Source organism: Aulonocara stuartgranti (assembly GCF_965226115.1).
Source record: "Aulonocara stuartgranti genome assembly, chromosome: 1".
Lineage (NCBI taxonomy): Eukaryota > Metazoa > Chordata > Actinopteri > Cichliformes > Cichlidae > Aulonocara > Aulonocara stuartgranti.
The window spans coordinates 41,596,049-41,740,227 of NC_138939.1; the positions used below are offsets into that span (position 1 = coordinate 41,596,049).

At 41.2% G+C, this 144,179-nt stretch overlaps 5 protein-coding genes and 1 long non-coding RNA gene across 10 annotated transcripts; 2 read left to right on the forward strand and 4 right to left on the reverse strand.

Annotated features, from left to right (window-relative positions):
* Positions 1 to 11,480: 11,480 nt before the first annotated feature.
* On the forward strand, positions 11,481 to 18,676 carry LOC309718437 (hatching enzyme 1.2-like; the record flags this gene model as incomplete). Its single annotated transcript, XM_082553665.1, has 9 exons — positions 11,481 to 11,571; positions 11,857 to 11,865; positions 12,082 to 12,159; positions 12,981 to 13,136; positions 14,618 to 14,738; positions 15,525 to 15,703; positions 16,617 to 16,698; positions 17,005 to 17,129; positions 18,517 to 18,676. Coding segments are annotated over 9 exons (843 nt in total). The 3' UTR covers positions 18,519 to 18,676.
* A 146-nt stretch (positions 18,677 to 18,822) lies between these two features.
* fadd (Fas (tnfrsf6)-associated via death domain) lies at positions 18,823 to 21,683 on the reverse strand. The gene is made up of 2 exons (XM_082531386.1): positions 21,331 to 21,683; positions 18,823 to 19,326 (listed from the first exon to the last, which is right to left on the reverse strand). The coding sequence occupies exons 1-2, from the start codon at positions 21,626 to 21,628 to the stop codon at positions 19,064 to 19,066; spliced, it is 561 nt and encodes a 186-aa protein (XP_082387512.1). The 5' UTR covers positions 21,629 to 21,683; the 3' UTR covers positions 18,823 to 19,063.
* A 579-nt stretch (positions 21,684 to 22,262) lies between these two features.
* Positions 22,263 to 76,780, reverse strand: ano1a (anoctamin 1, calcium activated chloride channel a). 5 transcript variants are annotated; one of them, XM_082530725.1, is made up of 26 exons: positions 76,672 to 76,780; positions 71,161 to 71,309; positions 62,648 to 62,977; positions 53,783 to 53,881; positions 53,085 to 53,236; positions 45,566 to 45,620; positions 45,254 to 45,305; positions 44,473 to 44,528; positions 43,833 to 43,874; positions 41,613 to 41,677; positions 41,234 to 41,368; positions 40,481 to 40,641; positions 39,774 to 39,859; positions 39,135 to 39,146; positions 36,261 to 36,332; positions 35,389 to 35,463; positions 32,136 to 32,337; positions 30,776 to 30,887; positions 30,494 to 30,551; positions 30,122 to 30,222; positions 29,300 to 29,442; positions 28,716 to 28,868; positions 27,686 to 27,738; positions 26,045 to 26,229; positions 25,759 to 25,864; positions 22,263 to 24,333 (listed from the first exon to the last, which is right to left on the reverse strand). In XM_082530725.1, the coding sequence occupies exons 2-26, from the start codon at positions 71,245 to 71,247 to the stop codon at positions 24,097 to 24,099; spliced, it is 2,829 nt and encodes a 942-aa protein (XP_082386851.1). In that variant the 5' UTR covers positions 71,248 to 71,309; positions 76,672 to 76,780; the 3' UTR covers positions 22,263 to 24,096. The 5 variants fall into 5 exon arrangements, with proteins under 5 accessions (XP_082386851.1, XP_082386852.1, XP_082386849.1 ...); XM_082530726.1 differs by lacking the exon at positions 76,672 to 76,780 and adding an exon at positions 76,628 to 76,649; XM_082530723.1 differs by lacking the exon at positions 76,672 to 76,780 and adding an exon at positions 74,821 to 75,493.
* An 8,325-nt stretch (positions 76,781 to 85,105) lies between these two features.
* Positions 85,106 to 85,414, reverse strand: LOC309712464. Its single transcript, XR_014278300.1, has 2 exons — positions 85,316 to 85,414; positions 85,106 to 85,225 (listed from the first exon to the last, which is right to left on the reverse strand). It is a non-coding gene; the product is annotated as an uncharacterized lncRNA (long non-coding RNA).
* Positions 85,415 to 101,261: 15,847 nt separating this feature from the next.
* Positions 101,262 to 112,565, forward strand: LOC309705397 (apoptosis regulator BAX). Its single transcript, XM_082531202.1, has 7 exons — positions 101,262 to 101,662; positions 101,752 to 101,825; positions 102,620 to 102,668; positions 109,713 to 109,874; positions 110,981 to 111,113; positions 111,543 to 111,647; positions 111,744 to 112,565. Exons 1-7 carry the CDS (start codon positions 101,367 to 101,369, stop codon positions 111,840 to 111,842), a joined length of 918 nt encoding a protein of 305 aa, XP_082387328.1. The 5' UTR covers positions 101,262 to 101,366; the 3' UTR covers positions 111,843 to 112,565.
* Positions 112,566 to 116,512: 3,947 nt separating this feature from the next.
* On the reverse strand, positions 116,513 to 119,485 carry fgf19 (fibroblast growth factor 19; the record flags this gene model as incomplete). The annotated part of the gene is made up of 3 exons (XM_082540023.1): positions 116,513 to 116,827; positions 119,074 to 119,177; positions 119,278 to 119,485. 3 exons carry the CDS (start codon positions 119,483 to 119,485, stop codon positions 116,513 to 116,515), a joined length of 627 nt encoding a protein of 208 aa, XP_082396149.1.
* Between the last annotated feature and the right edge of the window lie 24,694 nt (positions 119,486 to 144,179).

The window sequence follows — 144,179 nt, forward strand, 5'->3', positions numbered from 1 at the left end:
ACAGGAAATACTTTGTATCAATAGGTAACTTCACATCTGAGCAGACAAGTATCACATGTGGAGTTCCCCAAGGTTCCATCTTGGGACCCCTTCTGTTTAACATTTACATGCTCCCACTGGCACAGATTATAAACAACAACAAAATAAACTATCACAGCTATGCAGATGACACACAAATATATATCACAATGTCACCAGGAGACCGAGGCCCTGTACAGGCTCTTGGGAAATGCATTGAGGAAATCAATGACTGGTTGTGCCACAATTTTCTCCAACTAAACAAAAACAAAACTGAGGTAATAGTCTTTGGCGCCAAAGAAAAACGATTACAGGTCACCAGAGAACTTCAATCTATACATCTAAAAACCACAAACCAGGCGAGAAATTTGGGTGTAGTGATGGATGCAGACCTAAACTTAGAAAAACACATTAAGACAATAACAAAGTCAGCTTACTATCACCTCAAGAATATATCAAGGATAAAAGATCTGATGTCTCAACAGGACCTGGAAAAACTAGTCCATGCATTCATCTTTAGTAGGCTTGATTACTGTAACAGCATCTTTACAGGTCTACCTAAAAAATCAGTCAGACATCTACAGCTCATTCAGAACTCTGCTGCTCGAGTCCTCACTAAGACCAAAAAAGTGGACCCCATCAGTCCAGCTCTGAGGTCTTTACACTGGCTGCCTGTCCGTCAGAGGATAGACTTTAAAGTTCTGATGCTGGCCTATAAAGCTCTGAATGGTTTAGGACCAAAATACATCAGTGACCTCCTGACCCAGTATGAACCTTCCAGGTCCCTCAGGTCATCTGGATCCGGTCTTTTATCAGTTCCCAGAGTCAGAACCAGACACGGAGAAGCTGCATTCAGCTTTTATGCTCCTTATATCTGGAACAAACTCCCAGAAAGCCTCAGATCAGCTGAAACACTCAGTTTATTTAAATCCAGGTTGAAGACTCACCTGTTCTCAGCTGCATTTGAATAAAGCACCAAATCCACACTTTTAAGCTTAAATTTCAAAACTTACATTTAACTACTGATTTTATCTACTGTTTTTTTTTTAATCTATTTTAAATCATGCTTTTTATTGCTTTTGTTTTTTAATGTCTCTGTAAAGCACTTTGAATCACCTTGTTGTTGAATTGTGCTACACAAATAAACTTGCCTTGCCTTACTCTTCATTTTATCAGAAACAGTTATCACAGCTCGTAAATTGAATTTTTACACATATATGTATGGATTGACATGTCAACATATTAAAAGAACAATATTTGTCTCTTATATATAACACACCTATATATACACTGTAACAGATACTTGTCTTTGAGTGAAGATTTAAGGTGATAGGAAATATAAATAACTGAAACTTGAATCTTTACTGAAGCTCAGTAGCTGACACAGAGTTCAGGTTCACTGCTGTAATAACTAATAATGATTAATATATGGTATATAATATATAAGTGGTAAATGGACGGGTTCTTTTATAGCGGTTTTCTACTTTGTCTGAGCACTCAAAGCACTTTACTCGCTGCAACAGCATTTTGCAGATGTGTTCTCCCTGCTGCCCGGCTGTGCAAATGGAGCACCATTTTAAAACACAGCCTGGCATGACAATGTGTTTACGGCCCTACAGGGTACCTGAGCATAAGAGACAAATTGTTCAGATTGAATTGGCCAAAATGCTAAAAGTGGGAAAAATAGAAAAGTCACACAGCACTTGGTGTAGCCCCACGGCTCCTGTGGTGAAGAAAGATGGTTGTATACGGTTCTGTGTTGATTATCGCAAGGTGAATGAAGTGTCACAGTTTGATGCTTATCCCATGCCCCAGGTCAACGAGCTCCTGGACCAGTTATGCACTGCTCGCTTTTTCATGGTTCTCGATTTAACCAAGGGCTACTGGCAGATTCCCTTGTCTGGGTGCGGAGTCCAAGGAAAAGATGGCCTTTTCCAGTACATACAGTTTGTACCAATTTGTCACACTTCCGTTCGACTTGTTCAGAGCCCCTGTCACATTCCAGCGCCTGATGGACCGGGTGCTGCAGTTGCATGCTGCATATGCTACTGCCTTTTTGGATGACATCATCACAAGCCTATGAAATACTGGGAACATATAGTCTGGTCAGATAAGACCAAAATTGAACTCTCTGGATGCCATAATACACGCCATATTTAGAGGTCAAAAGACATATCACCTCAAAAATACCATACCAACAGTGAAGTTTGGAGGAAAGGACAGAGATATTCTTCATAAAGATCTGCTGCCATCTACTGGGACGATGAAGATGAGATGAGGATCAATGTTTGAGCAAGACAGTGATACCAAACAAAGCCAAGAACAACCTCAATTAGTTTCAGAGGAAGAAATAAAGCTGCTAGAATGGCCAAGCCAACCACCTGACCTGCATCTAATTAAAAGTCTATGGAAAAAACGTAAGAGCCCATGAAACCTTCAGGATTTGAAGACTGTGTGGAAGAATGAACCAAAATCACACCTGAGAAATGCATGCAACTAGTTTCTCCATACAACAGGTGTCTTGAAGCTGTCATCACCAACACAGGCTTTTGTAGGAAGTATTAAATACATTTGAGTAAGCATGTTAAGTACTTTTTCCCTGTGTCATTATTACAGATAACGTAATTTATCCATCGTCTTTGTTGTGTGACACTTTGGTAATGAGACGCCTTTTCATAGGCCATTTTCTCGTATTATTAATGTAATTTATGGATATCTATGGTATGATTTCTTTGCATGTGTGAATTGGATGGGTTGCTAGTAGGGCTGGACTGGAATAAAAGAATCCTCCCTGACATTTTTGGTCCAGGCGGTCCATCCCTCAAAAAAAAAAAAAGAAAAAAAGAAGCATCCATATATTATGTACACATTTCATATTGTTTCATTATTGATATTGAAAGATTTTCTTGTTAATCAGGTTTGAATAGTTGTTATTGGGTTAGTTATTAGTTGCACTGCTAATAGCTAAAGCTACACTTTAGCTATTAGCAGTGCCTCGTGGTCAAAGCGGCCATTCCTTTTACCATCTCCACGGGACAAGACTCATCTGTCCATCCGCATCATCCGCAGATGCCAATGTTCACATTTTGGACAGAGAGGACAGATGGTTTGAAAGAGGAGTGAAAGAAGCATCTATGTCCACTGTGAGCGACCATCTTTGAACAGAGGCGGGGTTTACGACACCAACTCTCTGCCATCTATAATCCAGTTTTGAGATCCTTCCCAGACGCCTTAACGCCCACTCACATCCTAGACCATTTGACGTCAGGAAATCACATGACAGGGTGGGGCCAGGTTTCACAATCAGCTCACCCGAAACCTTGGCTGATTGTGACACACACCCGTTTTCACACCTTGGCTTGTGTGATTAAGTAGAGGATCATTAGGGGGTCCATTGTCCCTCTCGGGGGGATACTCCACAGGGCTTAAATCTGGGACCCTCCACCATTTGACCCTAGAACTGAAAAAACTGTTCGGATGAGAAGTGAAAGGTCTTCAAGCAACTTAAAGAAGTCCAGACGCTTTTCTTTCCAAGCCCCTTAGAATATTCATTTTACCCGAATCCATGAATCTAAGTATGTCTGTTCATCTATTTTCTCACCACCTTAATTTCACCTCTTCCTCACTCTGTTGTTATGACTGCGGTCTCGCCTCCTGTAGTTCTCCTGTGACTATGTGACCTGGTTACTGGTTCTTTCTGGTACAGCAGCAGGGCCTCCCACAGCTAAAGTGGTTAATTTGACACATTTTTCTGCATTTATTTTTAGTTGATTTGCCATGTGTAAGTGATACATGCAGGTTTTAGAATGTGAAACAAAACATAGCAACAAACTGATTTTCTATTACTTTGAAACATTTCTAAATGATCAAGGTGTACTTTCTTGGTATCTATCATACAGCACATGGTATGTCTGGTGTTAAATACATATAAATATATATGGTATTATTAATACTGTATGCTGTTCATTAACATTAATTATTAACTGATATTTATGCAAATGCTGGTTGTTGCTGTGGTTTCTCTGCTGTATCATTTCTTTTTTTTCAGCAGGTGTTGAAGCAGATTCTCACTGTTTCTTTTCTCTCTTCCTCTCCTTTTGTTAAATTCAGCTGTTAAAGTAAGACCGGCATATTTTTACATCAGGGGACGAGCGAAATACTCAGTTCTCCTCCGCCATTGCTGCGTTTGAGTTTTGGACGAAGTGCATTCTGGGATACGTATGGAGAGACATTTGGCCATATTTGTGTACTTGCGTTCTCATGAGATTCTGATACCCAAAGTAAAGCATGCATCATGTCAAGTACGCTCAAAATGCGTCCTCGATAGAACCAGAGGATGCCACGGACTTGGTGCAGCCAATATCCCAAAATGCATTTCGTCCATAACTCAAACGCAGCAATGGCGGAAGACAGCGGGTAAAACTACAAGTAAAGTTTGAGGGGGTGTCCAAATTCATGGGCTGCATCCTCCTGAGGCCGCATTTGTAAACCGATTGCGTCACAGCGACGCGCCGAAGGCTGTCCAAATTCGTAGACTCCTCCGAATGCAGCCGACAAATGCGTCCTCCTTTTCCCCGAATTTGAAGGATGGGTCGGGTGTGTCCTTCGTGGCCCACCATATCCCAGAATTCATAGCGTGGCCCAGCCAAACTCCAGTTTCCGGCAATGGCGGCCGCTACTAAGTTTTAAAATTACTCTTATTAATCTTCCTGGGTCGATAGCTAGCCGGGAGCTCGAGGGTCATTAGAGCCGCAGAGAACGGCAAACTCCCGGCACATCATGTTCAGATCACCGCGGACTTTTGCTACTTGGGTTAAAAGTACTATATAAGTCACTTAGACAACCTAAAAATGTTATTGTTGGGCTTTTTTCAGTGTTTTATTTGTTCATGAGGCTGAGATTAAAGTTATTAGATTAGATAAAATAAAAGATAATTGATAATAGATAAAATAAAACTTTATTAATCCCCCGGGTGGGTTCCTCCTTGGTTTTCACACAGCTGACTAAACGTCAGACAGAAAACTGATTAAACAGACGTGTGAGATGGTGGAGAGTTTACTCCAGTGTCCTGTTATATTTTAGATAGCAGGGAGCAGACGGCTGAGTTTATTAAACTCCACCGAGACAGCGGTGACGCTAATCTGAAGGCTGGACCGTCCAATTTCACAGCCGCTTACTTCCAGCCTACCCGACCTTCTGAGGACCCGGCCCACGTAGACCGCAAAGGCCGGGTCCTCAGGAGGATGCAGCCCATGAATTTGGAGACATTACTTTGTCTGTGACACAAAAAAAACTTTTAAGATATTTTCTTAAGAATGTAGATGTGTAAACTTCAGATGTCTGCTAGCTTTACCAATACATCACATATTTGCAAAAGTGCTCCAACGTTTTGGCAGATGTCTGTTACCCCACCAGCTCGGTAGTTGACCGCGAGATGAAGAGAGCCGGTGAGGACGACTTGACTCCCGGCACATTCTTTCTAGCTAAATAAAGCCTTAAATCTAAAGCTTTACTTTAAAATTAAATAAATATTCAGCTCAAAATATACTGACAGCTGTCATTATATTTTGAGCTGAACCTGATGTAAAATGTTCTGTTCTTACTTTAACAGATGACTCTGAATAAAATCTAACATATTTTAATCCAGGAGGAAACATTTTCACCAGCATGTTGATACATGGCGATCCTGAAGACTGTTCCATTGATGATGAAATTATGTTTTTAGTATTTTTTCAATTCTCTTCCAAACAGCAGCTGTCTAGTGTAAGTTCTGAGTGTTTAATAAAATAAAAATAAAAGCATTCTATTATCCAATTTGTTTTTATTCAATAAGCAACTCACTTTGACTTTTGACAGTTTGGAGGCGGAGTCTAAAGGAGACCAGCGTCCTAATGTGATTGGTCACTTTTTTTGGACACTTCAGGTTACCTCGTTAAACTGAGTTACACTGAGGCAGCGACAGAAATGCTTTTTTAAACTGTATTTGTTTACAATTTGAGAAATAAAGTTTGCTGAATTAATTATCAACCGTTGATATTTGCTGTGCAGCAGTGGAAATGCAGACAGCTGTCACTGGATTACGTCAATGTTTTGGAAATATTTAAATCAGAGGATTCTGAGGCACATTCTGAAATACTGCCGTCTCATTAATCTTTTGTACAGTATTACATTGCTTCTATGATTTAAAAACTAAAAAAAGAAACATCCCCAAAATCTCTTAACGGGAATCAGGAATGGAAGTATTTATCAGAATCTGGCCAAAATACTGCCAAAGTTGCTCAATCTGCAGCAAACACATGTAACTGCACATACATGACTGGACGCCAAACGTTTTTTAAGAAGTTTTTCAGTATTAAAGTGACGCTTAGTGATAAATCAATACATCCACTGCAGCACATTAGAAATAACAGCTGTAGTTACACCAGCAAACTTTTCAAAAAGTCAAAACCTCAAGACTGATGTGTAGCACCGATTAATGCTTACATTAGAGATGTGCAAAGCAGCCGGCATTTGTATCGCTAATTGTATTTGTTGGGGGGCGGGTTCACTGAAAAGAAAATAACATAACAGCCAGTACCTCATCCGCATTTAATCTGAGCTTTTGTTCACTGTTCATTAAGACATTGAACAATAACCTTACTAATAACCACAGATCTAAGTAAGAGCAGAAACAGCTCTTTACTATTGTTCTTGCTAGTCTCTTCATGAACTCAATTAAGATTTTTAATAAACAAATATTAAACTTATCAAACAAAGATGAAAAGAACTTGAAAAGAAATTGATCATTGACAACAGGCGGCAGATAGATGTGTGGTGTACCCTGTGGTCTTCAAGTCCAGGACCGGAGTGACAGGCGGCCAGTGAGTGAGGATAAAGTGGGAGTAATATGCTCCCTTCTCCTTGTAGCAGTTTAAAGCCGTGTGGCAGCCACGAGCTGAAGATGTGACAATGATACCAAGGTACAATGAGTTATAGAAATCCAGCCGAGTTGTCTGGAACCAGCAGCTGAGCGCCTCTGAGGCAGAGTTTATCTAAGTCTGATGTAAGAGAACTGAAAACTGCGCTGCAGTGGCTGTGACAATGCCATGCAGGAGCGTGGTTCTTAATGCACCTCATGGACAATACAATGTCAAAGAACACAGGCTTATGATCTGTAGACATTGCATCTAAAATCATCAAGTTGTCAAGTTAGAAAGGGGCAGGCCATAGGCTGAAACAAGGTCCAATGTATGTCCACGTACTTGTGTAGGTCCGTCCAGCCACCCACTGTGTAAGATTAAAAGAATCTCTTTGTTTATCAGGACAACACACATGGATCTCCAACAATAAAGACGTGACCATATTTAGGCATGACTTCAGCTAAGAAATCAGAAAGTCACAATCACCACAAAGCATGAAGCACATATAGCACGCAGCAGCTATGGTGCGTAATACAGTTATTTACACAGCATAATGATGCGTGCTTCTTAGTATGATGACTTGTTTAAATCATAGAAGCTATGTGATACTGTGCACAGATTATTGGGATAACAATACTTCAGAACCTGCCAAAGAATCCTCTGATTTAAATATTTCTTCAACATTAAGGTAACGCGTGTGGCTGCTGAGTTCTGCGTGTGGGCGTTGTTGATTTTATGCACAAGTAAATTTAAATGCACTGAAATGATTTGCTGGAATTATGTTTTTTCTTGCCCTGGACTTATAATATTATCCATACAGTTCCTAAAGAGTCAATGTAATACAGTTAATACTGGAGGAAATTGCAAAACTGACATTGTCCACATACTTAGCTAGCTGTGTCACCATGTGGACAGCTGGCTGGTAAAAGCAAGATGAACTTGGATTTCAAGCAAAGTGAACTTTCTTTCTTTTTCTTTTTCTATTCTGTCCTGTCTTGCAGTAGCTCTCACTTGGAGAGCTCTCAGTATATTTGAAAATGAATCTTTTGCTCGTTTTTCAGTTTGAGTTTCAGTCGTGTAGTAACTGTTGGTGCTTGTGTTCTTATTAGGCACGATGAAACACATCATATGAAAAAAAGCGCTTAAAATACTTAAAATTCTATTTTTTGTTACTTCAAAATGTGTAATATGTGTAATTTCCATTGCAAATAACAATCATATTTAAATTGGGAGGATGCCACTAAAAAACTGGGCTGAGCTGAACTGTGATGTTCCCCAGGTAGACTGAAACTATGTGCCTTCTTCTTGTGTCGTCTCACTCATCTCTAGCCCTGTCAGTACTCTTGCTGCAGCTTTTGAATTACAGTAGTCGAGCCTGGAACTAATAAATGCAGCTTGATGATTTGTTTTATGTCTTAACAAATTACACAGTGTGAGTAAAGATTTTCAACCTGAACATTTCTCAGGTACAGTGAGGACAGGCTTTCTTTGTGCTAATTAATTTGTTGAAAAATTGGATGGAACTGGCCTTTCCCACTATAGAATCTGCTGAGTTAACATACTGCTGTCAATATGATGCCTGGCCTTGTTCACTGTGACAAGGTCAGGCTGTATTGACAGCAATATGTTGAATATCTCACGCTGATAAGAACAGCGGATGTTTTTTTTCTCAGACAGACTAACAGATGATCAAACTCCAGCGACGTCTCAACACATTTATATGCAGGGTGATTCTTACTTTTGCTTTTTAGAAATGTCAGTGAATTATCTGCCTGTATTACTTTAGGTCTAACCATGCTGTAGAAGAATAGTCAAAAATATCCCATCACTTACAAAAACACCTAAATACATGTGCTTGACAATAATAATAGATGGAAATGGATTTATACTATAGGCAACATTTTACCCTATGAGTACTCTATCTCCTCGCATCCGCAGACAAATTAGAATCATCAGTTAACCTAAAGAGCACATCTTTTGAGGAAGGTCAAGGACCTGCACAGGTATGTTGAAAACATGCAAACTCCACACGTAAACCCTAGCCTACTGGGAGAGATCAATCCAGAACATTCTTCCTGTGCAGTGACACCACTATGATAGCATCTGTCATAGGATGGAGAAGAGGTGGAGTGGACAGGCCATCACATTAACAACACAGAGAATGAAGCAAAAACACTCATTAATACCAGCAAAGAATTTAGAGTCATCACTAAATTGTGCTACCTGTCTAATGCAGTTGGGTACCATGCTGCGTCAAGCTATAAAGTACTGTTTACTAAAAGTGGTCCAAACATTTACAAACCAATTAAATTCAATTTTATAAATGTTTTAATGTAACAACAGTTGCCTGAAGGAGCTTTATATTGTAACAGTAAAGATCCTATAATAATACAGAGAAACCCCAACAGTCAGACGACCCCCTGTTAGCAGGCACTTGGGTGACAGTGGAAAGAAAAAACTCCAGTTAAATAGGAAGAAACCTTCAGCACAATCAGGCTTAGGGAGGACAGGCCATCTGCGGATGGTTGGGGATGAGGGGAAGAAAACAGGACAAAAGAGAAACTGTGGATAATTAATGTGGATGATTAATAACAACTAATAATTAAATACAGAGAGGTATATTAACACATAGTGAGTGAGAAAGGTGTGAGAGAAGAAAAACCACTCAATGCATCACGGGAATCCCTCATCAGTCTAGACCAGGGGTGCCCAATCCCAGTCCTCGAGAGCTACCGTCCTGCAGCTTTTAGATGCATCCCTACTCCAACACAGCTGAATCAAATGAATGGCTTGTTATCAGGCCTTTGCCAAACACGATGGCATGCTGAAGAGGTAATCAAACCATTTGATTCAGCTGTGTTGGAGTAGGGATGCATCTAAAAGCTGCAGGACGGTAGCTCTCGAGGACCGGGATTGGGCACCCCTGGTCTAGACCTATTGCAGCATAACTAAGGGAAGATTCAGGGTCACCTGATCCAGCCCTGACTACATGCTTTAGCAAAAAGGAAAGATTTAAGATTAATGTTGAAAAAGAAGAGAGGCTATTCTGTCCCCTGAATCCAACCTGGAAGCTGCTTCCACAGAAGAGGGGCCTGAATGATGAAGGCTCTGCCTCCCATTCTACTTTTAAATAGTCCAGGAACCGCAAGTAAGATAAGATTTGGTCTGATTATTCAAAAAACTTGTAAGTAGTGAGAAACATTTTAAATTCAAATCTGTATTTAACAGGAAGCCGATGAAGAGAAGCTAATATGGGAGAAATCTGCTCTCTGTACCACAAAAAGATAAATAAATACAAAGTTGAATTATGAGTGATTTCTATGTGGAAATACTTGTGTCTGCAGTACCTTCAACGGTATTACATGCATGTAAGCTGAGAAAATAGTATTTCTTTGCAGCATTTTTGTCATACACACTGGAAGTATTTTGTGCAGGTTTGTAGGGGTGGTGATGGCATCCTTGGTAAACCATGTTTTTCACCTGTAAGTTCAACCTTCCAACTACCAGTTAAGCCTCTCATGGTGTCCACTTTTCTGCTTGTTTTTTAAATTTATTTTCCTGAATTGACTCACATTCAGCCGTTTTATACAAACAGTCACAGCACAGAATACAAACTGAGCTGACAGCTTTTGGCACGAGGAATGGGCTAGAATTAAAAAAATTCTGCAGACATCAGAAGTTGAGAAAATGCTATAAGGATTTATTAAAGCTTGTCAGGTTCAATGAATATTGTTAATTGAGGTCCTTAATATTAACATTAATAAATGGCCTGCATTTGTATAGTGCTTTGCTAGTCCCTAAGGACCCCAAAGCACTACACTACATTCAGTCATTCACACATTCACACACTGGTGATGGCAGCTACATTGTAGCCACAGCTGCCCTGGGGCGCACTGACAGAGCCGAGGCTGCTGGACACTGGCGCCACCGGGCCCTCTGACCACCACCAGTAGGCAAACACGGGGTTAGTATCTTGCCCAAGGACGGAACCAGCGACCTTCTGATTAGTGGCTGACCTGCTCTGCCACCTGAGCTACAGCACCCCTGTAAATACAGACTGTGGGTTATTAGACTTTTGAAGAAAATGTATCTTTAGGAATATTAGCATGCTCCACAACGTTTTCTCAAATGTTCTTTTTTTCTAGTTAGTACAGTAACTTACATTATGACATAAAATGAAAAACACTACATACATATGTGTGTGTGTGTATGATGTATATATATGTATCTGAATACTTCATGCTCTTATGACACGCGTGTACACTAAACCTGTGACAGATGCAAAGTTTCACACCAGTTGCAATGACTCACAGTTTTCCATCTGCAGTGATAACACTTTCTCTTGTGTTTGCACCTTTCGACACATCCTGTTATCTTTGGCGAGCCAGGGAACAGTATAAAACTTGACAGAAAGACGCTCACTCATCAGCGTTTCAGGTAAGACAGGTCTTCTGTCATCACCGCAAACTCCATCGTTCACATGCAAATTTTCTGATTTCCTTGAAATTTTGCATTTTACGTACTTTAATGTGCATGAGCTATGCTGCTTGATAACATACAATAATGTGGTCTATATCACAAATCTTTTGCAGCCATGTTGGTTTTCTGTTGGTATCCTGTCACTCTGCTGCTGCTATCCTCTTCCTGGGCTCAGGTAGAAACTTCCAGAGACAACCATGCGTGTTAAATTAAATTGTGTGTAGGCCAAATTCCCCCTGATGCAAAAAAGTATTACATTTGAAATAAAAAATGCTATTAAAGAAACAATTGGTACAAAGAGTTGTATCAGTTTTATAATGAGAGTTTTGTTAGTCGTGTTTATTTCATTATGAAATGCATATTTCAGTTGTTTTAATTTTCCGTTGTCCCTTTGCTTTTCAGTTACAGTTACAAACTAATGTCTCTTTTGTCTGTTCTTTGTAATGTTGCTGTGGCTGAGTACAGGAAGGTAAGAAACAAATAATTGCTTTTTATGATATAATTCAAAAGTCACCAGTAAGGGAAGATTTATTACAGGTTTTAAAATTCTACTTTTTGTGCTATTGGATATCAATTAAAAGAAAGTTAAGCAACAGTCAGTCCATTTGAAGTAAAAGCTATCCAGCTGTAACTGAGCTGGCGTTCAAAATGATCATGTCTACTGTGAATATATTATCTTATGCAGAGATTCCTAGCACTGACGAGGACATACCCAGAGAGCTCTCTGTAGGTCAGCTGCTGGAGAGAGCCAATAGAAACTACAGTAAGTTGGTTACCTGTTTTAGAACTTACTTGCACATATTTGTTGCAGCAGCATTGGTGGTACAGAAGTGGGGATGTTAGCAACGTGGATTTAACGTAGTTTGATAGTCTTTTCCTGTTTAACTGGTAATTCACTCCACACTGAATTATCGGTCAAGCAAATATTAAACTGTGTACTATATATAGCTATAACTTATGTTGTCATCACAATAGGCACAGGAAGACATACTCCTGAACAAGAAATTTAAGGCGCATCCAGCTACAGCTCATTTTCATACAAACAAAAACTGAACCAATAATAACGGAGAACTAGATCCAAATCTAACTCAGCTATGCCACCGAGTGCATAATCTTTCCTCATACAAAGCAAATTACAGCCACTAAACTTTCCATGCAAAATGTGTAGCTATTCTGGGAAACAACACTGACCAAAATTTGTACTTTTTATGTTACATGACTTTTAAAGGAAAAAGCTTTTTTTAGCAGCTTCAGGTCTACACATGATCCAGATCACAAGTGCTAATAATAGACAAGCAAAATGGCTCTGGACTGGCTATTTTAATTACACCCTAGACTGGGGCCACGTACAATGTTGTGATTTTTCCAGTAAAAATGCATTTTATCGGTTTTTCTAAACATTTGCATTTGAATCTGGTCTTTGTCATTTGTCATGAGAGGTGGCCTAGTTCTGCTAATATGAACTTTCATCAGTTGTTATGACTGATGTATGAATTGCATGACTGATGACGGCAGTGCCACCTATAATAAACCACTGCTATTCTGCATGTTGAAGACAAGGAGCTGACTCTGTTTTTCTTACAGCACCTGACATTGATGAGCCGACATTAATCGGAGGTGACGTTGCTATCAAGTCTGAAGCTGACAGAAATGCTGACCCCTGCACCTCCAGAGGCTGTATGTGGGGAAAGTGGACTGATGGGAAAGTCTATGTCCCATACTACATTGCCAATCACTACTGTAAGTATTGTTTTCTTAATCATGGAACAGGCCAATGCCAAGTTATGTACAGTGTTTATGCCTGGTGGACAACAATTCATCTTTACACTGACTTGTTATTATAACATCTCTATTTGTATTAAATCTAATGACTTTCATACTCTGCCCTTTGATACCAACTAATCTTCATTTTAAGAATTAATACATGAATATACCACAAGCACTTTCCTGAATCAATAACCTGACATATGCACCAGTTAAAAGGTTGGACACACCTTCTCATTTAACGTTTTTTCTTCATTTTTACTACATTCTACATTGTACATACATACTGAAGACATCAAATATATGAAGCAAGACATACGAAATTATGTAGCAAAGAAAAAGTTGATAAATAACTAAATATTTATTATATCTTAGATTGCTGAAAGTAGCCACCCTTTGCTTTGTTGACAGCGCTGCAAACCCTTGGCCATATCTCGATGAGCTTTATGATGTAGTCACCTGAAACGGTTTTCCCTTCACAGGTGAGCCTGTCAGGGTTCATTTGTGGAATTTCTTGCCTTCTTAATGGGGTTGGGACCATCAGATGTGTTGTGCTAAACTGCTAGAATTCATATTATGGTAAGAACCAATCAGCTAAGGAAAGAGAAACCACAGTCCATCATTACTTTAAGAACTAAGGTCAGTCAGTCTGGAAAATTGCTAAAAGATTGAATGTGTCCCCAAGTGCAGTAGCAAAAACCATCAAATGGTACGATGAAACTGGCTCACACGAGGACCACCCCAGGAAAGGAAGACCAAGAGTCATCAGCCTCAGAAATCACAAGTTAACAGCACCTCTAGTTAGAGTTAATCAGCTGTTCAAAGGAGACTGCACGAATCAGGCCATTATGGTCAAATAGCTGCTAAGAAAGCACGACTAAGGAAAAGCAACAAGCAGAAGAGATTTGTTTGGGTCAACAGATGGTCTCTACATGCACGGTTCCCACCGTGAAGCATGGATGAGGTGGTGTGATGGTGTGGGGGTACTTTGCTGGTGACACTGTTGGGAACCAGCATGGCTACCACAGCACCCTGCAGCAACATGCCATCCCATCTGGTTTTGCATTTAGTTAGACCATCATTTATTTTTCAACAGGACAATGACCCCAAACACACTTCCAGGCTGTGTGAGGGCTATTTGACCAAGAAGGAGAGTGATGGAGTGCTGCGTCAGATGGCCGGGCTTCCACAGTCACCTGAGCTAAACCCAATGGAGATGTTTGGGGATGAGGACCACAAAGTGAAGGCAAAAGGGTCAACAAGTGCTCAGCATCTCTGGGAACTCTTTCAAGACTGTTGGAAAATCATTTTATGTGACTACCTCTCTCATCGAGAGAATGCCAAGAGTGTGCAAAGCAGTAATCAAAACAAAGGGTGGCTATTTCTTCAAAACAGCCACCCTTTGTTTTTAGTTATTTCACATTTTTTGTTTACTACATAATTCCATGTTTTACCAGCTTCCCGTGAGATTGCCATCATCACTCGTGGACTAGAGTCCTTCTCTTCAGTTTCCTGCATTCGTTTCAGACCCTACCAGGATGGCGATCATGAGTGGCTGAGCATCGAGTCCAGAAATGGGTAAAGCTCCGAGTCTGACCATTTTTTTTATTCTTACCACCTTCGGTGAGCCACATGCAGTTAGTAGGATTAAAAATTTACCTGGAGATTGTAAGTTTTCTGTTTTAATTTAAAAGTATCACAACTCCTCCTTTCATTAGTTTATAATGAAAGAAAACCCACTCTTTAATCACTGTATTACAAAGGAAGTGATTACAAATGGGGCAGCACGGTGGCACGGTGGTTAGCACTGTTGCCGCACAGCAAGAAGGTCCTGAGTTCAATTCCACCATCAGGCCGGGGTCTTTCTGTGTGGGGTTTGCATGTTCTCCCCGTGTTTGCGTGGGTTCTCTCCGGGTACTCCGGCTTCCTCCCACCGTCCAAAGACATGCAGCTTGTGGGGATAGGTTAATTGGATAATCCAAATTGCCACTATGTGTGAATGTGAGTGTGAATGGTTGTCTGTCCCTGTGTGTTGGCCCTGTGACAGACTGGCGACCTGTCCAGGGTGTACCCCACCTCTCGCCCTATGACAGCTGGGATAGGCTCCAGCGCCCCCCGCAGCCCTGAAAAGGATACGAGGAAGTGAATGGATGGATGATTACAAATGTTTTAGGGACCACTAATATTTTAAGTAGCCAATGAGTGACTACTGGCCAGTTTAAACAATAAGGATTCAACATAATTCATCATATGTTCAAATACATTATTGTTGTCCTATGAGGTGTGTAAAGCAGCACTTGCCTTACAGATATACAAAAGGCTTTTGTGATTTCTAAATATTGCTGGACTTTTCTGTTTTAACAGCTGCTACTCCTATGTGGGTCGCCAGGGCGGTGGTCAAACTGTGTCTCTAAGCCGTCAGGGCTGTCTTTACCACAGCACTGTCCAGCATGAATTACTCCATGCCCTAGGCTTCAATCACGAACAGACCCGCTCTGACAGGGACAACTACATCAGGGTGTACTGGGAAAACATCCTCGATGGTCAGTCACCATTTTCTGTGCTAATTTGGATTTTGTGTTAAAGTAGTTCAAAGCACAAAGCAGTTCTAGAGAAAGAAATAGTCTAATTAAGGTTGAGATTAAGGTTTTATTGCACTGAGCTAAAGTTCAGTAAATAAAATTAAAAAAAAACTAAAGATGACAGCATAATCTGTCAACAAAGATGAATACAACTTTAGAATAAAGCTGTTTATGAATGTGTGTGTAAATGGCCTGCATTTATATAGCGCTTTTCTAGTCCCTAAGGACCCCAAAGCGCTTTACATATCCAGTCACCCACCCATCCACACACACATTCACACACTGGTGATGGCAGCTACAATGTAGCCACAGCCACCCTGGGGCGCACTGACAGAGGCGAGGCTGCCGGACACTGACGCCACCGGGCCCTCTGACCACCACCAGTAGGCAAACACGGGGTTAGTATCTTGCCCAAGGACGGAACCAGCGACCTTCTGATTAGTGGCTGACCTGCTCTGCCACCTGAGCTACAGCCACCCCACCGTGGCTGTAGCCCACCGTAAATGGGCTAATGAGGCTCATAGTAAAAGGCACTTTGAGCATTTAATTAAATCAGACAAGTGCTATATAGTTACTGATCAATTTACCGCTTAGAGCCTCTTAGTTATCTCCAGAGTGGGTGCAGCCCTTTCAACCATGTTTTTATTACTTTAAATCTTTAGTTATTTTTTATTGTTAGTGGAGTTCATTTTTTATTGATTTGATTTACTTTTTAAGACATAATTTTAGTTTTTAGCTTAAAATTAGTTCATGACAACAACCCTAAATGGGATGAGGTTCAACGGCTGCTTTATTAGAATGATAATATAAAAATGTGCATTTGTTAGATATTTGAGTTCCCACACATCATGAACATATCTCCTTATTCTCACAGACATGGTGTACAATTTCTATAAGATTGATACTCTAAACCAGGGAACTCCTTATGACTACAACTCTGTCATGCAATATGAGAGGTAAGAATAAATTCATACTTTTATTTACATATGTTACTTTTATACTTTTTTTACACATAAGTCCAAGTAAACTATGTATCAAGTTAGGAATTTGGGTGTTCCTATTATTTTCACATGAAGAAACCATCAACTGTCCCTGCAGCATACTGCTAGCAGAGCAGAGCCTGTGCACAATCATAACTTGTCTGTGCATACCGTCCTATACAAGTGTGTTGAGTAAAACCAGTGCAAATATGCTGTCAAAGATTAGAACATGATGCACTGAGGAGCTAAATCACCAGAAAAATGAACTTAACTTGTTTTCAGGTACGCCTTCTCCAAGAACAACCAACCCACTATGGTGCCCATTCCTAATAGCAATGTAATGTTGGGCGGGGCCACTCAGATGAGCAAAAATGATATCGATAGGTTGAACAGACTCTACCAGTGCTGTAAGTATACTGCAACAACAAACACACAAAGTGATACTGTACTGCAAAGTCAGCTAACTTTAAAATGAGAAACTGTGTCTGAAAAGACAAAGTCTGGAGGTCTTTAAAGCTCCTTTCTTGCATGGAAATCCCTTCCTCTTACACTTTCAGCTCTAGTTTTTGGGGGTGAACCTGGGTCTTCATTCTGTGTAAGAAATATATCCCAACATTAAAGTGAAATTAAAAAAAGCTTTAGCAGACCAAGTCAAGTAGATATCATGTAAAATGAAAATAAGTCTCATGCATGGATTTTTTGAACTGCCCTGCAGCAGGTTTGCCCCGAATTTCCTCAAAAGAGGAAAATGCAGATTTCTGCAAGTGACCCAAACTAGCATCAGTTCATGTTCATATGCTAGCACCATCTGTAGCTACACAGAGAGCCACACAGAAAGGAGATCAGGGTGAACCATCCAATCAAAGGTTCGTTGTTTTTAAGCATGAAATTGTTTCTATCCCACACAATATGAGACACCATTTAGTTATTATTATTAATTATCCTGGCATTGTTAAACTGCAGTCACAAAGAAATATCCTGTCTGACCAGATATTTGCGTTAGATGGCGTCAACAGTAACACTGTGAGATCATATTCGACCAGGATTTGTCCTTCAATGTGTAAATTAAACAGATATGTAGGACTGCTTTCCATTTGTGCAATATCTCTAAAATAAAAAAAAACATCCGCAGAGTGAAGCTGAAAAACTAGTTCCTGCATTTATTACTTCTAGACTGGACGACTGTAATTCATTATTATCAGGATTTCCTAAAAACTCCCTGAAAAGCTGAAAAGTTGGACGCTTCTGCTTAATTTTGTGCAACATCTCTAACTTTACAAACATTCCTTTGCAGATTCGGTTTAAAATGCTACTTGCATAATCGGGGCCCATCCTATCTTAAAGACTTCATAGTACTGTAATCAGAAAAGAGTGAGAAAAGACTGCGGGCTTACTTTTGGTTCCTAGGATATTTAAAAGTAGAATGGGAGGCAGAGCCTCTCCTCTGTGGAAACGGCTCCCAGGTTGGATTTGGGAGACAGACACCCTCTGGTTTCTTTAGACTAGGCTTAAAACTTTCTTTTTTGCTGAAGCATATAGTTAGGGCGTTGTTTCTTCTTTCTCATTTCACTCTCTATTGAATTATTATTCGTTCCTTTTAAACGCTGGCTCTCATGCCTTTTATTTTGTGTGCTTCTGCTTTTCTCTTTCCCCTCACTCCCAACAGGTAAGTCCCCGAGCCTTCCTCCTGCTAAAGGGAATATTTCCTTCCCACCGTGTCACAGTTATCATCTGTCAGTCCCATTTTGGTTCTTACAGAAAGGTTCCCTTAATGAGATTCATTTTTGTCTGCAGAAACTGCACCCTGGGCAGAGGACCTGCCACCTTGATGACATCAAAGCCTACGAGGGAAAAGAGTTGGATTCGGGGTATATTTTGGGTTAGACGAGCAAAAGCATTGAAATACAAAGCTGTCTGTTGACAAAGAATAAAAAGAACAACAACACAAATCTCATTTTACTTTCCAAAATCAGCTTCTTTTCCTAATTATTTCCCTTTTCGTCTAAATTGTGAATCAAGAGCAAAATCTTGGATGAATAGTGTGACATAAAAAATCTTTCATAATTTTGGAACGCTTGATGAGAAGATCCTGTACCTCAATACAGTTGAACACTTTTATATATGAGCCATATTAACAAATACCACGAGCAATTTAGTCACCTTGAAAGACTGAGAGCAACATTGCTTTCACAAAGCAGGAGACCCAAACAGCAAACTAATAATAACGATAACAGGACATAGAGATACAATCAATCACTCAAATTACTTTCATGACTTTTAACCTTTTTGTTTGCCATTTCCTTGAGCAACAATTTTCAATTTAAGAGTGTATTCTAGGTTGCTAGAGTCTTTCCTCTACTTTATCAGCAGTCATATTCAACTGGCAAGCTCTCAAAGCATCTATCAGCATCTTTGTTTGGGCTTCAGCTCCTTGACTCTTCCTCCACTCCTTGAGCAGCTCCACTGCCGTCTCCTCGAGATCTGTTGGATGCCTGTTAGAGATGGACTCCAGCTTGGTTTCCCTCAAACCTAATTTGCGGCCTAGTTTTCGCCAACTCTTTCCAAGATTTTCAGCAATTACCTCTGTGGCAATTTTCAGTTTTGCTGCAAAGGAGAAAAACATATTAACAGGTTAAATATAAAACATTTTTCTGATATGGGTAAAGATTCAACTTTAAGATACTTTCTGGAAACCAGGGCAGCCATCTAAACACCCTACCAGGAAACAATGAAACGTGGCCCCAAACAGGGACAACTAGAAACAAGCCTATCTAAAACTCCCTGCGTAAAGACCTACTTATAATTCCACAGTCAATGACTGTTGCAGACGGCATAAGTCTGCAGACAATACAATACATTCTTGATGTATTTATGGTTATACATACAACAGTGCAAATCTGCTTTGTTGTATGTAGAGATAAAACCCTACCTCACAACCCTCTAAGAGAAAGCACGTGACGACAGTGGGAAGGAAAAACTCCCCCCAGCAGGTTTTTAACCCTCTCCAGGCAGACGCTGCAGATTTGCAACCGTTAAGAACTAACAACCTGATCACCCCACAGACATATTTTATGAGTTGCTTTACTCAGAAGTACCACTGCAGGACTTGGTTGTGCATTAGCAACAAAAAACTTAATTGGGCCTGAGAGGGTTAAAACTCTGGCTCTCTCCCATGAGCATCTTTTAAGCGGTGTGTCTGTGCCCTCTTCTCTCTCCACTCACCCCCAACTGTTCATGGCAGATGGCCCCGCCCCTCCCTGAGCCTGGTTCTGCTCCAGATTTTTTCCTTCCCACTGTCGTTACATGCTTTCGCTTAGAGGGTCGTGAGGTAGGGTTTTCTTTCTCTCTACAACCTGAGGTAGTAGTGTCATAAACGTCTTTAGCACAAGTGCATCCTTACCAATTTCATAAAAATTAAGAGGGCATGTGGCAGACAGGTGCTGCTCATCACATGTGATTAATTGATTATCAGCAGATGTGACAAACGCTGTAAAACCAAAACTTTTTTGATCATTTATGTGTGTCCTAGCCCAAAATCACAGACACCATAACCCACTCTACAGGCCTGAAAAATGTTACATTTCAAGTCAGTGTAGTTAGAAAAACACTGAAAAAGTCAAAGTCCAGACCTCGACCTAACTAACTAACACTGTGGTGTGACGTTAGGACAGCTAAGAGTAAATTAATGCCTCCATAACCTTTGTTAAGAAGAGTGGGGAAGACTTCCTCTACAATTATGTGAAACACTGAAAGTCAAACAGAAAACCATTCGTTCACGTTATTGCTGCTGAACACGGTTCCACAAGTCCCTGAATCGTGAGTCTGCAGAGTCTTGTGATAAACATTGTCCTGGTACATCCAGGGCCTTTTTTACTAATAAGAACACAAGATTTTGGCACGTCTTAATTAAAAAATAAAGATTAATTACACCATAAACGTAGTTAAATACGTCAAAAAGCTAAAGTTACTGTACATTACAACAATTACTTGATTTTGAGGTCAGCTGGAAACTATTGTGGCATTTGGGTGATTTTATACTGAACGACACAAAAACAGTGTCTCAGGCTTCTGAAAACATTTTTGGTCGAAAGATTTCAGGATTGAGAACTTTTCATTTTCTCTTTTTTCTCTTTGCAATCGGTGGCAGGAGTAAGTGTGTGACTGCTAAACAAAGCAGCTTTCATCCTGCACTGTGACAGACAATGACCAGACGACTTCACAGATGTGGTCAGCTGTGTTAAGTATGGGTGGAAGCTCAGACAGAATAAATGGCTAACTCTGCCCAGTCACAGGAACCCAGCGCATCCTTTGGCACTCTTTGTATAAACCTCAGATGAAGCTTGTGAGACGACATGTTTTATTGCCTAAAAAGAATATTTGAATGTTTGGCACTAAATGAGGAAGGCTCCAGCCGTGTTTCTCGAGTCTGCGGTTGATACAATCAAACATGCTGGTGTCTAAAGTGAAAGTCACTCGTTTTCTGTGTAAATCAGCGCCCATACTTTGGAGCACGATACTCTGCAGACGTGCATTATTATTACTGTTCTTATCGTTGCTCTTGTCTCCCCACACTGTGACTGTGCTCACACGAACACGTTCATGTCGTACCTTTCTCCTCCTCACTCAGGCCATCGTCAGCTTCAGGCTGAATACTGAAGTTGTCTATCTTGTCCGAGAGATCTTGTCGCTTAATTTCTCTGAGAAGCTTTGAAAGGAAGGCCGTGTTATCTTCTGACAGTTTGCCTCTTTCCCTGAAAAGCTGAAAGAGTTCCCGGCCGCTGCCGATCTTTTCCAGATTTCTTTTCCCGATCTCTTGTAGAACCAGGAACTTCATTTCATTCAGCTGATCAGCAGACATGGCGTTAGAGATCTCCAACAAAACGCTGTTAAACTGTAAGGCGCTCATGTCGACAGGATCGAGCACAAACACAGCACAGCCTCTGAGCGGCTGACTTTCACTTTCATTTCGGTGAGTTACGTCTATCCGGCGTGTCTGTTGTTAAACTTCCGCTTACCGATAACCAATGGAAACACGGCACACGTACAACACCGAGGAGTGTGTTTGCGGGGATGGGGGAGGTTTGCCGTAAGCATGCCCGTCTGCTGAGCGGTGTTACGGTTATGCTAGATCCGAGGGCGCACAGGAGCTGGTCCGCTGATCCCAGCGGCTCAGACCGCCAAAGACTTTTCTTTGAATTAAACAGTTGTGATAGAATCACGTGTTGTTACAGTTATTATTTAATAATGCGATGGTAACGTTGTGCTGTGGCAGACAGTGCTCCCAAGATTGACCCCAAAAAGCACATCTTAGCTACTTCACCCATATGTAAAGTAAGCGCACACAGTGTAGCATGTAAACAGGATTTTAAGTTGGAAAATAAAATAATATACTAGTAGTTAGTCAATATTCATGGGTTTAACTAAAGAAGTTGGAACGAACTGTGTTTTGTAAAAGGCTGCTATAGTAACAAAGTACCTACAGATACAATTCAGTCACACACACACAAATTATTTATATATTTATATATATATCATAAAGCTATTAAACATACCTTTATTAGTGATACACATTATTGTGTGTACATTATTGTACTTTATTGAGCCCCGTGGGGAAATTGCTCTCTGCATTTAACCCATTCACTCAGTGAAGCAGTGGGCAGCCATTGGGCGCCCGGGGAGCAGTGTGTAGGGACGGTACCTTGCTCAGGGGTACCTCAGGGTAGCTGTTAAGGGGAATCGAACCCCCGACCTTCTGATCATGGGGCAACCACTCTACCTACTGAGCTATCCCTGCCCTAAAAACCTCACTAAAAACAAATAAAACTATTATCTAACACAAACTGTCTCTGCTGACTCGTGCAGTCACAACTTGAGCAAATAATACAAACTCCAAATCTACCCTGACTCCAACTGTGCAAAAGATGTGAAATTACTCAACACATAAAACAACTTGAGGACATTCACCCTTTATTTTGCAGTAAATATAAATAATAAACAGACAAGTTATCAAAGACAGCCATGAATGTGCACTGACACACATTAGTTTAAATACTAGGATGTTACATTTGTTGTTTCATTAGTGTTGAAAACAGGAGAATATGATCTCATCAGGGCAATCCAAAGAGGGTGTTCATGTACGACATCAGGTTTTACAAAGTTATAAAAGGCTGTGATGGAAAGAAATTAAGCTAACAAAGGCACTACTACCCCGTACATGTGCTCTATTAATGACTATGACTACTAACCAACTAAGCCAGAGATTACTAATGGGAAAATTATTTGGTAAATTAAAATGTGCAGTTTTTGTCACAGCTCAGAAAGAAGTTACACCGTTAGTGATAAGAATAGTTATAGTTTCTTGTTTACAAAACTATGAATTCAAATTGGGACAACAATAAAACATTTTTAGAAAGTAGCTAAAGTTAGTAGATCCCTGGTCACCTACAGATTCATGAAACTAATTCATTGAATAAATATAAAAGACAACGTTATTCATGCTTTGTGCTTAAAAAGCTGGAATTGCAGCTTTAAAAATTGTTGCGAGGTAATGTTTTTAAATACAAATATATGAAAAATGGTGAATGATCATTGTCGACAGAAAGATGATCATCTCATGCTGGAAATCTGTTGAGGAGTTGAGTGATTTAAGGCAGACAACTTCGTAACGCTTTGACCGGGTTCAAACCTGTTCCTGTGGTGACTTTATGTGATACACTGGTCCTACTTTTCAGAGACATCAACAACTTAAAAAAATGCAAAGTTCTTGTCTCGTTGACACTCCACATTTTAAAAACACAATAACACGCACACCGCAAACACTTACTACTATATTTCCTTTCCCTTATTAGCACACAAACTCTACACTAGTAATTAAGAAAATGCACCGGACATTTACTTACTCATAGTTGATAGCTAGCTATGCAAAATAATAGCTTGAATTGCAAAGTGTGAGCGGCTGTAGTGGAAAATGTTTTTCTTTGGCAAAATCTTCAAATAAATAAAATGGCACCTGAAATGCTGTAAATTGTTTTAGAGTTTGAATCACTTCTTCTGGGCTCTGTAAAGCCGACAGGTTCCATTTGCTGAGTAGAGAATGGGTTAAAGAGAGAGGCTGAAGGCTGAATGGCTTTTTCTTTCCTTGTTTACATCCAATAAAGAAGAAGTTGGTAAAATAAGTTGAGGATTTATGGTTAGTGGTCTAAGATGGAAAATGTCACATGCAAGTGCAGCAAAACCTTTGCTGATATTACAAAACTGACTGTTAATGTGGACTTTACACAGTTAGCTTGTACCTCAACCAGACCGCTCTAACAGCTCAGTAAGAATTTGTTTTGCTTATTGCCATTTGTGATTCTTTTCCCACCAACCAACAGGTTAGGAGCAGTTTGCCTGTGAAACAGGGCGTGAGCGTGGCTGTGGTGGCCTCTGATTAGCTGACAGAGGAACTGTGCAGTTGTCTTGGTTGTCTCTTGCTGCAAACCTTTTCCCCTGCTCCTCTTTCATAAAGAGCTCCACCATTAGGATCTTCTCCTTGTGGATCTGGAGGCTGATGTCCTTAGGAATGTCTGGGATAAGCCAGTCCACAAAGTCACTCATAAGCATCACCACATTCTGCAAAGGGCAGAGTCAACAGAGAACACAGATCATTATAAAACAATTCTCATTAGTGATTGAACCTTTCTTCTTCTTCTCTTACATTAAGAATAAAATGTGCAATAAATAAACCATTAATCCAAGTCAGCTGCAACAGAAGTAGCAAAGAGTGCTAAATCAACTAATAGTTATATCATTTACCTCCTTTTAGATAGAGGAGGAAGACAGCATATGAGTGGAGCTCTACAGAAATCTCAAATCTACAGAAGCATAAGTTCAACAAGTTCAGAGAAGATCGCTGAAAATGGCAGGAACATAATAATTCATATGGCTCTGTGTAGACTCAACATTAGTTTTAACCTCCTAGGACCTGCGTCCACATATGTGGACATCACATTTTGGGTTATTTAGACCAAAATACTTAATTTTGCTCTACAGGGGCCTGATATCCACTTACGAGGACATTATGCTGCTACAGTTCTATCAAAATTTAAATGAATATCCTCATACGTGGCTCTCATTTTTCTTAGAAACAAAAATCAGGTAAAAAACAAAACAAAAATCAGGTAATTCTTTTTACATTCATCGGGCCCCAATCAGCCCAAATATCAAAGAGAAATTAAAAATGCTGCCGTGGAAGAGTTCGGGTTTTAGGAGGTTAAAGGAATAAATGGACTGGTTCTTATCCAGTCCTTTAAGTCTGACGTCATCAGACGTTTCCGGGTCCAAATATTCGCTTCAGGTCCCAAAGTCAAACGACTACTGCAGCATCACTGAGTTAAAAACTGTAAATTCTTTCATCTTTAATAAAATGATCAGTGTCGCTGCTCCACCAGGTGTAACTATGAAGTTTAACATGCAGGCATCCATGAAAACAGGTTAAAAACGCTGTAATAAATGCAGAGTGGTTCGGACCTGGAAGCAGGTTCATCACCTAATAAGACCTGATATAGTGCTTTTCTACACTACTGAGGACTCAACGTGCTTTATACAACATGTCTCATTCCCCCATTCACACTTACTCATATAGGTTTGCATACACCCTTTTCTATGCTTAATGGCTTTCTATCTAACATTCACACATTTCAGACTGATGGACACGTTGGAGAGGAACTTGTCTGATGCCATGTCTTGGCATGCAGACTGGAGCAGCCAGGGATTGACCTTCTGATTAGCAGATAATATGCTCTAACTCCTGAATTACAGCTACCTCAATAAGTCAACTGTAGAACTCAACTTCCTGTTTTTATACTAATGTTTTATGACTGACGAGTACTCTGCACTTAAGGCTGTGAAACAGCAGGTTAGGAAAATGAGTACCTTCAAATGAGATGTCACAGGCTATGTTCAGACGATTTCTATCAACGACTTATTTCATGAAATAAACGAAATCATAAATGGTTTGTTTGCTTTGTGCGATCTTATCTGTGCATTGTTCCGAACCTGAAAAACAATAACGAAGGCGAGACGAGCTGCTAGAATGGCCCAGAATTCCTTGGAAAGTTCATATTTCGTACTGGACCAGGGAGGATCTCTGTAGTCCTTGTATCTAGCAGTAAAAAACACAAAAGCTTTTTTACATAAAGTTTATTCAAACTGTTGTTGTGCTTTTATAATAGATAAATGAGAAATTTGAATATGTTTGGATATATTGAGTCTTCATTATATGAATATCGTCTGATGACTTCAGCAGCCTCAGTTTCCAGACCCTAGGAAAGCAAAAGCTTACCTGCATACTGATACCTTGTAGCCCAGGTGCATTGGCTGCAGAGGTTCTGTGCCTGGATCGAAGTCAGTGACATTGAAGTATGACAGAGTGTGGTTGACAAAGCCATGCAAGGTGCCGTCAGGACTGTACATGTATTGGTAGACAAGCCGAGGGATGAAGTCAGAGGTGAAAGCGATGACAAAGGCCTGGAAGACAAAAAGTTCAATTCAACTTCTTTATATAGCACCAACTCAAAACAACAGCAACAATCATATGAACCCTCATAAGAAAACATTTTGGTGACAGTGGGACGTAAGAACTTTCTTCTAACAAAAAAAAACAAGCTCAGGCAGGAGGAGCCATGACCGGTCGGGGTGAGGGGAGGAAGACAAGACAAAGACATGCTGTGGAAGAGAGCCAGAGATGAATAATAATGTGTATAAACACAGAGTGAGTGAGAAAGGTGACTGTAGAAGAAACACCCAGTGCATCATGGGAATCTCTCAGCAGCCTAGACCCACTGCAGCATAACTAAGGGAGGATTCAGGGTCACCTGGTCCAGCCCTAACTATATGCTTTAGCAAAAAGGAAAGTTTGAAGCCTGATCTTGAAAGTAGAGATAGTGTCTGTCTGGCCAAGGTAATGCTGTCCAGACTAAGAATCTGGTTAGACACCATATTTCTAAGATTTTTAGGGCCGAGTACAATAACCTCAGTTGGATCTGAATTTAGAAGCAGAAAATTAGAGGTCAACCAGGTCTTCATATCTTTATGGATATATGAAGTTGTCATCTGCATAGCAGTGTAAATGTATGCTATGTCTTCTAATGATGCTGCCTAAGGGAAGCATGTATAATGTAAACAGAATTGGTCCTAGCACTGAACCCTGTGGAACTCCATAATTAACCTCAGTGTGTGAAGAGGACTCTCCATTTACATGCACAAACTGGAGTCTATTAGATAGATATGATACAAACCACTGCAGTGCAGTACCTGTAATACCTACAGCATGTTCTAATCGCTCTAATAGGATATTATGGTCGACAGTATCGAACGCTGCACTGAGGTCTAGCAGGACAAGCACAGAGATGAGTCCACTGTCAGAGGCCATAAGAAGATCATTTGTAACCTTCACTAAAGCTGTTTCTGTGCTGTGATGAGCTCTGAAACCTGACTGAAACTCTTCAAATAAACCTCTGCAGATGATCTGTTAGCTGTTTGACAACTACTCTTTCAAGGATGTTTGATATAAAGGAAGGTTGGAGATTGGCCTATAATTAGCTAAGACTGCTGGGTCTAGAGATGCTTTTTGAGTAAAGGTTTAACTACAGCCAGCTTGAAGGCCTGTGGTACATAGCCGATCATTAGAGATAGGTTGATCATATTTAAGATCGAAGCATTAATTAATGGCAGGACTTCTTCGAGCAGTTTTGTAGGAATGGGGTCTAAAAGACACGTTGATGGTTTGGAGGAAGTAATTATTGAAGTTAACTCAGAAAGATCAATTGGAGAAAAAGAGTCTAAATGAACATCAATGGTACTAAGAGGACCAAGACAATGTACTAGTGTAGTCCTAACTGAGTGAAAATCGTTTTCCAGGACAGCCTTGGCATTGTTTTTATATTGGCATTGTATAACCATACAGATTGCTGATAAGACTTACGTTGACAATGACCGCTACCTTGCTGAGGCCCCTCAAGAGGTTGTACCAGATCCCTGCAGAAAGACAGAAGAGCCGTTATTCATGAGAAAACAGCAGCTCCGACATGCACACGACTAGAGTTTGCACAGGGTGATTTAGTACAACTGCAACTCACTGGTGCTGAGTGTTCTCTGCATATTGGAAATGCCACTGCAGACGGGTTCTGAGATTAAGCTACTTAATCGAGTCACTTAACTTCTCTACGTGAAGAAAACCAGCTTTCAGAGATTTCAGTCTTGCAACATATAACTCTACACAATGTTAGCTTCATAATAGGTTTGCTGTAGTGTAATTCAGCTGTAAGCAGAGTCTTTTTCCTTACAGCAGCCTACTAGAATGGCATATGTAGCAGTCCTTATTTTTATGTGTTCTGCCTAGTGTGAGAGTCATAAATTTAATTTGAAATCAATTGAAATGTATTTTATTCATATAGCCTCAAACCACGAGGACAGTCACCTTCAGGCTTTTCATATTGTAAGCTATAGACCTTACAATAACAGAGAGGAAACCTCAACAATGAGATGATCCCGTTTGAGTGCACAACAATGGGAAGGGAAACTCCCTTTAACAGGAAGAAACCACTGACAGAAACAAGTTCATGGGATGGGGGCCACCTCCAAAGACAGATGGGTGAGGATACATGTATTTAGTTTCAGTTTGTCGGGACACTGTACTGCAAATTCACCTCTTTTTTCACCCAAATGAAAGAAATGCTGTTGAAGACATCTTAGGGCATATTTTCTTGAAGTCTGAATAACAGCGTGCTAATTTAGTTCATTGATTAAACTGACTAAAGGCTGCAAAAGAAAAATACACAAACGAGCACTATTAGCAATTGCAATGTGCTACTTTTGTGTGCTGTTTTCAGTCTGTGTGGATTTTTTGTACTGGGTTTATATTTTTGTAACATTAGTAAAACACATTTCTTAACAGCAGATGTTACTGCAATTTTAAGAGGGTTTAATCTCACATAGAGATAAAAGAAACGAACCAATGTCTTTGGCTTTAGCTGCAATAGGCCTGCGAAGCTCGGTAACAAACTTCTTAGCATCCAGACGAATTTCAATTATGTTATTCAGAAGAGCAAAGAGCGGCGCCAGAGGGAAGGAGGCCACGAACAGAGTCACCATCCCAAACTGGATTACTAAAGGAAAAGGGAAAAAACAGACAAATAGAACAGCATTTAGCAATGACTCATCCTCGATTGGGTGAAAGAAAATTAATACAGAAAACTATTTTTAACATCTATAAATAAGCATGAAAAAAAAATTCCTTCAGAATTTCTTTAAAAATGAAAAGAAAGCCAATTTTGATAGCGGTGGACAGTTGTGAAAACCTATTTCTGTTTAAGCATGCCATGTTTAAAGTCACGAGATTCTGGCTGCCTCCTAATGTTACAATTATTACTGAGTTTCTTGTAACTGTAGTTTGATCTTAATCAGGTATGTCAGAAACAAACTTTATTTGCTCTGCTCGTCTTTGTCCACCACTACTCTTTAAATGCATTTAGTGCAAACCAGGTAATTTATTTATTTGCTAACAACATGATTAACAAAAGTGATGAAACTTATTTACTCATTTCCATGTACTCTGGATTGAGGCCAACAAATGGACCCAGGAGCTGGTCCTTCTCATAGCGTTTCAGAGTTTTATGCGGCACTGGCTCTTGAATGGAAACCATTTCTGACTTCCTCCTGCGGAGCATTTTTTTCAGCTTCCTGCAAATCCCAACAATCCATTAAGAAATTACACAATGAGATTTGTAAAAGCATCACTCAGTTTCTAAAGTGTTATTGTGCAAATGCATGCGCATCTTTGATTTTTGTTGTTGTTGTAGATTTCTCCTTAACTTAATGGATTATGTATCCTAAAATTTGGGAGATTATTAACCACATTTGGACAAATACAGGAACTCTATTCTGAATACTACGACTACGATAAGTGGTAAATTCTTCAAAGTCTTGAGTTCTTAATGGTTAGGGATGATAATTTGGATGTCTAACACTGCTGGAAGAGCCAAACATGTGGCATAAACCTCAGTCACAGTGTATGTGCACAGAGAGGCTGAGCAGACTACAGGCTTACAGTTCAGCAAGGTGCTGTCTGGTTTCCAGGGAAATGTAGATGAAAACTAGACGAGCAGTATTCTCAGACATACCCATAACTGAGTGGGTGTGCATTATGTGATCTGTGACTTACTGAACCCACACAGTGGGATCTGTGCACACCACTGTTGCTTGTGAAGCTTGCACACAAGAATTTCCCTCATGTGTGCTGTACCAGTGTATCAGCACATGTAACGTGTCAATAAAACTGATTTGATTTGATGCCGATCCCTCATTCAATCTGTGTTCAAGTGTGTTTTTGAGCTTGCTGCAGTCTCTGTTTTGCACTCACGGTAAGCCAATCTCAAACAAGTTGTTCTGGATGAGCTGTTTGCCTAGCATAGTGATGCACAACTGAATGCACAGCTCCATGAGGCAACCTGCATGGGCACACTGTAGGAGAGACAGTGAACAAGTGTAGAAACAGACAATAGTGAAACATTCGAAACAGACCATTTGAGAAAAGAAATGTAAAATTTAACTTACTATTAGTTACTAGGATTTTTTCCCCTTAATCTTTATATGAGAATGTTAAACTAAAAATAAAGGTGACTGTGTGCTCTTAGTCATAAAGCACCATCTAATCTAGCTGTTAATTGTTATCTAGAGACAACTGGCTCCATTCCCTCCCTCTCTTCTCTTGAGCATATTTAAAGTGGATTACCTCTTCCATCCTGTAAGACCCAACAACATACAAGTAGTTTCCAGGCCTCCCAACAAGCCTATAAAAACAAAACCACAGTCACAAAGTCTGACAAAGAAAGCATTGACTTTACAGAATCATCATGTTTCCTTCTTCCAGCAAAACATCTGCAGACAACAGTGAGTTGGATAAAGCTGTGTGTGCATTGTCAGTAACACATTATAGTGCTTGATTTCCCTACAGTCCAGTTTAGTTTGACTAAAATGATCTGAAACTAAATTATGTGAGAAACTGTTGTTTTACCTGCCCCTGAAAAAGGCCAAGTAGACAATGGGTGTGAAGGCATTGACGAACTTCAAGATAAAAGTCTTGAAGATGAGGCGTTCCTCAAAGCTCTTGTCCGTCTTTGGAACCTCTGAAAAAGCGCACAGTCGATGTAGTGTTAGACTCTCCTAAGATGCCATTCTCGTCCTATGTCGGGGACATTAGTCTGAGATTGCTACGTCAAGCACCATTTATGCAATCTATAGGACTAATGCTGTACTGTCGATGAGACATCCTCGGCTTTCTATGGTTTCCACATTTGTGGGGGCTGTTGCAGCCCCAAGCAAATTTAAAGATGTCTAAACAAACAATGAGAAGGTGGAATGACATCTGCACTAATGCAGCTGTTGTTCTAGACTGTTGAGCTGAAGATATTCTAGCGCTCACATTTGGCCACAAGCTCAAGGTAATGTCTGAAAGAAAGATATCATTAAGGTGGCGCTCGGGCTTAGAGAACTTTTAAGGCAGCTCAGAGTAATTGTTGCATGTCCATAATGGCTAGATTTGGGCACGTCAAGCTTACCATGCACACCAAACTAAGAGAAGACCCATAATTCTCTTTATTATCTCTCATGTGGTCTGGAAGGGGATTGGTGTTTCTGCCCAGGATGAATGGAGAAAAGGGTACCAGGAACACCCTCCTGCCACCACAACTTACTTCAGATAATCAAATTAAAAAGGACTGATAAAAAGAAAGGCTTTGTGTCATGGCTCTTGCTCATTTTGACCCAGCATTTCCTGTTTCTTATATTTTGGTGTTTTTTCTGTATTAGGATTTATGTTCTGATTCTTTAGTTGTGCTGTTTTGATTATTATTGTTCTAGATTTAGTTCAGTGTCACGTCTGCGTCTTTGTTATTTGTTTCTTGTTTCCTGTTTTACTTTGAAGGTCCATGTCTTATGTCAGTGTATTCGGTTTTACTTCCCCCTGTCTCGTTAGGCCTAATTTCTCCCAGCTGTGTCTCCTGTTTCCCATTCCCTGATTATCCCTCTGTGTACATAAGCCCCGTGTTTCTCTTTGCTCTCTGTCACGTCGTTAATGTTGCTACCCTCTGTGTGCTGTGTGTTTTGGCTTGTACTCCGGTTTAGTGGCTCAGTTCCTATGTGCAGAGTTTTGTTTTGTTTCAGTTTTATTCATGAGGAGTTTTTCCAGCAACAGATGCTGCGTTTTGAGTTAAGTCCTGTCTTTGAGAGTGCTGCGATTAGGTCCTTTCCTGCACACAGCCTATTATGACACTTTGTGTTCTAAAGTCCTTTTGTGTGGCATACAAATACTACTACAAACAGTAGGAAGAAAATAATATTTGGTAAGAACATCAATCCAACAAAATGTGCCTCACCCAGTCTAGTGAGCCAGCGGGCAATGGCTCCATAGATTTCATCCAAGATGATGATGATGATGAGGTTGATGATGGCAGCAGTGGTTTTGACTGTGGCTCGGATATTATACCGAACTACAGGGTGGCTGCTCATGTGCAGCGCTGCCCTAATGCTAATCCGGTACAGGATGACTCCAAAGACTATAACAAACGTCACAATTATCTAAAATACAAGAGAGGCAGAATTAATAAGTGTGTTGGTTAAATGCGTCCACACGGAAAAAGCTTGGTTTTCAGCTACTGAACCTGCGGCACACAGTGAGCACCGTGAGACCAAAACAAACCCAACTTCCCAGAGAATGATCTTCGCTCTGCGTTCTAGGGGATCAAGTCCCTTTCCAAGGACCCTTACATCAAAAACTCTCTAGTGACAACTTAATGGACAGGCCTTTTTGAGAGCCCTTTTCTAGTCTTACAGCTCTCTCAAGCTCTGCCTCCTGACATCTGACCCACATTAAACTCATGGACTGAACACACACACAACCACCTATAACTGAACACACACAAAATGGACAAAAACAAACAAATGGACAACTGTACCCTCATACACACAATAACAACATGGACTGAACCACCACTCACAACCACCAGCACTTTATATACCTCTGTGGAAATTATCCACATATTTCTTAACTGCACTACTGTAAATGCTGTATAGACAATCATTCTGTTTATAACTTGCATAGTTCATATTTCTGTATAGCTTTATATTTATATCCTGTTCATAGCCTGTACATATAGTTATAGCATATTCATAACATACCTTAATACCGTGTACATTGTAACATACCTATAATAGACCCATTCTGTAATATATCTATATTATGTCTAAAGCACTTTCTGGATGGATGCAAACCGTTTTTCGTTGCCTTGTACTTGTGACATGTGCAATAACAATAAAGTTGAATTCTATTCTATTCTATTCTATTCTATTCTAAGCACATAGTGGATTATTCTGCATGCTTTATCTAACACATATTGAGGGGCAAATTAAAATCACCAGTTAACCTAACCACCATATTGAAGCATTTAGATTGGTCTTGATGAAATTTCAGTAGCAGCTTAAGTTCAGTATTTTGATTCCAGTTTTTTGTAGAAGACACATTTATTTAGGGCGATCGTGGCTCAAGAGTTGGGTGTTTGTCTTGTAATCAGAAGGTCGTTGTGTCCTTGGGCGAGACACTTCACCTGCCGCCTACTGGTGGTGGTCAGAGGGGCCGATGGTGCGATATGGCAGCCTCGCTTCTGTCAGTCTGCCCCAGGGCAGCTGTGGCTACACCTGTAGCTGCCTCCACCAGTGTGTGAATGTGAGAGTGAATGAATAGTGGCATTGTAAAGCGCTTTGAGGGTCTCGAAAAGCGCTATATAAATGCAATGAATTATTATTATTAAATACCCACATTTTCATACAACAGCATATTCAATCGCAGCCTTCATTTCATTCCACATAATCACATAATAAATACCCTATAAAGTGCTTTGCAAAGGTAATGTATGCTCCATAGCCAAGTTGTTTGATGACCTTGTAATTCTAAGGACCTTGTTATGGGAATGTACTTGCATTTGTTAAGTGGTATAAAAAAAACAACTTTTAAGACACTGGTATGAGGAGGAGTTCATATTGTCTTTAAGGATTAATGACTGAAAGTAGTGCTAAAGGTAAAATGTCTACAATTTCTTTGAGATTGGCAAAAGAGAATGCTAACACACTACTAGACAGAGCAGGTCATCTACTAATCATAAGGTTGGTGGTTAGCTCCCTGGCTGCTCCAGTCTGCATGCCATGCTGTATAAAGTGCTATATAAAAATCACGCCATTAACCATGTAAGTAGTGTATAACTTCATGCATTTTACAATAATAACATTTTAAGTTTCCGTAGTTCAGTAGTATAATCCCCTCAGCTCTTTTCACCAACTAGGACCACTGTCAGTGGATCCTCACCAGTCAGTGAGGGTGGGAAACATGTAAGACTGGGCTCTCGACACGTTCCATGCACTTAATAACAAAATAATGACCAATAACTGTTTTTGTTCACTGTCAATCTGATTGCAAAACAATAAGCATTTCCCTGTATGTCACACTGTGTATGATTGTGTATGTGACAAATAAAACTTTCAAACTGAAAGTACGCGTTTCAGGTCATGTTTTTAACCTTGCCTAAGGTCCAGGTATTTTAAAGGACAGGAAACACTTTTGAAAGTTATGTTTGAACAGTGAAATGTATTTAAAAAAAGTTAGACTTGGCTTTATTGTTATAAGGTCACATCAGCCAGGACATTTTTATGGTATTCATTTTTCTTGTAAGTTGGTAGGGTAGAACAGCATTTATCACATTTACGTTGATAAAATGAGGAGTTAATAAAACATCCATCAAGCATATAAACACTGACTATTAAAGATGTAAAGGCATGAACAATGAATCGCCTCCATAATATAGTTCCTGCCCAGAAACTACTGCATATTTATGATGTGAGATGAGGAAATACTTGTTTTTCTGCTAAATTACAGTTTTCACAGTTGTTTTCTGTAAAAACTGACTTGTCACTGTCATGTAATTAATATATTCTTAGTGCTTATTTTCTGATTATATTGTTTTTATGTACTTTAATAATGAAGGTTTGTAAAGCAAGGCCACTTTTGATAAACCAAGTGCTTAGCCAGACTGAAAAACAGGTAGTCTAGGGTAGAGCTGCAGAGGTATAGGAATACATGAAACCAGACAGAAAAGCGGAACTAGTACATACAAGGACCAAAATAACACCTATATGAGACACATGTTTGGCTGCTAATGTCAGAGATTCTGCAGCTGGCTTTGGGCTGTGCAGGGCTCTCTCTTCTGATGATTGAATAAACAATTATAAATGTTTTGACCACTGAGTCGGGTTTTCTCTGTCCTATCATGGGGACCAAAGAAGCAGGTTTAATATCACCCATGTATTGAAGTGTGCCTATCTTCAAGTATTTGTAGGCAAATATAAATACATTGTCAATACTTCAATTAATAAGAGCCTGAATTCATTTTGTGATTAAGCACATTATTGTCGTCCAAATCCTAAAACTTATGCAGTAACATTATATTCTCGCCTTTCTCATTTACAAAAACCTTTCAACGTAGTATTGCCAGAAACAGAAATAATATGGGACAATGACATCATCACTCATGCTTCAGAAACACATGTTGGTGAACACAGTGGGAGACTACTGGTACTCACCATAAAACCCATCATGACCACAGTAGTCAGGTAAGCAGGCAGCCTATCTGTACATGTCAGCTTCACCTTTTCATCCTATACACACACACACACACACACACACACACACACACACACACACACACACACACACACACAATGAAGGGTATTAAGACCTGATGCAGATGTGCAATTCCCCTTCCACTGCCTTATTTCTGTCTTTCAGTAGCAGCCCTTTATACACTGGTCATGGAGTTGCACAAAGCACATATAACAAGCATAGACACAAATCAGTGGCTCCAGTGGAGCAGAGTTAATTCTGCCCTCAGCTGTAGTGTCACATTTGAGTGACTTAAAATTGGGTCAAGATGCTGAGATGACTCCATGTTTATAGGATGAAAAAGGTGTGTCCTTGATATAACGCAAGGATTTTTGGGGGGGCTCAGGATATCTTACACTTTGAGCCTTATCTTTATTCAAAAGCAACATCATTAACAACCAATTAGATTAAATCAGGCTGTACTCAGAAAACCAGTTAAACCAAGCAAGTTATCACTATGTAGTGACCTCTGTGGCTTGCAGGTCATTACATAGCAGAACACAACATATTACATAGTGATTTACATTAAACCCACATTGACCATTTCGCACACAGTGCTTTATCATATGTGCTTATATCTACATCCAATGGCAATTTAGAATAACCAGTTAACCTAACATGCATCAATTTGAACTTTGGGAAAAGGTGACGTGACAGCAACCACTGAACCAACACTATTTTAAATCAGCAACTGTCTATGTAAATAAAATTGTGATGTATCCAATATCCATATTTTCATAAAGCACTGGAAACATGAAAAGATTTTGTCAGAAAAAAATTGACTTAATTTTACCATCAAGTCCGAATGTTCCAGTTTCACTTTCTTTTGCATGACCCGGAACTCGTACTCAGCTCGATTGTGGTCCTGGAAGAGAACATTTGCTTGTTACTTTTATTGATGGTGCTTTTTGTTGATTAGTACTAAATGTGCAAGACGTTAAACTTGCAAGAGAAGATCCCATTTGGAATTCAGAATGGAGACAGGAATAAGTTAAACAGCCTTGTGGCAAAAAGTTTTGCAAAATAAGCACTTGGTGTTTAGGTTTCTGTACAACTCTGCACAAGAAAAGGAAGATATGTATCAACTCACCATGAAAGAAATACACCAGCTACACCAGTAGTTTATCCTATTTTGGCATTTACAGAATTTTAAGGTGGAAAGCATCAATCCATCATATTTCTAGCTCATTTAGAAATTTACTGCCTTTATTAAAAAGGCAGTATTTTGGGGATTTCTTATATTTCTGGGACCCCCCAAAAAAAACAAAAATCCCCAAAGATACGAACAAACAAGTATTACATAAAGTTTAAAACAATGACACATGATGATGATTAATGATGCATATAATTTTTCCTTTAGGATTAATACCGTTATTTTTCTTCTCTGTATTCTTAAACATTAGATTGGTTCCCAATTTTTATTCTTTCCTTCCAAATTTTAACTCTTAACCATTTAATTTACAAATGAAATTAAATGGTTGTGTAATAGTGACGTGTGTAGCTGATGGTGAAATGTTCCTTTAATGGTGAGAAATACATGTTTATATCTTAAGGAATGTGATATGCAGCCAGAATTGAATGGATGTGTACCCAGCGGAGGAGGAGCTGTGTGTAAAGAGAAACTGCATCACTAGAAAACAAAGCTGACAGTTAGACAGTGGCCTAAAGGTACATGTGTCAGACTAATGTACAGACACACAGGCTCAGTGAAACACACATGAGCAAGCTTCCAAATAGGAAAAATGACAATGTTGTCCAGTACAGCTGAGTAAGCAGAAGAACTGGTCTGTGCTGAACAAGGCTATTTTTCATGTGGACCGATCAAGTAGAAATAGCTTGAACTTTTTCAAGTAACCATTTTTTATACCATCTCATCTAGATGTTTAACAAGACATTAATTCAGAACCTGCTTTACATTATCACAGTGTCGATTTCAACACTGACGTATGAACTACAGAAAGTAGACGACATGAAGAATGTATTTGCTTCCATATTTCCACTGAGATTTTTTATTTGATCCATTTTGGAGAAAATACATGTATTTGACATAAGATTATTCTACCAGCCTACATGTCCACTGAGGTACCACCGGAGCTAAAAGTGATCTAAAAGCATTTTGAAGTTCATAATTCTGTATTATGTGGACCTACCTAAGCCTGTGCTTTAACTGAACCCCATAACCTGCAGACCTGGATCAGTAGGACCAACATATTTGCCACTTACACAGATGATGCCATTTGCATTGCAACGTTCCTGAACCTTGCACGACCTATCCTACAAGTCAATCCTCCTCAGCATGTTTCACAAGGTCGTGCTGAACCCCCACCATTTACTCTGCATCTGCCTTACTGTACGTGGACATTTCTGCCCTAATAATTCTGTTTCAGTAACTAACTCAGTTTTTTATGCAAGCCATCACAACCTTCAGCTGTATTTATCACCGATTCTAGTTTTTCTACTAGGTTTTGTTTTTTCTTTGTTTTGTTGACTTAATGAGGTCCCAAAGATGTATTTTATTCACAACATCTTCATCACTGAGTCCTGCCAAAGGATGGGATACCACATCCCGCTGACAAAGAGAGGCCATCCTAACTACTCATGCCTAGCAACTCAAATATGGGGGTGGGATGGCTATCGTTTGTAATAACAACCACACATAATTACCTTTGCTCTCTTTCTTCTTTTTCTAGCTTTACTGCTCGTTTTAATCACCATGTTCGAGACATTTAATCTTGAAAAGTCAGTCAAAAGCCAACTACACTGGACCTTGTGCTGGGCTACAGCATCTCATGAATAACACTGAATTACTTTACCTTAATTCATCTGCTTACAAGCTTTTTATGTTTCATAGCTTGGCTCCATTTCCTTCTCAGAGACTTCTACCTGCATTTGCTCTCTCTGAACTCAAAGGTCAGCTAGCAGCTTCTCTAGAACATTCTTAGTTGCTCCTTCATCTAAGGCGTGTCTCAGTCAATGAATTGTTAAACCATTTTAAATACACATCAAACATGGCGCCAAAATATCCTGCCTGTATTGAATCCTCATTGCATTTGAGATTTTTATTTCAAGAAGATTAAAAGTCAAGAATTGGTAGCACTTGCTATTACAGCTCAGTAATAAAGGGGTAATAGTAGGTAACAAGAGTAATAATATGGTAATTTCTAACTCGTTACTATGCAATTACTAAAGTAATAACCACTTAATATGCAGGTAATATAATGGTAGCAACAGTAGTTACAGTTGAGTATTATTACCATGAAATTACCGTAATAGGATAATAAGAGCGCCAAAACTGGGGGTAATAATATGGAAATACAGCTCCGTAATAACACTGTAATAGCAGGGTGACAAGGAAGAAACCAGAATGTCATAATGTGGTCATTTCTAAGTTATTCCCACCAAAAATAAAAAAATGGATAAAAAAGATAAAAGTCAGACAACTTCAGAGCTGTGAGTCCTAGAAATGCCAAGACTGCTGTATTGATCAACTAATTAACTAGACCACATCTTCAGAACAAACCTCAAAAGATAGTCAAGCCAGATGTGCAACACAACTGAACCACAGAGACAAAGTCAGGTAAAAAGACCACATGGAGACTGTTAGACACCTTAAAAGAGAAGAAAAGTCAGAACAGATCTGTAACAGTTAGTGAAAAAGAAGTCAAACCTTGTGTTCCCCCTGTGAAGTAAACCAAACACATAAGAACATAAAAGCGATATCAGTTTACGTGTCAAGTTAAAAACATTTCATGTTTTTTAAGAGTAATATAATGACGATATGATATTGTATTGAATTGTACTGTGTACATTATGATTTAAAAGACATTCACTCCTAAAGGTTTGTGTGGGAACCTTATCTCAACCATTATGTTACTTATTACTGTAGGAATGTGTTTTTAAGATAGCTGCATTCCTGTATCCTTTATATCCATATTTGTCTCTGTTTGAAGAAGAGTGTTGTTAAACCTTAACATCTGCTTTCATGTTTGACCAAAGCACTTTGTAAAACGAGCAAAGATCAACTGGAACATATGGCACTGCAACAACAAACTTCAAGTTTCTATTTCATTTGTGTTTCTAGCATCTTGCATCACACGTTTATACTACAAACTGTGCAGGTTTTGTAGTTATTGTGGTCCTAAAAATATAATTAGCACATTAACATTAAAAAGATGGACAGTAATATTTGCACAGAAAAAGAACTTGTGCAAAAAGTGCAAACTTATTATTCATTATCACTATTTACTAATTAACACTAGGTAACAATTATGCTCTGTGCATTAAAACACATGTGGGGTTATCTCACCTCCTCCTCCTCTCCAAACCCTGTGAGGTCCCAGACATAGTTGAGTCTCATCTGCCGCCTCTTCCAGTGCTCCATAAAGAGAACAGCTACATAATAAGACACACAAACTCAACGCATGCTCGGACACCAGCTGCAACATGTTTCTTGCTATTTTCCGTATATATAAATGGCAACCAACATTTTATACTTTTATTGTACCTGTTCATATAAGGTTATGCAAGTTTTGTTACATAATGTACATAATCAACAGCAAGCAGTGCCTTTATTTAAAAAGTACGGATTTATAAAACGATTTGGAAATCATGTACATTTTACAATCCTCCAAATGCTTTTTGTTAATTCATATAAGGGGTTCATAATAAGATGTGCTGATGTTACATTGCTCACAGTTGATGACTCCACTTGTATGATTGCACCTTTCATATTTCTTAATATAAAATATGAAATATAAAGTCTGGCAGTATTTGGCACTAAAAATACACTGAAACAAAGGTGCTGGTTCCATAGATCAAAGCTTTAAAATAATACAGTCTTCTGTTCCGAGCTCCTTAGACTACGATGACCTGGATGACTGAGAACCTTTACAGACAATGCAGTCTTGAATTTGGTACAGTTTTAGCGATGCTTTGCTGCACGAGCTTTATTTGTTGGTGGTCTGCATATTTTCTGGTTGTTGCCTATATATTTGGACAGCAATTTGTACTCACCCCATAGAGCCATGAAGACAGAGAAGAACACAGTGGCTGCATTGTCAAACAGATGGCTGGCTCGGGCTGTGCCACATGCTGTAACCAGCTTCCAGTAGCTGCAGGCTTGGTCGCATAGTGGACACATGGTAATATTGTTTCTGGGATCACAAATTTCCATGCTAACAAAAAAGAATAGATTTCAGATATGAATCAGTCTAAGCCAAAAGCCGGAGACACCTTCCCGTCTGTTACTGAGACCAACTTGCTATACTTCCTATGCACTCTTCATCCCACTCTCACTTCTTCCTTACTAATCCTCTCCACCTCCTGATTTACCAACAGTCCTCTAGTACTTCGCTCATCTTCTCAACACATTTCCGTCATTTCTTAGCACATTTCCATTTTTGTCAAACCTAAAATCTGTTGCACACCCTTTCTGGCTTGGTACAAGTCCCTTTCTCGTTTCTTAGCTTCTAGCTCCACATACAACTCACTCTAAGCCTTTTCCATTGCCACCTCTCTCTTTACTGTAGACCTACGCTTTCTTGTACTCCTGGCTACGTTCTTCTTGTTATTAAGACATGAAAATGAGAAATTTGTTCACTCCATTTGTGATGCAAATGTCAACAGGTCACAAATAAAATAAAATAAAATAAAATAAAATCACAAAAATGTTACCTACCTGCGGTGAGTTTTAGACAAAATTGGAATCATAGCAAGCTGACACTTGCAATAAAGGCAATAAAAAATAAATAAATATGTCCAGCGTACCTAGGTATGTTATCATCGACAGTAGCACAGCCATAGAGAAATACAATTACTCCAATGATGGCAGCAGGGATCAGCATCTGTGTGTAGACTCCCAACCAGGCAAAATACAGTCCAATCTTTTCCCCAAAATATTTCCTGGGTGAGAGGAGATACAGAGGTCACATCACTGTCAAATCCATCACTGCAAAATTAACTGTGATTCCTTAATAGTTGAGCTTAATTCCATGTAAATAGGTCATGTATGCCACTATTAAAGTCATAATTACAAGACCTATCTGATTAAAATTAATTTCCTCAATTTAAAGTCAGAGGACAAATAAATTGTGGTTTTGCAAACTGCATTTCCTGTCAGCAATTTCATGCCAGATATGGATCTCACCTGATAAGTCCAATGGGCTGGTACTTGTAGAAGACACTGTAGCTTGCCCACTGTTCGTACAGGAGCTGTGAACAGAAGCACGACTCAATAAATATATCACATGCTACAAATATATATATATTATTTATATCCATCCATCCATCCATCCATCCATTCGCTTCCGCTTCTCCTTTTCAGGGTCGCGGGGGGCGCTGGAGCCTATCCCAGCTGTCATAGGGCGAGAGGCGGGGTACACCCTGGACAGGTCGCCAGTCTGTCGCAGGGCCAACACACAGGGACAGACAACCATTCACACTCACATTCACTCCTAGTGGCAATTTGGATTATCCAATTAACCTATCCCCACAAGCTGCATGTCTTTGGACGGTGGGAGGAAGCCGGAGTACCCGGAGAGAACCCACGCAAACACGGGGAGAACATGCAAACTCCACACAGAAAGACCCCGGCCTGATGTTGGAGTTGAACTCAGGACCTTCTTGCTGTGAGGCAACAGTGCTAACCACCATGCCACCGTGCTGCCTATTATTTATATATATATTTTTTTTTTCTTTTTTTTCTTTTTTTAAAGAATTAGAGGCTATTTTTTTGCAGATTTATCAATTTTTATCTATGAAGCGCCTTGAGGCCACTTTTGTTGTGATTTGGCGCTATATAAATAAAACTGCAATAACATTTATTGTGCCAAAAGAAATGTTTCCAGATTTTAATTTCATAATCATCCATCCATTCATTATTGGGGGTTCGGGGATCAGCAGTCTATTACATGGCTGACACAGAAACAGACAACCATTCACATATATAGTCATGCCCACACCCAACTGCTATATGATGCAGTTATAAAGCAGTTGACTGCATTAGCTCTGCACATTCTCATTTCCTAATCCTAGCAGGGGGACAGCACATGACAGTTAGCCCAAAAGGTTGATTCTGTTCATCTGGACGTTTTCAGGGGGAGAAACGTTTCGTCACTCATCCAAATGACTTCTTCAGCCTCAGCTGACTGCAGGTTTCCCCAACCTTATAAACAGTACATTTGCACAACGACTGAAACCAGCCCACTACATGAACAATGGCTGTGAGATCAGTTTTTGATCACTAATATAACCAGAGGGAAGCTACACCAAGTCTGAAAGGTTTACCAAAGTTACATAAACAGGGTGCACCTTTAAGACCAACAGTCTGTATGATCCACTCGGTCACCTGTAACATCTCCAAGTTTCTGGCTTCAGTCCTCAACCCGCTGGTGGGCAGCTCTGAGCACCACATCCACAACATTTCAGATTTTGAGAGATGTCATTATGGAGGCAGATGAAACCATGGTGTTGTATGATGTTACGTCTCTCTTACTTGTGTTCGAGTCACTGAAGCAGTCGACGTAGTGCGTAAGAGATTACAGGATGACCCCGATCTCAGCACCGATCAAGTGTGTTTGAACTGCGTCTTCATTCCACCTATTTCACATACAAGGGTCGGTGCTACAGACAGAAACGCAGGTGTGCCGTGGGCTCCCAGTTTCACCCATCGTGGCCAACTTGTACATAGAAGAAGTAGAAAAGAGGGCCATGTTATCCTATCCAGGAACACGACCAAGTCACTGATTCAGGTATGTGGGTGACACCTACAGGCCAGTGGACACTCTTTCAATGAGAATGTACACATCCTGTACAGGGAGGAACGCTGGTTTAAGGGTGAGTCAAGGAGGCCATTTACGTGAAAAGAGAGAGACCATCTCTGAATCGAGCAGGGGGTCTAATTGTCCATCTGTCACCATCTCACAATGCTGTGATTGGAGCCATTCCCCAACTCTCTGTGAATGGGACTCATGGCCATCAGAGGAAGAGGAAACCTGCAGTCAGCTGAGACTGAAGAAGTCACCTGGACGAGTGACGACACGTTTCTCCCACTGAAAACGTCCAGATGAACAGAATCAACCTTTTGTGATTTCCTTACCTGGAAGATTGAGCGTGCATCCAGATACATGATAGTTAATTCAGTATCTGTAATGCTAAATGGACTCGTTATTAGTTATTACGTATAGTGCTTTTCTACTTCACTTGAGCTTCCACGATAGCTTCCAAACTCCATTGTCAGTTAAAAACAGGGTGTAAGGTCACAGTTTTGTCATCAGTCAGTTTAGGTTGAATATAAGTGAGATTTTTTTTAATAGACTATGTTTTGGTGTAATACTGTTACAAAGAAGTATTTGTATTCTCTACTTACCTTCCTGTCATTAGGTTCTGCACTCACCCCTTCAATGTCTCCCTGTAACACACAGGTTTCATATTCAGTATTATACACATTTCCACTGTATAACAGCCTCCCTAGTTGACTTTAGGTTAACATTTAGAAAAGGAATATTGGTAAAAATAACAACAATAATACATTTTATTTACATTTTACAAGCAACTAAACAACAAAATCACAGCAGATATAAGATAAAACAGTAGAAAGACACCATGGAAATAAAAGTCAATACACCATGAACTAAAAACACACACACAGCACTTTACACAACTTGTACATTCACGAGTCACACAGCAGACTGGGATCAAACCACCAACCTTTGGTTATTAGGTGACCTGCTCTACCACCTGAGCTACAGCCGCCCCAATTACAGCATCACAATTAAAAAATATTACTGTCTTAAACTGAGCTACATAAAAATACATAAAATCACAGAGAGAGCTGAGAGTAAATGTAAACAATGTTTTGGTTTTTTTGTTTCTTTTTAAATAATAGTGTACAAGCAGCTTAGTAATTGTAGATTTTAGGAAACCCACTGAACTATAATCATTATCGTGGTGTATAAACATCAGCCTTCTCAGTCAAACATGGGGGAGCCCAAAAGTGTGATACTCACATCATGGAGAGGATAAGCAGATGTGTACACACCATTGGCTAGCAGACTGGTGAGCCCTGCATGAAGGCACATTTAACAGAATTATAATTCAGAAACACACACACAGACACACACACACACACACACACACACACACACACACACCATGTTGTATAATTAAATGCAGAAAAGAGTGCATGATCAACCATTAGTTCGTTATCTGAAGCCCTTGAGTTGCTTTTGAGCATAATGTCACAGTCGGCTCTGATCATCAACATATTCAGTAAATCGCTCATAAATAAAAGCTAGTGCAAAGCTGCTGTCCTACAGAGTTTCTGTATTTTGTACAGTTGTGCAGATCACTGCCACTTTTGCTGATAATAACAGTGCTGGTGGTCACAATTTTATTATCATTTGTTGTGCAAATCTGACCTTCGTCTGAGTTATGTGACTGTCAGCTACATTTTATATTCTTAATTTAATTTAATATTTTTCTTCAGGTGCTGTTAAAACCTAGAAGTGGACTTTAAAAATTGTTTCACTGTGTTAGGCTGTTTTTTCGTGTTAGAATAAAGGAGTTTTTTCAGTACAATTCTGTTTCTCACACAGTCAAAAATCCTCTGTGGGATTATTGACGTTCATTATCTAATATTTCAGCTATTGTACTGATATGGTTAAAATGGACATGATGGGGAATTCTACATGTGTCAAGACCGCTCTCGGCCTGTGGACCTAATCAAAGAGAGACTAGGATTAATTGCACATTGATTCATTCCTAGTATCAGAAAGGCAGATTTCTTACCCAAGGGATATTTGGGTTTGATGCATTTTGTCCTCTTCAGTACCTCATAGACCTGACCGTTAAACAACAAAAAAGAAAACTGTAGCAATAATGCAGTTTGTCTCTTTGAGGATGAGGAGCTGAACATTTAACAGAAAACAAAGCAGGGAACTCCGATTCATGAAGTGTTTTGGTTCAATTCCAGCCACTCTCTTGTTGTACAGAATTAGAACCTTATAATCATAAGCCAAACAATTATTTCTTTATTTTGACATGTATCAATATATACAGGATTAACTCTTCAACCATCCATCTACTAAAACAAATACTTACTATGGAGCTCCGAGTCTTGCTGTCAAAGAACTTGTTCTTGTCAGAGAGATCAAATCTGATAAGAAAGAAAAAAGAAAACAACACAGATGAGTTACAGATGCCAAGAAACACTTGTGGCATGTTTGTGAAATGTGCTCTTTTTCACTATGTAGTCTATATAATAGATGCAGGAAAAGAAAAACATACAGAAAGTCTGAACTGAGTGAATCCGTTATAATTCCAATATCAGACAGGAATTCCACAAAGCTATTCCCCATGTTACCTCGATAACCCTCAACTTAAATAAAGCTTTTGGCTTTTTTTTCATTTATTAATTATTATTTATTAATCATTTCATTATGAACTGTTTCTTTTCAGATCAGGCACTCCCACCCATCTCATGTTCTTCTTTCCAGTTCTGTGATGTTTATTAGCCTCTCGGTGATATTCTGTTGGTCATTTTGAATCATTCCAGTCAATCAGCAATTGTGTTTTTCATAGTAGTTGTTTGGCCTTGTTTATAAGTTCCATCAGCTCTGTCAGCCAGCATTAATATGTTACAGCTGCAGTTTTATTGGTTGAATGGTGTTCTTGTTTCATACCAAGAAACGTAACATTTCTTTGGAAATTACATCATTTAGTTCAAGACAACTGTGGAGATATGTAGGAATCAAAAGCATTTCTAATGAAGCCAGAAATGCTTTGTAAGATACATTTTGTAATCTAGAACTAGGAAAGTTGCTTAGGTTAGAGTGATTTCAGAGCCGAACATTAAGTAACAGAGAAAATGTGGAGGGATATCTCTTGCAAGCTGTTAGTCAGAGCTCCAAATATAGCTGCTCACTGCCCACTCTCTCCTCCATACATCCCAGCAGGATGACTGTAAGACATTAGTGTTCTCTTATTACTGCCTTTAAAAGCAAATTCACTTATAGAGAGAACATAAAGCCTGTGCAGCCTATATTTAGTCAAGTTATTCTAAATCTTTTATTCTGGGATTTCTCTTTCATTGTGCTGATAAAATAAATGTTTGCTGTAGACTAGCTTTATTTGATCACTATGCGAACCTGATCATGATGAAAGCTTCAGCTTTCCTGTTATAAAGTTGTAAAGTTGCCAGTTCCAACTTCAGTTCAGTTTAGAAAAACAATATGAAATATCAAAGTCTATCCTGTGAATGTATTTTTCTCTGATTCCAGATTTGCAGTTATCTTCTCTCTGGTTTTTAATTCTAAAACTGATAGTAATGTTCTTGTTTCCCTCGGAGAACACTCTCTGTCAGCTAACATTGCTCATTTATTCAACTATTTAATGTTTTTGAATGGATACATCGAGCTTCCTTTCTTTATTATCCACATTTTAAAGGTGTTTAAAATTAACACACAACTGACATCAAACACAATTAGCATATTTTTAAATTAGTTTTTGGTCACTTGATAAATCTAAAACCTATATTTTCATTTTGTATCGCCTCTGTTTCAATGTACAGCAGGCACTGAAAATTGTTATTTAAGACTTGTTCAGAAACAGCCTTATAGCTTCTTATCTTACTGCTATTTGCTACGGAGTATAAAGTGGGTTTCTAGGCTCTTTCTAGAAAGCCACGAAGATACTTGAATGTTTTCACTTGGGGCAGAAATTCATTCCCAACCTGGAGGTGGCACTGCAACCTTTTCCAACTGAGAACCATGGCCTCAGACTCAGAAGTTCCAATCCACATCTTAGTAGCTCTACTTTTGGCTGCAGAAACCCCAGAGTAACCTAAATGCTTCATAAAGCCAACAGAATCACACCAACTGGAAAAAGCTAGGATTAGATGCAGAGAAAATTGAATCCAACATCCTCAACCTCTTAGCTGTGCCTAGAAATTTGATCCATAAATTATGACTAAAACTGGTGACAGAGACTGGAGTCCAGTACACTCAGCGAAGTCTTACTCTTTGCCAGCAGTACAAAACCAAGTTTCCACAATGGTTGCACAGGGTCCAAATAGCCAAAACCATTAAGCCCAGAACCCCATATTACCAAAGCTCCCTGTAGTGTACATCTCAAAGGATGCATTTGAATACATTCTTGAAGTGCAAAACTCAGATGAAGACTGGCTGGACAACCTTCCATGTATCCTTGAATAGCCTTGAGTGTCCCACTACTGGGATAAAAGCTACATTTTAACTTCTGAATTCAAGATTTGACTAACGGGGAGACGTTCTTCTCTAGTATCCTCAAATAGAGCTCCTCAGGGAATCTGAGAATTGTTAAAGCACACTATTTGTTCCCCCTTTTTAATAGGTGGACCACCACAGCAATTCAGACAATAACTAGGATAACCCCCAACATTTAAAGCATGTTTTTAACCATCCCAGGGATCTCAGCTGACCCTGTGTTTCCAGACTACCTTCTCTACAGCAGACATGTCAGTACTGTTTAGGAAAACTCAAATTGCTGCTACTGCCTGAATGCATCCTAAGTTGAAGTCAATAGCAATCCAGTAAACAGTGGGTAGGGAAAATTTTCCCTTTCCAAATTTTTCTGATGGTCTACCCGAATGACTTTGAACCAAACAAAAGCCTTTCAGAAATCACCAAGGTTGTGTTTCAGTTGGTACCTAACAGGTGTATCCAGGATCCCAAAAGCCAACAAAGCTCAACAGGACTGCTTTCACCTGACAGCATTTTTCATCTCTGGTGTCCACCATGTAGATCATGTACTGGTGCTACAACAAGTAGCAGCTACCAAATAATGAAAGGTCTGTGCTGCCTCCTCAGCAAAAAGGCTGTGAAATGAGGTTGAGGTTTCTCAACCATAAGCTCAGGCTCCTTCCACACCAGAGAGGTGGCACTCCATATGCCTAAAGGAGCTGTATATTAGATCAGCAAGACCTTCAACTGTACACCAATCCACAAAATACAGGATCTGTAGGTCTTTACCTATATAAGCTGAGCCCAGCCAGGCCCTATGGGTTAAGGCCTACATGCTTTCAAATGAATTGGCTCTAGGGTGGTGCCCTGGGTAAGGTTTGAATCCCTGTTGAATATATCGTCACTGAATTTTTGGAAACTCAAACCAGTAAGCAAGCTTACTTGCAAATTTCACATAGGGTCAACTACTTTGTTGTCTTCATTTTAATTTTGTTTTAAATAATAGATTGAAGATGGCGCCGGATGTCATGGCACGCCGTCTCTCGGTTCTGCAATGTTTACGTTTTATGTTCTTAGTGGTGTCCCTGCTAGTTTTAAAAACTCACTCCCTGTTGGTATATGAGCGACAGACGCTGCTTTACATCCGTGACTCACTACTGAAGCTCTCCAGCGTTAGCGAGCGATGTGGAGGACTCGCTCTGGCGTCGGTACCGGGGGAACTACATCGCCGTGATCCCCCCTGGAATCCTTTGAAACGGCAGTGCGAATGCGCGGCACACGCTCTGGGAAGCGTGTTCGGGTCAGAACTCGGATGCGGCGGGTCCTTACCATCGGTGACCCTGGCTGTTTAGGACTTTATTTTGGCCTCAAACAGCGCTGCCTTCTTCCTATTTACCCGACGTCATCGGAGCACGCTCACCCGAGGCTGCTTCATTGGTCGCCATGCCGACGGGATACGAGGAGCGGTGGAGCAAATATGAACAACCTACAAATACTGCCTGCTGCCACGGATGGACAGAGAGTTAAATTAGCTCTCTTAAACGCAAGATCCGTATCAAATAGAACTCATGTTCTTCGGGACTTCTTTGGTACTCATAAGCTGGATGCCATGCTCCTAACTGAGACATGGCTGCGCGTTGGTAAGTGGCACCCTTGCTGGAACTCTGCCCCACCGATGCCAGCTTCTTCAGCTCCCCCAGGTTGTGTGGGAGGGGAGGCGGGGTAGCCTCTATCATCAAACACTGTATCTGTTTGCATTTAAAACAAAGTCCTGGTGTTTTTACCTCATTTGAGTCCCAACTTCTGACTTTAGGCTGTCCTGTGGTTCTAATTATAGTCATCTATCGTCCACCTAAATATAATGACTTGTTTACTTCGTAATTTTCAGACTTCTTGACATGTTTTATCACTCACTATGAAAGGATTCTTATAGTGGGGGACTTTAATATTCATCTGTGTTGTGAGGATAAACCCCTGGTCAAAGATTTCTTGAATGTACTTGATTCCTTAAACTTCACACAATTTGTGTCTGGGCCAACACGCAAGGGCCACACTCTAGACCTTGTCTTGGGCTTGACCGAGTTAATCATACAGACAATCGGTCTTAAAGGTGCGTCCTGTTTATGTATCTTTGGTAAACCATACAGACTTGGTGTAGACCCCCCTGGGTACAGCCTGTGGTATGAGGTCCGGTCAACAACATTGTCTTGTTCTAACTGCTTCAGACGGTCTATCACCCTCTTCCTATAACCACTACCTGGGTCTCGTTTCAGGGGCTCATAAGTATTTTCATGATTGAGCAGTGACAGTTGTCTGCCGGAAGGATGATGATGTTGTTGTCATTACTAAGTGATGTGAGTGCCTTCCTCTCCTCCATGGTGATGTTGGATGCTGGGGGCTTTGCATTGCTGAGACAGGCTAAAACTTTCGTCTGTAGTTGCTCTGCTTCCACTTCTGCAATATTGTTTTTTCAAATTGCTGTTTCTGTGGCTGTGATCAGCTCCACTAGCAGGATTTGTCTCGGCATGACAGCAAAATTCAACCCTTTAGCAAGGATGTTTTTCTCTGTTTGGGTGATCTGTCTGTCAGACAAATTCTTCACCCACTTGTCCACATCGGTGTTGCATCCTTCTCTCTTCTGGCTGTTGAGGACACTCTCCGTATTTTGCCGTGGTTTCCGACATACAACAAGTAAGTCAAAATTCCTTTGTTGCCTGGTCTGAGACTTCGTGTGCTGTGCTAGACGAGCCTTCTCAGTGTAGTCAAACACCTTTTTAAGAGTATTCTCATCTAGAAGCATTGTCAGTCTCTGTCGCATCCGCTCTTCTTGAGATTTTAGCACGTCGATGGTAAAATTTGTTTGCCTCACCTGTTCATTAAGCAGCTGATGCTGTGCCTTCTGGAGGATTTTTGTTGCCCGGAAGCCTTTAACTGAAGAGCTCATTTGCAGACTTTTAGGAGTAATCCTGTTTTGTCGGCATCTGAGGCTGAATCTCAGGTGGTTCCTGTTATCCGCCATCTTACGTTTGCTCATACTGACGTCCAAGCTCTAGGCAGTCCTGGATGAGTGACGAAACGTTTCTCCCACTGAAAATGCTACGTCCAGATGAACAGAATAAACCTTTGGAGATTTACTTACCTGGATATCATCAGTTGGTATGTAATTAAAGATGCAAGCAATTTCTGTTTAACTTTATGGAAGTAGGCACCAGCATATTTGATTCTCTTTTTAGATATTTTTATGCACAGCCCTTTGAATGTCAAGGTATATGTCAAACACACATTCATTTTTCAAGTTAATAAATGTAATTAATAATTAATTGGACAGTTCCTTTTACGACAATTAAATTAAGTGATGATTTGTTAACCTTGTTTTTGGGCAAATACATCATGTATGGGATAATTGTGTGTTTGTCCCACAAAGATAAAGAAATGCTGAAAGAAAAGCAGCTCTTAAAATACAGGGAGTGCAGAATTATTAGTCAAATGAGTATTTTGTCCACATCATCCTCTTCATGCATGTTGTCTTACTCCAAGCTGTATAGGCTCGAAAGCCTACTACCAATTAAGCATATTAGGTGATGTGCGTCTCTGTAATGAGAAGGGGTGTGGTCTAATGACATCAACACCCTATATCAGGTGTGCATAATTATTAGGCAACATCCTTTCCTTTGGCAAAATGGGTCAAAAGAAGGACTTGACAGGCTCAGAAAAGTCAAAAACAGTGAGATATCTTGCAGAGGGATGCAGCAGTCTCAAAATTGCAAAGCTTCTGAAGCGTGATCATCGAACAATCAAGCGTTTCATTCAAAATAGTCAACAGGGTCGCAAGAAGCGTGTGGAAAAACCAAGGCGCAAAATAACTGCCCATGAACTGAGAAAAGTCAAGCGTGCAGCTGCCAAGATGCCACTTGCCACCAGTTTGGCCATATTTCAGAGCTGCAACATCACTGGAGTGCCCAAAAGCACAAGGTGTGCAATACTCAGAGACATGGCCAAGGTAAGAAAGGCTGAAAGACGACCACCACTGAACAAGACACACAAGCTGAAACGTCAAGACTGGGCCAAGAAATATCTCAAGACTGGTTTTTCTAAGGTTTTATGGACTGATGGAATGAGAGTGAGTCTTGATGGGCCAGATGGATGGGCCCGTGGCTGGATTGGTAAAGGGCAGAGAGCTCCAGTCCCACTCAGACGCCAGCAAGGTGGAGGTGGAGTACTGGTTTGGGCTGGTATCATCAAAGATGAGCTTGTGGGGCCTTTTCGGGTTGAGGATGGAGTCAAGCTCAACTCCCAGTCCTACTGCCAGTTTCTGGAAGACACCTTCTTCAAGCAGTGGTACAGGAAGAAGTCTGCATCCTTCAAGAAAAACATGATTTTCATGCAGGACAATGCTCCATCACACGCGTCCAAGTACTCCACAGCGTGGCTGGCAAGAAAGGCTATAAAAGAAGAAAAACTAATGACATGGCCTCCTTGTTCACCTGATCTGAACCCCATTGAGAACCTGTGGTCCATCATCAAATGTGAGATTTACAAGGAGGGAAAACAGTACACCTCTCTGAACAGTGTCTGGGAGGCTGTGGTTGCTGCTGCACGCAATGTTGATGGTGAACAGATCAAAACACTGACAGAATCCATGGATGGCAGGCTTTTGAGTGTCCTTGCAAAGAAAGGTGGCTATATTGGTCGCTGATTTGTTTTTGTTTTGTTTTTGAATGTCAGAAATGTATATTTGTGAATGTGGAGATGTTATATTGGTTTCACTGGTAAAAATAAATAATTGAAATGGGTATATATTTGTTTTTTGTTAAGTTGCCTAATAATTATGCACAGTAATAGTCACCTGCACACACAGATATCCCCCTAAAATAGCTAAAACTAAAAACAAACTAAAAACTACTTCCAAAAACATTCAGCTTTGATATTAATGAGTTTTTTGGGTTCATTGAGAACATGGTTGTTGTTCAATAATAAAATTATTCCTCAAAGATACAACTTGCCTAATAATTCTGCACTCCCTGTAGTTTAAGACCAAAGCATAAAATGCAGTTAAAAGTAAAAAGTGACTTCTTCAGTCTCAGCTGACTGCAGGTTTCCCCAATCTTATAAACAGGACATTTACTGTACTGTTTATAAGAAGTATGTACTGAAGAAGTCACCTGGATGAGTGACGAAATGTTTCTCCCACTGAAAACGTCCAGATGAACAGAATCAACTTTTGGAGTTGAAATTGGAAATTAGTAACAAGCTACAAATTTGTGGTTGTCAACAAACTGGACAACTCAGAGACAACACACACGGGTTCTATAGTGTATGCCTAAGAACATGTGTAAAAGCCTAAGTTTGAGATATACTATTTTGCAATTGTCTTTATAATTATAATCAGATATTTTACTTACAGGTGCTGTTTTTCTCTGGAGAAGGGGTGAGAGAGGGGTTTCTGACACTGTGCTCGGCTGGTATCGACTTTAGGGTGGAGAGGAGCTGTAACTTTGTGAATGAACATCCTGATCTTCTCCACCACACTACTGCCTTGTTTCACTTCATAAACCTGCAGAGGAGATCCAAATAATAAAAGAAAAGAAAAGAAAATAAAAAAACCCAAAACCAAACAATCCAAAAACTACCCAAAAGTAGCAATTTGATTGAATAATGATTTCATTCCAAGAGCTAAAATGTAATATATACTTTTTCATTTTGTGTTTACCAGCCATTCACTTCAAGAGCCTTGAAAGGTTGAGGTGTAGAGAGCTGTAGTTCTTTCTGTTGCTGTGTTCTTTCACATACATTTTGCTGTCAGTTTATTAAAAACAGGCTGATGGTCAATAAATTTAAAAATAATTTACTTGGGTACTACAGCGATCATAAACTGGACTACATTATTGGAGATACTTTCAAAACACTTTAAGAAAAGCACAAACTAATACAAATAGGGGACTGTATGATATGATATGATATTTTTGGACTGAGTCAGCTGATATTTTGTATTTTGTGCAAAGGATTGTGCTACAGGACAGCATCTGAACACTTCTGAAGTCAAAGCACAGCAGCAACACTGAGTTCATATTTTAGAAATGGGAAATAATTGGTGGAGTACCTTCTTTGTTGGCATTTTGAGTTTCATGAATTCAGCCTCTCGACACAAAACATTCCAAGGAGCATGGATCTTTAAGAAGCCAACTCCAGGGATAGTACTCTGAAATACAACAGAGGTTTGGATATTAAAAAAAAAAAAAAAAAAAAAACATCATTAAAAATTCTAACGGATTAATTCCAAAAAAAGAGCACATCCTAAATTGCAAAGTGCACAAACATAATATATACACATTCTACTGTTTTCTTAGCAGGAATCAAGTTAAAAACATGCTTATGTGTTTCTGCAGAGAGCCTTTTTCATCATTTAAAGTAAAACTTAATTCGTTATATCCATAAGGGCAGAGTTAAAATCACTTTTATATATACCATTACTTATGCACAGTGAAGAATAACAAGTACAGATATAAGCAATTATAAAAGGATGCAAATACCCCTATGCAATTTTGAGCCAGTTTGACCTTTAGGCATCAAGATCTAAGCCTAGCATCTCAACAAAATTCACAAACCATTTACACAGACTGAGGTGAAGCATCCTGGAGTATTTTTTTTTTAAATATTTTTTTCATCAGCTACAAAAGTCAGGAAACAGAGTGTTCAGAGGACGCTTTGATTTTGATCATTATCATGATAGCCCATACCCCTATAAAACTGTTCATTTATGTCTTTAAGGAATTTTCCACGTTTTAACTAACTGGTGTGGTATATGGCTTTATGAACAGATAAAGCAGAGTATTACCTGCATAGCAGTGAAAATGTATGCTATGTCCTCTAATGACACAATTTTACAAAAATGGATGGAAGCAAAATCACAAAAGAACACCTTTGTGATTTTGTTTTTAAAAAAACAAAAACAAAATTAATAAATAACTTTGAGAGGCTCTTATCCAGAGCCTATCCTTATCAGGATCGCAGGGGGCTGGAGCCAGCTACCATACAGCAAGAGGCGGGGTACACCCTGGACAGGTCGCCAGTCTGTCGCAGGGCTCCCACCCAGAGACAGACAACCATTTGGACTCACACTTAGGGGATATTTGGATTCACCAGTTAAGTGCATGTCTTTTAGCTGTGGGAGGAAGCTGGTGTACCCGGAGTAACACAGGGAGCATGGAGGACCACAAGAGTCACACATATCGAGATTCTGTGCTTGAATAATGAATTATGCAATCAGATATGTATTTGTAAATTCATTATTAATTATTTTATGTACTGAAACATTAGTAATTTATTACTTAGCAATTTAATTAAAAATAAAAACACTATTTATAAATCAATATTTCAAAATGAATTATTAGTCCATTAATAAATACTTGATATTCGACAGAACATCACTTCATATTCTATACTGTTCACTGGTTTCACCATACTTAAACTATTGTGCAGAGGTCTGGGGCAATAACTATAAAACCACATTACATTCACTTTTTACTCTTCAAAAAAAAGCAATTCGAATCATCCACATTGCAGGTTACAGGGAACATACAAACTCACTATTTTGCAGTCGATCTAGTAAAATTCCAGACAGCACAAATTCTATTCAAAGCAAAAAATAAAGAACTGCCAGGTAATATTCAGAGTATGTTTTTTTGAAAGAAGTTATAATTTAAGGGGTTTTTGTAACTTCAAAACAGGGAAGGTACGTACTACAAGAAAAAGGTTTTGTGTTTCTGTTCATGGAGTGAAACTGTGGAACAGTCTGAATATGGAATTAAAGCAACGTCCAAACATAAAACTGTTCAAAAAGAGTTATAAAAATATGATCTTCTCCAACTATCACATTAAAAATGGTGATTCCACTCCTCATTTGAAAATGCCTTTCCTTTTCCCTTTCCTGTTAGCTCACAGACTTGCTATTATATTAGCAAATCTGTGAATTAACTTTTTAACTAATAACTATTGGATTAGCTATCCGGTCTTTAAGTCTGACGCCATTAGCCGTGCCTGGGCCCAAACTCAGCTGCAGGTCCCCAAGTCACATGATCACTGCGGCATCACTGAGAGTTAAAAACAGTTTAAATTCTTTCATCTGTAACAAAATGATCAGCGTTGCTGCTTTACCAGGTGTAACAATTAAGTTTAACATCCAGGCATCCATGAAAACCGAATTTATGAAATTTAACGGAGTTAGAAGTCAGCAGGAAGTTAGCTCGCTAGTTTCCACGTAAACATGATATACCGTGTTCTGACAGAGAGATTTCTGAAACAAATTAAGACGTACAGCTCTACTATCACTTCCAACATAAATGCAGACAGAGAACTAAACGGCTGTGACATAGGTAGGGTTACTGAAGTTTGGCTAACATAGCTGTGTCGCTACGTGATTGCTAGCAACACAGCTATGTTAGCATAATATAAACAGTGAAGCTGGTGAATGAACAATAACTTTTTTCCACTCAATAAAAGTTAACGTGAGGGTTCCCGAAGGTTCGGGCAGGATGCTGTAAATGGGCCAAACTTCAATCGGGAGAACAACTGAGATAATCCATCCACAGTACGAGGTTAGTTATTAATATAGTGCTGCATGGGCTGGGCTGTAGTTACGTCATAAGGTTTTAAAAACTGAGCTTTAAAATGATTAGCAGTAATAAAACCAGAGAGAGGCCGACAGTGATCACTGACTGTTTTTAGGAACTTGTTGAGATTAAATAGAACAAGATACAAAGCATTAAAACATGTAAAAAAACATAAAAGGCTCATTAAACACAGAGTAGTTTGGGCCCGGAAGCAGAATTCATCACGTTATCACTTAAAGACTGGATCTCATTTCAGAAATCCCGGAGCAATGCAAATTAGCCACACAGTGTGATGTAAGGTGGTCTCTGATTGATTAGACAGACAGGCTTGTTGCCTGCCTTTTTTACACTCCTGTTTGTGCACATAGTTTTGCACAGCGAAGCTAAGAAGTGTGTGTGCTTGTGCAAAGGTCTTTCAGCTTCGGCATTTAGACTCTGTCCAACACGGATATATGAAGAATGAAGCGTCTTTGCAGTGAAATGAGAACTGTGCGCTTGTTGAAGTCAAGGTGCTAACATGACTAATGTTAGTTAGCATCACAAATATTACGTATTCATATTTTAGTACAAGCCGTTTTTGTAAGCTAATGGGCTTTCCACGAATAAAGGCTTGAACCAACACTGAGCCCAGTTACATTAAAAGAGTTAAAAGAACTGAGACATGGTGATTAAAATAATCCGGTCATTAAGTGATGACATGACGAATCCTGCTTCCGGGCCTAAAGTAGTCTGCGTTTAATATGGCTTTTGTGTTGTTAACATGTTTAATGTTATGTATTTTCTTCTATTTAATCTCAAAAAGCTCCTAAAACAGTCAGTGATCACTGTTGACCTCCCTCGGCTTTTATTACCGCTAATCATTTATTTAAGCTCAGTTTTTAAAACCTTAGGATGTAACTACAGCCCAGCCCATGCAGCAGTATATGAATGACTAACCTCGTATTGTGGATGGACAGTGTTGGGAAGGTTACTTTTAAAATGTATTCCATTACAGAATACAGAATACATGCCCCAAAATGTATTCTGTAACGTATTACGTTACGTTACTCAATGACAGTAACGTATTCTGAATACTTTGGATTACTTAATATATTATCATGCTTTTTACAACAACGTGAATGTACTATTGCTGTGTGATTTATTACTGTTACTGAAGGTCCGCGACTCCGAACCGTAGTAAAGGGACCTCTGACTAATATGGCGGGGTCCCTGTCGGCTCATAGCCGAAAACTAGCTTTACTTTGTTGTGTGGGTCAACTTTTCTTGCGAAAGAGAGAGAGAGGCGTTGAAAGGCTGCTCCAACGGAACTTATTGTTTTCGGAGGAAAACACGAACACGGTGTACAGTCGAGTCTTAATAGCTTACTTACAACTGGGCTCGTCAGGCTCTCTTCTTGGCTGCAGTGGTTATTATTATATTTACATGCTTCCACTCCCCTTTTTCTCCCTCCTCGCGCTCACAGACCCATAATGTGTATGGCAGCCCATTCTCCCTGCAACACGGACTACACTGCCCATGATGCTACATTCTTTAGAGCTATGCTTGTAGCATTCTGCCTGTTAGCTTAGCACAACAACAACGAAAAGGCGCTCTCTCACCCAGGAAACACAGTCGCAGAGAGAGAGAGAGAGAGCGTCGCCCTGTAACCATGGCAACCGTAACGCTGCCGCCTGGAACAACAGAACACAGCTGTCAAACAAAACCCAAACAGTCCTGACCCGCGACAAAATGAAACAGGAAAGTACCGCAGTGTAATCCATTTATTTCAACAAAGTAACTGTATTCTGAATACCACCTTTTTAAACGGTAACTGTAACGGAATACAGTTACTCATATTTTGTATTTTAAATACGTAACGGCGGTACATGTATTCCGTTACTCCCCAACACTGTGGATGGATTATCTCAGTTGTTCTCCTGGCTGAAAGTTTGGTCCTTTTACAGCATCCTGCCATGCGATTACATTTGTTCCTGACCACCGAGAACACTCACGTTAACTTTTATCGAGTGGAAAAAAAGTTAGCGTGTTTATATTATGCTAACATAGCTGTGTCGCTAGCGGTCACGTAGCACATCATTATATACCAGCTAGCCAAACTTCAGTAACCCTACAAACGTCATGCTGTTTAGTTTTCTGTCTTCATTTATGCTGGAAGTGATAGCTGAGCTGTACGTTTTAATTTGTTTCCAAAACCCCGCAGTCAGGACATGCTATATTGTATTTAGATAGAAGCTAGCGAGCTAACTTCCTGCTAACTTCTAACTCCGTTAAATGTCATAAATTCCGTTTTCATGGATGCCTGGATGTTAAACTCAATTGTTACACCTGGTAGAGCAGAACGCTGATCATTTTATTAAAGATGAAAGACTTTAGACAGTTTTTCAACTCTCAGTAATGCCACAGTGATCGTTTGATGTATGGACCTGCAGCGGAGTTTAGGCCCAGACACGGCTAGTGACGTCAGACTGAACGACCGGATAGCTGTCAGTTCTCTCGTGTCTGCTAAGACTGGAGATGGCACTATTTAAGTTAATTTATTTGAATACGTGAGTGCACACATTCATTCTGCAGATAAATGATGATCGAGGATAATGTGCAGTTTTATTTTTTACATGATGCCTGTCTTTATTAATGCAATTTGAAAATTAATACATAAAAGTTGGATGTTTTATGAATTTATCCAATCCCAGCCCCAAACACGGTATGCTGAATCTTAGCATTGAATGTCCAGTATATTTCAATCAGTAGAATTTGTACAGTACCTAAAGCTAGTCAAACGTGTGGTAAAGGTACAGAAGATAAGATACAAAGGCCCTGAATGCTGTATTATATACAGTAAATGATGTGGAAATTATTTTCGCAGAGGTCATAAAGTTATTAAATCACTGCTGATACTTTAGAAAATGTAAACATCAACCAATTATTTTTGTGTCTTTGTTTGTGTGTTGACTAGTGGTGTGCGGATCGATATTGAAATATCGATTCTTCAGATACCAGTTATTTATGTTCTAGAATTGATTCTCATATTAAAATATCGATATTTTAGTACTCTGGGGTAATTTTGTAGTTTTTCCCCATTAAAAGGAACGCAGTGGAAAGAAACTATATCATTTGGATCATCTAAATTGGAAGGAACTACTTCCTCTTCCGCCTTTCATAGTCATATGCAAAACACAGTTGTGTAAATGTGTCCAGCCCCTGGCGTGCGCACTCACAACAATGGCTGAGCGTAAACGGAGTCCTGTGTGGACGTATTTTACCTCCGCAAACAGCCCAGACGCGGTTTGCGATACATGTGTCAAGACAGTGAGGTGTTGTGGCAACACCACTGACCTCATCAAACACGTCAGAGTAAATCATATCACAGAATATGATGAGCTTATGTTGAGGAGGACGGGGAAGGTGCTGCTGGGGCGAGACAGACGTCTCTCGCAGAGTCCTTTAGTGCTGCAGGCAGGCAACATGCTCAATTAGCGCACAACTTCAGATTTTTTTTTTATTTCTATATGATTATTCTGCATTATTAAGCAATGAGAACAAGTAGTCTGATGTCGTGTAATCACTATGAAGCTATATTATTACTACAATTAAATAATGCAATCTGTTCCCTACCATACTCATGGAGGATTTTACAGCTCCGAGTCAGCTTTGTAGCATCAAACACCCACCCATCTGGACTTAATGCAGGAGAGACTGTGTAACCCAGTAGAAAAAACATCTTTTTAATTTTATTTTCCTTTCATTTTCCTTCCTTCTTTCTTTCTTCCTTTTATTTTTATAAATGCATTTGCACTCTTTTACCTTGAAAAATATTTATTTTGAAATATTTTGCTGTTTTACAGTTTAGGACCTCATGCCTTTAAAAGGCCAAATCTGTAAATCTGTGCAAAAAAAAATCTGGATTCACTGTCATTTTCTGTCAGGTAAAGAAACTTTCCCCTCTTGAACGTTGTTCAGCTGCACAAGCAGGGTCTCTTGCAACACGCCATCACTGTTGGGATGGTGGGTTGCAGGAAGACAGTCATTTGGAATTTCTTAAATGATCCTGAGGGTTATGGAACGAAAAAGTCAAGTGGAAAATGTCACCTGACCTGAGCCGGAGGATCCAATTGGCTGTCCGCCAAGACACTGGACAATCCTCGACTCAGATTAAGGCAGTTACTGTAGCTGCAGCCCCATAACCATCAGATGGCATCTGAGACTGAAGGGCTTCAAAAACAAAGTCCTCGTCTTCTTGAACGCCACAGGAATGACAATTTGGAGTGTCTTCATCTGTAGGGATACTCGCGTTCTAAATATCTGGGGTTCCTACTAGACAATAAACTGGACTGTGAGCCAAACACCAACTAGGGCTGGGTATCATCACTGATAGAATCGATTCAATTCCAATTCACAAGGTCCCGAATCGATTCGATCCACAATTCGATTCAATTCGAATCGGGGAATTTTTGCCTCAGACAGTCAGAAATATTATAATTCAGATAATTTTATATCTATAAAAAGAAAGCTGACACTTGTGGGACTTTGTCAAAGGTGTGAGCATCAGAGCCGATGTCTGAGCATAAAACACAGAAAAACATGAAGGTGATTTCCTGGCCTGGGATTTTATAAAAACATTCTGCAGTAGATCAAAAACAAAAGAAAACCATTAATCAACATATGAACGTTACCTGATGCTGCTGACGTGAAGCAGAGCAAAGTTACAGGTTTTATTAGAGACACAGCGTTTTGCAATTTTGCATAATTTTAAAGTTTAAATTTGTTCAGTATTGAACAGCAGAAATGAGGCTTTCTTTTTGGAAGTAAGTAAAAGGGAAAAAACAGCGGCCAACAGCCTGTAAACAACGGTAGACTTGTGTGTAACAAGCAAGCGAATAATGCAGAAAACAGATTTTTAGACAGGAAACTGTTCTTGAAGAGAGAGAGCGAGCGAGAGAGAGAGAGAGAGCGAGAGAGAGAGCGAGAGAGAGAGCGAGCGAGAGAGAGCGAGCGCGAGAGAGAGAGAGAGAGAGCTGTGCATGAAGTGTGGTTTTATCCTGGTGGAAGCAAAACAATAAAAGTCAGACTGAATCCATAACGATGTTTATGTGAAGCCCAGTTTGGATCTTCTTTTGCTGCTGGTTCAGTCAATGTTGTTTGGAGAGAGATCAAACTAACAGCTTTAGAATCAGCGCAAAAAGGGCGTGAACACAAAGCGCCGACCCGCCGAAACATCAGAATCAGCGAGCTGTCGGCTTTCAGCCCCGACCGTGAGAAAGTTGCATCTCACTGATTCTGATCTGTCGGCGGGTCGGCGCTTTGTGTTTACGTCTCTGTGCAGAATCCGTGTTCCTGCTCTCATTACTGTCTTAGCGGTTGTTGAAATTTTGTGAGGTTTAACCTGAGATTCTGGCATTTTGGCTAAAATACATTTATATTAAAAATCATTTCAGGATTGTAATCGATTGATATCACCTTATCCAAGCCAGAATCGATTTTAATCGATAAACCGATAATCAAAACCCACCCCTAACACCAACCTTCTCTACAGGAAGGACCTCCCTATGGAGGCTTGTATCTTAACATCTGCTGGAGTGAGTTTAACAGTCGATGGTTCCCAGTATGCTTCTCTATGTGGTGCTGGGGGTGCTGTTTCAAAAAGAACATTCACAGACTAAATAAAATAATCAAAAAGGCTCAATTGTTGGTGAACTTGGACCCTCAGGAGGAAGTGTGTTCTTATTTTGAATTATTGTTAATGAATATATTTTGTATTCGTTATTGGATCAACTCATTATAGAGTGACTGTTGCCTTTTATTGAGTGCGGGAGCAGCTGACCACATGTATGAATTTCCTTAGGGATTAATAGTTTTCTGAAGTGCAAAAGAAATGAAACATCACCATTAGCTGATGATCAAGAATCAGCACATACTGCTTAGTGCAGTGGTCCCCAACCCCCGAGCCACGGACCGCTATCGGTCCATGAGTCGTTTAGTACCGGGCCGCGAAAGTTGAGGCTCGGGTGTGAAATTTATGGTTTTCAGGGTTTTTATTGTTAACTCGGTTTCCCTGGGTCTTTTCCCACGTGTTATGAATAAATCTTCTCTTTTGTTACCGGTACTGGTTTTATTTTGTTGTATTTGTCTCTGACACCTTAAAGGCCAGTCTGTGAAAATACTGTCGGACATGAACCAGTCCGTGGTGGGTTGGGGACCACCGGCTTAGAGGACTTTTTGCTAGCAAATCAGTCCTGTTATTAACTGAGAGCAGGGATAAACCTGAGCAAAAACGAACAGGATTATGTTAAAATCAAAATGTCATCATTACATTACCCTAATCAAACAATTTCCCTCACCCCAGCCCTCTCCCTTCTCACCCCTTCATCCTTTTCCAGTTCTAGCCCTGTCTTCTGGAGGTTTTCCTCAAACTCATCCCGTTTAAAGCGCTTGTCATCCTCATGATAGTCAGTCTGATGCTCCTGTGCGGCAACCTCTGGGTCTTCTTTTGGTTGTAGCGGAGCTCGGCTGCTTCTCTTGCTCAGGCTGCGCCGAAGTCGTCGTATGAAGCTGTTATCCCCAAACTTCGATGACTGTCTTCGTGTGCTGCCAGACTTTTGGATATGGTAAGTCAGAACATAGTCCACACGTCGCTTCCCATCAGAGAAGTACAGGCCAAGCACTTTGTCTGAGCATAGATCCTTCATTGGCTGGAAGCAAGACAGAGATTCAAAACATTTCCATTAAATTGTATTTATATAGCATTATATAGGACCAAAGCATTTTATACTGTAAGGTGAAGCCCCTAAAATAATACAAAAAAAATCCCCAACAATTACACCCCCCTTCCTCCCTTGAGCAAGTGGTTTAGTGACAGTGGGAGAGAAAACCTCCCTTTTAACAGGAAACCTGCAGCAGAACAGGAAGGGCCATAGAGCTGTAACTGGCTGAGGGGAGGAAGACAAATCGCCCACTGTGGAAGGGAACCAGAGAATAATAACAACTGATGATTAAATGCAAAGTCTTGTTTAAACTACTTTACACTTACAGGGAGTATCATTGATCGTCACTGATTATGTATGCAATAAAATCAGAGGAAAAATATACGACATTCTTGATATGATTTTTCTTCTCTTCTGTATTTTTAATGCAAGTCAGGCACATTGAGCAGTTTTAACCTTCAATGTTGAAAACCTCACTGATATTATTATTTAAACAGGACCAATGTTGATATACTAAACAGTACAGGTAGCTGTTGGGAGTCATGTTTACACACGAGCTACATGAGCTTTGAAGAGGCCTTGTGTGAAGTTAAGCTTTTTTACATGTAGCACACAACAGATGATTCTTTGTCAAAGGCAATGTCACTGAAATAATTCATTTGGTTTCAAGAATGGATGGCATCTGCACATTTGTTTTTCTGACACTATCTCAATATACGGTAATATAAAACTGATACAATGCAGCTTCAATTATGCTGCAAAAAGCACCTGGATATCCTGAATGGACAGACCAAATTAACCTTTTAAAATGCTTCATATTAACAATAACTATAGTATTCTACAAAAGTGTTGAGCCACCCTAATTTATTTATAACATCTTCCACCCAAATTGAATTTAGGTGTTCACCATGCATGCAGACTGCATCTACAAACATTTGTGAATGAATGGGTCACTCAGCTGGTACTCCGTTAATTCCAGCTTGGTACAGTGACAGAATGCCACTTGTGCAGCAAGTCTAGTCATGGAGTTTCCTCGCTACAAAACTTTACACAGTCAACTGTTAATGGTATTATAACAAAGTGTAAGCAATTAGGAACGACATCAACTCAGTCACAAAATAGTAGGCCAAGTAAAATCACAGAGCGGAGGCGCATAGTGCACAGAGGTCGCCAACTTCCTGTAGAGTCATGGAGTTATTCACTAAAGACTCCAAACTTCGCTGTAACGCGGTTCACCTTTCGCGGCCTCGTTGTTTTGCAGATTTGTTTGTGCAATTTTGCACGCTTTTCTTTTTCTTTAAACAGCGCATTGTGTTCTGCATCCTGATTGGCTGGAGACCATTGTCGATCAGTATTGTGCCGTGCCGTACAGAATGCATTCAGCTTGTTGAATTGACATAAATCTTCGATCGCTAGCAGTGTGACTCTGAAATGCTGTACTTTATGTTTGTACGTTTTCTCCCCAACAAACAACAATGTCGACGAAACGTTTTGCACCGTCAAACCCATATGGAAAAGATATTTATAAATCTTATAAAGCTTGTATCTGTCTTGTGTGAAACTTGTATGAAAAGCATACAAGAGTAAAAACAGATATAATATCCCTTGAAAAATTATATAAATGAAACTTGTATGTTTTGGATACTTACTAAATATATGAAAGTAATGAGAAAGTGGCCACTTTCATGAGTAAATCATGTAAGTTTTTACTATTTCTTTTCCATATGGGAAGGCACCTGCAGTAGCACCCAAAAGGCAGAGGAAGATGCTAACCATCGCACAAAAAGTTGGACTTTGGACATAAATGAAGTAAATGAAGGTAGAAGATACTGTATTTTTTGGGCCATAAGACACACCAGATTATAAGGCGCATTAAGCAGACACAGCAGCAAGTTGAGGAGAAATTTTGAATGGTGCTTCTTCCCTGTGATTGTCTTTATGCCACGGCCACATTAAAATTTGAATTTTGATGTAATGCAGTCCAGCAGAGACAGACCAGAGAGAACTCCATTTGAATCCACCAATTAGAAGCATTTTATTCCTGATTTAATATGTTCTCAATGAAGGACCCTGGAATAACTTTGCCCGGTAAGGACATCCAGTCAAAAACTTGATAAAAAGGGCTAAAGCAGTAAGTTTGTGTGCGCGTGTCTAACACTAAAAATAACAATGAAATTAGTTCCTTCACTTCTGTTTTAACTCGAGAAGAGTGAAATCAACAATGGAGTGAACAGGAGAGGTGGAAGGAACTTTTGATAGTTATAGCCTCCCATTTTAAATTCTGTAAGTCACTATGTTTTAGAAAGGTCATTGTGTGGAAGCACAGAAAAATGTATGGGCAGAAATCTGTGCCATCAGAAACTGAAGTTGAATAAGTTAAATTTGAATTTGAATTGCTCGGATCGAATCTGAATTGTAACTTGAATAAATGTTTTTAAAAACTGAATTTGAATTAGCCCAATTTGAAATTCAATTTATTGGTTTGAAAATGATCACTAAATCGATCACTAAATTGAAATTGAATTTTATATTTTGAAATTGAATTCATTTGCTTTGAAACTGCATTTTATCCTTTAAAAATTCAGCTCTCGAATAATTTCAGATTCACTTCTCACCATTCAGTTTCAGTTCTACAGTTCAGCTTTTTGGGACTTAAATCCGGTTAGAGTGTGATTAGTGCAGATTAATAGAACTACGTTTTACTAGCGGACCGAAAGTGTTACTGACGGGAATCTACAGCGTCTTGAGCTGAATTAAGACTTCAGAAGTCATTCGTCATGTCGAATGACCAGCGGATAAACTCTCAGGTTGGTAATAAATGTATTACATGTATAAGAACAAGCGTCATGTTAACAAATGATAGCCGTACAGTAACTGTTATGCTTATTGTAGCTGCTAGCTAAAAACGCTAATTTAGCGTAGTTTGCTCTGGATTCAGTTTCGACAAACAAATATGATCGACTGTTTCTAGTAGAATTCCAAAGTTGTCATCTTGGACCCTCTCAGAGTGCCCCCTCTGTATGCTTGCAGAGACTACAGTAGGGAAACATGCAAAACGGTGTCCAAACCTTTGTGTTTTAGCTTTATTTATGCCTTACACAGCATCCCAACTCTTTAGCTAACTTAATAACTTTAGCTAAAGTGAATAGTGACGATAACACATGCACTGTGGGGGGAGGAGGAGGAAATGCAAACAAAGATGGAGACTGATAGATGTGGTGAGTACTGAGAAGGGAGGGTAAAGTAGATAACAGACAGTCCTGTTGGAAAATTATTCAAGCATACTTAAAGTCTTAAATCTTACAATATAAAGCACCCTGAGCTAACTGTTGTTGTGGTTTGGTACTATATAAATAAAAATACAATTTCATGAAAATCTGTCTGAGAACTTTTAATTTTTCAGCAAGACAATGATCACAAACACACCATTAAATCAAATATGGTCAGCAAAAAAAAAAAAAAAAAAGACGAAGTCTGGGACCCGCCTGACAGAGAACAGAACCAAAGGCAGAAACACCCAAAGAAGTCCTTCAAGACGGCTGTCCTATTCCCAAAGACTGCTTAAAGAGATCAGAAGAAAACTGCCTCAGAGTTCAGGCTGCGTTGAAGAATAAATGTAGTCATACCTGATTTTAATTCAAGCTTGTTAAAATCTGTGTTGCCTTATATACTATATTTACATGTATATTTTCACATTTTTCGATAAATCTGTGCATCTATTTCCAATTTTTCTATCAACGTATAAAGAGAGTGGTGGCTCAAGACTTTTGCATATTACTAGATAAAACAGTGTAGAATAGAACTAGGTTACACAGATTAGTCAAATGTCAAAATCCAGGTGAATACATGTGAATTCTCTTCATAACTGTAGGTCAACAATGAATCATAAAACTCACAATGATTTAGCTTTTGTGAGCATTTTTTTTTTGAGCACAGTGGAGTGTGCAGCCACTCCACTGTGCAGCAATCGTGTGTGTGTGTCTGCGATAGGAAGCATTACAGGAGCACACACACACACGCGCTGATTAAGCACACACACTCTGGTTCACCCCCTCTTAAAAGGAAGTAGTCATAGCTGCATAGGTCAGAGGTTGCTTCTCTGAGGGCCCATGAGGATGTAGTAGTCCATGCATCACAGACCAAAAGGATCTCTTTTCTCACCAAGCCACCAGGAAATGTGGTTCTCCTCTCCTCCAGGGCTTCAGCATACTCAAAGGTGGAAGAGGAGAATAGAAGTGCAGCTGTTAAACAGCACTGCATTACGCTGAATCCTTCCTTTTTATTCTGCTGACTTGTGCACACAGACACTGACAGACTCTTCTGCATATAGGTTAGCAATAACTGGCTGTTGGTCATCTGAAATGTAACATATGTTGCGAGCCTACTGTTGACTTAAAGAAGCCCAGTTGCCATCTGTTTTCTTTAGACCGTTGAGGTAATCACTGGCTGCTCTAAGTTTGTGAAAACATTTCATGTCTCAGCCAAGAGGCTTCTTCAGTTCTAAAAACAAAAGCTGGATAGTCACAGGTGTGGAGAGGTGGTGCGAGTCGTCACATTAGCCATGGGTTGTTACCATCACCTATCATGTGACCTACTGAGGTCACCTGAAGCACTTCAGGAGGGATCTCAAGATTATTGTAGAGTCTTTACCTTACAGTAGAGGACCCAATTTCAGGCAAGCTTTAGCTGTCAGACCGATGCTTCATATTTGACTCTAGAATACTTTTAGATGTATTTTATGAATACGTGTACAGGATTCAACTTAAAACTAGAGCTGGGCGATAGAACGATAACGATATGTATCGCGATATAACTTTTTCTCGATAGAAAAATTAAACTATCGCGATAGACCTCGCCGATCTTGTCCTCTTTAAAAAAAAAAAAAAAAAGAACAGCCAATCCAAATTACGTAGCGCAGAGCCGAACCAATCACAGCCGCAGCATCACGTCACGTGACTTGTTACGTGCAGCACAAGTGCCAAGCCGCACATGTGTATTTGTTTGGGAAGCAGCCAGCGACCGTACCGCCCGGGTAATGGAGGAAATGAGTGTGCCGACTAGAAAAATCAACCGAGCGTGACCGAAGAGAAAACAGATGATGGTTCCAATGCCGGAGAGATTGTCGAACGGAAGAGCCATAGAAGTTCCGTAGTGTGAAGGTATTTCGGCTATTTCAAGTCTGACAAAAAACAGAGTAGCGTGCACTGTAAATTGTGCCGAAAGCAAGTCTGGAAATACAATAAACTGGAGCATGCGTCACACTGTGCGCCACGTTATTGTTTCGGTGAAATGAATTTCTACAATACTGTTAATTCTACTCTCTGCAGTGTTTAAATGCTTACATATACACACAGTTACTGTCCGTCCACACATACGACTCGGTTCTGCTTCTATGCCCCAGCTTTGTTTACTTTTTCCCACCGAGGCTTCTGATTGGCCAACATTTCTGCACGGTTAGGAATCTAGCTCCACCTGCTGCTTTGGCATGTTCATAGCAGCGTTTTCTTTCATTTCTGCCTTTATGTGTGGACGGGATTCTTTTTTAAAACGAAAACGGAAAATCTCCGTTTTCAAAAATACCCGTGTACGTGTGGACGTAGCCTCAGTCTCTGACTGGAAGCGCTAATTCGTCATTCGGCTTTTGTCAGACTAAAGTAACTGTTAAAACTGTTTGAAAAGCTCAGCTATACAACAAGGAGAGATTGAGAATTTCCTTTTAGTTCTCAGTTTATTTGATATTGACAAGTTAGTCAGTTTTGTCTGTTCTTCTGTAAAACAAACTAAGATTTATTTTTAGAATTAATATTTTGTTTCTAAGTGGAATTGACAATTTAGTCTGTTTCGTTTGTTCTATTTTGAAACTTAAACGCTTTAGCGGCTGCCTTTTGTGTAGTTTGCAATATTTGCCTTTATTTACCTGAAAAAGTCTCATGTTCCTTAAGTACATCTACCCTGTTGAACTTATTATGGGAAATAAATATTTAAATAAAAACAAGCTGCTGATTATTTCACATTTTACTTGTGAGCAACGGCACATTTAAATCTTACAAATATAGTTATTTGGCTTATATCGTGATAGATATCGTTATCGCCTGAAATGAAAAAAACATATCGTGATATGAAAAAATCTTATATCGCCCAGCTCTACTTAAAACTAGGAGAATCTTGACAATAGGGCTGCCACAAACAATTATTTTGATAGTTGACTAGTCACCGATTATTTTTGCGATTAGTCGACTAATCAGATCATCATCCATTGGACGTAAAACGTTCAGCTTATTGCACCAGCAGCATCTGCTCTTATATAACTATCACTAGCTTACAGCTTTAAGTGTTTAAGGTCTGTGCTAACTAACAATAAAGACAAGATGATAGTTTATTAAATTTTAATGAAATTTGCAGATTGTTTCGGTGAAGTTTAATAAACTCCTTGCTATCTAAAATATAACAGGACACCGGAGTAAATTCTCGAGCATCTCACACTTCTGATAATCAGCTGTCTGCTTGACGTTTATTCAGCTGTGTAAAAACTATAACTTTAATCTCAGCCAAACCGATTTACTCAGGAACAAATAAAATACTAAAAAAGCCAAACAATAACATGTTTAAGTTATCTAAGTGACTTATATATCATGTTTAACCTGAGTAGCGAAAGACGGCGGTGGGTTTGGAAACGATCTGCCGGGAGTCCGGTGTTCTCACGGCGCTAGTTAGCCTAGCCCCCGGCTCGCTATCGAGCTAGTGGGTAACAGACGTCTCCGAAAACGTCGGAGCGCTTTTGAAAATATGTGGTGTCCTGATAAACTGAGCAGATATTTGAGGTTTGCACAGCTACATTCTCGCCTGAAAATATGTTAAACGTTTATTTTGTGACCCAGAAAGAATAATAAGAGTAATATTAAAACTAACTAGCTGCCCCCATTGTTGGAAACTGAGCTGCGCTATGAATTCTGGGACACAGCTACTTCGTCTTCTTCGGGGTTTAACGGCAGCTGGCATCCTTGTACATGCAGTGCTGCCATCTTCTGTTTCAGTCCGTTATTACACTCTTAAATCCTGCTACTTATTCCTGCGTCTTTTGGGATCTTGCAAAGCTTCAAACGATGCGTCGACTATCAGTCGTCGACGATTTTGATAGTCGACGTAATCGTGACTAGTCGACTAATCGTGGCAGCCCTACTCGACAGTGAGAAATAATAATCAAGCTCCAAGGCATCTTATTTTAGTGCATAATAATACTGACTACATTTTTCGACTCTTTTATTGTGAAGAGTGTCTGTGTAGCATTAATTGGTAACACTGGGTGGAGTAAAAAAAAGCTCGACTGATTTCATGGACATGAATTAAGAAAAAGATATTGACTCTAGTAACTGTCGAGCCTGGGATGCTACGATTGCATTAAAATTTGAGTTCCAGGCCTTTTTAAATTTTTGTTCTTGTGTCTACTTGTTCCGTTTTAGTTTCATCTGATTTTTTTATTTGTTTTTTTTCTATTTCATTTGTTTTCTGTTCTTTGGAAATTTTTGATAATTGATTTTTTTTCTTTATCAATTTACTGCAAACATCAGTCATCCCTTCATTATTATTATTATTGCAAATGATGCATCAGGTCAAACATCTACGTCCAAACGACTCCAATCAGTCTTTGGTACAGTTAATTCAAGCTTTTGCTGCTGACAACCTGAGTGTGTGATTTGGCCTTGTCTTGCTGAAAGGAGAAGTCCCATCTTATCTCAAAGACCTCATAGTCTGAGAGCGCTTCACTCCTGGTTCCTAGAATATTTAGAAGTACAATGGGAGGCAGAGCCTTCAGCTTTCAGGGCCCTTTCTGTGGAGAGACAGACACTAGCTCTCCTTGTAAGATTAGGCTTCAAACTTTCGTTTTTACTACAGCATATAGTTAGGACTGGATCAGGTGACCCTGAATCCTCCCTTAGTTATGCTGCAATAGCTCCAGGCTGCCGGGGATTCCCGTGATGCACTGAGTATTTCTTCTTCAGTTACCTCTTTTCACTCACTGCGTGTTACACCTCCCTGCATTTACGGGATAGGGTGCTATAAATTTGCAATTGCATAGCAGTTGCAAACACATTCCTGCAGCCACCCCCTTCACATCATACAGTTTCTATGTATTTCTGAGACCTGTGGAAACCTTTATAGCAGATACCTACTATAGACTCATTGTTCTTTGCCCTGGTGACAAAATCCACGTCCAGGTTCTTCTCCTCACTACAGACCGGCTCATAATCAGCACTCATAATTGTAGGATGCGTCTGCTGCAGGCTGCTTGAGTGCTCACAAGATGATAGGGGGCTAGAATCTGAGGAGGAAATCAGAAATGCATTTAGAGCTTTTTAAAATACAAATCATGTTTCTGCTGAACATTTCACTTTTGATGAATCCTGAAAAAGAAAGTCCTGTTAAATCTGCCTCAGTAAACAATAAGAATACAATGGCGCAGCTCTATTAGTACCACTAATTCAAGTTACTGAATTTTGTAGATTTTTCAAACTGTCTCAGGAAATCTTGCCTTTGTTGTCTCACCGCAGGTTGTGGTATTGCACACCGCTGATTTTGACCTCTATTCTCTGATATTTCACTAAAACTGTTGAAAATGAACATAATGTGATAATCAGCAGTGTTGACACCATCTTTTGAAATGAAACCACTTTCCCAAGAAACTGCTCATATCATTTACACTGAGAAGCATTCAAATAATCCAACCTGTCATGGTGGCTCATCAGCAGACCCTGACATCTGCTTGGTTGCCTTGCTATATCCCTGATAACGGAACGAAGCATCCTGGAGTGCATTTAGAATCAATTGTCTCAATTGTGTAAAGCTTTGAAAGTTACTGTGCTATAAAATAAAAAAAATCTTAAGTGTAAGGTGCAATCTTCGAATATTTGGTATTGAGGATTCATCAAAGCTAAAGCCCTGAAACCCCCCTACAGACAGACACGTCTCACTGAGTTATATCCTCTGTTTATCCCCCATTTAGGTGATATCTAATGGTAAGTGGACTGATTCTAATATAGCGGTTTTCTACTCTCCCGGAGCACTCAAAGCACTCAATCCAACATGCCACATTCACCCAAGCACTTTCTTATAAATTTCTTAGTGCTTCCTAGCTAACATTCATACACATTTACACTCCGATAGATGCATCAGAGAGCAACTTGGGGTTAGTATCTTGCCATACAGCCTCGAGGAGCCAGGGTCGAACCACTGACCTTCCAATCAGTAGATGACTTGCTTTACCTCCTGAGCAACAGCCACTCCCATGGGTGATGCTGACACTGTCTTTGGATATCCAAAACAGCGATACCAGGCCTATTCCAGAAAAGGTTCTTAATATTTATTCAACAGTATTCTACACACCAGCCGTCTCTTATAAATTCTCTGAGTCTACTAGAACAAAAAGATGATAAGAAAAATATGTTTTTCTCTTTAATGAGCAATGGTAATTATGAATACATGTATAATGTTTTTAAATATGATATGCAGAGCAGTCTGTTGATCAATAAGTAATATTCAGTTGAATATACTAGTGTTCAGTTCTTTACCACGTTCATAAAGGGCTCTCTGTAGCCCACCAACGTGCTTATACAAATCTATATACATTTCAAAAGAACACCGGTAATTCGATCGATGTTTTTAATCTATGATGTATTTTTATTTCATTATTATGAGCACATCACAGATATATGCACCCCATGTTTGGCTTTTTGAAGAAAGAACTTGAAATTCAAGAAGAGGGTTGCCACTCTCACAGTGCTGTGTTAAACATGGAGCTGGAGTCAAAGTTTTCGGAAACCAGAGACTATTTATGGCTATGTCCACAATAATGCGTTTTCATTTGGAAACGCATCTTTTTCTCTCCGTTTTGGCCTCCCGTCCATGCTGCGTTTTCACTGATGGAAAACGCAGCATTTTGAAAACGGTGCTTTCGCGTCGCAGTGTGGACAGCGAAAGTGCAAACTTTCCAAAACGATGACACATGTTAGTCATATGATGCAGTCATGTGACCAATCAAACTAAGATAGCGGAGGGCATTATACAGCAGTTGTTTTGTTTGCTCTCAGGTTTGACAGCCCTATTAAAGATTAACATCAGTCTGCACGCGCTCCTGAGAGCTTTTCTTCAAATTCTTTAACTCTCACTGGCTTTTGCAACTTTGTACTTTTGTGTTACTCGCAGCAACAACTCCAGCTCATTGTGAGTCCATTTAAAAAACTCGGTGCTTTTCCTTGACATTTTGCCGCGACGTTTCAACGAGCTGGAAAGTAAATTAACGGCAGACAGAAATGAGGCAGGCCGAATCTTCTTGGTTTCACGCATGCGCAGGACTGGAACGTGAGCATTTTCAGACGTTTCAATGTGGACGCACAACTCTGAAAATGACTGAAAACCCTAGTGATGTACCTCATCTAAAAGTATTCTGAAGTACTCTCTCTGACAGAAATATAAAGAACCTCGTGTCTTAAGAGGTTGTGTCCATTTACGGCAAAGAGCGAGGACATACTCTTTGCTATGGACGTACGTATTAGGGAGTTTTCCCTCTTTGTCAGTTTCTATTAGCGAAAATTTACTAATACTGATACAATAAGATATAAGTGGCAGAATGCCGAGCCATTTCAAAATGACCACCTTTCTACAATTCTGTATAAAACACGCGTACTTCAAAACCCAGTTAGTTCAAAATTTGTTTGTTTTATTAAGGATTTAACTTTTTTTTTTTTTTTTAACTTTCCTTGACCTTACCTGGCCTGCCCACACAGACACACCTCGAGTAATGTGTGCAGTAACCATAAGAGAACAAATATTGCCTGTTTATACTCAGGAGCCTGAAATGCCAGAGGTGAAACTGGTGTTGCTTGTATGGCATGGTGGATTGGTCATTGTGTGCTACATCAGGAATTCCTGAGCAGTGTATACCACACGCGTGCAGCTTCACATCAACAGCTTTCTTTGGAAATTTCTATAATTAAAATGTTAAAATTAAATGCATATTTTTATGTTAATATGTGGAAATACATTTGTTACATTACATTCATTTACTGCACAAAACAGTGTTGAAATCTACATTTTTGAGAACATCTCATTCAGTGAGGATGAAAACAATGTGCTCCTCGAGATTGACATTAAACTTTTTGATGCGGTCTGTTCTGGTTCACAGATTTCACACAACCTAATTGAACCTACCAATAAGCTGTGACATGCCACAGCACTCTACCCGACCTCACAGACAAAAGGAAAGATCAACAGGTGAGCCCAGTGCAGCCTTCAGTAGCTGAAGATCCAGGCAGTTTTCTCAGGAGCTAACAGGGACCAAGACAAAGTAGGACACTGTGTCAACGCAACGTTGTGTATGTGGTCACGCTCTGGTCCGTAGAAACATGCAAAGCAAGTATTCAGTATTCTGTGATTTAGCCCCAGAGGACCTGCGGGCTAAATCAGAGAAGCCATTCAAATGAAAATGGCACGTTGTTTATTAGCTCTACTACAAAATCTGAACTAGCCGTTTAAAGGTCAAGGCTGGTAAAGTAATAGGAGTTCACTTCGGTACTAGTAGGCCTGCGTGCAAGTTAAATGGGCATCAAGTCTACGGCACTCAAAGCCATCAGCATCTTAATGTAGCAACATGATTAGAGACTATGGCGCAGCACTACAGCCCCATCGACTCTGTATCAGTGCGCCTATGTGCCCAGCTACAGCCACAATACAGCGAAAGCTACTGAAATGGCTTAAAGGTCTTCCCCGGATGACAAAAATAGAGCTTTATTTCATCATCATCAAACTCATTCCAGCGAAAATGTTAAACCTCTTACCGAGCTCCAATGCGCTATCATTTTGGTCCAAGCTATCCGCCCGCTTCCTCTGACGGTCCATCGGAAATATGAAGGCGCTCAGGGTTCCACAGATACCCTACCAAATCTACAGAAACATGGCCCTCTGCTGCATCATCTATTCCTCACAGCCGCCCGCGCTGTTGCATGGAAACGCTGGACGGAGAGCTGCCACCTACCGATCCTTTGGACAGCTCGGAGACTAAAAGCAACTGTTTCCAAAGAAACTGCACCAGAGACGCGACTGTGTGACTGCGATGAAAAGTGGAGGTCCTTCAGAATTTAATTAGCCCCGTCTACATGAAATGTGTCAAAATGACCATGCCCGTGTGTGCGAACACGTCTTTTGGATACAAACAGCACAGCATTAACGCGCGGGCGCTCAGCGAAAGATCGTGCTGAAAAAAAGCCCCACAAGCATGTTGCATTCATTTCCATGATAAAAACAGGGAAACGTTTCACTCGCGGTTGGGAATCGTAAATATCTCCGAAAAGGAAAAGCTTCATTAACATACATTATTAGTAGCAGTAATATATATAATAATCAACAATCATATGACCCCCTATGAGCAAGCTGTTTGGCAACAGTGGGAAGGATAAACTCCCTTTTAAGAGGACGAAACCTCGGGCAGAACCAGTCTCAAGGAGGGGAGAGGAGGAGGACATTTACATGTCATTTACAAGCTGAGAGGGCGTGTACAAGACATGACTGTTCATTTAAAAGCACAAGACAAGTACTAATTAAATATGAACGTTGATTTATGGCAGTGAGACGGTCATTTATAAGACAGCTAAGCAGGTGAGATTCAAGATTTCTATTTGCATTTTGCGCACAGGACCAACAGTCCATGCACATTGGAATTCTTGTGCAGAGGTCAAGTTACATCCATGCTGTCATTACATTAAAAGACAGCATGTGGACATAGAAACCCGACCTTGTCCCACAGCCCTCCATTTTGGTGGATGTAAGATTAGAGATCTGCTGTACAAACAGCTGTGATGACAAATATTTAAAATGTGCACTAGCAAATTAGTAAAGGAATGCAATGGGAGCTCAGGAATTGCTTCAACTGTAGAGCTTATGATTTCCTGTCAGATGTGAATGCCGCATTTTTGTCGAGCCTGAGCATCACTGAGTCAACTGGTGCCGCCTACTCGAGCTGGGGTCTTTTCCAGTGGGTGCGAGGTGAGCGTAAAGTGGCAATCAGGAACAGACTGATCCAAGCCCGCAGAAAGCAGCTATGGACGTCTATAAACGCCGCCGCAGTCTGAGATATCGGTCTGCTCTAAAGAACTCTGTCAGTTTAGGACATTTTCTACCCAGACCAGAAAGAAATGCTTCTTCTCTCCATGTTAGACTGCAGTGTGTCTGCTCTCCGTGCCCACAGGGGGAATGCTCGCCAGCCTTCAGTGTGACTGTCACACTGTGACACCTTCTGGAGAGTTAATCGCGAATATTGAGGTCTAAACTCTCGGAGACTGGAAACGACGCGAATGAACCGCGACCGATCCATTTTGTAATTCATGAAGCAAACAACTGTAAGCGCGTCTCCTTCCGCGGGCCAGCACAAACACGACTCTCGAAGATTTAAATGAACGCGCATAGGCAAACGCGTATCGCGTCGTTTGACGCAAAACAGACAATAAATGCATGTTTTTAAAGTCAATCAAAGAGAGAGAGATCAGCTATCACACACCATATAGACAAATGACATAAAAACAAACAGGCTGAGCTGCATTCTGCAAAAAGCATAAAGAAAGCAGGAGACAGCAAGTGCAACTTTCCTACCAGTTTAAAGGAAAACTGTCTCGTTGATAGTAATGAATATTTACCTGTTTTTCCGGAGTTGCAGAGCAAAGTTTAGTAGAAGGTAAATGCAAGTACTGACAAGCTAATACTTCCCTCTCACCTGTACAGAGAGGGTGGAGGAGGAAGTGCCTCTGGTCTTCTCAGGTAAAGACTCTCCTCCCACAACAATTAAGTAATTGGTGGGTTGTGTGATGTGGCACTGTACAAGCATGGGACTGAATGGTGCGAAGCCCACAGAGTACATATCCAAAAGCAAATAAAACATGCATGCTGTGACTGTCAGGCTGATAGATGTGATAGCATGAATTTCTTTATTAAGGATGGATGGACAGAGGCAAGGCAATATCACAAATGCAGACAGGGAGGCAACTCAGAAACAGTCATTCCCATACAGGCATGTTCAGACTTGCTCCTGCTAGTTTTCCAGTTCTGAAACACACACACACATCCTCTGAAGTCGTGTTTAAGGACAGAGCAAATTTTTTAAAGAACAGACAAACTGCATATATGTAGGAAACTGTCTTGTTTTGTTGACAGCAACCAGGCAATGTACAATGCGTTGCAGAGAAAAACGAACAACAATCGGGAACCCTTCTTAAATGTTTTCCTACCAAATGTTTCAGCAGCATGTGTATTTCCCTATTCAAAGTGCAACTTTGTGTGCAGAGGTTTCCTGTTTAGAAAAGGAAGAGCTAGTAGTAAAAAATCCACTAAAAAATGAATGCATGTCTTGTGCATTGCTGGTCTAGAACAAGTGATCTAGATCCTTTTCTGTGGGTCCAAACCATGCAAAGATAGTGTCCTGTTACTCCATCCTGATCGTAATACCTCATACTGACTATAGAACGGGTGTGGTGCATCACTAAAGATAGCTTTGTCTTAAGCAGTGTGGACAAGCATTATCATATTATTTGCCATTCTAAACCATGCACTTTATCCTGTCGTATTTCCATCTATTCTACATTTAGTCCTTCGACCTCCTGCTTCCTTTAATGGGAACAACAACAAATGCAGTTGTAGTAGCAGTATTAGCAGCAAAAGTAGAAAAAGCAGCAGCAGTAACAGCAGTTGCAATAATTACAGAAACACCTTATGAATGGTTGAACTGTAAACTTTTGCCCCTACAAAATAAAAGCACATTCAGTTTACTATTTGCAAAGAGCTGCAGTGGGAGGAGCAGATGTGGTGGTGTGGAATTTTACATCTACTCGCTGTCAAGAGGAAGCTCTTTCATCTGTAGAGCAGAACTGGGTGCCGCTGCTTACGTGCATACATCAGGACTAAATGCACATATGCATGCAAATTCATGTATACACTGTTGGTGAATGCACAGTTCCTTAATGCAACAGTGAAAGCAATCAAACCTGACCTGTGTGGGGTATAGCCTGATGTCAGACTATAGCATCTGTGCTTTTAACCCTACAACAGCTGCTTCAAATCAAACCAGGGACTGCTGTTTGCAAAGAATTTGCCACATTTTCATCATGACTGTCAGTATGGACACTGGTGCTGAAACTCAAGCCTTCACAGTGGTAATTTCAGAACAGGCTATGCTAGAAGGGAAAAGAGGTGTGCATTTTAATGAGCTTAGTCTACCTACTGTTTCTCTCAATAATAAAAAGACTTTCGTTGCCCTGGGTGTTGCTTTAAAGAGCCCACACCCAAGTTTTTCTTAAGACTTCTCTGGGGAGACACCACTGCAGTCATGGTGGATGGTTGCAGAGTTTCTTCATTCAACCATCCCCCAGTGTGTAGTCCATGTATGTTAAATATGTCTGTTTTTGTTGGCTTATTTTGGGGTTTCTGGTTATTATTGTCCCTGTCCCTGTGTGTTAGCCCTGTAACAGACTGGCGACCTGTCCAGGGTGTACCCCGCCTCTCGCCCTATGACAGCTGGGATAGGCTCCAGCGCCCCCCGCGACCCTGAAAAGGATAAGCGGAAGCGAATGGATGGATGGTTATTATTGACCATTCGAAATTAGTTTTGTTGCTATGACAATTAGTTCTCGTTATTATTGTAAATGGAGTTTTGTTATTGTTTTCATGATTATTTTAGCATTTCTGGGTTCTGTTAGAACTGTCATTTTGTTTTCAGTTTACTCCTGCTGGTATTGGGCTAGTTTCTACAGTGCGTTGATGCCAAGTCCCTATTATTTTTAGTTGCTTTCTGTTTTATTTTGGTACTTCCTTTTGTCTTGTCATGTGTGAAATTGGTCCCAAAATCAGGACTCATAACACAAAGGGATAAACAAAAAGAAGGAGCTTTATTGCTATGAAAAATTCAAACAATACAAACAAAACGAAACCTAAACTAGAACCTAGGAACAGTAAACTAAGAAACTGGGAACTAGAAACTAGGAGCAGGGAGTAGCAATAAGGGACACACAGCAATAAGGGACAACACGACAACAGAGGACTTCAAAACACAGGATCACGAGAGAACAGGAAACAGGAGGGAAAACATCTTGAAATCTAAGGAGCGTGAAAAGAAAAGTGTCTGGGCTTCTTTAGTTTCCTTGAAGACGTTTCAGTTCTTCAGAACTGAAAAAGCTTCTCAGATGAGAGGGGAAATATCTTTAACCGCCTAACACCCAAACTCTTCCATGACATTCATCTAAATTTCTCTTTGATATTTGGACTGATTGGCACCTGATGAATGTAAAAACAAAGAATTACCAGATTTTTTTTTTTTTTTTACATAATTTTTGTTTCTGAGAAAAATGAGATCCACATATGAGGATATTTGTTTAAAATTTCAATAGAACAGTGGCAGTTTAATGTCCTCGTAAGTGGATATCAGGCCCTTGTAGAGCAAAACGTAATACAGCGTGTTAGGAAGGAAGGAAGGCTCAGGGCTTAAGTAATCAGCATCATGAGCTCATCCGATTAGAATAAGAATAAGCAGTCATCTAATCATTCACAGGGGTCTCCTTTTATTCTCCAAATCAATAAAGCAAAGAAGGAAGGAAAGACACACATGGACTGCCAATGCTGAAAGAAAACAGATTTAAGTTACTCATTACTTTAAACAATACATAAAATAAAAACCCCCAAACAGAACCTCACCTCTGCTGCCGCCCCGTGTGGGAGTGAAGAAAGAGTGAGCCAAAAGTGAATGCAGTCCTTATATAATGTGTGACAGGTGAGTGCAATTAAGGACAAGCACCACACCCAATCAAAGGGGAGAGAAGTAAACAAGGTGCATCTGGTGAAGTGAGTGGGTGTGCTGGGATGTGCTAAAACGTGGGTCTTTACAACACAGTGGAACCCCGGCTTACGAAGACCCCGTTTAACGAAAAATTAAAGTTACGAAGGCACTTAAAAGCAATATGTCTGCCCGAGGTACGGCAAAATGCCCGCGTAACGAAATAGAAAAAATAGAAAATTAGAAAAAATGAAATGAAATTCCATGTTATGTACATGCACATGTACGTATGTATGCATGCATACGTATGCTTTCTTCAACCTCCGCCACCTCCACCAAGAACTTCGTCTTCAGCCAGCATCGCCTCACTCAAAAGGCGATGGAAAAAGGTGCTTCGACTTACGAAAATTTTGACTTACGACAGACCGTCTTGAACGAATTAATTTCGTAAGTCGGGGTTCCACTGTATTTTGGTGTAGACAACCCAAAATCTGATGTCCACATATGTGGACATCAGGTCCTAGGAGGTTAAGGAAACTAGAGATGGCACGATACCACTTTTTTATGTCCGATACTGATACCGATATCATAAATTTGGATATCTGCCGATACCGATATGAATCCGATATAGTGTTTTTTAATAAACAAAACTGTTTTTAAAATATCTTGCTGCATTTTGTATAAGTTCATACTCAAGTTTAAAACAACAACTACACTAAAGCTATTCTGTTATACCTGTATGCAAAAAAGAATATTTCATAGTTCAGCAATACTGATCAATCTAATAAACTTAAACCTACACCATCCTCCCTATTCTGGTATTTTAAAGAGTACTTAGCATAAATATTAAGCAACCTAACTAATAGGGTTCCAACTCCCAGCAACAACAAAAATAAATAAATAAAAAATAGGGAACCACCCCTCACGCTCCACCTCATGATGCTTAATCGACGTAATCAACCTTAATTTGATGCAGTGTGAAAATTTTTTTTCAAGAAATATTAAATAGATTCAACATATTTCTTCAACAGAGCTGCAGACTGCACAGATGGTACCTTCCCAAAGGAAAAAGTACTATAGCTTACTAGGTTATAATAGACTTAATAGTTACTATATGCAGTAATGGACTTCTATTCATTTTGCATCAAATTAAAACTTTGGGTGTCAGATAATTATTTATTAAAAGCTAGACATTTTAAATGAGAATAAGAAAGAAAAGTATGTCTTTGTGCCCCCTTTTCCCTGTTAATGCCCTATTCAAATTCAAAATTCAAATTCAAATTCAAATTTTATTTGTCACGTACACAGTCATACACAGTACGATATGTAGTGAAATGCTTGGACAACTGCTCGTGACCTAAAGAAAATAAAAAAGGAAAAGGCTATGAATAAGATAGGAAATAAATATGAAAAATTAAAAAGGGTAAATTTAACTATCGGCCCCCCTGGCTAAACTTTGCTAGATCCGCCCCTGCACAGTTACCAGCATCAGCTGTAGAAAAAGATCCTGGTGTAGAAAGTAATATTAAATACATTCTAACAACAGCTGATCAAGCTTAAACGTGCTGCTGTTGTTCAGCCGCTGGTTTCCTCTTTCTGGTGCAAAGTGGGCCAAAAACAAACCAGAGACACGGACTCGCGACAGAAAAGCCGATCAGCTGATCGTTAAGCAGTTTCATGATTGAAGTAGCAGCAAGAAGAGGCAGTCGCTCCATATATCGCTTGTTAAGCTTAACGCAGGAATGCTTTACATTCAGAGATGGACTTACACACTTGCTTTACTTCTCTCGGGGATAACTTTGTCGGAGATGAAATGCCAGGTTGCTAGCGAAGCTCCACATGCTATCCAGACCACCGACAGGTCCCGCATGCCACAGCCGCTCTATCACGTGATGCATACTGCTCCGACGTGCTAACGTTCTGAGGTGAGTTACGGCGTGTTGCAAGTTTTGTGAGGTGCTTTCGTGATATTTAATGGATCGGATTACATTTTTTATTTTTCTCCGATATCCGATCCAGTAATTTAGGTCAGTATCGGACCGATACCGATACGTAATATCGGATCGGTCCATCTCTAAAGGAAACTTAAAGAAATTCAGACACTTTTCTTTCCAAGCTTCTTAGACAATGACCTGGATGACTGGGAACCTTCACAGACACATCTTGAAGTAATCAGACACAATTGGGCAGGGAGGAAGCAAAACTGAACACAGGACGAGAGGCTTTCAAAATAAAACAAGAAACACACTGAGATGCAGACTAAAAGATAAAATCTTGACACTGGGACTTGGGGGAGAGAGACATGGGAACAATCAGACTGAGGAGACGGAGAGGGCGAGAGACACGACAGGCTGGGAGAACACAGACCAAGAGAGCCAGAATATGTGTTAATCTGTGTTATACAGATTACATGAACAAGAACCTAAGAGCTAGAAATATAACACAAATTCAACTCATTTTAATTAAACTAGAAAACACACACTGGGCCACAGACCCAGGGCTAAGCCCATTTACGGTTACTTTCCCCTTGTCTTTTTAGCTGGATTCTGATCAGCTGTGGCTCACTTTCAGAGCTGATCCCAAAAGCTTCATCTGGACGTAACGTTTTCAGTGGGAGAAACATTTCGTCACTCATCCAGAGTCGGCTGACTGCAGGTTTCCCCAACCTTATAAACCTGGGGTATCAAGCATAAATGAGCTGTTGGCCACTGTTGCCACTGTCACCTCAGTGGAGAGCCACTTTAGTGTTGTTCAAGTAGTACAAAAAAAATCAAACAAACAAGAAAACACCCAGAAATATATCCAAAAATGTAACGTTTTGTTTGTTTTTTAGACAAAACTGCAAATGTGAGTGCAGATCTTTTGTGTTTTCCTCACTCTTAACTGACTGAAGCCTTTCATTGAACTACCAGAACCACTACCACATTAGCACAACTTCACAACTTCAAGGGCCAAATTGCATTATATTTATTTTAGTGCTGTCAGCGTTAATCTGAAAAAAATGATGTTAACGTGGCAAATCTCCGTTAGCGAGTTAACGCGGATCATCCCATGGTTGGGGCTGGACGGTGCTAAGGTGCTAACGTGTTGACGCCGTGCCCCACGCGCAGGGCGATCCGTGTTAACTCGCTAACAGAGATTTGCTGCGTTAATGCGATTATGGCGTTAACGTCATTTTAATGAGATTAACACTGACAGCACTAATTTCTTTACGTAAATATACAGGCCGTAAGTAGGGGTGACGTGGGCCGCAAGTGGCCCCCAGGCCGCAAGTTTGAACCCCTGTGTTATAAACAGTACATTTGTATAACGACTGAAACGACCACCACTGGTGAAGAATGGGCTGTGATGGGAGTTTTTTGATCATTAATATGCAAATTGTCATGACCACTGATCAGCAACCACTGACCAATGGCCATGAGTCCCATTCACAGAGAGTTGGGGAATGGCTGCAATCACAGCAGTGTAAGATGGTGACAGATGTACCCTTAGGCCCCTCCTCCATTCAGAGATGGTCTTTCCCTTTTCATATAAGTGGCCTCCTTGACTCTCTGCTCAAACCAGCGTTCCTGCTTGTCCAGGATGTTACATCCTCATCATTGAAAGAGTCTAAGTATTTCAGAGGCTTAGTAAATATCACTATAAATATAAGTTAGACGAGCCTGATAAAATCTATCTTATCCCTTTAGTAATTATTTGAGTTTGATAAGTTGAAATAAATGTCTAAAATGTTAACATATATGTTTGTGTTAAATTAAGGTTGTTATCTCAGACAAAAAATTCAGTATGTGCTTCACAGAATACCTTCTTTGCATGTGCTTAATATTTTTGTTTAAAATTGAATCAAAATATTTGAGAAATAGGTATCTATACTCATCAGTATCTTGGACTAAAATCATAAACAAGTAAAACACAATAACGTAGAGTAATTGAGTACCATGAGCCTTTTTCCTTGTTTTGTTCATTTTGTTTTTTAAATACTCTGAGCGTTTGTGTTTGCTCTCCTGGTTTGACATTCATCCTGCAAGTATGTGAGGCTTTGAGCTAAAAGGGGAGAGGCTCTTGTCTTTTTAGTGCTTGTTTATTTCAAGTTATCGCCATGTTTATGAGAATAAAATTTTTATTTGGAAAAATGTTTAAGATGTGGTCGTTTTTCATGCATGTATTATGAAACACACAACTACATATTAGTTTGGTTTTTTAGCCTTAAACTACCAGTGAAATACAATAACATTCATGTTTGAATGTCAGGGGGCGATCGTGGCTCAGGAGTTGGCAGGTACTCTTGTAATCGGAAGGTTGCCGGTTCGAGCCCCGGCACAGTCTCAGTCGCCTAGCCTGCTCTGTCAGTGCCCCCCAGGGCAGCTGTGGCTGCAACGTAGCTGCCGTCACCAGTGTGTGTGAGTGGGTGGATGACTGGATGTAGTGTAAAGCACTTTGGGGTCCATAGGGACTGAGTAAAGCGACATACAAATACTATTTATTAGTACAATTTTGATCACGTTCAGTTTACAATATTAAGCAAATGGAACAAAAGTTTGGATTAACTGACATCTATATTTCAGTTACATGACCAAGCATGTCAGTGTTATTTACTCAATTTTTTCATGTTTCTGTAACAACTACAATTATTCATTTCAACTTAATATGTTCAAGCTTTAGTTCAAGCTTTAGTTATGCAATTGATCAAGTATATTGAACAGATTTGACTGGTTTCCAATCTACTCAATATTTTTAAGTGTAAAGGCATTGCCTCAAAAATGTTAAGTAAATATCAGTTTTCGTTTTTAGAGCGCACTGGTCTGTAGGTGTCCATCTGCGCTTGCGCTTGGTGATTTAAAAAATGTTTTTATGCTTCATTTAAATTTGCTGCTAAGTCTATTTTCATTGTTTCTGTCCATACAGGGCGCTGCTCTTGTGACCAGCAGGTTGTCTGTCAGTGTCAGTTTGTTTCATTGACCATTTTACACTGTTGCAATGGCAGCTACCAGAACACACCAAGAATGCCTGTTCAATCTGTCACATTAAAAATACTTTTTTCTGTGACAAACAGAAGTGATTTTAATGTCTCCTTTACTAGGCTGTGGAACAGTAAGCTTTAACGTTGTGTTGACAAGCCATTATATTAGGTACGCCTGTTAAGCATTCAGCTGCCATTAACAAAAATATATACAGCAACTGTAGAGTTAGGCATGCAGACCTGGATAAGACAATGTGCTGAAGTTGAAAACGAGCATTAGAGTGGGGAAAAGTGATTTAAATGACTCTAAATGTCATGAAACATACCGGGCAGAACGCACGGAGGCACAGAGTTGCGGTGAAACAATTTATTTACAGTGAAGGGGATGCATTTTCAGGGACAGTGTATATACAATAAAATGTGAACGCGGAGCCGGGACATGCGGGTGAGGAGATGCACACTGGCACTCGATCTGAGGAGAGAGGAACAGGAGAATTAGGAGGGTCTTGCCCGAAACCGAGAAAACTATAAAAGAGACTTTACCGAGAGTTGGAGAACTTACTTAGTACTGTTTGCCAAAAACCTCCGAAAGGGAAACAAACCAAACGAGGCGATCCGGAGAAAAAGGGAGACAAAAATCCTGGTGAGGAAACAAAACTTCGTACAGTCACCAGCGAAAATAATCCACAGGTTCCAGTAGTGGTGTGCGGATCGATATTGAAATCTCAGTTCCTCCGATACCAGCAATTTATGTTCTAGAATTGATTCTCACATTAAAATATCGATATTTTAGTACTCTGGGGTAAATTTGTAGTTTTTCATTAACGGGAATACAGTGGAAAGAAACTACATCATTGGGATCGTCTAAATTTGAAGGAACTACTTCCTCTTACGCCTTTCATAGACATAAATGTGTCCAGCCCCTGGCGTGGGCACTCACAACAATGGCTGAGCGTAAACAGAGTCATGTGCGGTCATATTTTACCTCCACAAACAGCCCAGACGCGGTTTGTGATACATGTGGAAAGACAGTGAGGTGTTGTGGCAACACCACTGACCTCGTCAAACACCTCAGAGTAAATCATATCACAGAGTATGATGAGCTTATGTTGAGACGAACTGAAGAGGAGGAGAGGGACGGGTGCTGCTGGGGCGAGACAGACGTCTCTCGTCCTTTAGTGCTGCAGGTCTCGATGCATTCTCAATCATCCAGGAAAGTAAATCTGGAAAGTGCTGCAGGCAGGCAACATGCTCAGATAGTGCACAACTTCAGGTTTTTTATTTCTATATGATTATACTGTGTTATTAAGCAATGGGAACAAGTAGTCTGATGTCCTGTAAGGATTATGAAGCTATATTATTATTACAATTACATAATACAATTGTATATTGTATTATGAAATACAATGAAATATAAGTTTTTGTACAGAGCATCGGTATCGGATCAGTATTGTTGATAGGCAGAGCATAATTGTGATTATGACACTTTATCTTTATCATACAAAAATGTTTGCAATTTAAAGAAAAAGAGAAAGGGAGGCTATTACATGTGTGTCTACACTGTATGTGTTCTTCCTGCTGTGGAAAATACATGAACGGACAACTCCAGGCTTCCTTTTTTGTTGTCACCGATATCAGACAACATTGACTGCAGATGACATGTGGCACACGCTAGTTGATATTAGAACTGTACAATTTCCTCTCTGACTTTAATCACACTGTGTGGAACTAAACACACAAAAGAAAAGAAGAGTTCGGACACTTCCCCTGTATGGTGGTGGTTCCCTACGGGATTTATTTAAGTTATGAGATGCTTGTCAGAGAATTATGTGTGACGTCAGTGTAACGGACATCTAGCTTAAATTTTTGTCTTCTTTGTGTCTTGATCTTGCATTTTTCTTTTTGCAATAACATGCAGTCACAACTTATATTAATTCTTTGCTGCCATATTTAGCATCAGTGTGAACAGGACTAAGGTCAAGAAGCCCTCCTCACACCACCATCCTCTGCAGAAATAGCTCTATTAACTATTTCCCATCATCATTCTCTCCACCGCTGTTCCCCAGACTCCTCCAAACACACTCTCTATTTCTTTCTCTCTCCCCCCTCACTCTGTCACTCTCTCTCACACACACACACATACAAACACACAGATAAACTTCCTGTCATGACAAGGCTGAAATTAAAATGGCCTGTTAGTTTAAACCCGTTCACAGCACACGCTGATGTTGGGATATTTTCTCAGTCTTATGCAGATAGAGGCAGTCAGTAGTGCTGGGGTACAACTTGCAAACATTCTGTATGTAGGTTTGTGTGTGTGTGTAAATGGTAAATGAAATTGTCCTCGTGTAGAGCTTTTCTACTGTGCTTTCTACAGCTCGTCTCATCCACACTTTCATACAGGCCTAAGTGTGCCTTTCAATCTAACAAACAAAACAAGCTGTTTTTATTGGAGAGCATTAACTTTCATTCATTTCAGATATTTTGTCTTCAGTCATCTTAATAAGATATTGGAACTTGTTACTGTGATTTTATTACTGACTCAGAGTAATGCACAGTGAAAGTGAAATTAGCACATCTAAAAGCTGTTTGCTCAACAATGACAAGCACAAAACAGCTCTGTTAGCTCTCAGGGGGATAGCAGGCAGTGTAACAGAAACTAGCAATGATCCCGTTGAGTCACTTTGTGCTTCATGTTACTTCGGTCAGTTTTTAGTGCTGGAGTATTGCAAGTATAGCTGAAATAACATATAAAACATTATTCTGAAGACACTAAGTTTAAGACCAAATCTTATATCCAGACTGTGGCCTATGATCTGCTCCATTAGAGGGGCTTTTTTATTGGTAGTGCTGTACACTCAATTCTTTGGAATTTCAGGTTGACACAACCACCAGCACTTTATACAGCCTCTGTAGAATTATCCACATATCTCACTTATCTTAACTGCACTACTGTATAGTTCTGTGTAAATAATCATTCTGTACATACGATAATTTTTAATCCTACAACTGTTTACAACCTGCATAGTTCACATTTCTGTATAGCTGTATATCTCAGATTCTGTATAGTTTTTCATATTTATATCCTGTTCATAGCCTGTACATAGCTTGTACTCACTACAGCCTGTACATACTTATAGTTATAGAATATTCACAACATACTTCATACCGTGTACATTATAACATACCATAATAGACCCATTTCTGTAATATACTCACATATCTATATTATTGCTAATCCATCCATCCATCCATTTTCATCCGCTTTGTCCGGGGCCGGGTCGCGGGGGCAGCAGCCTAAGCAAAGAGGCCCAGACCTCCCTCTCCCCAGCCACCTCCTCCAGCTTATCCGGGGGAATACCAAGGCGTTCCCAGGCCAGCCGAGAGATATAATCTCTCCAGCGTGTCCTGGGTCTGCCCCGGGGCCTCCTCCCGGTGGGACATGCCTGGAACACCTCACCCAGGAGGCGCCCAGGGGGCATCCTTGTCAGATGCCCGAACCACCTCAGCTGGCTCCTTTCGATGTGGAGCAGCAGCTGCTCTACTCTGAGCCCCTCCCGGATGGCCGAACTTCTCACCCTATCTCTAAGGGAGAGGCCAGCCACCCTTCAGAGGAAGCTCATTTCTGCCGCTTGTATCCGCGATCTCGTTCTTTCGGTCACTACCCACAGCTCGTGGCCATAGGTGAGGGTAGGGACGTAGATCGACCGGTAAATTGAGAGCTTCGCTTTTGCACTCAGCTCCCTCTTCACCACGACGGACCGGTGCAGTGTCCGCATTACTGCAGCTGCAGCCCCAATCCGTCTGTCGATCTCCGGCTCCCTTCTCCCATCACTCGCAAACAAGACCCCGAGATACTTGAACTCCTCCACTTGGGGCAGGAACTCATCCCCGACCCGGAGTGGGCACTCCACCCTTTTTCGGCTGAGAACCATGGCCTCAGATTTGGAGGTGCTGATCCTCATTCCCGCTGCTTCACACTCGGCTGCGAACTGCTCCAGTGCGAGCTGGAGGCCCTCACCCGATGAAGCCAACAGAACCACATCATCTGCAAAAATCAGAGATGAGATTCTGAGGCCACCAAAGCGAAAGCCCTCCGCCACTTGGCTGCGCCTAGAAATCCTGTCCATAAAAATTATGAACAGACAAAGGGCAGCCCTGGCGGAGCCCATCACCCACCGGGAACGAGTCCGACTTATTGCCAGCAATGCGAACCAAACTCTTGCAACGGTTGTATAGGGATCGAATGGCCCGTAGCAATGGGCCAGACACCCCATATTCCCGCAACACCTCCCACAGGACACCCCGAGGGACACGGTCGAATGCCTTCTCCAAGTCCACAAAACACATGTAGACTGGTTGGGCAAACTCCCATGCACCCTCAAGTATCCTGGAGAGGATAAAGAGCTGGTCCAGTGTTCCGCGACCAGGACGAAAACCGCATTGTTCCTCCTGTATCCGAGGTTCGACTAACGGACGAACTCTCCTTTCCAGCACCCTGGCATAGACTTTCCCAGGGAGGCTGAGGAGTGTGATCCCCCTGTAGTTGGAACACACCCTCCGGTCCCCTTTCTTGAAGATGGGGACCACCACCCCGGTCTGCCAGTCCACAGGTACTGCCCCTGATCTCCACGCAACATTGCAGAGGCGTGTCAACCAGGACAGCCCTACAACGTCCAGAGCCTTAAGGAACTCGGGGCGGACCTCATCAACACCAGGGGCTCTGCCACCAAGGAGTTGTTTAACTGCCTCAGTGACCTCGCCCCCGGAAATTGGCGGGTCATTCCCCTCATCCCCAGACTCTGCTTCCTCCTCGGAAGACGTGTCAGTGGGATTAAGGAGGTCCTCGAAGTATTCCTTCCACCGCCCGACAATTTTCTCAGTCGACGTCAGCAGCGCTCCACCAGCACTATACACAGTGCAGGTAGAGCACCGCTTTCCCCTCCTGAGACGTCTGACGGTTTGCCAGAATCTCTTCGAGGCAGCCCGAAAGTCTTTTTCCATGGCCTCTCCGAACTCCTCCCACACCCGAGTTTTTGCTTCAGCCACTGCCCGAGCCGCATTCCGCTTGGCCTGTCGATACCTGTCGGCTGCCTCCGGAGTCCCACAGGCTAACCAAGCCCGATAGGACTCCTTCTTCAGCCTGGTGGCTCCCTTCACCTCTGGTGTCCACCATTTGGTTCGAGGATTACCACCACGGCAGGCACCAACCACCTTGCGGCCGCAGCTCAATGCAGCAGCTCCCTCGGAATGCTGTTGAAGCTCTGCCGGAGGTGTGCGTTGAAGATCTCGCGGACTGGGGCCTCTGCTAGACGTTCCCAGCACACCCTCACTACGCGTTTAGGTGCACCAGGTCTGTCCAGCGTCTTCCCCCGCCACCTGATCCAACTCACCACCGGGTAGTGATCAGTTGACAGCTCAGCCCCTCTCTTTACCCGAGTGTCCAGAACATATGGTCGCAGGTCTGCTGATACGATTACAAAATCGATCATCGACCTACGGCCTAGAGCATCCTGGTGCCACGTGCACTTATGGACACTCTTATGTTCGAACAGGGTGTTCGTTATGGCCAAACTGTGATTAGCACAGAAGTCCAATAACAGAGCACCGCTCAGGTTCAGATCAGGGAGGCCGTTCCTCCCAATCACGCCCCTCCAGGTCTCGCTGTCGTTACCCACGTGAGCATTGAAGTCTCCCAGCAGGACAACAGAGTCTCCAGGTGGAGCACCCTCCAGCACCCCCCCCAGGGACTCTAAGAAGGCTGGGTACTCTGAACTGCCACTCGGCGCATAAGCGCAGATGACAGTCAGGACCCGTTCCCCGACCCTAAGGCGCAGGGAAGAAACCCTCTCGTCCACCGGGAAAAACCCCAACGTACCGGCAGCAAGCCGAGGGGATATTAGCATACCCACCCCAGCCCGCCGCCTCTCACCAGCCCAAGCCATGCATAGAGGTGAGCCCGACTATATCTAGCCGGTATCTCTCAACCTCACGCACTAACTCAGGCTCCTTCCCCACCAGAGAGGTGACATTCCATGTCCCTATTGCCAGTCTTGGCAGCCGGGGGTCAGTCCGCCAGGGCCTCCGCTCCTGGCCGCCACCCGGCACACAATGCACCCGACCCCTATGGCGCCTCCTGCGGGTGGTGGGCCTGCGGGAGGATGGGCCCATGTCTCCTCTTCGGGCTGTGCCCAGCCGGGCCCCATGGACTAAGGCCCGGCCACCAGACGCTCGCCCTCGGGCACCCTCCCCAGGCCTGGCTCCAGGGCGGGGCCCCAGTAACCCTATCCCGGGCAGGGTAAACTGTTCCCTCGATGTCCTTTTCATAAGGGTCTTATGAATCGCTCTTTGTCTGGTCCCTCACCCAGGGCCAATTTGCCATGGGAGACCCTACCAGGGGGCAAAAGCCCCCAGACAACATAGCCCCTGGGATCCCTGTGACACACAAACCCCTCCACCACGATGAGGTAGCGATTCAATATATATTGCTAATATATATTGTAATATATCTATATTACTAAAGCACTTCTGGATGGATGCAAACTGCATTTCGTTGCCCTGTACCTGTGCATGTGCAATGACAATAAAGTTGAATTCTATTCTATTCTATTCAAAGTAATTTGTTTGCAACCTCTCAGAACCACCATATTACGGAGAAAATGTTTTCTACATTTTCTGCGGGATTAATTATGCTTTAGAATAGAATAGAATAGAATAGAATAGAATAGAATAGAAGGCACAGAAGAGTGCCTTTCATTTTCTTTATTCCTTCGTCGGCCTCATTTTCTCGGGAGAGCACGCGCTTAAGGACGCAGACAATAGGGATGACATCAGATGCAGATGAGGATGATGCGCTTACCTCCTTTGTTAACTCCTCAAAGGGAGCTAAAGCTCTCAGGACCTTTTCCAGTAACCCCCACTGCTGTGCACTAAGTGTGGCAGGCAGATCATACTCTGCAGAATATGCACACACGGCTCGCTTCTGTTCTGTGAGGGTCTTGATCATATAATATGTGCTATTCCATCTTGTTCGCACATCTTGTATCAGACGTTTGGGTGACATGTTCAGCTCCATTTGAATGTCCTCCAAATGCGAATATGCCTGTGGTGAGTGTTTGAAGTGACCCACTATTTTTCTGCCCACTGTCACAGCATCACATACACCACGTTGTGCAAGCAGTCCCTCATTCACCACAAGTTGCAAAGTGTGCGCGAAGCATCCCAAACTTGCAACACCTAGCCGGTCCAGTGTTTTGAAAATGACAGTCTTCACTACAAAGCTTTCTTCGTTATGAATTAGCATACACGTTTTTATTGAACATTTGAAGAACTAGCAAAGAACACAGAAACTCTTGTAGAGGACATAAAGTCAGAGATAGAAACGACAAGGGGCAGGTGCATCTAGCACAGGTAGAGCTGCTGCAAAACCCCACAGAGCCCAGCAGCCAGCAACAAATTCTGGATCCTTTGCTTTTAGTTAGCAGTTAGCATTAGCAGCACATCCTGTGTCCAGACTTTTATGCTGCGCACTGTGACTCACAGCAATGGTCCCGGGTCAGCCGTGACTTTGTATTAAACTAATCCTAAAGTAATAATGGTATTTCTAACTGAAACTGTATGACCCTTCAAGGACCTGCAGTTCAAAAAAGCTCCCCTCCGACAGCCAAACCCATCTGTTCTCTGATTGGATTGTTACATTTGTGATTAACATGATGAAAGGAAGAAAAATAGGGTCAAAATTCGTACTTGTAACTTGCAGAGATTCACGTTTTTTTTTGGCTAAGTCCACACACAAATCTTTTTTACGCACACACAAATTATTTTTACACATACAAATCCTGATTTACAAGTACAAACTATTTATGACCACATTTTGAGCCCATACCAGCAGAGTGAAACTGAAAAATGGATTGAAACTGAAAAAAGAAATTGTAAGCGAAAACAAAAAAATTACAGTTTCAATTAATTTTTTTTCACTAACCATTTTTTTTACAGTGTCAATACAAGATTTTTCAGTACATTTATTTTAGTTACAATAATTTTTTTTCGGTTTCATTTCAAGGTGGCATCGTTCTGATCCCATAGTTCCCAAGATTTTTTTGCTAGGCCCCCCTTCCCCTTTGTTTTACAAGAAAAATGTTCGCAGCCCCCCCCCCCCCCCCCCCCCCCCCCACGCGCACACACACACACCCTCCAACCACACGCGCCCATATTTTGCTCCATTGCTGTTTATTTCACACCTCAAACATTTAGTAAACAGTTAAGCAAATACAAGTAAACAGCAATAAATTACAGGTAGTAATAAAATAAACTACTAACTCTTTCACGCTGCGTCCGCACCTACACGGGTGATTTTGAACACGCAGCTGTTTCGTCCACGTAAACGGCGTTTCGAATCTCCGAAAACGGAGATTTTTTAAAACTCCTTTTTTGCGTTTCCGTGTGGACGAGGAATACAGAGTTGGTCACGCAGCGTCAAAGGTATATGCCTTTTTCACGTCACGCTGTGGCCACGTTATTGTTTACATGAGATGAACTGCAGAATGATAGAGACGAAATACTGTTAATCTGACTGTCTGCAGGTTTTACACACAGTTACTGTCCCTCTGTTTACAAAGGCAGAGGCGTCACGGTGTCATTATTTTACATGTAGTTGTTTTTTCCTGTGTAATAATGTTCAACATTGCATCAATACATTTTTCAAAAAATGCCTCTCTGTGCAACATGGGTTCAAAAACATAAACAGCTGTTGGATCCTGTTTGTCTGTGATTTAAACAGCCCAGCGCTGCTCCTGATGCAGGGAAAACCAACCCTGCAGGGAGACCTACCTCTGCACCTGTGCAGGTGAAGCCAAAGGGCAGATTTGCTTCACCAGATTTTCTAGTCTTTGGCTTAGAATGAAGTTGGTTTGGAAACATATTCAGCGACGCTTCATCTCCTGCTTTGCGTTTGTGTGGGCGCCCCGTGCTAGCAGTGTCCAAGCATTTTTTCCCTTTTCATACCGCGCCCCCCCTGCAATGGCCTTGCCCCACACTTTGGGAAGGTCTGTTTTGGGGGAAGCAATAGCTGCAGAGGTGACGAGGGCTGTATCCCAATTCAGGGTCTGCAGCCTTAAAGGCTGCATTTTAAGGCCGATTACATCAATTTGAAGCCCTCAAATGCGTCCTTCATTCCCCTGAATTTTAAGGATGTGGCGGTGTAGACTTTGTGGCCCAACATATCCCAGAATGCATAGCGCGGCGTTGGGTGTGGATAATTTAGCCGGGCAGAAGGGGAGCGGCGGAAGAGTGAACTGTCAAAAGTAAGTACTGAATATTATGTCACTTATTTATCTGCAAATGTTTAATAATGAAGAACATTAAAACATTCCTGTTGGCCACATGTTAGCAAAGTTATGTGACATTAGTGACGTTTGTACTAACTTGGTTTTAAAGCCTTTACTTCAAAATATACGCCGTTCAATAGCTGAGCTTAATCTCACAGAGATTGTGATGATTTTGTGGATAATTAAAGTCAGTCATATATCCACAAACACGACAAGCTGAAAGTCAGTGATGCTGCTCGGTTTGCAGTCCTGAATATCACGGCACAAGCAGGATTCACTGCACTGTTAATGTGAGCTGTGTTATATTGCTGCCTCTGCTCGGTGGTGTCGAGCCAAACGGACTTTAACGTGTGTTTGAACGAGCTGACGGTTCACTCGTTAAGCTGAAAGAAAGATGCTTTAATCACAGCAGTCACACATGTGTCCACTGCACCATCTGGAACTCTTCTTGTGTAGCACTCGTAATAACACAAACACTAAATCCTGCTTCTCTGGTGCTGTTTTGTAGCAGTGTGTACACCTGAGACTGTCACCTGTCTGTCTGTCCTGCACTCTCTCTCTGTTTCTTTCTCTCTGATTGTGGAATAAAAGTATGAACATGTGTTTATAAGTTACACTTGTGTCTGAATCCTGCAGCTTATCACACATTTGATTTCCATGTGTGACGACTGCAAGTGTCCAGAGTGAGGACAGACTGAGGGAGCCACTGCTGCACATCATCTGTGAGGCTTTGCACCCCTGATGATCCACCAGGACAAACTCAGCAGTGTGTGAGGAAGAGGAGGAGGAAGAGCCAGCAGCAGCTGACAGATGGAGAGAATAGACAGATTGTCTCCTTTTTGTGAAGGACTGCTAGGAAAGTTTAACATAACTGTCTGTGCTGAATCAGTCTTATTAGGTAATGTTCAAATAATGTGATCATCCCAGTGTTTCCAGTGTGGGAGAAAGTACTCAGGGCCTTCAAGTTACACACCATGAAAGGCAGCAACAAGTTTAATGTTCAGAAACCTAAAGTCTGTATCAGCAGCAGAATGGAGCTAAAATAAATGTTGGTTTCAGTTCTATGAAGCTTTGAGTATTTTGGATCAGTAGCACTGCTGTGTGTGTTGCATCATATTGCTGTAATTGTTTATATGCTTTATATATTCTGAGCTAAGTTGATCTATAGTGTTACATCATATTCTATAAGGATGTTATGTGTTTGTAGACTTTCTGCCCAGTTTGACCCATTTAGCAGACGTCAGCCTGTTTAAGGCTCTGATGTCTATTCTGTGTGACTTACAGCAGTTATGACATGGTCTGATTTTCTCACCCAATAAAGGAATATTTCATATATCAGTCTACTCTTCATTCTATCAGACACAGTTACCACAGCTCGTACATTTGCTTTTTACACATATATGTAAGCATTGAGCCACATTTAGCAATGCCAGCATATTAAAAGAACAATATTTGTCTCTTATATGTAATGCATCTATAGATACACTGTCAAAGATACTCGTCTTTGAGTGAAGATTTAAGGTGATAGGAAATATAAATAAATGCAACTTGAACCTTTGACACAGAGTTCAAGCTCACTGCTGTAATATATCCTGTAATGTACAGGGTGGGGCATTTATATGGATAAACCGTAATAACATGGGAATGGTTGGTGGTATTAAAGTCCTGTTTGTGGCACATTAGTATATGTGAGGGGCAAACTCCTCAAGATGGGTGGTGACCATGGTGGCCATTTAGAAGTCGGCCATCTTGGATACAACTTTTGTTTTTTCAGTAGGAAGAGGGCCATGTGACACATCAAACTTATTGGTAATGTCACAAGAAAAACAATGGTGTGCTTGGTTTCAACATAACTTTATTCTTTCATGAGTTATTTACAAGTTTCTCTTTGTTCACAGCCATTGACATGTCGAACAGGACTTTAATATCACCAACCATTCCCATTTTATTACGGTGTATCCATATAAATGGCCCACCCTGTATATATATCATAATAATCTGACAATAACTATAATATTGGCCATATTATATTTACATTACCAGAGTGAGATGATTTTAGTCTCATGAACAACATGAGCTAATTGTTATTTCCTAACTAATCTTAAATGAGTGTTCAGCACAGAAATGAAGCCCAACAATCATGTTTACAGTCCTGTGGTCTCAGCCTCAGATACTCAATTAATCAAAGTGATGTCATAAAAAAATGAATGACCAAAAAACCATTTTCTCCTTCATTTCTGTCACACAAAGCTGTATGTAACATTTCTCGCGGTTAGTATCATGGTTGCTAGGCAACCTGAGCAGCGCGACGAAGGCTACCCATATGGAAAAGATATATATAAATCTTATAAAGTTTGTATCTGTCTTGTGTGAAACTTGTATGAAAAGCATACAAGAGTGAAAACAGAGATAAGATCCCTTGAAAAATTCTATAATGAAACTTGTATGTTTTGGATACTTACTAAATATATGAAAGTAATGAGAAAGTGGCCACTTTCACGACTAAATCACATAAGTTTTTACTATTTCTTTTCCATATGGGTAGACCGTCCCATTTCACAAGCCTCTCACTTCCGCGTACTCAGTGCGCGTACTGCACGTACTCCGAAGCATGCGGTCGCTGGATTGGGACACAGCCCAGCTCTTGTGGTTTGTGTGCTTTTGCTGCATTATCCTAAGTTGCACTACATTTGAACTTTTAGGGCCACCGAACAATAAGGTTAAATGTTAAACGGTTTAATGTTAAAGTTAAACATTTAGTGCAGCACTAGAGTAAGCATGATTTTTGGGGGGAATAATATACATAAAATTGAATTTGATGCATAGTGCTGAAGTTTACAAACAAATGAAATGCACACTTTGTTGATATGCCATACAGGACATACATCAGCTACATCAAGAGTCATTGCCCATAGCTCAGAGCTAAATCTGGCCAATACCAATCATCATCTTAGAAAATATAGCCATGGTTAAGTTTGTGGAAAATATTAACTCTGATGTCTACAAGAGTGCACACTAGTATAATGACTGCTTTCTGTGTAACTACTTTGTACATTTTCATTACTGACAGTAGGGAGATCTTTTCACAAATTCTAGATGTATGCATATTCTTGCAACTGAAAGACTACTGAAAAGAACCATTAGAGTGCCCAGATTAGAGTTTTAAGTTTGAAATGTCAAATGAAGCTAAACATTTAGTACTTTTAGTCATGTAATCAACTCTATTCATTAAACTCCAGATCTATTTTCAAAATAGAAAAAAGAAAATGTTTCTACTGCTATCTTTTCAGCTTGATGTGGTTCCAATGCCTCATTCATATATACACACCTTTACTCTTTACATTTGTTCTGTCCCTCTGTGAGTCTTTTTTTTCCATCTTTTTAGTGCAGAAAGTTTTGAAAAGAGGACTTTTGTGTTTGCAGTAGACTCACGTTATACATGAACTGTTGTCACATTTGCAGGGGCCTGTTTTGTCTTGCAAGTATGTTTTTTACTGTGACGCTAATAGCTTATAGAATGGGAAACTACCAGCTCCTCAGGATACACACTGTTTTACTCAGGCCGTTCACTCGGATGTGGCTGATAAAAAACCTGACTGACTGGTTTTAGTTTTGTAGTACACGGTAGTGCTGGGTGTGGTGATGAGTGAGGGCTCAACACTTCATTACACAACTCCACATGTTACTCGCTGACTCGCTGTTCCATCCCTCTGAATAAATATGAGTGCTAGAAAACGTTTCAACATCGCCATCATGTGGAGCTTGCAGGCAGTGTTGGGAAGGTTACTTTTAAAATGTATTCCACTACAGATTACAGATTACATGCCCCAAAATACATTTTGTAATGTATTCCGATACGTTACTCAATGAGAGTAACGTATTCTGAATACTTTGGATTACTTAATATATTATCATGCTTTTTACAACTACATGAATGTAGTATTCATGTGATTTGTTACTATTATTGTAACAAAATACTAAAAATGTTACTATTATTGGTACTATTATTGTCTTTTCCAGGTCTTTAGGCTACTGTCATGGTCCTGGGTGTTTTGGATTAACCCGGGTTCTCGCGGTTTGTCCTGCCCGTGGGTCTGTCTTACATTATAAGAGTGCCTGGGACTTGTAAAGAGTTATTCATCGTGCACTTTGTAAATAAATTCACTGTTCATTATAGGAGTCCTGCATTTGGGTCCTACTTCTCACCTGCAGCTCCACGGTCTGACAGACCTTCACAGAATAATCCAGCCACAAATGGACCCAGGACTGTGACGTTTTTAGTGACTCACAAAGATGGACAAGTGCACAGTTTTGTGTTTAACTGTCTGTTAGCTTGCCTGAAAGCATTGTGCCCTGTTGAATGAACAACTCTTTTGTTTTTAGTTATAAGGTAGAGTTTTCATATCAAACTGCTCAGAAATAGAATTAAATACATATTAAGATATTGAATTACATGTAAATAACTGTAGTGGCAAATTTCTGTCCCAAGCTTCGAAAAAATAATTCTTCCACTTCTTAATGTGAGCTGTTCAGATTTATTTCGGACTCGTACATACAAACAAAAGATGTCACGGTCAAAAAACTATTTGCTGCTACAGCGCACATTTCCATTGCCGTCCTGGCTCACTCTAACCTGCTACCCAGAGCGTTCTGCTACCACACATGCGCTGTAATGTTTTCTTACCCGACACAAATTAAACGCGCAGCATTTATTCTCTAACAACATATCATACAAAATTAAACATGTAACATAATAACTGAAACAGTATCAAAAATATTTCTCTATAGATTGGCTCTAACAATAACACAATGCTATCTGAGAAGGTATAGTCTTTAACCCTTTTTAAATATATTCTGTGGGTCAAATATATTTGATCCACATAGCATAAATTTGCCAAATGATAATTATAAATGATTTCAACAAGCTTGTGTGTATTTCAGCTAGATTTCAGCTCAAGTTTTTCTTATTTTGCGAAGCTTTAATTTACAAAGATTTACACTGTGACGTTATGCCTCGATGCATGCTCAATCATCCAGGCAGGGAAATCCCAAAAAGTTGATTCTGTTCATCTGGACGTAGCGTCTTCAATGGGAGAAACATTTTGTCACTTCAGCCTGAAGAATTCACTTGGATGAGTTTTGAAACTTTTCTCCCACTGAAAACACTGCGTCCAGATGAACTGAATCAACTTTTTGATACAGTCCATGCAATACAATAGTATTCAAATATTCATTAAAAATCATCCTTGATAGTTGATGTCAAACTTTCAAAATATTTCTCCTCTAGTCCACTTACTGTAGCTCTGGGCAACGTTTCATCTCTATTGACTGCAATATTCCAGAAAAAATAATATATGGCTTTTGCTCATGTTTGATGCAATACAATGGCATCGTATTCAAAAATTCATTAACAATCATCCTTGATAGTTGAGGTCATACTTTTAACACATTCCTCCTCTGGCCCACCGACTCTACGTCTGGGCCAAGTTTCATCTCAAACTACTTTCATACTCGCAAGAAATTAAAGGACAATTCTGCTCAAATTTACAAAACTTTAAAGGAATGTGATAACATCATGTTACAAATGTATTAAAATCATCTGTGATAGTTGACATGAATTTCTCAACAGATTCCTCTTCTTGGACACCCACACTGTATGTGTGCACAGAAATTAAAGGACTTTTCTGGTCAATTTTCAACATGCTCGATCGATTATATCATCACATAAAAAATTAAAAATCATCTGAAATTGTTGACATGAAATTGTCAGATGTGCTGGAAAACATTATATTCAAATGATGAAACACCGCAGAACTAGAACGTGAATAACTACATAAAACCAAAGGAAATTATGAACCCACAAAACTCGAAACGCTATTAATTCTCTACAGTACAAATACCTCTTACAGGTTACTCTGGCCCGTTAAAACTAACAGACCCTTAGGGCTGTTTTCCAAGCCACTAAATTTAGCCCAGTTAGTTACTGTAGCAGTCTCATGAGGTGCTATGATTCAGTGACAACTCCAGATATTATTCCACTGCGAACTTTAATCCATCCAAGCACATGTACACATAATGGCCAATGCCAAAAACGTAACCCCCCACGTACTGGATTAGCCAACACAGGTACGGTAGCTCATATGAGACAAATGGTGCAGAGTGATCATTTAACCAAATAATCTACAGTTACCAAGTGCACTGAGCTACAGGGAAGATGCTGCAAAACTACCTACATTTCAGTTTGCATCAGAGAGGGCAGCCCCAGAGAGCTTTTGAGGCAGGGAAGGGTTACAACTGGGCGAGTCCTCTCATACGTCGGCTTAATCTAAGCTCTGCACTGTTTGCCGGCTAAAACCAATCAGAGATTTGGACTCTTTAAACAGACAGCCAATCCATGTTATACTGGGGTACTCAACACCACTTTCCTGTCTGTCTTGACTTCACTATCCAGTAAAGGCAAAAAAGAGAAATATAGCAGTAGTTGGATCCAAAACTTTGCAGATATTTTGTGTGAGTGCAGAGATGATGCATTTGTGGAGACTTTCATGTCAACTATCAACTATGTCAAGATGACTTTTTTTGTAAGGTTTTGTTTATTAAAATAACCTTGTTGAATGTGAGTAGAAATGTCCTTTAATTTCTCTGGAATCATGCAGCATTTTGTGATGAAGGTTGACACGCATGCAGAAAAGGTAACGAAGAGGAGTCAAATGACATTTTCATGTCAACAATCACAGAGGATTTTTTTGTTATTATTCTTTATGTGATATAATCGATTGAGCATGTTGAATTTGACCATAAAAGACCTTTAATTTCCCCAGAATTATGCAGTGGATTGAGATGAAACTGTGCGTGAAAAACTGATGAAACTAGTGTGGGTGTCCAAGAAAAGGAATCTGTGAGGAATTCAGCTATCACAGATGATTTTTAATAGATTTCTCACAGGACATCATCACATTCCTCTGAAGCTTTTGAATTTGAGGAGACTTGTCCTTTGATTTCTTGGGAGCATGAAAGCAGTTTGGGACGAAGCTTGGCCCAGATAAGAAAAAATCTGTTAAAAGTTTAATGTCAACTATCAAGGGTGATTTGTAATGAATTTGTGAATATGATGCAACCAGGCTGTCCCAGTGCAACGCGTGCGCTGGCGTGTGAGTGTGAGCGTGCATTTGTGCGCGCGCGCGATCAGGAACGAACGAGAGCATGCGCTGACATAAAGGCTGGTGTTGAAGCGCAAGATAATTTATAGGGTGGATCAGAAGCGGCTGGCTTCATCGCGGCGCACAAATGACGGCTCACTTGACCGCGGTAGTAAAAAAACAAAACGCCATCACTAACATCACTTCAAGCGGGCCTTGGGGCAAGTGTCCTGCTTTGACAATGATGGTTCGTACGGAGTATCTGAACTGTGGAAGAACACAAAGTAAAACAGATAAATACTCCTCTGTGGGCAGGTTTCTGGGCGAGTATCTCCATCTGTGGGATTTCTGTGAGGCGTGTCTACGGACTGCTGGTCCCGTCGCTACGATACTTCCGTATCACTTCCGTGTGCTTCTGTTGAAAGGCGGGTTTCCACAGACTAGGTAACCGTGACTTTCTTGGTTGTACGAGGTCAAGTTAGCGTTGAACATTCAAATATCTCAAATCTCGTCCATCTCCGCGCGGACACGAGGTTTGGCTCCATGGCTGACGGCCGAGGGGGGCAGAATCCGGAGCAGGAGCCGAGGGGCGCCGCGGGTGGAGACGGTAGGTGGAGACATTTTTGGTTCAGCCGCTGAAGTTAAAAGCTAAACGGAGGCAAAAGTATAACGAGTCCGAACCGGAATAAAAAGTTAGGATGAAAGAATTGCTTCGAACTACTTTTAGTAGTTAGAGGGGCTGGTGTGTTGGAGATCACCTTGGTTGCTGTCACTAAACCCGAGTCTGGTTCAGCTCAGCCCGGAGAACAGCGGCTGTACCGACTCCATGCGGGACTTGCCCCGACACAGTGTGTGCTTTACAGCCTCAACAGGCCGCTGTCGGCCTGCTAGTTTTCACCAGGAAGCCTGTGTGGACTATGCTACACCTCTGATAATTATGGCCACTCATGACGTCGTCGTGACGTCACACGAAGACAAAGTTTAACAGCCCAACTTTAATGTAGTTAACTGATAATGCGACTATTAGAGACTGTGGGCTGGTGGAGTGAACGTGAATAATGTTTTCTTTATATCTGCTTTAACCAGAATTCTGCGATTCTTCACTGCTTTGTCGCAAACAGCTGTTCCACAGGACACATTACAGCTGGAAACAGGGATCTTGGCGAAAGTGAAAGCAAGCTCAAAGTACCTCTTAAGAAACAAACCACCATGTTCTTTGATTCAGTCTTTGTCAAGTAATGATGACATAAGTTGGTTGGCAGTTTTTAAAAACTTCATTGTGTTTTGTACTGTTGGCATTGCTTTGCTACTGATTGTAAAGGTTTTGTTTTATGCCCCTTCCCCCCACCTTGAATAAAAATATGAGTAAATAGTCTATTAATTATCTGCTTGCTCTTCCAGATGTCGTTGATGATTCCATCCTCGAAGAAGGTGCGGTTGTCTTTAGAGGGTGAGTCTCAGCATTGCTGTTGGGTACGGTCATACCCATGTGTTTGACCATAAAAATCTTACATTTTAAACTGAGGATGGATACAGAAAGTTGATTCTGTTCATCTGGATGTAGTGTTTTCAGTGCGAGAAGCATTTCATCACTCTTCCAAGTGAAATGTTCACTCTCATCTGACTGCAGGTTTGCCCAACGTGATAAACAGTGCATTTGAACAATGGCTGAAACTAGCACGACTGACTAACAGTGGGCCTTGAGCTCAGTTTCAGGATAGCTATTAAGCAAACTGACATCTCCATTGATCAGTATCCATGAGTACTATTCACAGGCAGAAGGGGAATGGCTGCAATCACAGAGCTGTAGATGGTGAAAGATGTAGTCTTAAGTCTCCATCCATTAACTCTCTTGCAATTCAATTTAATTCAATGTCTTTATACAGCGCCAAATCACAACAACAGTTGCCTCAAGGTGCTTTATATTGTAAGGTAAAGACTCTACAATAACACAGAGATAACCACCTGTGAACTAGTGGTTTGGTGACAGTGGGAAGGTAAAACGGCCTTTTTAACCACGAAGAAACCTCTGGCAGATTAAGGCTCAGGGAGGGGCAGCCTTCTCCGGCAAACAGTTGGGGGTGATGGGAGAGGAAGACAGGTCAGGCACTGTGGAAGAGTGCCAGAGATTGCCTATTGTTGTCAGGGTTGCAGGGGGCTGGAGCCTAGAGCAGGGCGATATGACCAAAAATATTTATCATGATATACATTTGAAAATTTGTGATAATGATATAACTGACGATATAATTGACACTAGACAAAATACTTTACAACTCCACAACTTTATTAGTGCAAAAAAAAAATCAATGTATTTTCACTTAAACAAGCAGCTGTTTTTTATGTGCATTAAAGTTATATAAACATGTAACAGTGCAAATGCAAATTCCTCGCTGACAGTTTAACCAAAAGGTATTTCCAGTGGAAACTGGCCGACATATCCTCAGCATAACCAAGTATAACATCCACAAAACTTAAAAAGAGGTTATACACACAATACGGTAATATCATGTTGAAGCACAGTACGTATCACTCCGCAAGGCTCCGCCTACGATAGCCGTAATGCTCCAACAATCCATCAAGCGGTGCGGCTTCGTAGCTTAGCAGAGTCGTAGTAAAACATTTGACAGATTTTCGAGCGCCGTGCACATAAAATCGTTTCGAGGTCAGTAAACACAACCAGAGTTCATACATAAGGCACACGGGGTTATAAGGGGCTCTGTCGACTTTCAGAAAAATCAAAGGATTGATTTTAAGTGCGCCGTATTTTCCAAACAACACGGTAATAACAACGGCCCGCTAGCATGCGCTACCAAAAATAGTGCTTTGTTGTGTATCTGACGGACGAAAGCTAAACCAGTTCCACACCAGTGAAGTTGCAGCATTTTTACAAACCAGTTCTGGTTCATCTGTTTCATTCAACGATCCGCTTTCGCTCTTCTCATTCTGCGTCGCCGCCGTGCTTTTTCCGCCATGTGCATATGAAAACAAAGGCACTGCACATGCGCGTTTTACCCATATTCTATCGCAATATTTGATTTTCTTATCGTTGCCCAACATTATACCGGTATTGCCGTGAACGATGTGATATGGCCGAGCCCTACTGGAGCCTATCCCAGCTACCATAAGATGAGAGGCAGGGTACACACTGGACAGGTTGCCAGTCTGTCTAACACCAATGCATAGAGAGAGACAACCATTTACACTCACATTTACATCTATGGGCAATTTAGAATTACCAATTAACCCAGGGGTACACCTGAATAAAATGATTAGTTCATTACCAGACCTCTGGAGAACTTTAAGATAGTTTGAGGAGGTCATTTATCCATTTAAATCAGCTGTGTTGGATCAAGGACCCACCTAAAACCTGCAGGACACCGGCTTTCGAGGCCTGGAGTTCCCTACCCCTGAATTAACCCAATCCCATTAACTGCATGTCTTTGGACTGTGGGAGGAAGCCGGAGTACCTGGAGAGAACCCATGTAAAACAAATTTTGCATGAATAGAAGAAAGCAGTTCTTCGTACTTCTTAAAATATGTGCATTGAAGGACATGTGCTGGTCAAAAACAACTCCAAGATTCCTTACAGTGTTATTGGAGCCCAGAATAAGCATTTGGTTAGATACCATATTTCTATGATTTTTAGGGTCGAGTACAATAGCTTCAGTTTTATCTGAATTTAGAATCAGGAAATTACAGGTCATCCAGGTCTTTATGTCTTTAAGACATTCCTGCAGTTTAACTCATTGGTGTGTGTTATCTGGCTTCATGGACAGATAGAGCTGGGTGTCATCTGCATAGCAGTGTAAATGTATGCTATGTCTTCTAATGATGCTGCCTAAGGGAAGCATGTATAATGTAAACAGAATTGGTCCTAGCACTGAACCCTGTGGAACTCCATAATTAACCTCAGTGTGTGAAGAGGACTCTCCATTTACATGCACAAACTGGAGTCTATTAGGTTGCAAGACAGCTAGGGACCCAGTGGGCGAGCAGTCATTCCTGTTATACTCCTTTGAAGTCCGTGCGTCTTTGCCTGCTCAAATCAGCATTACCTTTTCAGGATGTGCACTGTACGTGTAAATAGACTGCAGAGTACTGGGTACTGGGCTGACAATGTAGCAGAGTTGTTTGGTCTGAACTAAAATCACAACACTGATCATAGGTAGGTTTTACATCGAGCTTGTAGTTTATTTTGCAGACAAAACTTTAAAAAAAAAAATGATCATGGTACTTTCTCTATATAAATCTGCATGTCCAGCTGGTCACAGCAGATGCTAGATGACAAACGAATTGGCTTTTCTTTTCCACCTGAGCACTCAGTGATTCATACAAGCACTTTTTATAATGCTGACGTGCTTTCTAACAACAACTTGGGGTTAGGTGTCTTGCCCAAGGATATTTGTACGCAGAGTGGAACAGCCAAGGATTGAACCACCAACCATCTGATTAGTAAATGACTGAGGTCACATGATTTGGACTCGAGTCATTAATTTTATGACTTTAGACTTGACTTGAAAAAATGTTCTAAGACTTGTGACTTGACTTGGACTTTTACACCAATGACCTGGGACTTGAATTGGACTTGAACCGGTTTACTTGAAAAGACTTGATATCCATCCATCCATCCATTCGTGTCCGCTTATCCTTTTCAGGGTCGTGGGGGCGCTGGAGCCTATCCCAGCTGTCATAGGGCGAGAGGCGGGGTACACCCTGGACAGGTCGCCAGTCTGTCGCAGGGCCAACACACAGGGACAGACAACCATTCACACTCACATTCACTCACACATTCACACCTATGGGCAATTTGGATTAACCAATTAACCTATCCCCACTAACTGCATGTCTTTGGACAGTGGGAGGAAGCCGGAGTACCCGGAGAGAACCCACGCAAACACGGGGAGAACATGCAAACTCCCAAAAGACTTGATATTTCACCACAAATAGGGCTGCTCAATTAATCGAATTTTAATCACGATTACGATCTGGGCTTTCAACGATCATTAAAAATGACTGAGCTGATTATTAGCCCCTCCCTCGTGCTTTACTCTCGCTCTGCTCCGTGTGGCAAATCGAGGGCACCTCTCTGCATTTCGAACATACGTCACAACAATTAAGAGCAGCGATCTCCAACCTTTTTTGCGCCACGGACAGTTTATGCCCGACAATATTTTCACGGACCGGCCTTTAAGGTGTCGCGGATAAATACAACAAAATAAAACTAGTACCGGTACCGAAAAAAAGAAAATTTATTCATGACACACGTGAAAAGACCCAGGAAAACCGAGTAAACGATAACAAAATAACGCTGAAAACCGATTAAAAACCCTGAAAACCATACATTTCACACCTGAGCCTCAACGCTCGCGGCCCGGTACCAAACGACTCACGGACCGATACCGGTCCGAGGCCCGGGGGTTGGGGACCGCTGATTAGAGGACCCGAGGGAAGCTCGGAAAGCTCAGCAGAAGTTATATGGAGAGGAGAGTGACTGCTGTTGGTTGAAAAGAGAGGTAAAAAACCTTCAGTGGTGTGGAAACATTATGGGTTCAGTCAGACGTGGATCAAGTAGACACAGTGGGTAAACTTTGCTACAGTGTAGCTGCACCACAGAGCAACACTGCAAAGCTCACTAAACACAGATGTTTACATTTTTCATTTATTTTTTATATTGCAAACATTTGCACTGTTATCAGTATTTGCACACTATTTTATATTATTTTTTGACAAACTTTAAAGTCATTATTCAACACATTGTTATTGTTAAATAAATATCGTCAAATAATCGAGATCTCAACTTCAGTGAAAATAATCGTGATTATCATTTTTGCCATAATTGAGCAGCCCTAACCCCAAATATAAAATTTAACACGCATATTATATAGAAAGTGTGCACCGTTAATTCAATTCATTTATTCAAACCACACTCTGTACGTATGTGTGCGTGAGCTGTAGCACAGCCAATCAAATTAACCAGATTTTTTTTTAAAAAGAAAAGAAAAAAAAATGCTGTAAGGAGTTATTTTTTTTCAGGTACATAAACTATGAAGTAGTCAACAAAAAAACGAAATGCAATATGCAAAACATGCAAGAAGAGAATCACAGACAGAGATGGAACAACTTCCAACTTTGTCCGACAGTTGAAGTTGCATAAAGAACGGTAGGTTCTCTCTTGCTACGATGAGATCATGGGCCCGTTCTTCGTACGTCGCTTACTACATCCAAGATCAAATCATCGCGCTAACCGTGAGCTCGCTAATCCGGTTCCCCGAACACACCTGCTGTTGACGATTACTACAGCTGGACGCAGGAATGTGAGATCACTGGGTGTCGTAAAAGGGGCTACGCATCGATAGTAGAAACATTGATCGGCAACCCGCTGATTGGTCGGCGAAAATGTCGAAGGGGCGTGCTCGGTATTTTCCGGCAGCAGAGCAAGAACTCATGAGTGAGGGATTACAGGAGTTTCAGAGTTTAATTAAAACGCAAGAGAACACTGCAAAGGCTGCAAAAGCAAGGAGAGAGGGCTGGCAGAAAGTTGCTGACAAATCAAACTCGTAGGTAATTTAATAATAATAATAATAATGGATTGGATTTATATAGCGCTTTCCAAGGCACCCAAAGCGCTTTACGATACCACTATTCATTCACTCCCACATTCACACACTGGTGGAGGCAGCTACGGTTGTAGCCAGGCTGCCATATCGCGCCATCGGCCCCTCTGGCCAACACCAGTAGGCGGTAGGGTAGATCTATCATATGACACTATATTGTCCAATATCATATGGCATTATATTATATTATAATATGTTATATTATATCCCCTTTCACATTAGAGCCACAACAGGACCCACAAGAACATGGGAACAAGTAAAAGTGGAATACAGGAGTATTCTACAGAATGGTAATATTTATCTCTTAGATTGCTTTGCGTCTCTTGGCAAGGTAATACTGGCCTGTAATACTCTGTTAGTTTGTTCATAACAGCAACCAAGAAAAGGGCAGAGGAAAAAAAGACAGGTGGTGGTCCTGCACCCCCTCGTCAACAAGTTGGTTAAGTAAATAATATCCTCACGGGAAAATCGATATCTCTCTATGAGCACACTGTCGCGCTGAGCTAAAGGATCCTGTCTGTCCCGCAATATACGCTGAATTCTGAGGACTCTCCTTATCAATCTTGCACCTTCCGCAATGGGTTGCTCGCGTATACGGACAGGACATGGCTGCGACAGGCTTCCCAAATCCACCTTCGCTTTTATAGCCGTGGTCTCTCATCTTGATTACACGAAGTAATTTACAATTACTACTCTGAACTGTGAATTACATCTGTAATAATCACATACATGTAATAGAATGTTAATAGTACATTTCCCTTTTTTAGGAAATGACCTGTATGTATCTGTGTGACATCAATAAAAGGATCAGGTGCTGCATTATCTTTAGTTACATTGATAATATTTATTTATGGTGAAACAGTGGAAAAATATCGCTGTTGCTTTCGTATAAATGAAGCGGACATACCTGCGTGGCCGCGATCTAATCCTGTTTACATAAAGTAAACCTGCTCCCGAGCAGGTTTACGCTTACGGCTCTGTTGCTATGACAGCAAGTCCCGGATGAGCTTCGGGGAACCGACTGATCCAGGATCACGCGAAATCGTCAACAATCTAATCCGGCTAACCTACTTAGCGAGGTACGAAGAACGGGCCCCATGACTTCATCTAACTTTGTGATGTCAACTAACTTTAATGTGTATGATATTTTTGTCATGTGATTTTAAAGCCGGCCCTACAACCGCATCCAAGAATAACATGCAGCTTATCTCAGAACTGTCGGTGAAAATTATTCTTGGAGCTAAGTTTAATTGAGCTGCATTTTAAAGAGGTGCAATTTCACAATTTGTGTATATTTTCTAAGTTCACTATTTCGACATGTGTTGAGAAAAACACAGAATTAAAAATCACATGGTCTAATATTTACATTTAGCATAACTGCAACATGCTTTTTTCTTTTTTTTTGTTTAAAGACTCGAAAGGACTTGAAATTCAAAGTTTCAGACTTGTGACTTGACTCGGACTTTTACACCAGTGACTTGAGACTCGACTCTGACTGCCATTACTTGAGACTTGACTTGAGACTTGAGGATAAAGACTTGAGACTTACTTGAGACTTGCAAAACAATGACTTGGTCACACCTCTGGTAAATGACCTGCTCTACTTCCTGTGATGCAGTTCCCCTAATAGATAGCTGCCCCTCCCTGAGCCTGGTTCTGCTGGAGGGTTCTCCATGTTAAAGGGGATTTTTTTTTTTTTTTTTGCTTGCTCATAGTGGATCTTCTGATTGTTGGGGTTTTCTGTTTTTTCTGTATTATTGCAGGGTCCTACAATATAAAGCGCCTTGAGGTGACCGCTGCTGTGATTTGGTGTTGTTTGAAGTTTACTGAGGAGAATCTTTGTATAATAAAATTGTGGGTGTTTTTTTTGTCTGCTACAGGTATGTGATTGCACATATAAACACAGAGGAGCCCAGTCGACACGTGACTTCTGAGGATTTGGGAGGAAGGCCAGATGAACAACAGGATCCACAAGTCAAAGAAGTGGTAGAACAGCTGCGCAAGATAGCCGACAGTTTAAACCGCAATGCTGAGCTTCAGAGGTGACTGCATCAGCTGTTTCAGCAGATTCTTTGAATACCAATTACCAATATGCTCTTTCCACATCATGCTGACACAACTATTGGCAGATTTACAATGCAAAACCTCACTTTCTTTTCATCTTTTCAAAGTTCAATGTGTTTAAAGCAATTGTTTACATATTATGTAAATATAAGGCAAACTTTTGAATGTGACTGGTGACATTAAAATGCAGGATTTCATCACCCATCTCCTAATATCCCGGTGCGATGTCCTAACTCATGTCAGTTAAAGTTCACTCTATACTTCCAGTGTAACGATGAAAAACACAAACTGGAACGTGTCATTTCTTGAGCTTGACCATGGCTCTTTCCATGATGCTATCTCGTAGCACAGTGGTACTGACTGGAGAATTGGCTCCACCTACTGCTGCTCTCTAGCAGTGAATTAAAATATTGAGTCACTTTCTTTAACCCAGGGGTGGGGAACTCCAGGCCTCGAGGGCTGGTGTCCTGCAGGTTTTAGATGTGTCCTTGATCCATCACAGCTGATTTAAATGTCTTGAAGTTCTCCAGAGGCCTGGTAATGAACTAATCATGTGATTCAGGTGTGCTGACCCAGGGTGACATCTAAAACCTGCAGGACACCGGCCCTCGAGGCCTGGAGTTCCCCACCCCTGCTTTAACTCCTCAGCTGTAAAAGGCCGATGTGGCATTGTGGTCACCGTGCTGGGTGAACGGACAGCATGGGTGCTCAAGTTTGTGAATGCGATAACTTAAGAATTTTGCCATTAATCTAATGGGTGCAGCTACTAAAAACCTCTGTCGAGTTCGGATCTCAGTGACCTCAACCTCGGGGTCAGAGGTCATGTCTTCTGAAAATCTTGTGGACACATTAAAGACAAAGAGGTCACCTGAGGTTTTCAAAATGATACCAGGAGGCTGAGGGGTAGCGCTTTTGTGGAAACTCAGATTGTTTGTGTTGCACTTGCATGACAAGTCGGTATACGATTAAACTGCTGAGCGAGCAGATCTGAACTATGAACAGTACTAGCAAGAAGAATTTGGGTCAGTAAATCAGTTCAGCCAAATCATTCTCATATTTGAATGTGTCCATTTCCTCCCATCAGACTGATAAACCAGGTTCAGGGGAACTGCGTTCAAGATGTCTTCATGGCAGTTGCAAGAAACATCTTTGCTGATGGCATCAACTGGGGTCGAGTAGTGGCTCTCTTCCATCTGGCCTGTAAACTTATACACAAGGTACACCATCTGCCACAGCTGGTATTCTGTGATCCCTGCCTGTCAGAATCTTTCTCCTCATGCTGGATATAGGAAAGGAATTCCCCAGCGTGGCTTTTTCTCACACCCACCAAACGTACAAACATAATGGGTGTGAGAAAAAGCCCCCACAAAAGGGCCGCAATTGCTGTGGCACAAACGTGTTGCAGCCACTGGGCTTAACAGCTCTTCTGGTGGAATCTCTGCACTGTAAGTAATGTTTCCTCACTGAGGTTCCAGTACGTTCAGCATTCTGTCAAAATTCCTCACATTAATTAAAGAAATACAGACTTGTAGTAAGTGTGCATACAGGGCTAACAATGCCTGCAGGAGGGTCTCATGCACATTTGACAGCAGGGTTCCTACGACTTATGTTAATGGCTTTGTTCCATATCTGTTTCTCCTTTAAAGGCTATTACCGCCAATCACTTAGAGAACATCCAAATGATCATCAGCTGGGTCCTCCAGGTCATCAGGGAGCAGGTCTACAGCTGGCTTGTGGCACAAGGGGGCTGGGTAAGTGAGTAAACGTTCATAAAGCTCATTGCGGTCTTCTGTTTGGACGCCTCAGGTACATCCACAGCTCCTAATATTGATCTGTTGATCTTGCAGGAGGGGGTGATCCGTGGTTTCTCTCGATGGAGGACAGCAGCCATGGTAGCATCAGTAGTATTGGTGGTAGCCTTTGTTTACTACCGGAAAGTACGATAAAAACATCGGACCTCACAACCAAGACTGCAGTGCCTTCATCTGGATACAGACGGCTTGTTAGGAAATCAGTCACTCCTCAGCCTCCATCTCATTAACAAGAGGAGGTAAAGTACTGTGCTTACAGGGACGGATCTTCTCTTTTCTCAGGTTTCAAAGAACAAAAGCGCTTTTGCTGCCAGATGTCCAGTGAGCATCTCAGCCTTTCTTCACTAGCAGGTGATCAGTGGCTGCCGTGGATTTCTGAGCTGCTGTATCTAACACTGGAGGCTCTCAGCTGTCAGCCGATGCTGCTGTTGCACCCGATCTTACCTGAACCACACCTGAGGGAGTTTACAACAACATAATTATCTTAATTAAGCCATAGTTTCACCGTAGCTGGTGTCTGAAATTTGAATTATGTTGTATTCTGTCTCAGACAGTCTTGTCTCTTTAAAGTCTTTTTATATACTTGTTTAGGTTTCTAGTATCAAAGGACGTCAAATCACACTGTAAAAAAATGCAAATGTTCCTTTTATGGATTTTAAAAACTGGACAAGAATCCTCAAAGTGAGTTTTTCTGAAAGACTTCTTCACTGAACTGTTTCAACAAATAATTTGAAATTACAAAGGGGAAATGTGTTGGTTAAATAAGCTTTTATCAAGAAAACAATGTTTTAACAAAGTGCAATGGTTTGGAATAAATGTAAACCCTATTTAATTAAAACTGTAAAAAGAAATCATAAATATTTAGTGTTTGTTTGTTTTCTATGCAAATTTAAATAAAAAAGAAGGGCAACGAAAGACCTGAAATGTTGTTTACAAACATGTTGGGGGAAACGCAGAAATGCTGCTGCTCCTGAATTCACTAATAATGAAAAACCATCATCTCTAGTTGGACCAAAGAAAAAGTGAAACACAGACGTTCCATCCTCCAGGGCACAAAGAGGAGGCGAGACCGTGTAGCTTTATATCATCTCTGTCATGAGTATTTTACACACCTGTACAGCACCATTAATGATCAAAGATCTACAGGCACCAGCCACTAACACAGCTAATTATGTGGTAGCAGCTCCACGTAGACATGGTCAAGTTCAAAATGAGCATCACAAAAGACAAAGTATCCGGGTCGATTCTGTATCAGGGAGACTCAAGGACTCATCTTCTCGAGTTCCTGAAGTTTTTCTCAGACTGTTGTTTTTGAAAAAAATAATAAATAAAGACAGCATCTTTTGAAATGCATTTCCAGCATTAAATCCAAAATGAACAATTAGTAATAACTCAGTCTGTGTGTGTTCTGTCATGTCTTGTTCATTCGACCCACTTAACAATTGGCAGCTCTATTTGAAAGTAAATAGGAAGAGGTTATCTTAAGTTTGGGGTCTGCAAATCTCATAAACCCATATTTAATTCACAAACGAACATAGAAAACGTTTAAACTGGGAACTATTTCAAGAAAAATATGAGCTCATTTTGAATTCGATGGCAGCAACATCTCTCAAAAGATTTGGGCCATGGATAAGTTTCCCACTGTGTAGCATCCTATTCTTTAATATCGGCAGGTAAGGTCTGGGAACTGAGGATGTTCTCCAGATGTTCTCAGCTGGGGAAAGGTCGAGTCGACTGCAGGCAGCCCAGTTCAGCACCCAAACTCTTCTGCTAAACACACATGCTGCTGGAATAGCTGCAGGTTATTATTATCCACTCCAGATGAGAAGAAAAGCTACATTTTCCAACATCTGTGGGATATTGCCCAAAAAAAATAGACTGTACGTGATGACCTCCAGCAAGATAATTTAGCCTCCCGAGAGACTGCAGATGCAAATTAGTTGTAAGCCATGTCTGGCAGCATTTCTATGAATCGTCTGAGCCGTTGTCTCTTTCTGGAGAAAATGACTCAAAATTCCTAAGACGACCTGGTGTGGACCTGTGTTCTGTGACAAAACATGCTTCTTCTAAGCTCAAAATAAAAATGAATTAACTGCTCCAATTACACTACACGTTGTCTCCATTTCAAACATTTTCTTTTTAAGCCTTTGGCAACGTTTGAGGGGAAAAACATAATATAAGAATTGTCTCAGAATTTTGTCACTAGGAATAAGTCATTGTACCATGAAACTTTGTGAATATGGGGTAAGATCTTTAAAAGTTCAATACAAGGACTGAAGCGGTGCACAGAAAGGGAACATTTAGCATCTGGAAACGCTTTGGCGAACAGTTTTCAGCATGTACACGGATTGTCGGTAACTTGTGATGTGCTAAGAGCCCAGTGTCTTCACAAGAATGGAAAGGAGCAATGACAACAGTTTTTCTGAAGGTTTCACAAAATACTGAAATAACAAACCTCTGCAGCTGGTTTCTTAATTTGAAACGGGGGGAAAGGGGCAGCAAAACACTAACTGAAGTAGATGGAGAAAGGTTTTGTTGGAAATAGTTGTACAGTGCCACTTTTAATTAGGAAATCCGAAGTGTCTGGGACATCTGGGAGTTCATTGTAAAGCAAACAAACTGTAGCAGTGGTAGATGGCTTACCTCATCAAGCTTTTATTTACACCGTTCATTATCTTTGAATTATTTAGTTTTACAAAAGAAAGAAAATCAATGTAGTAAACATTTTACTGCTAATCTGAACTGTCGGGGGTTTCAAACTGAAATGAGCTGTGGGCCACTGCTGGGATGTCATCTCATTGGAGGGCCACGTCAGTGTTCAGGCAGTACAAAACAAACAAACAAATAAGAAAAGACCCACAAATTTATCAGAACATTTTGTGCCTTTTTCTTTTTCCCTTCGAATATTGTGTAAAAAGACCAAACTGCAAACGTGAGTGAAAACTATTTATTAAACAAATAAACATAACAATTTTTTTTACCCCAAATAATACATGTTCAAAGCAACACAACGGCGGCCCAATATCAGACAGAACTCCACTCTGCAGAGTCATAATGAAGCAGCTCGTTTTATTTTGTAGCTTCAAGCTGCTCTTCATATTTTGGCCACCAGATGTCAGCAGAGAGGACTGTGTTGAAATGCTTCGAGTAATGAACCGTATTTCAACACAAGCTTCAAAGCTTCATTTGGCCATCAGCACCTGTAATCCAGGCAAGGCAGGCTTAGAGTGCTGGAGCTGTGCTGGGCTTTATACAGCAATCTATCGCACACACATACTGTCACACTGATGAAAGTGTCTGTGACAAACTGGTGTACAGTGTCGAGCTTAAGGTGCAAACCGCTGGATGAGCCACTCCTACATCCTTACATGTAACAGGAATATTAAGTAAATATGAAGGTACAACGATTAAACAGGAATGACACTGATATTTAACAACTAAAGCACTTGCTGTAGTTTTACAGTACAAACTACACTTTATACTGTAGTCGTGAAGTTCTTCAGACATTACCGGACAGAGCTCAGTGTGGAAACATGATGTCCAAACAGGTACTGCCTCCTCCTTTGTGCTGATCTTATTCCACACATCATCTTCAGTTCAGACAGATAGTCTACCCTCAGTCACCACTTGCCTTCTTTCCTACAGAGGCCAGTTCAACATATCCATATTATCCCCATCTGTACATCTGTATGGGGTAAGTTCAGTCTGTATCTGTGACTGAACTTACCCCACTACTAACATCAGGCTAAGCAATATTAAAAAGGTTGTATTAAGAAGTGTTTAGTTTATAGGGTGGCTGTAGCTCAGGTGGCAGAGCAGGTCAGCCACTAATCAGAAGGTCGGTGGTTCGATCCCAGGCTGCCTCCTGGCTGCACGCCAAAGATACTAACCCCATGTTTGCCTACTGGTGGTGGTCAGAGGGCCCGGTGGCGCCGGCAGCCTCTGTCAGTGCGCCCCAGGGCAGCTGTGGCTACAATGTAGCTGCCATCACCTGTGTGTGAATGACTGAATGTAGTGTGAAGCGCTTTGGGGACCTTAGGGACTAGAAAAGCGCTATACAAATACAGACCATTTACCATATAGCGTTAAGCATTCTGAGTGGTCTGTAAAAAGCTGGGAAAAATTAAATTAGGATGAAATTAAATAATTAAATAAAAAAATCCAGTTGTGTGTCAACTTATCAGCATCACTGCTACATCCTGTATACATAAGAGGGTAAAAAAAATCCATTGATGGTTTTCAGGAAAAGTCTTTAAAAGTGTTCACAAACCAGAAACCCTCTCATTGCCTGCACCAAGGTTTTGTATCTGTTGATTGCTTATGTTGAACACTATCTGCTCCAGAGCATAATTTACTGTGGCGATGTGAAAAGAGCACCTCGTTGACAGTAAAACCCAAGGCTAAAGCAGAGGTTACCTCACTACGCCTAAATCCTGCTTCATATTTCAGGAATACGTCGGACTCTTTCTTTAGTGTTACAGCATTTACGGCGCTCCTTCTCAGTCAGCCTGACTAATTCCTTTTCCTGCATGTGTTTGTGTTGCTTTTTGTTTGCCTGTGGTCAGTGAGCACCCTCACCTTGTCGTACCAGTGTCCTGGAGAGCACACTACACCTGTCCTCCACTCCGTTGGATCTGCTCTTGTAGTCTTTTGGGTCACTTGGAGTCTTTTGGACTTAACAGTGTGGGCAGGTACTTTCCCCGGTACAGGAATGCTGCACCGAGTCGCTGGTTTTACAACACTCGGAGAATAATGCACAGACACGCCTTGGCACATGCATTAGCAGGTGTCTTAGAGCTGCAGGCTCATCTCTTATGGAAGCTGGGGCTGTCAATGATCTGAGAGAACTTTCCAAATGAATCTATTGTGTCCACAGGTTCTTCTGTTTTTGCTTCTTTCATGTGGTCACCGATTTTTGCCCCAGGGGAAGGGATTTGATTCAGAGTGCTGATCCTGGGGAGGAACTGGGCCAGGGCTGGATCTCCTCGGTCTAAGCCCTGCAGTCTTTGCCGGTGGTTTCCCAGACTGAGCAGGACTCCATGTCTGTCAGAGATATAGATGTTGTACCCATCTGGCAAGATCTGCTCTCTGAAGATGCAGTCCTCTCTGCTGCAGGCATGCTGGAAAAGTTCACATTACATTCACATGCATCACTCTCCACATTCTACAATATACTTTATTGTATCCTTTATTTGAAATAAGTAAAAACAATATGGCTTTTTGGCATTTGTTTCCACTCAAAATGCATTTGTTTGCTGATCCTATATACATGTTGTACAAAGAGGGGTAAGGGTTAACAGGGACTATTAACAAAAACACACACACACACACAAAACATACGTAAATGGCACTGCAAGTTCTTCGATGGCTGTTTGCTTTGACCAAAGATACCCAGCCAGAGGCCAAGGTTGTTGTTGGTGCTGCTGGGTCTTTTCATTCAGCTTTTTCCACTTTGCAAACACATCCTGCCCTGCACCACACTGAACAAAGGTTGATGAACTGGTCGACTATTTGAATGAATGACTCTGCTGCTTGCAGTGAATATGGAGACGATTAACAACATATCACAAGCACGGCAGACCTTGCGTCACTTGTGTCTACAGAAACCTTTCTAGAATAGCCGCTGAAGAAGTTTGCAGTTAAAACGTACTTCTACTTTCTTTATGGAATAACAGTTCCCCACTTAGAGTTCAAATGTCAGCTTGACACCAAGTGAAACTAAAGTATTTATTGAAGTAAAAGTGCTGTATCAGAATATAAAGTTTAAACCAGTAATAATCGCATTTCAGTCGAACTGTGCAGATTATGAAATAGAGAAAGATTAATTATTAATCAATCAGATTAATCAGTTAAAACTTTTTTCCAACAGGTTTTTGCTATTTTACAAAGAGCACAAAGATGAAGAAGAAGCTTATTTCGCCTCTATTTTACTTGTCATGTGTGTCTCCTCATATGAAGAGAAGAAAACACGACACTGCGGAGAAAAGCTCCTTTTTAGACGACCTGAGGTCATCATGGTTTCACTGTGATTGTCTGTGTGAGGTAAAGCGTATTAGCAATTGCTGGATGAGATGCAACTGCAGTTGGTATTGTAACTATTATAGCTGCTGCAGTACATAAATATAACATAGTTGCGTCACAGGCAGAAAGGATCAGGAATATTCACATGGCTGTGCAATCCTGTGAAAGCTTAAATGCACCTGTACTGCTTCCATAGGAATTAAGAGGAGAAGCAGCAGCCAGGTGCTCCACAAACGCAGGACTTTAGGCACTTTGCAGGTCTGTGTTAACGTGTCTCAGTCTTCCCAGGTGTGGATGATCCAGTAAATTAGCCCCAAGGTCAGACTGTGCAATGCTCAGATAAACTGCCAAAAGACCCGAGACCTGCATCTCTAACTCGATAGGCCTCAGTTTGTATGTTAGACGTTAAAATTCATCACAGCAAATTTAGAAAAAGACTGAACAAGTTGCTTCTTCTCTCTGAAAAGAACATGACGGCAACAACAAACAAACCACAAAACATCTGGAACACAGTCCAAGTAGAGATGTCTGGCCATGATGTACAGCACGAGTTTGGAGAAAACCGAGCACAGTATATGAACACAAATATCTCAAAGCAACTGTGAGCACTGTGCTGGAGCGCTGATCTATGTGTGGGGTCACATATTCTTACTTTCATGTTGGGTAGTTTGCTTGGTAATACAGAACAAACTCTCCAGTGCTGGGATTTCACAGACATTTCCAAAACGAGCATTTACTTTTGCTTGGAGCTGCTTTCTGAATCTGTTTGGGCTCTAGGACTCGCTGAAAGGTGAGGAGGAAGAAGCATGACTCCATCGTGAGATGTAACATTTAGAAAAAATGTTAGCTACCACGAAAACACCCCCCTCCCTCACAACTTTTATCATTTGGAACTGAAACAATGACTGAATTAATTGATAACATTTTTTAAAAATTGTATTCTTAACTGTAAAAACATGTAATAACTGACAGATATTAGTAATAATATTCAGTAATAATTAGTTTTTTCATTTGTTTATGTTGCCATTTTTCTATTTTGTTTGTTCTATTTACACTCTGAGCTTAAACATTGCATGTGTCACTTTTACTACACATGTATGCTTTACTGTTTGATATCAGCATCACTCAATCTGCACACAACACAAGTGTGTGACATTTGTCGTGTTTTTAATGAACTGCATGTGTCACTTAATTAGATATGCTAAAGTTATTTCTTGTCCTTCTACATTGTATTTTAGTCTTTTTTGTGTGATTTTGGAAAGAATTTTGTATCTCTCGTTTTGATAAGTGATATAAATAAAAACATGTATTCTTCTCCTTTTGTTAGTATTATTATTATGCTCACCGATGAGTACAGTGTGCCGTCGTCTTCTATGCAGAGAAACCTTGCGGTTGCCACCCCTCTGATGGCAACACGGCCTGGACCCACTGGACGAATCTCCATTAGGCCTAAAATGGAAATGTTCCCCACGGCGAAGCACACTGCAGTTAGTAACAAACACTGCAGTTTGCAGCCTTTTGACTCTGCGCTTCAAAGTGTTCCACTTACTGTGCAGAGTCTGGACGGCAGAACCACGGATCTGTCCACCCTCACTGATCAGCAGGTGCATTCCTGGCCTGGTGGCGTAAAGGTGCCTGAGCCGCACCACCTGGGCCCAGCCGTGGGCGATGTGGGGCCCGTTGTCTGACAGGGGCATGCAAACCATTCCAACACCAAACAGCACATTGACCGTGGATACGATGAGGAGCAGCAGCATGATTCGCATGTTGTGGCTCCCTCCAGCTGGTAGTGAAGTAAGTGGACCTCTTCCTGCGCAGCCTTTTAAACGTGGCTCTTATCAGCTGCAGATAACCCCTTTTCCCAGAAACAAACCACAACACACCCCTGCACAACATCCAACTGAATCATGGCTCGCCGCTGGCCCCAGCCGAGCCCAAGTCATGTTAGAGTCAAAGATCAGCTGAATGTGCCGTCATATACGGACTGTCGTGCAGACTGTAAATACAGTCATATAGGTTTTTCTTTATGAACAATATATGATGTTAAGAACAGTTAAGTTGGATGTTAATCGCCAATATTGTCGTTCACAGTCGCTGCTGAATGAATACGAAGTATTTCACACTCAAAATGTGAAGGACATATACAAATGCAACACAGCACTGTGGATTAAGACTGCATTTCATTTTTTAAACAAAAAAATCAGGAAAAAAAACTCTTTTCTTACTTTTACTATAAAAACCTCCGCAGTAATATACACAATATCATAAATACCATAAGCCATCATAATCCAAGGAAATCTCGGCTCACACCTATAGCCTCGGTATCTATTATATTAATGATGTGTTGCATAATTACATTACATAAACTGTCATATTGCACATTATTTGAGGATAGGGTAAAGTCTACACATTGGTCAGAATCCATGCAAAGTTGTGAGACTGGGTCACTCTACACTAAAATAACAGACTTCTTTCCGCTCTTATCACATTCTGGCCGGTGCTTCCGCTGTTCTGTGTTGCATTTACATACAAGTTAAACTGTAATCAGAGTAAATATCACCATTCACTAAAATGAAACCCGAGGCCCAGATCTGACAAACCTCCATAACCTTTGCAAATTAATTCCTTCTGACTGCAGATTGTGTTAATGTCCGTTTGGGCTATGGCAGTTTTTCCAGCTGATTAAAAATGTAAAATTCATTTAAAATGTAAAGGTATGCAAAAGTTTCAGCCTCTGTTAGTGTTCAGTGACCTCCTTGGCCTGCAGAGTCTCAGTCTTGCACCATTTTTAAGATCCCTGCAGATTTCGAGGAACTCTAAAGATTTTAATTTGTGTTTGTAGGAATAGTTGCTGCATTTTAAGGTTTTACTGGGATCATTGTCCTGTAGAAGCTCTTCTCTCTTTCATATTCTTAACTTGCTGTTTGACATTTGCAACAAGAATTTATTTTTTCATGGAGTCTCTTCTTACTTCTGATTATGCAGTATTTCCACTTGCTCTGGTTGCCATATAAAAAACAGGAAAGGTAAACACTTTGATGATTGTGGATAAAGAAATCATTTTTAACATCAACATTTTTCAGAAGCTTTGAGCATTACTGAAGACAGGCCTGAAGAGTCTGAAATGTTATCAAGCTTACTTCATGAGCCAATGATTGCTGAATTTTAAATATCATTACAATAACAATATTACATCCTCATTTATCCAAATACCATCTAATTCCTGTCTATTTGTTGCCTAGTTAATAAGATAACATAACATGAACTGCACGTCTATGCAGGCAGGCTCTATCTCTATCACTGAATCTGTCTACACAGCTTCTGTCACTAGATGGCAGACTAGAATATGAACTCTTCTCTTTAAAGCATGCAGGGGACACTGGGATTTATGCACTCAGGAAGTCACAAAAACGTTTGCATTGTTATCATTCCAATTTTAACATTATGGAGTGTCTGAGTACAGACCTTGTGATTGTGTGGGTGGTGCGAGGCCTTTAAATTTTGTCAGTGAAAACAAACGTGTGATTTATGCTGCTGTTTTTCAAGATGTGCCTTCATTGCTGATATGGGCAAGTATTCCATTAAAACCATAAACAATTTATCATCATGATTAACTGCCATTTACTACATCACTTATTCGATTTAGCATCACAGGGTTATTTATGGTCAATTGAGTTATGAAATAAATAAACTGTGCTAAGTGAAATGAAAACAACAACAAAAGTCTAAATAGAAAAACTGTTTATAAGAAAGCATCTATCAAAGAAAAGTGCCAAAATGCACCAAAGTATAACGATATGCTCGACAGTATCAGTACCTTTCTCTCTCAGTGCATTTATATGCCATTGCTGCATGTAAATGAGTGTCTTCCCTCTCCTTCAGTTTGTACTTTTTGTGTGCATTTGTCGTCTCTTTATACTTTTCTTTTGTCTTTTCCACCTCAGCCCTGATCATTCCTGTCAAACAGTTGGTAACCCGATCTGGTTCTTAGGGAATCATCTTCCTTTTTCTTTAAATAAACGTCTTTTGCTATATAAATCTTCTTCTGATGAGTATTTCTGTGATTTAAATAAATTAAACTGGTTTAAAGTGAACTAATTCGAACAGATTTGCAGTGCTCCCAGGCCTGAAAAGGTTCTCAGCAGTATTCTGATTACTGTCCTGGCATAAATCTGTGTGTATTTCTGTGGCATAAAAAAGAAAAGAAAAGAAAAACCCATTCAACGGATCCACTAAGTTCCCTAAATGTTCCCTAGAATGTTAGCTTTTAAAGGAAAAAATTGTTGGTGAATATTGGTTTGCTTGTTAACAGGCAATGGAAAGCGGCTTTACATTACAGAGTAATGTAGTGGGTTGACTGGGGGACATTGGAGAAGTATGGCTACTGATGGTGCTGCTTGTTTTGCTGAAAGAAACCTCAGGACGATAAGCCATGTCTGCACCCCAAGGAGCTCTGGCCAAACACATCCACACTTTCAAAATAGAAAGGGACAGAAAATCCTCTTCAGAGAGAAAATGCATAATAGACAATTCTACTCATCTCATTCAAAACTGGAAGTGAAGTTGATTAGATTATGACTTTGAATACATGCACAAGCAACATGTGCAGTCATAATCTTGTATCTTCTCATACATGTATTCAAAGTAGCGCTGAGTCAGTAAAAATGTTTTAGTGCCTTTTCACTTACACTGCTACATGAGTGGAACAGGATTGGATCTTAATCTGCTTTACAAAAAGTACATTTTATTACCTGTAAGAAATGCATCGAACTCTTGAATCAAAGCTAAACCATCAACAGCTGTGTAAAGGACCCAACACACCGTGTTTCCGTTTTGCTTTTATTGCATGCACAGTTATATTTTTCTCCTGGCTCAACACACACAGCAGCCGACTTTCCAGTCAGACGGTTTTTTAAGATGTTTTTTTTAACAGTGTGGCTCAACTACAGCCAGCTTGAAGGCCTGTGGTAGATAGCTGATTATTAGAGAGAGGTTGATCATATTTAAGACTGAATGTTACTGTGACTGAAGTTAACTTAAAAGATCAATTGGAGAAAAAGACTAATATCCAGTCAGCTGTGCACTCTCCTTGTAACAACTGGAGACTAACAACTGTAACTGTAACTGATTAGCTGCATTATCCATTATCACCACATATGTAACACTGACACTGTAAGGCTTGACATATCGTATTTTTGGATGTTCCAAAAGAAAAAGAAAAAAAAGAGCTCAGCTGAAGACAACATTTTAATCCAGAGCAAAAGCTGCATGTAAGGCTTACTACTAAGCTTACTAGTGGATAATTAAAAGCTGTAATTAACCCTGTTAAGTGTCTTTATTTCCTTCATGTATCACAAATTTGGCAATCAGACCTGCCTAATATTGTGTTGGTCCTCTTGCTGCCAAAACACCCCTAACCTGTCGAGACACGGCCTCCATTAGACCCTTGAAGATATGCTGTGGTATCCGGCACCAAGATGTTAGCAACAGATTCTACAAGTCAAGTAAGTTGCGATGTGGGGCCTCCATAGATCAGACTTGTTTGTCCAGCATATCGCACAGATGTTCAGTTGGATTGAGACCTTGGAGGCCTTTGGGCAGAGGCCTCACTCTTTGGGTGGCGTGTTGCCCTAAAACACGTAAAAAATATCTCTAAACGCTTTTTCAGTTCAGAGTCAGAGTTAAACTAACTTCAAAACAAATACGGATGAAGACATATTGAAAACCCTAAAACTGGCTTTGGAAAGTCCAGTCTGCTCCTGAGTTTCACAAACGATACTTTCGACCCAGAGCAGTCTGCCACGATAGGTGTGGACTTGCAATCGATGGAAATAAAGCTAAGCTCGCCGTATGGGACACAGCTGGACAAGAATGGTTTTGCACTCCGAAAGAAGCCTCATGTTTGTGGTGGGTGTTTTAAATTAACCACATGGAGTATGAGTGTCAGGGCTCTGTGTGCGGGCAGGCAGAGATGAGGATCCAAATGCAGGACTCGAACACAGAATTGAAACTCAAAAACCTCAGCTTTATTGCTGGCAGGAAAACAAACATGAAGTGATGATGGAACACAGACCAAGGACACACAGGCACAATCTGATGGTACGACGCGACACCGAGCATGGGAAAACACAGGGCTTATATACACAGGGTAGTAACGGGGGAATCGGCAACAGGAGGGAGACACAGCTGGGAGAGATCAGGGCTAACGAGACAGGGGGAACAAAGCTGCACATACTAACATCAGACAGGAACAAGAACCTTCAAAGTAAAACAGGAAACAAAACACACTTTACTAAGACACAGACTAGACAGAGACAGACTTGACACTGACCAAAGGCTACTAAATGATAATCATAATCACAACAGTATCAGATCATAAATCATAATATAGAAAAACACCAAGATAACTGAAACACCAAGTACCAGAGAAACATAAAGGAAAATCCATGATGCAAAAGTACCAAAACATAATGAACTCAAAATACTGGGTCCAACGGACCCAGAACCGTGACAGTACCCCCCCCTCTAAGGGCTGACTCCCGACAGCCCCAAACAAACAAAAAAAAAGCACAACAAAGCACCAGGCCAGGGCGGGCGGAGGGGGTCCAGGATGGAGGGACAGAGCCCAAACAAAAAACAAGGAGCACCAGAGTCCAAAAAACGCAGGAAAGCATATCAAAAACAAAACGAAACCAGAGCTCACCAAGAGTCCACAAAAAGTTCAGGGGGCCGACCGTGCACACGGCAACGGCGGCGACGGGCGAACAGTCCCGGAGGCCGACCACTTGGAAGGCAGTGGCGGCCACTGAGCAGGTTCGGAGGGCGGCTGCGATGCCAGCAGCGGCGACAAACCCTTTCCGGAGGCCGTCCCCGAAGGCCATGATGCCACCTTAGAGGCCCGGAAAACGGCCGGCAGAGGTGAGGCGGAACGGGTCGAGCTGGCTCTGACGGCGGCGTGGCAACCACAGGACCAGACGAGGCAGGACCAGGCGTGGATGAAGACACGGAGGCCGGACCAGGCGTGGATGAAGACACGGAGGCGGAACCTGACGGCAGCGGGACGGCTGCGGAACCTGAGGGCAGCGGGACGGCTGCAGGCGGTGATGTGGAAGTCGCGGGGGATGAGTCAGCAGGTGACGGCTGAACAGACCTCCCCGGACTGTCAGCAGATGTGAGGATGTGCTGGCTGGGTCCTCCAGGACCCTCAGCTAACGAGGCGTGGTGCTGGGTGGGCTCCTCGGGCCCTCCAGCAGACGTGGCATGAGGCCGGACGGGCTCCTCGGGCCCTCCAGCAGACGTGGCATGAGGCCGGACGGGCTCCTCGGGCCCTCCAGCTGATGAAGCATGACACCGGCTGGGTTCTCCCAAACCCCCAGCTGATGAGGCATGACACCGGCTGGGTTCACCCGAACCCCCAGCAGACGAAACATGAGGCCGGCTGGGTTCACCCGAACCCCCAGCAGACGAAACATGAGGCCGGCTGGGTTCACCCGAACCCCCAGCAGACGAAACCTGAGGCCGGCTGGGTTCACCCGAACCCCCAGCAGACGAAACTTGAGGCTGGACGGGCTCCTCGGGCCCTCCAGCTGGAGTAGATGCAGGGCCAGAGGCAATAGGGACCCCTGACTGAGGGTGGAGATGAGAGGCTGATTTAGCAGAAGACAAAGCTAACGATTCCTGCACTAGCTGCGCTACTGACTGGGCCATGGACCGTAATAAAGTCTGCAAAAAGTCTGATTGAGGTAGCGACTGAGCCATGGATAACTGAACTTGAGGTGATAGTGGTGGTGGTGGAGTTGGTGACTGGGCTACAGACGGCTGCTGACCAGGTGACACGGAAAACTGAGCTGAAGGTGGCTGCTGATCGGAAAACTGAGCTGAAGGTGGCTGCTGATCGGAAAACTGAGCTGAAGGTGGCTGCTGATCGGAAAACTGAGCTGGGAACTGCCATAAAGGTTGTAGTGATGGTGGTTGTGATGGTGACTGAGCTAATCCTCCTGAGCCTTCTGAACACGACAAAAACTGCTGGAAGGGCTCACCTGAGCCTCCAGCTGACACAGGAACGGGTGCCGGCACCAGCTGAACACCAAACCCTTCCACCCGAGGAACTGAAATGGGTGGAGGGGAACGCTGGGCCCGAGCTACCCTAGGAGCAGAAACAGGAGGAGCGAGAAGCTCAGGAATGGTCTCAAAATGCCCAATATTGCCAACTGGGTCTGGGCATATAGTCTTAGCAGAGTGGGCAACCTCAGAAACATTCAACCGGGACACAGAACAGTCCCTGGGAAGAGCCACGGTCTTAATAGACTGTAGAGAGGTGCAACTAGAGTCCTTAAATGTCCTTGGGGAACAGACAGCCCCTTCCTTCAGAGAGCCTGAGTTACAGCCTGCAATTTCTGTCCCTACCAACTGCCTGCGCCCTTGCTGAAAAGTACATGGTTGAAAGGCTGGCTTAGAAACATTAACCACCCCCCTTTCAGCTGACTTGAAAACAGAACTTGAAGCCTCCGGAAATTTCACAGCAGTTCGAACATTTCTCCCCCCAGATTTAAGTGGAGTAGTCTTATTCATTTTAACACTAGGTTCAGATTGGGCAGAATGAAAACAGGTTCTTAAATCCTCAGAGCAGGGGTTCACAGGGTTAACAAACACAGACTCAACTACCTTTAAGTTAGTGGATTTAGATTCACTTGAATGGCAGGTAGTCTTCAGAATCTTAGGGGTGGATTTATTGTTTGTTATGTTCATGAGTTCAGGAGGTGCATGAGATAGACAGTCTTTGTTGCTCACCACTGCTGACTGTCCAGAGGAAGCGGAGCGACGGCTGCGTGAGCGTCGCTCACTCTGGGAAGAGGGAGATAAGCCAGACTGCGAATCCTCCTGCAGACCGGGCCGAAAGTCTTTCAGTGGGCCGGGCTGGGACGAAGAGGCGGGAAGTTTGTGTAGCTCCGATCGTGGAAGTCCCAAAAACAAAGCAAAGGATTGCAGTGGAGTAAGCCCAGTGTCTTCCACCACATAATCCTTCTTTCGTCGCTGCTTGCCCCTCCTGCAGGGCCTGAATTCTGAGAGCAGCGGTGGAGTGACACCAGAAAACGGAGGAGCTACTGCCGTCGAGGGAGAGCGCTTGGCCCCTCGCATCCCTGACGGAACAGCTGATGGAACGGCGGTAGCCATCGCAGTTTGGAAGCTGCGGGGCCCACCCAGAGCCAAACGAGACCCATCGAATGGTGACTCGTGCTCCCAGGCACACCTAGCCCCCTGCCTCTCCCTCTCCTTGAGGAAGGTGGAGACTGCGGGTCGCCGATACCATACGGAGTCTGCTGGATCCATTACTGGTCGCGTCGTTCTGTCAGGGCTCTGTGTGCGGGTAGGCAGAGATGAGGATCCAAATGCAGGACTCGAACACAGAATTGAAACTCAAAAACCTTAGCTTTATTGCTGGCAGGAAAACAAACATGAAGTGATGATGGAACACTGAGACCAAGGACACACAGGCACAATCTGATGGTACGACGCGACACCGAGCATGGGAAAACACAGGGCTTATATACACAGGGTAGTAACGGGGGAATCGGCAACAGGAGGGAGACACAGCTGGGAGAGATCAGGGCTAACGAGACAGGGGGAACAAAGCTGCACATACTAACATCAGACAGGAACAAGAACCTTCAAAGTAAAACAGGAAACAAAACACACTTTACTAAGACACAGACTAGACAGAGACAGACTTGACACTGACCAAAGGCTACTAAATGATAATCATAATCACAACAGTATCAGATCATAAATCATAATATAGAAAAACACCAAGATAACTGAAACACCAAGTACCAGAGAAACATAAAGGAAAATCCATGATGCAAAAGTACCAAAACATAATGAACTCAAAATACTGGGTCCAACGGACCCAGAACCGTGACAATGAGTCTGTCATCTGAGCATGTGTGGTTTGAATTTATCAGTAGTGGCTCAGCTGTACTTTAACACTTCAGGTTCAGCATGGACCACCTTGTTGGTAAGAATTGTAGCCTCTCAAGTTTGAATCTAATAAATTAATTGAAGGCTCCTTAATCTTTTCTTACAGGCTGTAAAACTCACCCTTTATATAGCTGCAGAGCACAAAATACGCTGCTATACATATATTAGGATGCCGTATTAAACACATACTATAGCACTGGGATTGAGGATTATGGTGGAATACATCCAGGCTAATGCAGGTTTTCATTTCAATGCACACGAGAACACTGAATTCTCCAAAATATGACATTATACAATGACACCCCAACCCTCATCAGTTACTGACATCAGTTTGTCTTTTCTGTTCATTCATGTGTTGTCTGTTTTTCTATGATGCTGATTCTCTGCTTCAGATCATTTAGAGGTCTTGAAGCCAATTTCCCGTGTGTATTTCTCTTGACGAGAAAATGCGATAGAAAAGTTGTAAACTTTGTCTTGCAGGATTTCCTACAACTGAACCCATCTCTGCCTTTGCATTTGGATGGTAGCTTCCAGAGTTACGAGTGTAAAGTTTACAGTACCAAGCACTCTTGCAATAAAATGTATCGTTTTATGCACTTGAGCGCATAGTTTGTGTTTTTACTATTAAACTTTGGCCTCGTGAAGTAGTCAGACTCGAACGTCAAGGAAGGTGGTAGGGAAGCAGACTACACAGACATTTCAGATTTCCAGAGGTGAGCAATTTATTTACAGTTAATTTAATGTGTAACTTAACAAACTTCCCCCCAAATCAACTCAATTAACAAACCTCAACAGACCATGGATCTGGTAACGCAGCTCACCTCTCCTCTCTGCTGCATCTGGTGTCGTGGTTTTAGGCAAGGATTCAAGCGACCCCTTGTAGAGCACTCAAACTCCGACCTTTATTGTCTACTTCCTGTTTCAGAACCCCCTTTCACAATAAAACAGGTTATGCTCAAACAGATTACACCACATCCTCCTTTCGCTGAAAACATCAAACTTACAAGAACATTTACCGCATATATGAAAACTGTACTTTTTTTTTCTTAGAACCTTTCATAGAAACTTTTCTTTCTCTTCAACCTTTTTTTCCTTTACTTTTAAACCCATGTTTTTCTTCTTTGTTTTTTTTATTTTCACAAGTCCAGTCTTTGTGGTTTTTTGACAACCCTGCCAGCCCTAGTTCTGACAGGACCTGGGTCTTCTGTCTTAGGAGTCAGAGTTGTAGTCGCCGATAGGTTTGAAGCAGGCAGGGCGTTCTCTGTTGGACTGACAGGCGTAATTGGGGTTTGTAACTTTGGTGTGGCATCTGGCAATGGCTGGAGGTGATGCCTATTTCTCCTGATGGCTCCTGAAGGGGTCTCAACAATGTATGAGCGGGGTGTGGAGTGAGAGGAGATGACAGTCCCTTCACGCCTAGCGTCAGGGCCGTTGCTAGCCATTTGGGTGCCCTAAGCACAAATGCTTTATGGTGCCCCCCCCCCGCCACTGAAAAAAAAAAAAAAAAAAACATTAATACTTTTGAATTTCTCAGTGGAATTTGTTTAATTAAATAACAACAAACATGACAGTTAAACAAATAAATAAGGTTAAAGGAGGTTAAAAATACTGTTACAAATAAATACTGAAACAAAAATTGAACATTGGAACAAGAACAAAGAGCCTGGCAATAATGTGTAATTTTTTTTATAAAAAAATAATATATATAATATAATAGTATTATTATTAATATATTTACAAATAGTTTCACAATAGAATTTAAATAAGAAACTTAAATAAGAAAAATAAGAATTTGAACACAAAAGCCACATTCCTTAAGTAACTATGTTAAACATTTTTACAATTCGTTGTCAGAGTATGCCCTAGACTCTAGGGCATACTCTGACAACCAGAAAATGCAGGCGTGGTGTGCCTCTCTAGGGCCTAGAGAGGCACACGCCTGCATTTTCTGGTTGCAAAATCAGCTATAAGGTCATCATATGATAGCTTCTGAGCCACGTCACCATTGATGCTGATAACAGCCAGACCACTTAAACGTTCCTGCCCCATTGATGAACGCAGGTACGTTTTAATGAGTTTGAGCTTTGAAAAGCTTCGCTCAGCAGAGGCAACTGTGACAGGCAGGGTCAGTGCAATACGCAGAGCAATCCACAGATTGGGATATACCTCTTGAAGCTGATTGTCATGTAAAAATGACAGCATTTCCAAAGCAGACGTCTGTGGTGGCAGCTGAGGAAGGTTGATGATTTCCTGCATCATCTCAGGTCCATCAATGTCAGCTACTCCCTTATCTGTCAGTGTCTTCTGTACTTCAGTGCAGTGTTTTTTTAAATCCTCCTTGGACATCCCATTCACTTTGCTGAAATCAAGCAGCACTCCATATTTCTCCTTCACTTGATTCATGGTCTCAAACCTCTCCTGTAGGGAGATTAAAGCAGAGTCCACAACACAATTGAAAAATGTGACCTCAAGCTTTTTAAGGGCATCATGGAGGGGCTCATCAACAGCTTCATATGCAAACTGCCTTTTTGTGCTCCTGAGCCTTTTCTCTTTCAACTGTGGTTCTATGTTCAGGGCCTCACAGAGTTCTTTGGCAGCTGACACAGCCTCATCAAACCCAGACTGTCTGTATTTAGAGAGGTTACTTTTGGCAGTGTCAATGAGCCTGACAGCAACATCGAGCTGCATGGAGCTGGACTGTAGTAACTTGTTCACCTGGTTTGTGATTGTAAGAAGTTCACACCACACGATGGAGCAAATCAAAAATCGAAATGAGGCTACTTCCTCAGCAAGCACTTGAGCCTCCACCTTTGCGACTGCATCACTTACAGCTTCTCTGGCCTCCAGGAGAGCATCCCTCACTTCTTTTGTCTGACTCCGGACAGTAGTTACACTTTGAAGCCTGCTTTCCCATCTAACGTCACTCCAAGATTTAAGTGTCAATTTCACATGTTTTGTTAAAATGGCCCATCGCTGGGTGGCACTGGAAAAGAAATTGAACAACTTCTGCAAATACCCAAAGTAGCCAGTTGCATCTGGAGAGGACTTGGCAGCATCAGCTATGACCAGATTCATCGTGTGAGCTCCACAAGGCACAAACAATGCTCTCGGGTTTAATTGTAGCAGTCTGGCCTGAACACCTTGCTTCTTCCCCTTCATGTTGGCCCCATTGTCATAGGCCTGTCCTCGACAGTTTTCAAATGGAATGCCAAGCTCCTTCAACTTGTCAAGGACAACATTGGACAGGTTAAGGCCAGTTGTTTGCTCCACATTTATATAGCCAAGAAAGTATTCTTTAATATCTGGTTGTGCTTGGAAACAAACAATGCGTACTATGACTGACATTTGTTCAGTGTGACTCACATCTGGAGTACAGTCAAGAATGATGGAGAAGTATTTTGCCAACTGGATTTGCTTCACAATGGCGCGGAATGTTTCTGAAGAGATAATCTGAATTAGTTCGTTCTGTGTCTCAGGGCTGAGGTAATGTGTGTGGGAACCTTCATCTTTTATGTTGGCCAAGTGATTTGCCATTACAAGGTCATATGTTGCCATAAGCTCTACTTCCTTCAAGAAGTTGCCATTGTCCGGCTCATAAAGACAGTCAGAAGAGCCCCTAAAAGACAAATTTCCGGAAGCCAGTGAGAGAGTTATTGAGAGTAATCGTTTGAGAATCTCTCGCCACTTTTTCCTTTCTGCCTCTAGTAAGGTCAACTCCTGTTGATCTATTGCCATGCTTTTCTTTAGCCGTGTGTCCAGTTCTCTCCACTTAAGCATGCACTGTATGTGGTCTTGGCTACACTCATGACCCCTCAAACGGATGTTGATGTTCGACCAGTCACTGAAGCCCTCTGTACTCAGCTTTATATCCTTCACACTGAAAAGCTTACATGCAAAGCAGAACACAGCATTGTTCTGCGGTGAGTACACTAACCAGCTCCGGTGAACCTTTTCTCCATTGGGAAGAATTTTGAACTTAAGGCTAGTGTGAAATGCTCTTCCATCAGGCCCCTTTGGAAAATTAAAATCAGAGCTGACATTAAAAGGACCTCTCCGCACAATTTCAACACGATCAGCATCTACAATGTGAGCTGGCCAAAGAGCAGGATCGGTTGAAGGGGGCACACATGTCTCCACAGTGTCACTTTCTGATAGTCTCTCAGTGACAGGACTCTCAGTGGTACTTGTGTATGGAACTGTACCTGAACTGGTGGTTGATGGTTCTTGTTCTTCTTGGCTAGGGATTGTTGCAGGGTCTACAATGGCTGGTGGTTGATGTCCAGGGATGGCACTACTACTGGATGGTTCATCCTGTCCTTGAGATCCTCCTTGAACATATTTAAGCATTGACCCTGCATACAAGAGAAAATATTCAGGGATTTTACAGAAATACAATTTTGAATCTACAGTAGGCCTACGAAAGATTGCATTATAAGACTAATAAATTAAGTAAGTCACTGGTACATTTAAAAATTACTAACTATATTTTACATGTATAGATTTTCATAATGGCAAATGGCAATATAAACATGCTGTACATAATTTGATATAAATGCGCAAGTAGGAAATCTATATTACTGGAAGATATAGGTTTCATATTACAGTTTCACCAACAGATGTCGCCCTTGATCTATGAACCTAAAGAAAGACGAGAACTATTTATGTGTTCAGACGTCAATGGCATAAATAAGATATGCGTCTTTATAGATATCCTGAAATGCAGCAACATACAAAGTAATCTTGTCTAATCTGATAATAATACTTGACTGCATCACTGACCTATCCCAAAGTTAAGGTTAATCAGTAGCATGCATGACGTTAGCCAGCTAGCAACCTGAGGAGGGAAATGCTAGTCTCACGAATCACGATAACGTTAGCAATCGTGACTCACGATTGCTAACGTTATCTGAAAACCGTCAATTGAGTGACCATGATGAGTTGCTTTTAGTAGTCCATTCTATATTCATATCCACAACGTAAACAAACTACCCAACATCAATCATTTGCAACATTTGTTAACACAGTATGAACACTGCTAACAGGAGCTATCACAGAGTTGACGGACATGAGCGTGCAAGCAAGGGCTACAATAATGAACTTTTTTTATTATTATTATTTAAACATTGCCTTACCGGCAAGCGACGCCTGAGTTTCATCACGCTTCCTCTTCTTCTTTCTTTTCTCCGCTCCCGACTCCTGTTGCCGTTTCGAGGCCATGTTCAAACAGGTGTTTACCAATTATAGAACAGACCACTGGGAGTGGGGGGGCACCAGGAGGAGACTGGAGACAGGGCACAAAGCAGATTCACCCCTTTTCTCGGGAAAATTGTTTTATGTTGCTTTTGTATTGTTTAACCATATTAATGCATATGATATTTATAGTATTAATATGGTTTACTTTTTTTTTTTTACGACCCTGATTTTTTTGGTGCCCTACCGGCCATTTGGTGCCCTACGCAGTGTGCGTTATGTGCGTTTGCGGAGCTACGGCACTGCCTAGCGTCTGTAATCCACACTGGTTGTCCCGGTGAGAGTGGAGGAAGTTCTGTCACACGATGTCTCCTGTTGTACGCAACACTGTCCTTCATCACTCTCTCTCTCGCTTTTGTCAACACTGTAGCCTTGCTGGGCAGGCTGGGATTGAGCAAAGAAGGAAGCTGGGGAACTGACGTGCGCAGTCTTCGTCCCATTAGTAGTTGCGCAGGGCTATATCCATTAGCCAATGGGGTTGCTCTGTAAGCTAGAAGTGCAAGATATGGGTCTTTTGCTTTCTTTAGCAGACTTTGCACAGTTTGGACATGACGCTCAGCCTCACCATTGCTTTGTGCAAATCTTGGACTGCTTGTTACATGTCTGAACCTATAAGCTGCTGCAAAGTCTTTGAACTGTTGGCTTGAAAACTGAGGTCCATTGTCACTGCAGAGAAACTCTGGAATCCCATGTCTGGAAAAGATTGATTTTAGATGCACTATAACATCCTCCGATCTTGTGGGAGTAAGTTTGGCTATTTCCACAAATTTAGAGTAGTAGTCCACCAGAAGCACATAGTTGCTGTTGTTAAACGTAAAAAGGTCTGCTCCAACTTTTTGCCATGGTCTCTCAGGGAGTTGGCTTGGCATTAAAGGTTGCACTGGGTTGGTACGCTCTTTGATGCATATGGTGCAGCTTTTCACAAGTTCATTTATTTGCCCACTCAGACCAGGCCACCATACTGTCTCCCTGGCTCTCCCTCTGCATCTCGACATTCCCTGATGTCCCTCGTGTAGGGCAATGAGGACAGAGTGGCGCATAGCAGTAGGGATCACTAGTCTGGTGCCTTTCAGTAGCAGATTGTCGTGTACCGTTAAGGTGTGTCTGTGTGGCCAATATGCTTTAATTGGGCCTATGAGATGGCTGTATTCTGGCCAGCTGCTCTGACCAAAAGCCATGACATCTGAGCATATGCTGTCGGTTTTAAGCTGTTCCTTTAACTGTGTGACGTATGTCGAGGTAGCAGGCATGCATTTGACTATTTCATCCACATATATATTCGTGTCATCCAGTAGTTCAGCTGTACCCTTAGAATCGGGGTCTTGGTTAACGGGTGCATGTGACAGCGCATCTGCTGTGAGGAGTGCTTTGCCTGGAGTGTGTGAGATGGTGTAACTGTACCTCATGAGCCTTAGGCGGAACCGTTGGATTCTGGGTGGAAGCTCGGTTAGAGCTTGCTGTCCTAGCAGGCTGACGAGTGGCTTGTGGTCAGTCTCTAAGGAGAAGTGTCTCCCGATGAGAAAATCTTTGAATCTTTCACAACCCCATGTTAGTCCAAGCGCCTCCTTCTCCACCTGTGCATACCTCTGTTCTGTTTCCGTTAAAGAACGAGATGCATATGCAACAGGTCTCCATTGCTCTCCTTCTTTTTGAAATAGGACTGCTCCCAGGCCATAGGAGGAAGCATCTGCAGACAGTTTTAATTCTTTGTTTGGGTCATAGAGTGACTGGGTCAGAGAGACTGGCTTTAAATAGGGCCATCAATTTCTCTCCAATTGCCCAGCTAGTACCACTCACTCAAACTGAGGGATCTAAAACTCTACACAGATGATCTAAAAACACAAAACCTCTACACCAGGGGTGTCAAACTCAAATACACAGTGGGCCAAAATTCAAAACTGGAACAAAGTCGCGGGCTAACATTAATATTGATTGAAATATATTTATTCCTCCAGATATAAGAATGAATCTTTTCTTATGGACTCAAACAAGTTTTGCTGAAAAACTGAATATGGAACAAACAAAGCTTAATACTAAACAATATATATATATATTAGCTGTATAATACCAGTAGGCCAGCTCTAATAGTAATTTGGTATGGCTGTAAGTAGGCTGCGGGCCAAATTTGGCCCGCGGGCCATAGTTTGACACCTATGCTCTACACACTTCTAATATGCACATTTACACAACTAAATGGCAGTATTAATGAAAGGAAAAACATTCAACAAATCTCTCTAAAACTTAACACAAACAAAAGGAAGCATCTCTATGGAAAAAGAAACCCCTCCACTTGGTTTGACCTGCTGATGTCACATATGACATCAGCAGGACTTTAAAATGAGGAAATGCAGGGTGGGCGGTTCCCCACACCTGACCCTCATGAAGACTGAAAAGACAAACAAAGTAAGTATGAACAAATGACTTAATGTGTAACATAATAAAATATAAAGAAACATGTAACTGAGTATTTAGCTCAATTTGCAGAATGTTTGATTTGCTGGCAACAAAACGCTTACACAAACAAACCCGGGACAGTGAGTGAAGCAATGTTACTTGACAAATAGCAAATCATAGCAAATACATAGAAACAGAATAATGTGTACAATGTGCAAAAAAAGGTAAACACATATGGGACAAATGGAGAGCATTGCAACTGCTCCTCTGCTTTGTCCCCCCCCCCCCAAGGCACTCACTTCTCCATGGAACGCGACAGAAAATCGGCCACCACATTCTTGTGCCCTGGTCTATACTGGATCCTAAAGCGAAATGGCTGTAGGGACAGATACCATCTAGTGATTCTGGCATTAGAGTCTTTCATTCTGTTCATCATTGTAATGCACGATGGTCAGTTTCCAAAACAAACTCATCACCCATGAGATAGTACTTCAATGTATCCAGAGCCCATTTTATTGCCAGTGCCTCTTTCTCAATAGTGGAATATTTCATTTCCCTAGGAAAGAGCTTACGGCTTATATACACCACTGGTCGTTTATCCTCACCCTCACCCTGCAGCAACACTGCTCCAAGTCCTTCTCCGGAAGCATCCGTCTGCAAAGTGAATGGCTGGGTAAAATCCGGGCACTGCAAAACAGGTTCACTACACAAACAGTGTTTAAGATCAACAAAAGCAGCATCACACTTGGCAGTCCGTTTAACTTTTGTGGGGCTGGATTTACGAGTAAGGTCACTAAGGACCGCAGCTCTGGCAGAGAAGTTGGGAATGAAGCGGCGATACCACCCCGCCAGACCCAAAAACGATTTCACTTTCCGTTTGGTTGTAGGAGGTGAGTAGGCTCAATCAGTTCTTCTACTCTTGGCATCGGATAAGCATCAAAAGCAGAAACAGCATTGAGTTTAGAGAAATCCACACAAAATCTCTGTTTAGAGTCATTTTTCTTTGGCACTAGCACCACTGGACTACACCACTCACCTCTAGATGGCTCAATGACTCCCATGTCAAGCATGTCTTCCACCTCTTGTTTTAATGCTGGCATCAGCTTTGCAGGAACCCATGAGGTGGTGCCTCTAATAGGTTTTTGATTGGGACAGTGTCGTATCTCATGTTGGATGAGATTGGTGCAACCTGGTTTGGTGCTAAAAAGATCAGCAGGCATAATTGCTTTCAACTCTTTCTGTTTTTTTGAAATAAGATGACTCAAATCAGGAACTGGCTGTTGACCTGCTAAAGAAGGAAAGAACAGCTCCCGTGGTTCCTCCTCTTCGACCACGGCACGAGCCCAACACTCTAGCGAAGGCGCTGGCCAATCAAACCATTCTTTCAACAAATTTACATGAAATATTTGATGCTTCTTGCGACGCTCAGGCATGTACAGTTCATAGGTAACTGGACCCACTTTCCTACTGATCATATACGGTCCCTGCCACTTGGCAAGGAGACTGTTCTCAGATGATGGAAGAAGCAGCAAAACCTTTTGTCCCTCTTGAAAAATCCTCCTACGAGCTGCTTTGTCATAACTCTGCTTCTGACGTTGTTGGACACCAACCAGATGAGTATCCGGTTGTTCAGTGATGACATGACGAATCCTACTTCCGGGCCTAAAGTAGTCTGCGTTTAATATGGCTTTTGTGTTGTTAACATGTTTAATGTTTTGTATTTTCTTCTATTTGATCTCAAAAAGCTCCTAAAACAGTCAGCGATCACTGTTGACCTCCCTCTGCTTTTATTACCGCTAATCATTTATTTAAGCTCAGTTTTTAAAACCTTAGGATGTAACTACAGCCCAGCCCATGCAGCAGTATATGAATGACTAACCTCGTATTGTGGATGGATTATCTCAGTTGTTCTCCTGGCTGAAGTTTGGTCCTTTTACAGCATCCTGCCATGCAATTACATTTGTTCCTGACCACCGAGAACACTCACGTTAACTTTTATCGAGTGGAAAAAAAGTTAGCTTGTTTATATTATGCTAACATAGCTGTGTCGCTAGCGGTCACGTAGCACATCATTATATACCAGCTAGCCAAACTTCAGTAACCCTACAAACGTCCCTGCTGTTTAGTTTTCTGTCTTCATTTATGCTGGAAGTGATAACAGAGCTGTACGTTTTAATTTGTTTCCAAAACCCCGCAGTCAGGACATGCTATATTGTATTTAGATAGAAGCTAGCGAGCTAACTCCCTGCTAACTTCTAACTCCGTTAAATGTCATAAATTCCGTTTTCATGGATGCCTGGATGTTAAACTCAATTGTTACACCTGGTAGAGCAGAACGCTGATCATTTTATTAAAGATGAAAGACTTTAGGCAGTTTTTCAACTCTCAGTAATGCCATAGTGATCGTTTGATATATGGACCTGCAGCGGAGTTTAGGTCCAGACACGGCTAGTGACGTCAGCCTGAACAACCGGATTGGCCAGCTCTTGGAGCTCCTCAAGCTTATCTCTCATTTTCAGTACATATGAAAGAACATTGCATTGTTTTCTGGGATTTGGAGCCTCCCAAGCCTCTTTCAACACATCAATGGGACCCCGGACAGCGTGGCCATACAAGAGCTGGAAAGGAGAAAACCCTGTTGAAGCTTGAGGTACCTCTCTATAGGCAAAGAGCAAGAAAGGAAGACACTGGTCCCAATCCGCTCCTGTATCTTTCACAAACTTCCTCAACATAGCTTTAAGGGATTTTGTGAAACGTTCAACAAGGCCATCTGTTTGTGGGTGGTAGGGAGTTGTCTTGATACCTTTGATCCCCAGCAATCTATAGACTTCTCTCATGAAGTTAGATGTAAAGTTGGACCCTTGGTCAGTAATGATTTTTTTTGGGAGGCCTACCCTCAAGAACATTTGTATTAAGCAGTTGGCAATCTGACGAGCTTTAACCTTAAATAAGGGGAAAGCCTCAGGATATCTTGTAGCGTATTCACACACTACCAAAATACACCTGTGCCCTGCGCTGCTCCTCTCTAATGGGCCTATGATGTCCATCGCAACACGGGAGAATGGGATGTCTACAACTGGCATAGGGATCAGGGGAGCCCTCTCACCTTTCCTTCCTGGTGTTGTTAACTGACACTCGGGACAAGACTTGCACAGTGTCTGTAAACTGCTGTGGCCAGTAAAATCTAGTTGACATACGAGAGAAGGTTTTGGCTTGACCCAGGTGTCCTGCCCAAGGGACTGAGTGGGCCAACTGCACTACTGTGGATCTTAAACTCTTAGGCACAACCAACTGGTCTCCAACCCTACTGCGGCGATATAATAGCTCACCCTTTAGGAAAAATAGCTCTCTGCCTCTCTCAGTGACCTCTGTTGCGTTTGTGACACTTTTTGAAAACAGGGGAGCTAAAGATGGATCCTCTCTTTGAAGCTGAGCTATTTCACCAGGTACGACTGGTAATTCGTCACATTGTGTCACTGGAACTGGTTCAGTGAACTTTGTCCCCCTCACCTTACCCTGTCGCCTCTGGGCTCTGCTCTTTCTTATGTGACCCTGACTTGATCCTTCAAAATCAGGAACATCACTGTTAGCGAATGGAAATTCACCCCAACCTAAACCTTCTTCTGCGTGATGCTTATGTTTTGACCTGGTGACTTCTACCATGGACTCAGCTGCAACACTTGGGTTGATTTCCTCTCCCCTGACTATCAGACCTCGCAAAATGGGAAGATCACGGCCCAACAAACCTGATATGGCAGTTTACTCATAACTCCCACTGAAACTAAATACAGCTTGCCGTCAATCTGAATATTAATGTTGGCAATTGGGTAATCCACATCATTACCGTGAACACACCAAACTTTTACCTTGCCGCAAAACGTAGCATCCCTGGGAAGACATTCCTGCCTAACCAAGGTACGGCTACTTCCTGAATCCAGAAGAGCCACACATGGCTTTTCCTCAATAAAAACGCATGTGGTGCGCTCATGCTGAGAAGAGGGCGCTAAAGACTCAACTTCATCTTCCTGACCTTCGACACCCCTTGAAGAAAAACACATATATGTTTTACTAACAGTCTGACTTGGACAATCTGCCCTAAAGTGACCTGTTTGACCACAAGAGTGACACACTAAAGGCCCACGTTGCTTGGTTTCCCTAGCCCGACTACTAGTGGAATTATGGGAGCCCTGCCTGAAATTCCTAGTTTTTTGACTGTTCCCACTCTCCGTCCTACCTACTATTACTGGGGCTAATTGTTTGGGACTTGCATAGCTCTTTAGTGGCCGACGGGCTGCAAGAAAAGCGTCAGCCAGCTCTGCTGCTTGCTTAGACGTGGTTGGGTTATGCTCCTTTATCCACGTGCGCAGTTCAGGATTGAGAACTCTCAGGAACTGCTCTAAAACAATGACACCACCAATTTCATCTTTGGACTTGTCTTTTGGAACTATCCACTTATCATACAGTTCTTTCAAGCGTGTCCTTAACTCTTTAGGTGTCTCGCCATCGCCCAACGTAGTGGAGGGAAATCTGAGTCTGTAAGTCTCTGCACATATTTCAAACTTTTCAAGAACAGCTTTCTTCACCTTTACATTGTCCATAATCTCATCAATGTCCATGGCTACAAAAGCAGCTCGTGCCTTACCAGTGAGAAGTGGAGCAAGATGTAGTGCCCAATCCTCGTGTGGCCACTGGCACCCGCTTGCAATCCTCTCAAAAGTTGTTAGGTAATGCTCAATGTCTTTGTCCTCGTTATAAGGCTGCATTTTAGGCCCTTTCCAAGCTGGTGGTCTTGTTAAGGAGGCAGACTGAGTTGCTGTTGTGGCCTCCATGACGCTAGATTGTAGCTGAGGCATTGTTGGATGCTCCGCAGTAGGCCTCAAATGCGTCTCTGTGTCAGCTGTTGCACCTTCCAACAGCAGCTGGTGCTCTCGACGTTCTGATTGCACTTGGAGCTGAGTGAACTGGTGCTGAATTTTCCACCAGCGATCTTCCTGCCGCTGCTTCTCCAGTTCCCATCGGGCCTCTCTGTCACTTTGTTGCCTCATAAAACCACGCAGGAGGTTAGAAAGTTCAGCAAGGTTATGCGGTTCAATACCTTGCTCTACTTCCTCTAGCTGATTGAACACTGGAGGCTCCTCACTTGCAGAGTCCATTGGCACTTGGTGCTTTTTTGGTCTAGCTCCTTTCTGCATTGCTGCTACCTACTGGCCTGGAGCCACTGCTGCCACCATTTGTGAAGTAGTCAGACTCGAACGTCAAGGAAGGTGGTAGGGAAGCAGACTACACAGACATTTCAGATTTCCAGAGGTGAGCAATTTATTTACAGTGAACTTAATTTAATGTGTAACTTAACAGAACTTTCCCCCAAATCAACTCAATTAACAAAACTCAACAGACCATGGATCTGGTAACGCAGCTCACCTCTCCTCTCTGCTGCATCTGGTAGAGACTGGCTTTAAATAGGGCCATCAATTTCCCTCCAATTGCCCAGCTAGTACCACTCACACTGTATCACACTGCCCACACTATATTTTACCATAGTGTATCATGGTGCCAGGCACACACCCACCCTGGCCATCCATGTGATGTAAAAGAAAATGTGCTTTATCCGACAGGGCCACCTTGGATAGAGGTCTGACAGAGGTTAGCATGAACACCCTGACTGGTCTGCAGCTCTTTAGCCCCAATTGCAATAGACTGTGATACACTGTGTATTCTGACACCTTTCTGTCAGAACCGAAATGAACTGTTTTCAGCAATTTGAGCTACACTAGAAACACAGGAGCTAGCTATACTAGCTCATCTATTGGATCGGACCACAAGGGCCAGTCTTCATTGCCCACGTGCATTATCGAGCCTTGGCCATCCGTGACCCTGTTCCTGGTTGACCACCGTTCCATCCTTGGACCACTTTTGATAGATACTAACCACTGCAGACTGCAGTTGCGGGATCCAGTAGTCTAGACCAGCGGTCCCCAACCCCTGAGCCATTGGTACCGGGCCGCGAGAGTTGAGGCTCGGGTGTGAAATTTATGGTTTTCAGGGTTTTTATTATTAACTCGGTTTCCCTGGGTCTTTTCCCGTGTTACAGTTGTGTGTCTTATTTTGAAAGAAATATTTACATGTTACCATAGCGACCAGAGAGCATTGTGGGGCAGAGAGGAGGACGTTACGCTGAATGTTGTGGGTGCATTTCAGGAGGACGCTGCTAATAAAGTTACACAATTACACAGTGAATTCACGTTTATTATTATACTTACAAAATACCACAGTTTTTGTCTTGGTCGTATCATTTTATTTTGTTGTATTTATCTGTGACACGTTAAAGGCTGGTCTGTGAAAATATTGTCTGACATTAAACCGGTCTGTGGTGCAAAAAAGGTTGGGGACCGCTGGTCTAGACATCACAGTTTGGCCTTTTGTCAAACTTGCTCAAATCTTTACGCTTGCCCATTTTTTTTGTTTATAATACATCAACTTTGAGGACAAAATGCTCACTTGCTCCCTAATGAATCCCACCTACTAATATAGATGCTATGATGAAGCCTGTTAGAGGCCTTAATGCTATGCCTGATTGGTCTATATTAAATGTGTGTAAGGAGCGTGACTGAGACTGTCTCCATCACTTCTTAGATCTCAACTAGAGATGGACCGATACCACTTTTTTATGTCCGATACCGATATCATAAATTTGGATATCTGCCGATACCGATATGAATCCGATATAGTGTTTTTTAATCAACAAAACTGTTTTTTAAATATCTTTCTGCATTTTGTATAAGTTCATACTCAAGTTTAAAACAACAACTACACTAAAGCTATTCTGTTATACCTGTATGCAAAAAAAAAATTTCATAGTTCAGCAATACTGATCAATCTAATAAACTTAAACCTGCACCATCCTCCCTATTCTGGTATTTTAAAGAGTAAATATTAAGCAACCTAACTAATAGGGTTCCAACTCCCAGTAACAAAAAAAAAAAAAAAAAAATAGGGAACCACCCCTCACGCTCCACCTCATGATGCTTAATCGACGTAATCAACCTTAATTTGATGCAGTGTGAAAAAAAATGCACAGAAATAAATTATTTTTCAAGAAATATTAAATAGATTCAACATCTTTCTTCAACAGAACTGCAGACTGCACAGATGGTACCTTCCCAAAGGAAAAAGTACTATAGCTTACTAGGTTATAATAGACTTAATAGTTACTATATGCAGTAATGGACTTCTATTCATTTTGCATCAAATTAAAACTTTGGGTGTCAGATAATTATTTATTAAAAGCTCGACATTTTAAATGAGAATAAGAAAGAAAAGTATGTCTTTGTGCCCCCTTTTCCCTGTTCATGCCCTATCGGCCCCCCTGGCTAAACTTTGCTAGATCCGCCCCTGCACAGTTACCAGCGTCAGCTACGTAGAAAAAGATCCTCGAGTAGAAAGTAATAATAAATAAATTCTAACAACAGCTTATCAAGCTTAAACGTGCTGCTGTTGTTCAGCCGCTGGTTTCCTCTTTCTGGTGCAAAGTGGGCCAAAAACAAACAAGAGAGACGGACTCGCGACAGAAAAGCCGATCAGCTGATCATTAAGCAGTTTCATGATTGAAGTAGCAGCAAGAAGAGGCAGTCGCTCCATATATCGCTTGTTAAGCTTAACATGGGAATGCTTTACAAACATTCAGAGATGGACTTACACACTTGCTTTACTTCTCTCGGGATAACTCTGTCAGAGATGAAATGCCGGGTTGGTAGCGAAGCTCCAAATGCTATCCAGACCTGGCACGTCACAGCCGCTCTATCACGTGATGCATACTGCTTCGATGTGCTATGGTTATGAGGCGAATTACGCCGTGTCGCAAGTTTTGTGAGGTGCTTTCGTGATATTTAATGGATCGGATTACATTTTTTATTTCTCTCTGATATCTGATCCAGTAATTTAGGTCAGTATCGGACCGATACCGATACGTAATATCGGATCGGTCCATCTCTAATCTCAACTGGCCTTTTTTAGATGATCACTGGAAAAAGTGAGTTTCTATATTTCAGTAGGGCCATATAGTGTAGAGCAGGGGTGTCAAACATCCGGGGTAGTTTCATATGTCAGTTGTTAATGGCCCATCGGTATGTGGGAGCCGAATCTTCAGCCCTTCTGAGAATCCATGCAGGCAGGTGTGGCACACCATGCAGCCAATCACAGTTTTATTTTTCAGCCATTTGCCATTGTGGAGGACAAAAGGTTTCAAAACTTGTCCAGGCCTTAAACCCGATGTATGTAAGTTCAGTATTGAATATTACATACAATAAACTATATCCAAAGTGTCTTTGACTGGCAGAGATACAGAAATGTCTACATGTAGCACAGAACCATGGCTCAGTGTGAGTGAGTCTCACAGGCCTGAATGTGCACTTGAACCCATTTATAGTTCTTAACTTGTTTGATCTGGTGCTCACCACAAACAGGCACAAGCAGAAATGTTGGACTTTTACCTGTATTTTCACAAGTTTTACAGTTTTTCCTACTCATAAAAACCTCACGGTAATAAACAGTTATCCTGTTGATCCCCAATGCCTGAAAGGGAGAACATGTGGTTTACGTAATGTACCGCCAGATCTGTTAGTAAAAACATAGAATTGTGTGGTATCCACAGAAACGTCCAAAACTCTTATAAGACCACAAAACAATTTCAAGAACCACTAACGGCTAAAACTACAAATGATTAAAGAGCAGGTAAAAAAAATTCCACGAAGCATGGATCGTTCACCTGAGGGCACATACACGGACATACTGTCAAACGCTGAAAGCCGACATCTTACAGATTGTGAAACT

Excerpts from the sequence above, each read along its gene's own strand:
- fadd (XM_082531386.1), bottom strand. The coding sequence starts at position 21,628 with ATGAGCGCCTTACAGTTTAACAGCGTTTTGTTGGAGATCTCTAACGCC. Across the intron at positions 19,327-21,330 it reads CCTGAGTGAGGAGGAGAAAG|CAAAACTGAAAATTGCCACA; the intron begins GTACGACATGAA and ends TCTCCTTTGCAG.
- ano1a (XM_082530723.1), bottom strand. The coding sequence starts at position 74,881 with ATGGACCGTCAGAGGAAGCGGGCGGATAGCTTGGACCAAAATGATAGC. Across the intron at positions 62,978-71,160 it reads CAAAGAACAATGAGTCTATA|CCAATGAAGGATCTATGCTC; the intron begins GTAGGTATCTGC and ends TCTTGCTTCCAG. Across the intron at positions 39,860-40,480 it reads TGTCTTCATGGCTCTATGGG|CTGTTCTCTTTATGGAGCAC; the intron begins GTGAGTACAAAT and ends CTTATTATGTAG.
- LOC309705397 (XM_082531202.1), top strand. The coding sequence starts at position 101,367 with ATGACGGCTCACTTGACCGCGGTAGTAAAAAAACAAAACGCCATCACT. Across the intron at positions 101,663-101,751 it reads GGCGGGTTTCCACAGACTAG|GTTTGGCTCCATGGCTGACG; the intron begins GTAACCGTGACT and ends CGCGGACACGAG. Across the intron at positions 111,648-111,743 it reads TTGTGGCACAAGGGGGCTGG|GAGGGGGTGATCCGTGGTTT; the intron begins GTAAGTGAGTAA and ends TTGATCTTGCAG.